This window comes from Amblyomma maculatum, chromosome 1 (genome assembly GCF_055883805.1).
Source record: "Amblyomma maculatum isolate TAMU_Amacu chromosome 1, ASM5588380v1, whole genome shotgun sequence".
Classification (NCBI taxonomy): domain Eukaryota; kingdom Metazoa; phylum Arthropoda; class Arachnida; order Ixodida; family Ixodidae; genus Amblyomma; species Amblyomma maculatum.
This window is the reverse complement of record NC_139344.1, coordinates 2,200,485-2,344,663: the sequence shown is the minus strand read 5'-3', so window position 1 is coordinate 2,344,663 and position 144,179 is coordinate 2,200,485.

Sequence of the window (144,179 nt, the reverse complement as noted above, 5' to 3'; positions counted from 1 at the left end):
TTGATATTGGGCTGCATAAGCTGTTTTTCGGGACAGATGTTAACTAACATTACACAATGTTTCCAGAGCGGAGCTGATGTGTTGTTCCCACCGTTCCCAAACAGTTAGCTGCAGAACCAAATGTGAATCAATTTTCCTGACGGAAATCCCCTGGCAACCGTGCTTATAGTTACTCTAGCGGCTGTTCTTATGCACGCCGCAGAAAAATTTCATTATAATAGATGATAAAAGCTGAAAATGGGCTATGATGGAAGCAATCTCAATAGCGCTGTTTTTCCAGTTTTAAATTGCCCTTCTGATGAAGGTACTAAATATAATCCTCAGATTGGGCCGTCTTCCAAAGATGGCTGGCCAGGAGACAAATCGGAGGCATCCATTCTATCAAACAATCTGATTTGTCGCTCCCTGACGAACGTGCGCAGATGTGTACAGAGTATTTATTGCCGTCGAAATACGAGCACTTTCTACTGGAACCCTTTCCTCGTAATACCGCCTGAAGGCACTTAGAACGCTGCGCAGCTCGGAGAAAAATCGGACTCGTTAGCGCGACGTATCGGCGAAGCCTGTCTAATCGTTCGTAACATGCTTCGTGAATTGGTGTTTCATTGCTGCCGAATGCCTACGGCTTGACGACGTTCCGTTCGCGGAGTTCGATCGTCAGCATGCTTGGCGTCCGGCCTGCGACAGGCTTCGGCAGACGTCTGCGCCCGGTCTAGCTTGCGAAAGGCATTGTTCGCAGTCGGCGCATGACACGGCTTCCCGCCGGCGCCACATCCTGCTCGGTCGCGGCCCGCTAATGCAGCTTCACCCTCCGTCCTCGCTACCATTAAGTAGTGTTTTATGCACCGACGTACTTCGGCGGTTGCAGATACAAGAATGAGCCCCAAAACAACTTCTACAAAGGACCGGTCTCTGCACCAGCGTTCGTAGGTAGTGCGCTTGCACGAAGTACTCTTTGTTCATTTAGAATATTTATGTTCATTTCAGTGAGAATCGCTGAAAACACCTTTCCGTGCAGTAAGCCGGTACAGAGCTGCTTTTACAGCCGCCATCATTCGGCAATGCTGTAGCAGTTGGGGCGGTAGCCTCGTAACATCGTGACAAAATTGAAGCTATACTTACTTTACTAGCCCTTTTATTATTTTTTTAGTTTGATAGCATTATGTGGACTTTGCACATGTTTCACATTTATTTTTTTCGGAGTGAGGCAAAAAAGGTTGATTTGAAAAAGAAAAACTATGGGACAAGGCGGAGGTCACGGGGTGTCAACACGGGGGGAATTTAAGGGCGAAGACCAGAAGGTAACTTCCTGATTTCCTCCCTTGAAAACGCAGGTTTTTGTTGAACAACCACACTAATCCCATTTTTTCTGCAGGGCTAAAATTGCAATTCTAAAAAGTTACGGGCAAATCCACTTCTAAAGGGGCACATCGATTTCGAGTGACACACTTACACAGCATCTGCATGGCGAAACACGCTTTCCAGACAGGATTTTCCTTCTCTACTATAGACCAACACCGATCTGTGACGTAAACACGATGCGGTGGCGCTTCTATCGCCAGCGTGGGCCGACTGGGGGTGAAAAGTAGGCTTAGCGCCCATAGGAATACATGGAAGCGAAATATTCCAAAGTAGTTTTCTAATTTCGTGGGTCATCTGTGATGTTGTTATTCGGTACAGAGCAACCATGAACTCCCTGGAACAGATCGTGGAAGCGTGAAATCTCATTACCTAGGCGAAGTATTTTAAAAACACCGCAAAACGTATGAGGGTGCGAGTTGAGAGGGCGATCCCATAGAAACACATGTAAACACAACTTACCGCAACATTTTGCTCGGTTCAGCAGCGTTGAACCCTTCTAATTTTTTCGTGAACGTCTTGTACGACGCCCCGACGTCATGTTGCATGACACACTACATTCTCTTGCACGTAATGCAAGTCTGACGACTTGTAGTACCGTTCACAGCACAATAAACTGACCGCGCACAGTTGCAAACGACCATGCACCACCGGCGCTGTCGCTAGCAGACTCTCCGAAACTGGAGGCGGCCGCGGTGGGTTTCGCCAGCTGCGCTGTCGTCTGCTGCAATGGGCGAATCTCGATCGGTCCATATTGTAGTATGACGTTTGACAACTGGTTTTTAAATGTAATTCTGTCTAGCACGTATGACTGGAGCGACAGTATTATCAAGCTTATTTACCCTATGCGGCAGCATATCAGACTGTAAGCAAAACTGCGCGATTCGCTACACCCAGCTTGCCTTTTGGCGGTGTCCGGATTCATAACGCATGTTATTTGGGGAGTTTTAAAAGTAGACTGCCTCCGTAATAACGCACCATACTTTATCACACACTTCCTCAAAGCGCTGGTCAACGTTTAACGACCGGCCACCACTTCTTATGCTCTGCGAAATGAGAAAAATGTTCCGGTAAGTTAAGTTTACATGTATTGTAACGGGTCGCCCTCCCAACTCGCACCCCCCCATGTTTCGCGGTATTTTAAAAATAGTTCGCTAGGTAATGAGATTTTATACTTTCGCTATCTGTTCTGCTCATGCTTGCTCTGTGTCGAATAACAACATCATAAATGCCCCGGGAAAAGAGAAAACTGATTTGAAATTTTTCGGTTCTATGTACTCCTATGGGCGCTAACCCTACTTTTCACCTCTAGTCAGCTGCGGCCCCCTTTTGTTTGTAAACACGGTGTTGGTCTAGAGGACCTGCAGACGTATCTCGGTAAATTAAAAGCGACAAATCGTCGCGATCAAAGACCAAGTGGCCTAATACACGCGTTACGTCAGCTTACCGCGACGAAAAACGAAGGCACCAGCTTGAAGTGCACATGGTCTGGCGCCGCAGCCGCTAAACCACCTGATGGGAAGCACGCAAATAGTGACAGATCAGGCTTAGAGCGCCCCTAATGCTCATTTGTTGCTAACCGCTGTAGTTTTGTCGTTGCTCGAAGTCGCCAGTGTGTGCGTTGAACTCTACCGGCCATGAAGGATGCGAACGCAATCTGACGAACGCACAAGTAAACTCAACACGCAGACTCCCTTCTTCCCCAAAATAAAAGCGACCTGTTAATCCATTTGTGTCGTCACCTTACACCACTTCTTTTGACATCACGCGTAAACGCATTTACTTGTTAGACCGTGTTGTCAAAGGTAGCTTATGCCTTCACACGCAGCAAAGAACGCACAGTTACGCTCGAAATTTGACTTGCTCTTTCTTTCTTTCTTTCTTTCTTCCCTTCTTTCTTTCTTTCTTTCTTTCTTTCTTTCTTTCTTTCTTTCTTTCTTTCTTTCTTTCTTTCTTTCTTTCTTTCTTTCTTTCTTTCTTTTATTTATTTATTTATTTATTTATTTATTTATTTATAAAGCAGACATGTGATTACATAAGACACTCAAGGATCCTTAGCCAGAAGCTAGTCGTGGATTCCAAAATGGATACAAGTGTACTCCCGACAAAGAAGAAAACAAAATACATATTTACCAGTGCGGAATAAAACAACTACAATACAAGACAACATTCCTTCCGCTTTTCAAAACCCGCACCCACTTAGGGTAACAGGCCGGTGTTCATATGATTCCAAACGGTTATTCGTCGGATACCTTCAGGCTCCACGACATACGTTAAGCAGCAACTACAGCGAGACAGACACCGATATAACGATCACAAGAAGACTGGTAGTCCGCTCAATCATGTTTACCGCGACTAAATGTCGCTGCTTCTCGCGATGGATGGAAATAACAGTAATAATAATAAAAACAAAACAAACGACAATATGAATAAGACAGTGAATACATTCCAACTGGCGCGGCCGATGGGCGGCCACCTATAGCTTTCTGCATGCTAGGACCCACGTGAGAAAAACGAGCGCCGTGACATGTCCATGCAGGATTTCGGGACACCTTTAATTGCGGGGAACTCTGGCATATTACAGAATATTGTTATGCACATGATTACAGGAATGGTCTAAGTTTTCGATACGTGGAACAAATAAACAAACTAGCTTTTAAAGCTTTTCCTGCGCTCCCAGCGAGTGACTACCACAAAAAACCGGTGGGCTATGGTTTTAAATAATTAGGTCTCCCATGCGTACCACAATTTTTCTTCTGAAGTTTTTCCTGTGTTCATCAAAAATAGGTAACACTGCCACTGAAAATCAATGGGGCGCATTTTTGTAAATTAATAGTCGAATCTATAAGCATGCCCTGGGAATATCAGCGGATATATTGATTGTTATCGTGATATTAAACAATATGTGACGAAATTACGCCCAAGGCGAACAGAAAATTTCGATTTCCATGCAGTAAGCTTCTAAAGGACGCATTCGAAAAAATAACGCAGGATGAAGCCGAATCCATGACGCACTTTATTTGAAAAGTGTATCCTCGACGTCCCGAGACTTGAGCCTATAGCGAAGAGCGAACATGAGGCCTGGTATCACTTCAGTTCACGACCAAGGTTGAGAAGCAAGAAAAATTGAATAAAACCGGGCTCAGAACCGTTTTGTGCTTGGCATCACCTGGGGCACGGCAAAAAATAAATAAATAATAATAATAACAAGCTCAAGAAAATGGGCTTGACTGGGGACTGTTCGCGGTCACATACGCGACAAAAACAAACAAACAAACAAAAACGCTCGATTACATTCATTAGGCAACACATGTGGCACTGGTTTGCCCTGTACTCAAACTACTACAGTAATTACTCCCTTATTACAAATCTACTCAGCCTTAGGGTATTCCCTTGAATATTCGGCCAACAGCATTCCAACTTCGAGTTATTAGAGAGATTTAGCACACCGTGATCCGCGATCCGCTACCATGATCCGCCACCGCCCGTTCCACTGCGCATGCCCAGATCACTTTGATGGCAATAGATGGTGCCACATACTTAATGTCGGCACATTGACCTGCCGCATCGGAACCAATGAGCTTGTGCGCCCCGCCCACACGCGGTAGGGGGTCACGGTGGCGGATCGCGGATCACGCCAAGCTAAATCTCTCTATTGATCAATTCGCTCTCGCCCTACCGCCTGATCTGCTGACTGTCCTGGTTAGCTCAGTTGGTGGAGCGACTGCCTCGGAAATTCGATGGTCCCGGGTTCTAAGCCTGGACAAGGACGAATTTTTCTTTAACTACGAAGTTTCTGAGAAAGCTGTATAGCTTTCCTTTGTAGCCATATGGCTGCGCTTGGGTGACTCCCTTATTACAAATCTACCCCACCTTAGGAGATTCCCCTAAATACTCGACCAGCAACGATAAATTGCAGACACAAAAAGAGGACCGGTACTAATGGTAAAATTCATTCTACTCATCAAAGAAAAATGAAAAGGTAACAAGCATGTTAAAGCGCAAATACGCCAACACATTCAAGCAGTCATCTTTTAACCCTTTCTTAAGCAATTCCTCATTGTTCATAAATTTCAATTGATAGTCGGCAAGGAATGGCTTAAACATCTTTCTATTACGCGATAGCGTATGCAGCTCTTGCAATCGAAAATCCGCCGCCACCGTAGAAATTGATCGGGAAAGATCCTGATTGGTCGACAGGGTCATGACCTCACAACCTCGGGTAGCAATTCTACACTTTACATTGAATTAAAGCTATCGAATTTACGTAAGGTCCAAATGAAACGGATATTGGCGAAGAGGTTCCTCTAATGGGGGTAGTTCAGAAAAGAGAGGCAATTCAATGGTACAGTTTTGTCGCCGTTGGTGTTCCATTCAATGCCCTCTACACGCCAGGCAGCACACAGCGCATAGGCCTCAAAGGACGGTTTGTGCCAAGCGTGTTGAATGGCATTTAACGAGCCCAATGCGGTGCGTATGACTTACTAACGTGTACCTGGAATATGTGGTAATATTATCGTAGCAATAATACAAAATTAAAAATATTTAAAGAGGAAAAATATAAGAACTCGCTTAAAAAAAGGCGGTTTGTGCGTCCTGCCTTTCCTTCGTCCGTGTCTTGTTAGCGCAGCTTTTTATTGCATCGAACAATGAACTAACTAGCCCGAAAAGTTATACTAAAAGGCGCTATCTCGTCTAATTAGGGCAAAGCTTAAACATACTCCTAATTTTTTTTTATTTAGGTGCGTCCGATGCAATATGCAGATACTAGCAATGTCTAGATGTAAATGTGACTTTCCGAATGTACTAAAAGAAAAAAAAAGATCCAGTTTGCCACCTCGTCCGGTCAAACACAGGCTTCATAAAACAGATGAGGTGTTTTTCTCTTCGAAATGCTACTTGTCATGCGCATGTATATTGAAGAATGCATGCTCTTCAAGATCGAATGTCATGAGGATCGAGGACTATCACTCCCGTCTTGGGCTTTTGGATACCATTCGGTCCAAGAAGCCGAGATATATCCTTGAAAAGGCAGCAATCCTCGCACGCTTATATCATGTTCGCCTAGGGCGTCACGAAGCGCTTCAAATCATCGCCGAGCTCTAATGATAGTTTAAGGAACAATAAAGTTTACTAATTGAAACCAAACAAGCATCCTCGCCCCTGGAGGCAGCAGTCAAGTTTCAACAATGTTTCCCGTTTATGTTTATTTTTATTTGAAAACATTAGAGACAAAACTGACCGCGGGTGGCAAGAATACGAAGTATGTAAAGTTAATTTTTTTCTTTTGACCCTAGCGCGAGTTAGGTTTCAAAAGCAGCGCATTGAAAATGTATCTCCCCTGACGCTCTCACGCAGAATGTGCTACGCAGTGCAACAAAAAAAAAAAAAAAAAAGGACGGCTGAGCAGGACGAGGTACACAGAATCAGACTTGTTATAAGCTGGCGACCAATTTCGCTGGAACAATGGTCAGCGTTTCGCGAGCTGTACAACATGAGCGACCTGTGACGTGCACAAATAGAAGGTCGTACGGCAGGCTTTCACATCCTCTTTCCCGGGGACGAAGCGCAGGAAGTTCCTAGTGAAAACCTGACTGCCCTGGAGAAAGCGCTTCATCACAGTACTGCCAACACCTCGATTATCTCGGGGCAACGTCGTGGGGGAAGAGAAAGCAGTACAAATACCGAATTTGGCTCATTTGACGCGTGCATAAAGAGCTCCAGCAATCTTTGCCGGTGTCCTTGCACGAATTTGCATCTAAAAAATATTTTTGCCGAATAGCAAGTGTGTGCAGTCTAGTTATCCAAGCTTTACGTCCCAAGCTTCATGCCTGCATTTCCTGCTCAAACACAAGCTCCAATGCTGAAACTAGCGGCACAAAACAACCATTCATGTATCTTACTTTTAGAAGTTCGTGTTCGTATAAGGGCCGGGAAAATCACGTTTGCATGCTTGCTTTAGCCTAAGGACGTTATGTGCCGAACCTGTAGTTAAGGCGCCAGACAATACTCGATAATTATTATGCACAATACGGGCTTGTGCTCCAACCCCATCTTGTCGCTGTTCTCTTTCACTTTCTTCTCTAGCCGTGTGATGACCCGAAAGATTGCAATTACAGATACTGCATAAATATATCTGTGCTGGCGTCCCGTGTTGTATTATGCTCTCAATTAACTCGCGGACATGCATAAAAAAAAAAAAAAAGCATACCATCACTTAAGCACGTAAACATTGCATGTAAACTACAATTTCCGCTCACAAGGGCTTCATTCTCTAGCTTCCTCTGAATAAATTGCAACACCGTACGCTGCAAAGATATGCAAAATCTACGAATGACGGGACAAAAGTATCGCGGAGGGGAGATACACGCGCAGGTAAAGAGGGGCTGACAGCGTAAGAGAGGCATTGCAAGGAAGTCCAGGACTCTCAATTTACGCACAACGCTGTTATCGTTGGCCCGGAACATGCCTGACAACAGCGAATAAAAGAACGCTTCAAAGGCATCCTGTTTGCACTCAATGCAATAACGAGTGCGAGGTGGACGAGCGCGCGCCCTGTGGCGTTGAACCGGACGCGCCGCGCGATGCAAAAAAGCACTATAAGTGACACTATCTCACTAACGACGGAGTAGGTGTTCTTGTATAATTTTTTACATTTCAGTAATCGTGACAGTTTACAGAAGAAGCGCTTTGAGTGGGGTTCGGCCTGTTTCGCACGAGCATCGGTAATGAGGCCCTTTCGACGCTATTCATTACTTCCGAGACAACTGGTTCGATTCTTCGCCTGAAAAATGCATTCGAATCATAAGTGCTTTAAAGATGACATCATGCAGAAAAATGAAAGAGAGATAATACTTCACAAAGGCAATTTGATAGCTGTTTTGAACGGCCTGGAACTGTTAGGGACAAAAAAGTACTGATTGCCTTCTTTTTGTTTTGTTTCATGTCGACGTAGTACAGAGATTTCAACACTGCAGTTCTCGCGCGCTGGCAGTCACAGCCCAAGAACTGTCATCTTTCTAGGTAATCACTTACAGTCTTAAAGGGCGACTGCAGCAATTTTCCTTTTATGTCTTCGCAGATGCAAGTGACATATGTAGAACAAGTTATCCTCGAAATCTAGATTGTATGTGGCAAAGAATCAAGCGGAGAACAGTTTAGTTTTCTCTCTAAAGAACTTTAAGTATTTGTTTGGTTTTTTACATGTTGTTTAACATCCCAAAGCGACTCAGGCTATGAGAGACGCCGTAGTGGAGGGCTTCGGAGTCTTGGGTTCTCCCACTGGAATCGCACAGCGCACGGGCGCCTTGCTTTGCACCTGCATCGAAAAGCGGCCGCCGCGGCCAGGGCATCAAAGGATTACCTGCGCACACCGTGGTTACGTCAAATAGGCTATTTTTATGGCCGACCCTGAGTATGATGACGTCACACATGGCGTAAAACGGCACAGAGCAGATGGACGACGACACGGAAGCAATCAGGGTTCGTGCGTACGGCTGCAGTCTCGCAGTTCTAGAGTTGTGTTTGCAGAAGTTGTTGTGGTGGCTTTCGCTCTGTACAAGTATGAGTGCGAATCACGCGAAATAGACGACGGTAATGTCTTCACGAACCGACAGGGCACTTCGCGAGAGGTACACTTATATGAGTATCTCAACTGATGCTCGACTCTAAAAGGGCATACCGAGACAGCATATTTCTGAAGGAGCAGTTCGGTTTCGCTAAACTATACAGCAGGAGGATGTTGATCGAATACAGGATGGTTGCGAATATATCTAGAAGGAGCCGCTATGAAGAGGAATCGAGCAGTGGCAAGCTTAGCAGATAGTTGGAAGGTGTGTTATTGAAGTTAATACCATTGACTGCGTAAAGTAGTGAAAGCAGCGAACAGTTACAAAAATACCCCTGGGAAAACAATAAAAAGTTTACCTGGCGCTGAGGCGGGTATCGGTACACCCCCTTATGTCGGGACACTGTACCTGACTCAGTCTGAAGAAAAAAAAAAGATCTTGTTTCAATTATCGTTGTTGCTACTAGTATAGTATTACTGTATATCCAGTATAGGCTCTCGATAAAGTCTTGACAGCGGCCATGCTCGCAACGCGGTTGGTTAACGAAATCTGCCGCTTGCGCCAATGGATCAGCGGGCGAAAAAAAAAAAAAGAAAAAATATTCGGCGAATGATTTCAAAAGCACGTAGCATTAGCGTTTAAGCTGCAGTTACGATTCCTCGCGCTTCCCAACCTTGTCAGATGGGATTGCAAGGTAACGTTGCAGTCTGTCTGAAACACCGGGTATACTTAGTTTCCTTTTACCGTTCCACGTGTCTGGCAGAGGTAATTTGCTAAGCTATGGGTGGCCATTACCATGTTTCCCTTTCCTGCAACCCTTCTTGCTCGCGTCACTTGCCTAATATTTCGTTTCTAAACCGTTGTTAGGCAGTCAGCGTGGTTTAAGAAAAAAAAAAATGAAACCACGGGCAGTGCTCACCCGGCATCGCCCTTATGGAGGCTTTCTCGTCGAAGCACATCATCGGCAAACGGAGAGTCATTTATGCTGTAGTTCTCCACGCATTCGTCAATGCATACTTGGAGACTTGAAGCAAGAACCGTGGAATGGAGCTTGGCATTCGTGCGCGCTATTCTGGCGCCGTTTAGCGTTCGGCTCACTGTGGCGGAGCACACGCGCGGCTCGCTTGCCACGAACAGCCTCATCACTGACGTGATGACGCGATATTTTCGACATTCGTGCAAAGTTTCTCACTTGCTCGAAATTGTTGTTTCAGGATCTCAAAAAAAAAAAAAAAAAAAAAAAAACATTAAGCCGCCTACTCTGAGGAGAAAGCCTTCAGCTAATACATGAGCTATTCACTTAATATGGCCTGAAAATCTCTGCTCTTTCCCGTTGAAGACCGAGTGTCAATTTCTCATTTGTACGGCAAGTGCCTGCAAACCAAGCCTGCAATTTTCCCGGCATTGTATTATACCAACTTCCGACTCATAACTCATGCCTAAATTAATCCTAATGCGTTACGAGACATACAACTAACAGAAAAAAAAAATTGGATAACGTTTGCAGTCGGTTAGAACGGCAGTCACAATCGTATTTGTTAAAAAGGACTTCACATCTCGTTCTGAAGGTAGGAACGAAGAAATGTGCAATATAACATGCCGAACCAGCGAGATGTCGACCATTGCGGATTTTCTCACTTTATTTCGATATCGATCCATATGTCAGCACGTCAGGTAAAAAATGGATGACGCACGAGAAGTGCTTTTCTGTTGTCTAAAGGTTCATGACCTGCCGAAAGACTGACAGTGTTCAATACTTTAGTTACCATTTCTTCATGCACTGTGCAGCGCCTTATATCTGCAGGTCCTCCGACTGGAAGTGCCAAGACACTGCTGGGCACCAAGTGAAACAAAAGACGACATTCATCAGCCTTCGCATCTAGTGTTTGACACGGGTATAACGGAACGGAATGAGGGGATATCTATAGGGGCAAAAAAAGAAAAAGAAAAAAGAAGAAAAAAAGAAAGAAACGAAAACATGCTAAAGGGTCGCAGTGTGTACAAAATATGAACTTACATATGAGGCTGCTGCCCCGCAAAGCGCGGTGACTTATGGACATCAACGGTAATCTCGAGTACTTTCGTTGTTCCGTGACGCCGATATAAAAAAAAAAAAAAGATGACCGTTCATTTTACTTTCTGCAACGCTACGAAGAACCCGCAAGACTGTTGTCATCTGTCCTGCTGGTCTGTTGCTATCGCAGGACTGGCCTGGAGCATGCCTTCGCAGAACAAATTACAGGGCCGAGCAGACAGGAGGTGGCTGTGGGGAAAAACTCGGACCTGTCAGTCCGGAAAGCAAAGGCGAAGGCGAGGGAACAAACCGGTAAATTGTAGCATCTCTCGCCCTCTCAGATAGCGACGTCGTCAAAGCGACCGAAGGAGAGAGGGCGAGGAAACGATGATGCGTGCAGGTATATACATATTCTCTATACCTGCACGCACGCACGCACACGTGCTCGCGCGCGGGCAGCCAGTGCACGCAAGAGCCAGCCGTGGCACGCGACCACGCGCGCACAACAAGAGGCGGACTCTGACCTTGTGCCGTCGTCGCCGTAGGCGAAGTCCCCCAGGATGAGGTCCCTGAAGCGGTAGCGCGGCGGCAGGGGAGCCACGCCACCGGGCGTCGGCGCAGTCATCGTCGGCGGTGGGCACGACCCCGAGCCAAGCAGCGCCGAGCGCGTGGTTGACGACGTCGAGCGGGGCGTCTGCAGGAGAGCGCCGGCGGCAGCGACACCAGCACTGAGACCCAGCGCGGGACACGCGGGGGCCTCGCCTGCACGGCGCCGCGAGCACGACTCGGGAGAGGAGCCGCAGCCGCGCGCCCGGGAACCGGCCGCCGACGAGGGCACCTGCGGGCCGAACCGGCAACGACGATCTCACTGGCGCTGCCGCGCGCTCACGCCTCACCGGCCGCGCCCTTCCCCATTCTCGGGGAGGGGGTCTGCGGCCTCCCAAAGCCCAAACCACGGGTCACGTTTACCAACGCGTCGTTTAAGTTAGTACAGGCGCATAGCCAGCCGAAACTGCCCGTGTGCAACCTCAAGAAGAAAAAAATGCGTTCCAACGTGGCCCACACTCGAATCGGCTCATTACACATTTACAATAACGTTCTAACGTGGTAATTTATTAGTATTCTTATTTAGCTGGGCTCCTTTGAACAGCCTACACCCAGGAATGTCTGTTTCGCCTGAATACAAGGATAGTTGTCCCAATCCCCTTGGATCTCTGGATAGTGAAAGCAGGTATACCTCCTAACCCCTTACTGCAGCTTTTTTTTTTTTTTTTTTTTTTGCATTTTAACGCATGGGCCGTATATCTTACGATTTAATGGGTATGGGTACAGAGGAAGAAGTACGGCTCGATCTCGAAGCAAAAAAAGCCTGTCTTGCAGGAAATGAATTACCGGAAAATAAAATTATTGCCAGTGTTTTCCTGTGCTACTAATGAGCTTTTATTTTTGTTCAATGACTGGTTGGGTCGGCGGCTGCCAATTAAGAACTTCGGGGCAATTACCCTATTTGCGACTCTTCTTCACTTTCCCTACCACCCGCCTAAATGAGGTGCAAGCCAGGCGGGTGCTGTTTCCCTCTTACGTCAGCCACGCCTCCATCCTCGACTGCTGTTTTCGTGGCATGTTCTCTTTTAAATATTACTATTTTTTTTAATTTTAAAGATTCTGCAATATATAGTTTGAATTTTTTTTTTTAATTCCAGATTCTTTTGGAGGATCAAGATAGGCTTGGCATGTGAAGCATGTGATGAAATAAATTAGATGGTTAGTTCCTTATTATTATTACTTTTTTATTCCGGACTGCTGCTGAAGGAAGGAATTATGAAGTCAGTTAAACATGCAAGGCAACTAATAAATTATATTCGGGAAGCATATGCGAACATGAAATGCGTCTGCACAAATAACTTTAAAAGCAGGGCTCAGTAGTTCTTAACCAATTTTTTTATAAAAGATCCGTAATGAACAAAATGCCATTGCGTATATATATATATATATATATATGCATGAATTCAAGGAAACTTAGTTACAATACTTTAAGTGCCGTCCATAGGACATGCTCCTCGAAAGAAAACTGCTGACTATATGCGGAAACAATAACTTCCGACAGCCGATTTGCGCACTTTTTGCTTTCGGTGAGAAAAATGTGCGTTTAAAGCACCCTTTTTCGAACTTCGCTTATTAAGTAGAAATAGAGCAACCTTTGTTGAAACCACTGATTTTTGTTGCTTTCCAAGAGTTGCCCACAGTACACGAGGGCTGTCCTTGACCCGAAATTACTTGCAATGCAACTTCAAACATTAAAAGTTTTGGATTAACTGTTCTACAGAAAAGATCCAGATTTGTTGCCTTAGATCTGTTGTGAAAAAGTGCAAGCATCGAAAACCGCAGCTTTTCACAGTGCTTTTCCTGTACAAATGCAATGTGTTAAAAAAAAAAAAAAAAAAAAAGAATTGTTGGCTAAACACAAGATCTGCAGGAATGTGCGAATGTGTTACAGCGTAAATGGCATGATAACCATTTTGCAACACGTTTACCTGCTGAGACAGTACTTACAGAGGAGCCGGTCGCTCCGTGAGACATTGCAACAAACGTCTAGCTATGCACCCTCATTATGCTGATGTACAAGTAAGCATAGATAGTTTGAGTGTTCGACGTCGGTAGGCCGATCCAGCTTCATTCATAATTTATAGTAGCGTACGCTTCACGCTACGCGGAACTGTCACAACATGATTCCATGAGCGCGTTTATCGTCAGCGTGTGCGTCGACGTGACTTGTTAACAAGCTTAGGCGGTCGAGACCTGCAGCGAAAACCTACTCATATAGAATTAAACGTAATGATAACAAATATTTAAAGTTAACCTACATTCGTATAAGCCGCTTGTAGGAGAGCGATGTAGGAAAAAAAAAAAAAAACTAGTGAAAAGCGTTTTTCCTAGCTTCATCACCGCATAGCAACCAGTCCGGTCAGCAGTAATTTTTCAGCACGCTAAAATAAAGTATGACTGCAAACTTCTTTCTCTTCGATATTTCTACCACTGACATTGCAGGAAGAGCAGCACCTACTCTGGCATGGCGTTAGAGACATTTCAAAACGTTCCGGATGGTAGCAATTGCCCAGTGGCCACTGTCTTTCAGGAAAAGCGGAATACCAGTCACGGAAGGTTTTATCGAGCAAGATGACACTACTACTTTTTGTTCGATGCTTGTTTGCACGGGGTATACAGGGCGCTTCATTAGAAAAGCTGAGTAGGAGATAATGTAGAACATCTCAGTAGCCTACAATTTGACGATCACCGCGCACTATTAAAGAAATAAGGGAAGCAATTCACAAAAAATAAATCATACCGAAAAATTCGGACATTTTGTGAGAAAAAGTTTTCGGGCGCATTTGCTCACATGTTGTATGATGTGAGGTCAACAATCAATATATTTGCATATTGTCATGTAGTGGTGACAAGGAACTTTCAAAACTGTGCCCATTCGGCTTTCTATGGCAGTCTGATTTATTCGTTATGAGCCAGGACAAACTTCACACGCATACGTTTTCTACGCATTGGAAGCTTAGACTATTGTATCGATATGTTCGGAAGGATATCTTAAAGTAATGCGCATTCGCCTCACAATTATTTATAAACGCACCCCTTCGGTTTTCGATGGCAGTCTTAAGTATTCGTTCTGGGCGTAGACCGAACTTCAGAAGCAAAATCTTGCCAAGCATCAGAAGCTTAAAGAATTCCCGCCAACATATGCATTAAAGTATCTTATAATGTCCCATGGTTGCTTTGTCCAAGAATCCTGGACTTGTGAGATACATACGAAGGGCGCCAACAGTCCAAAAGGAACAAATAGAATGGTAAATACTTGAAAAAGTATTGTCTGATTAGCTTAGTACGCAAGCTACAGGATATGCATTGAGGCGCTGAATAAAAAAAAAAAAAAAAAACTAAAAAGATTAGACTTCAATCACTATCACTTATGCTTCAATACATTGCCAATACCAAGTCATGCGGGCTTGTGACGTCATAAAACCCGTCGAATCAGTGCCCGGCAACCTCACTTGTGCCTTCTGTAGGCTAGTTTAGAAGTTACGCAGTGGTTGTTTCATCTGGCGCCAATGTGCCTCACCATGTGTTTACTATGTGCTTCCACTCTTCCGTCAAATCCAGCACCCGTGAAAGAAAAACCTTCGCAGAATTAGGTTCTTGCCAGCCGTTTACGCAAGATGCATATCGACTGCTGGGCAGTCCTAAGTTAGTATTTTTAAAGGAAACGTGCGAAGGAGCAGACATTGCGTTTCAATGCGGACAAGCGTTATCTCTTCGGACTTTGTGTAACCCCACCTCTTAATATTTTCAAGTGATAGCAACAGGAAAAAGGGGGTGCAATTTTCTTGCATTACGTTCGGAATTAAACGTGCTAGATTTATCAGTAAGTTCAAACTAGATATTGTTACAGCTTTTTCTTTCCACCTTTTGTTTTATCCGGCATTCGGAAGGTAAATACCGGTTCGATGATTTTCTAGCTGAAATTCAACATTCTGCGCTGGAAACTATGCTGTACAGAAGTCGAGTATTTTCCGGCGTCCTGGTGTCTGAAGTCCGCGCGACATTAACCGAGAAAACCAAAAACGAGCGGACATAATGAGGAGCCACGCGGCGCAAAGACTTTGCGATAAACATAAAATAAATGCACGAACGTCAAAATAATTGCTGGCCCTTTGTATGTTACTCATTATGTTGCTAGAATGCCATACAAAGGAAGATTTTCGTTACCCACATGACTTCCGCAAAGGATTTTCGTTCGGCACTAAATTCGCTGGCTTTACCAGTGACTTGCAGTGGTCACAAGCTTCTTTAGTAACACGCTTTAATATTCTCTCTGGCACTATCAAGTAGTTTAACCATTTCACCTCTTCTAGGATTATTTCACTTAAAGTAAAACACTAACTCTTAGGTTCATGTGAGTTCTTGTGTACTTCTGGATAGCATGCACAGTCCCTTACTTTTTCTAATCTATACATTTTGTAATATACCGAGAAATGTCTAGTGACACTGACAGGCTACAATTTCATCTAGACTTGTATGCATTAAGTTAGCGACTTCATCATGGTTATGACATTGAACGTCTCTGAAACTGAAATTTAGGAATTTATTTGTCTTTCTCGCATCCAAAACAATTTACTTCATTAAAAACAGCAATGTGCAACTTACGACTACTTCTAAGTACTGTAAAGTGTACCTTCAGTTTGACTGAACATGGCTTCGTGATATTGTAACAGTCTAGAAGAAGACGAAGTGGACAGTTTCGTAGGATATAATGTTCGCGTTTGGGTAGCAGTTGTTTAATAACGCCATCCCCATACGTCACCTTATGTCTTCATTGGCTTGCTGTCACGTAACAGTATTAACACTACCGTAGTGCTTGCTCATCTAAGCTGTGTCTTAAAACCAGATTTAAACACGCAGACATGCAGACTAAAAAGTCCGCCTCCAAAACGCTAATCCCACCATAATTCGAATACATCGTCGCCCTCTTGTACCATTGGCCAAGGCTTCCTCATGGCCAACACGACGTCCTTGCCTAAACATGTTTTTCGGGTTATCAGTTTAGACGATGCCTTACTAGTCTCACAACTCTAAAAGAAAGCTGCTAATTGGCACGGTTATCATCGGTTATCGCAAGCAAGCTTGTTAAGCACTTTTCAGCAAGCTGAACATCTCGTGCTTCGAGACTGCTTCTTCCAGTCCTCTAAAGTCAGCCTTCTTCGACGCGGTCATCCGTTCGAAAATAAACTTGCAACATGCCATTTATCTCTTTGCGACAGTTGTATATTAACTGTCATATTATGAAACAGTTGACAAGACATCGCCACCGAAACGAACAACAAAATCTCAAGAGCACGCGTGTTGCGACGGGATGGTCCAACGATACTGGCTCATGATTTTCATCGTTTTTCGTTCGTGTAGACTCATTTTACCTTTTTTTGTTTTTCGTAAAGCGATGCTTTCTGGGTTTTTATGTAGTGTTAGATGTTGTTGAATGAGTATAATATCACCCATGGTCAAAAATCGCTTAACGAGTTTAACGAGAAAATGCGTGCCCCCTCCCCTCCACAATGTACTTCTCTACAAGAGCCTCCACATCCTATATAGAATGAATACAGAGGGCACAGCTTGTAAATGACGCTCATACAGTTGCGAGTGATGTGCGAAGGTAACAGGTTTGTATGTTTCACTTTAAATCTTTCTGACTGCCGTAATCGAAAAATCTGACAGGAAATGTTATGAAACTTGTATAAATTCATATGTGGTTTGAACATACGAGTTATATGCGGTATAAATGCGTCGCCTATGAACTTCTATCATCTGCATGTGAGTTAATAGCTCGAAAAAGTGCTTTGTATGGACACATATATCTTTCATACGAGTTCACGTGTATTGCAAATGTACCCCGCATGAGCTCATATGAGGTTCATAGGCACAAGTGCCAGAGACAGCCTCGTATACAACATGTCTCCTTCATACCAGCTCATGTGTGCAACAAAAGTACGTCCTAACAACTCACATGGGCAGCACACGATCTCATATTTGCGACTACTGTTTTCTATGAACAGACATGTACAGCATATGAGTTGACAGTGTCACAAAAGGTTCTTATACAAATTCATATATGCCGCATACAAGTTTGCACGAGTCGCAGTTTGCACAGTTTGCACAGTCGCAGTTTGCACAAGTTTGCACAGACTAGTATTAGCATACCTCAAATGAAATGTAATTCACGTGCTAAAACGTGAGTTCAAAGTGAGTTTATGAAACACATAGCGTCTCCTGGGGGCCTTGTATAAAGTCGCACGTGTTTCGTGTAACGCATGATAAAGAAGCGACAAACAAATAATTAAAATAAAATACAGAGCCTCTCTTACAGAACTTTCTACTTCCTTTATCGTTTTTACCCTCTTGTTCTCAATATCGCCAAGTCTAGTTACGTGTTGTAAAGCATTTCCAATTGGCTTATATATAAGTTTATATGGGAGGCAAATACGGCGTCCCCCGGTTTGCCGAGTACGTAACACCGGGTATTTTCGCTGCAGAGTTCTGCTAGTAAAACCAAACACTTGCGCAATGAGAGCTCAATGAAGAAAGGAGCTAGCGCTATGAAAGCTACGATATTTGAAAATGTTCCGATGGTTTTCACAGTGCTCATCAAGATCCCAATATCAGTGGCACATTCCAAAAGAGAGCAAGTTGGCTCTGTACATTCCAGGGACAATCGTAAGGTTACGACCGCAGGTTTCAAGATTGGTAAGGAAGAATCGAAAAGGTGGAAAACCGTGAGGCTAGTCATACTGAAATAACAGGAAAAGTCCTAGTGGCAGTCGGGGCGCAGGGGCGATGGCCATTGTAATTTTCTTACTGAGGATCTACCATTGCATCTTTGTTGACTGGCCTCCAGTATATATGTCGCTCTCTCATGGCTGGCTTCCGCTGTCATCTTAACACGAGGTCCGCGAGGCTCTATTTCAGAGTAAGTTCGTTTTGTTGAAAACAGAAATTACTAGTGCGTGTGCCACAGTGGCTGCCTGGGATGGAACTCGCGACAGACCTTAGACTTTAATATTTCGACCTGAGACCTGCAAGAGGCGTCACTTTTGTTTTTCGTGTTTCAGTGTGTTAGTTTGGAACGTGTGTTTGTGAAATAGGCTAACAAAGAAAAACAGGAAACTATAGTATAGTGGAAAGCGTACTCAGCTGTGAGTTCGTAAATTGATGTATCCAATCGTGGTGAGCGCATGTTTTGTTGCACCAGCCTTGTTTTGTTTTTACTATATTACTTTTGTATACTGCATGGCACCAATTTTATAGTCAAGCTTTCTCTTTATTGGTGTCGAAATTTTATACCCCGTTTCATATTCTCGTACTATGAGACACGCACGACGCATATATGCGCACATATAATATGTGGACACGAAATCCATGCGAGCAAATATATTGTGACAGACGCACAATGTGACACGTATTCCATATACTCCTTTATACTAGACATACGTGAGTGAAATGTTCGATAGCGTACTGCTGCCCCAACACACCTGTCCGTGGTTGTTTTCGTCACCCGCTACTAACAATGACCGGAATATGAAATTGCTGGCATGTTTTAGACAGCTGCTGTCTGAGGCAGCCAATCACTTCGAATCGAAATGTTGCACAGCATAAATAAATCGTTGCACCTTCATTTCACATCTGAGTTGGTTGATCGGGAGTTGACAGGTCACATGACTTGCTTTTCAGCGCTCTCTTTATCGGGCGCTTGCAACACTCTCGAAACTCAAATCTCTCTAAAGGGTAGGAGAAGTATCATTCGCACTTTTCAGCTTGAGCTTGCATAGCTTTACTGACAGTTTAAGTGCCAAAATACACCACTGAAAAACGACCTTATGACCTGGGAACTTTTGACCGAACCTGCGCATGACACGGAGCGAAGTATGCTATTTGATCTTGACGCTTTTTGAAATTGAAGAGCTCCAAAAATTCTATAAAATGTTCAGAAAACAAGAGAAACGGCAGAATAAAGCCACGGCTTTTCATCGGCCTAGGCTAAGCGACTTCAGGATTGCCCAATGCGCGTTATAGACAATCGGTTTTTGTTTCCTAGACACAATTCTTTCTTGCTCTTACAGCGCGCCTGCTTTTATACATTTGTAACGTTGTGGAGGCGTGCGTATAGTGGCTTAGAATGTACACCTCCGGCGCGTGCAGAGGCAGGGGAATGCTCCACCGAGCTGAGCACCGTGCATGAGCGTAAGCAACAGGCACACATATGCGTCTCCGCTAATAAAGAGAAATTTAAACCGTACGCTTCCTACGTACGCTTACTGGCCACACATTGCCCCACGCCTGCGCTGCGAGAGAGCGCCAGGCGTCAGGTAAACCGGTATAGAGCTCAGCTAGTATAGCTCTCCGCTGCGCAGTAATTTTTATGAAAACTCTCCAATAGCCCGTTTGCCAGTTGGGCGGCGTTTACTGCGGTGGCGGTGCAACCAGATCACGTCATCAATGGCAGATCACACGACCATGGACCAATCAGGCTTCTCAAGCTATGGTACTAATTGGTTCTCAGAATCACGAGTCGTCGTGACTGACGTGACATTTCCTATATGCTTTAATCGTCGCTCTGGCTGGCTTCGAGAATTCATGATGTCCTCAAGGATACGCAAATAAGACAGCACTCGCCTCGAACTCCTCAGTTATGCCCTGCTAATTTTTCGAGTCTCTCTGCATGTGTGTATGCATGTGTGTCGTCTTCTCTTTTCCACATCGACTTCTGGCGTCTTTTTCACAAAATGTAAAAAGACAATCCCCAGTGAGACACAGCAGCTGTAGCAAAGCTCGCCGTTCGAGCATAAGTTCCGCGCCGGAACCCCGAAGACTTAATTCCCTAACCACTGATGCAGAAGCAAAGCCACCACATGATAAAGGTCCCACTCTGCGAGGCGATCACGTGACAATGAAGCCTCAATGGTTGCCCGCCCGAGGGGGGACAATCTAGAGGGATCCATGGCTGGCGTTACCTAGCCGCCAAATCAAAAGCGCAGCGCCGACACGACAAGCGCCAGTTTGAAAGCCGCCTTAATAGTTGAATTTTAAATGAAATCATTTAAATAACAACATAGCTTCTTCATTCAGTCACAGCAATTGTCCAAAACAGCTGCGCTATAGTAACACGCGTCATAAACATGATTCTTTTTCTCGTTAATTCCGTGTGATTTTCGCACATTTAAGCGCATGCCCTCAGCGGCGAAATTAACGTGGTAAGCCTTTAATTTAGATTAAAAAGAAAGGTCTATCATGTTGCACCAAAAGGTACGGTAGAATATTGCTCCAAACCGGATATAGTGATTTCCGCTAAACCTTCAGGTTCAAGCTCAGTTCACTGATGGCGAAATAGTAATAATTAGCTTCGTACGGTTACCGTTCAGCGTAAAAATACGGGTTAAGTTGTAGTTTCGGATTCAGTTGATATTCATTACGGCTTGTGGGTGCGATCAAGAGACGGACATCAGTGCAGGGAAGGCGGAAAAGTGGGGCACAGCAGACATGCCTGTGACCTGTTGCTATAGGGTCATTCCATGCGAAACGTCCCAGGCCCCAAAACCGACCATCACCAATAGATACTCTTGAAAAAAAAAAAAGAAAAAAACGGGGCAATTTTCGATCGTCTGAATACTGTTTTGGTAAAGTGATTTGGCGAAGAAAAATTTTTTGTCACTTAAGCGACTTTCGAACTTTTCGCGAATACGCAACAGCTGCTTGCAGTTAAATATTTTTAAATCAGGTACGAAAACAGATAAGAAGAAATTCGATTTTATATTATCATATATATGTTGTTCTTCAATATAACTTCATAACTGCCCCCATATAAACCTATGCTGCCTTTGCTTTATTCAATAAAGAAGCGAAAAATTGTGCTATTTTTTATCATGAACATCGTTCATGTTTCAGTCACAATAAACTTTTACGTCGTTCAACTTTTGCCAGATTTGATGCCAAAAATAATTCAAGCTTCCTTTAAGAAGTATTGTTTGCGAAAATCACTCCCAAAGTTGGCAAAATGCGACATTTTTGTTAAATTGAGAGGTAAAAAAAGCCTAAAGGCCCTCCAGATAAAAAGACGTGACATAGATTATTAAACAAACAAGCTTGTCAGCTTACAATCCACAACTTTCTGCTCGCGTAAATTGTGTTTGACGCGAGTAAAAAATCTTGAAGTTCACAATCAGGGTCACTGCTCGGCACTGCAGAACAGTGCTTCCATTACATAAAACCTACGCGCCACAGCACAAATTTAGAGCGCTTATAAACTCTCGATCCAACATATATGAGTGAATGATGTTTTCTGAGAAAAAAATAGCAGTAAAATCCCCATCTACTTTATTGCCGTGTGTATAGACTGTGATAGTATTTTAATAATATACATTTGTGAGAAGAAAACAAGCCATGAACGATTTGAGGTCTTCATCTAGGCAGGAGAATCATCAGACTCGAGAGACAATCTGCGTGGCGCATGATTCATTGTTTTGGGCAAACAACAGCTGAGCTTGTTGTGGGTCATGCAAGAACCATGATTCTTGCCACTAAGCGACAACAGTAGCTCATCCTTTTAGAAGCGAATTATTTTCACCTCATGCTCCAACAATGCGCAGCGCCAGCATTATTCTGTCACGCACATCCTCCGTCTAAGCTCGCTTGCCAGCTGAAGCAATTTTCGCAAGTCATCACTCAACAGGGAGAAAAGAAAACAGGTAAGGCGCAGTTGGCAGTGCTTTAATTATTTTCAACCTGGAAGGCTTAGAGGCAAAGTCGCCGACACGGGCATATGGAGTATAGGAGACAGGAACGCGTCTCGCTACACTGAAGATGGAAGATGAGAGGCAAGTTGCAGTACCAGGTCTCCTGCATCGCATACTTCTCATATTTGGGAACACAGCGCGGAACAAGACGCAACACAAGAAAACGAAGGTAGACAGGACGGAGCGCTGAATTCACAACTCCGTCCTGTCTACCTTCGTTTTCTTGTGTTGCGTCTTGTTCCGCGCTGTGTTCCCAAATATGGATTTGAACCAACTAGCCCAACAGCAAGTGTTGCATACTTCTCAGCATGAAGAAAAGATAAGGTTGATAGAGAATAATTACGAGTTCTAACCACTGCGCAGTTAAAATAAACGCTGATACTGACTTTCTTCTCTCAACTGAATTTTACAGCGCGGTCTAAAAAATGCATGCTGAATTAAAAAGGTCAAATATTCGTGTATAGATGGAGATCACCAGAGGATCTGTTTGTCTGGACAAAAGTAAAGGGAATTATCATAATCTTGGTGCCAATACAGATATACAAGAAAAAAGAACAGAACTGGCTTCCACATTACCCTGAGGGTAGCAGTGAAAGGAACGTGAGAGATCTGCTACTTCAGGCCAGCAACGTCTTCAACACTTCAGGTTGCCGTCACGTCAAGCTCAAATGTTCAAGAAATTGAACTAAAGATACAGCAGTGAACATACACGTTTTCTTAATCTGAAACGAAAAATTCAAACGTTTCACAGATCAGGGGATAAGAAAACAAAAGGCAGAGAAGACGAATGTAAAGGAATTTTCTGTGTGTAGGTTTACCCTTCTCCTATACGTGTCCGTGGGCAAGTTCAAGCCATCATTTCGTTCTGCTGTGAGTAAGAAAAATAATTGTCCACGTGATTCTCTGGTCTCTGCAAAGCTGACTGTCTCACAATGGGCGTCACGTCAATGCTTTCTTCGCATTCCTGACCACGCCGAGGCCAAAAATGAGTGTCAAACTTTGGAAAGCGCATATTCAAGATGAGTTCTTGTTGACATCAACTGATTGATATAGTTGGCTTGGGAGAGAGCTAAATTAAGCGTGCGTCCCAAGAAAAGGTGAGCGCCGCACAAACGCTATACAGTGAAAGCACAGTTCGGAAGTGGCGACCAGTGACTCTGATTGTGAACTTCAAGAATTTTTTTTCTCACTTCAAACAAAATTTACTCGAGCAAAAAGTTTTAGATTGTAAGGCGACAACTTTGTTCGTTTAATGACATATGTCACGCATTTTTATCTCGAGGGCCTTTAGGATTAATTTACCTCTCAATTTAACAAAAGTGTCGCTTTTTGCCAACTTCGGGACTGATATTCGCAAAACGTACTTCTTAAAGGAAGTTTAAATTATTTTTGGCATCAACTCTGCCAAAAGTTGTACGACGTAAAAATTTATTGTGACTGAAGTATGAACGAAGTTCATGATAAAAAATACTGAAAACGCACAATTTTTCGCTTCTTTATCGAATAAAAGAAACAGAATAGGTTTATATGGGGGCAGTTATGAAGTTACATTAAAGAACAACATATATATAATAATATAAAATAGAATTTGTTATTGTATCTATTTTCGTACCTGATTTAAAAATATTTAACTGCAAGCAGCTGATTCGTATTCGCGAAAAATTCGAAAGTCGCTTACGTGACAAAACATTTTTTCTTTGCCAAATTATTTTACCAAAACAGTATTCACACGATTGACAATTCCCCCAATTTTTTTTCAAGATAATCGGTGATGGTCGGTTTTGGGGTCTAGGACGTTTCGCATGGAATGACCCTATAACCAGAGAAACCTGTTCAGAAAAAAAAAAAATGTTCGAATTACTTCGTGTATCTGGTTCGACGGAAATATACCTCAAGTGAATGACACAGCGATTACACTTGCAAAGCACAGCACATCGTAGAGAACACTGGACGGAGCACTGCTAATATCGCGAGAACGCATATTGACGAATGCCAATGGCAGTCCGCTTGAACATTACAAACAGAGAAAAAATAAAACTGGCTGTTTCATTGACATGTGTCATATATGCTCTAAATTCTAAGCCTATACTGAGTTTCCTTGTTGTTACGTCTAAAGTTGCATGTACATACATGGTGATCTTTTTTTAACTTTTACAGATTTTATGCTTAAGAGGCTACTCGAGCTCCGTTTGTGTGGCTTGCACACATAAATTTTACAGCAATGTCCTGCATCACATGGAATAGCGGCGAATGATTGTACGACTAATTAAATAGACTTACGCACACTAAATATTCGATTTTAAGGGGACATATTATATTGAGAAGTTTAAGGTTGTTAAGGACAAAGGTGAGCTCTGTTTATATCCATTTTGCAGTCAGTAATGGGGCTAGAATATCGAAATCCAGAAATTGGCATTTGAAAGCTTGTGAAGTTGGCTTTTCCGCAGTGCATATGTATAAAATGGCATCATCGTATTTTTTATGCAATAAATACAGAGGCCGTTTGTGTTTTTGAGGATGTAGAGTACTTTTACTTGATTTCGGGGCCAATACCATGGGAAGCGACGCCATTCATTCTATAAGTACGCAATGCGGGAAAGGCCCCTTAAACAGTTTTCAAATGTATATTTTTTGCGTTCGATATTTCGAACTACATTGCAGACTGCGAAAATTTAGAAACTGGGCTCACATTTGATAGACGGCCTGCAGTTTCTCGATATAGTTATCTTCCTCAAAATAGAACAAAAATGCTTAGTAAATTTTAGTTAACCAATCGAATAATCCTTGCGCCCCTGCACGGACATGATGCCCGTCTTGTTTAATTCACTCGCACAGACATAACCAACGTGTCATTCCTAGCGTTTCAAAGAAAAATCAGTAACGGGCAAAAAAAGGCCACCGGTTGAAGCGGGACTCAACGTGCACAAGCGAAGTATTATGGGCACATACACGGACGCGTTCTATTTCAGTGCAACATTGGACAGAATTTCTCGCGCTGTGTCCTTGGGTCCCTTAATAATTCTGCGAGGCACCGAGCGATCGGTGCCCCGAACTATATTTCTTCCTCGCATTATTAATTCGTCGTCTCCTTCCTCCGTGACAAATATCTTCCTTGGCGCATCGTGTTGCCAGTGCACCCTTATTTATGTAAGAGCCTTCAGTATTACATGTACAAAAAGTATACAACAGCTGTATCTTACCTGTACTCACCTATGGGCCTGAAACATAGATGTTAACGAAAAGGGTTCTACTTAAGATGAGGTCAACGCAGATGGCTATGGAATGAAAAATGATAGGTGTAACGTTAAGAGATAGGAAGCGTGCAGAGTGGGTCAGAAAAATAACTCGAGTTAATGATATTCTAATGAAAATCAAGAAAAAGAAATGGGCATGGGCAGGACATGTAGCGCGAAGAGAGGATAACCGATGGTCGCTTAGAGTAATAAACTGGATTCCAAGAGAAGCAAAGCGTAGTAGAGGGCGGCAGAAAGTTACGTGGGCGGAAGAGGTTAAGGAAGTTCGCACGCGTCAAGTGGATGCAGCTAGCACAGGACCGGGTTAATTGGAGGAATGTGGGCGAGACCTTCACTCTGCAGTGGATGTAGTTCGGCTGCTGCTGCTGATGATGATGATGATGATGATGATTACATATGAGTCACAGCACCGATACGCTTGTGATGGCCAACGGAGCTATACGATGAGACCTCGACCAGCCGCCATATACCCACGCAGTCCTCTGCCTCGTCATAACCTTAGAGCAGCGGCTGTACGTGTCACTCCAGTCTTTTCTGTTTTGTTTTCTTCCTGTTCCAACCTTCGAAGCCTAGGCAGATGACACTGTATTTCTATCATGGCTACATACACTACCAAAAAACCTTCAGGGTTAACCCTAAGCACGCTGCACATTAAAAAAGAAAATCCTACCTGCTTTCGTGTATGTACTGGTCCGTATCCTGATATGTCCCCCTATTCGGTCTGTCATGCCAATTGAAAAGAGGCCTGCCGCTTTTCCCGACAGAGCTTTATCTGTAGCCTCCTACACACCAATTGCACAACCATTCGCCGGTATCAAGAGCTTCAATGCCGCGAGTTTCCATGCGTCTCCAGCAAGCTACGCTTTCGCATGTCCCTACTGGCCACGCAAAGTACTCTAGGACATACGGAACAACATCCGAATTGGGCCACCAATGTCCCACACAGGCTGCCTCCTGTAAAAGGTATGCCTGCGTTTCGCACCCTGAAACTGCGTGAACATTAAGCGGTGTATTTGGCACTCGAGAGGCCTTTTTAATGCCTTGTCAAAATCGGCGTAACTAAAGAAAAGCTTCAGGAGCCGAAACAATCAGTAGAGATAATCAATCTTGAGCTGTTAGGCATGCGCACCACATGCCAGAAATGTTAGTCTTGCTGGTGCGAAATATCTGAGAACGGCTTTGAGGACATGTCAAGGCTTTTCGTTAAACGTTGGAGAACATAAGTAGTCAACATTGAAATATCTTTCTCATAAGGCATGTACCTGAGAGAGAGAGAGAGAGAAAAAAAGATTAACAGCTTCTTAAGAAGAGACGTCAAAAGTCTAGGCTCCTTTATGAAGATATTCCTGAACAACGAATTGGCGCACGTACGCACCCCAAAAAGTTATCCTTTTTGGGAACACTGTAATAACACCTATGCGAACTACGCGCAAAAAAAGCATTCCGCTGAATTGGGGTGTGCAGGAACTTATCTGGAGATCATGAGAAACAGGCAAAATTATAGTCCCTCCAGCATGAACCGTGGATATCGCTGCTCAAATAGGTTTCGGCTGTTTTTTTCTGGCAAATGCGGTCACGGCCGAGGACCGTGAACCAGTCGGATGCGGGGATGTACAGGCTGGCTCCGCAAGCATTTGTCGACGTCAGCTGTTCTTCAACTGTTCAACCGAAGTATACTTCGGTCTAGAAGGGGCGCACCCTTGCACTCCAGAACCTGCGTTTCACTATTTCGGCTGCCCATCACCGCCACTATCACCCCCATCATCATCTTGACCTCACCATGACAAACAGCACCATCACCATCCTCATTTTTGACTAACAACACTGCTTCACGATGACATCTGAACCGATATCTAATAGACAATTTTTACGGGGAGAATTTTATTTTTTCTTCTTTCTAAGAGAGAGAGAGCAAAAAATATGGAATAGAAAGGCGGGGAGATTAACCAGGCGATGCCGAGTAGGCTACCCTACGCGTGGGGAGGGTAACAAAGGAAGAAAAAGGAAAGAAAGAGCGCCAAGGAAAAGAGCCTGTCGCATGTCCAGAGATCTATAGTGAAAGTGGTTGAAGAGCGTACACTTAGTCTTGAACTCAATCTCGAGTGCTTGTAAAACCTAAGGAGCGCCTTCACAGATTTCCTTTATGATGAAGGAGTCATCCAAGGACCCGGCATCGTAGCTTCAGCAAGAGCGCGAGAGTCCTTCTAAGCTTTCCTTAAAATGATTATGAAAATATATCTACTGAAGTTGAAAAACGTGCTAGAGCCACCAGTATTTCATCACATGTCATCGTAACGCAAACATCAAAAGTGTTTGCGATCAAAAATGGTGCGCCTTCTGTCATTGACGCGCGGGGAAGGATTAGAGAAAACAGGTTGCGCGTGCACCCCATCGCGCCCCGCTCCGCCCATGTTACTTGGGCTCGCCCAATGAGAGGGCTCCCCCGGACACACCCTGTTGATGTCAACAGGCCAAGAATGTGCGGTGAAGCGTCGTCCTGTCATTTGCGAGTGATCGCGAGAAACAATTTTTCTTAAATCTGTTGCTAAAGTATAGGTTCCAAGCAAATATTTCAAATTTGTCTAGTAATTCGCTCACAATTACGTGCACAAAACCACTCCAACGCTCCGAACTGAATATTTAAAACTTCCACTAACATTGACAAACAAATATCACGAGCTTTTGCGTATACTTGTTACGCCACCTACATCAGAGCTTTAGTATTCAGCAACGGTTCCGCTTGTCCCAAGATACTCAGTTTATTTTATTGCTTCTTCACCCTAACATCTGCTCGCCTAAAAAAAAAAAAGAAAAAAAAAAAAAAAAAAAAAAAGCCACGATACCTCATGGCTGTTCGCAAAACTTTGTGCGTCCACACCGTGGTGAGATAACTTCGAGAGCGCCGGGCAGGGCTTTTAACCAATCAAATTATATTTTTTCCCTTTCTCACTTCTGACTGCCCTTTCTTTGTCTCTGTTTATTATTCCCAGAGGCTACCAGACGTCCCCAAAATAATTCATTCGCTTATGGCAGCGTCTGTTCTACGCGAAATTTCGGAGAACGCTCCCGATTGCGTTGCTGGTCAGCTGTTTCTTTTCCGTAAGCGCGTGCGTGCGTGCGTGCGTGCGTGCGTGCGTGTGTGTGTGTGTGTGTGTGTGTGTGTGTGTGTGTGTGTGTGTGTGTGTGTGTGTGTGTGTGTGTGTGTGTGTGTGTGTGTGTGTGTGTGTGTGTGTGTGTGCGTGTGTGTGTGTGTGTGTGTGTGTGTGTGTGCGTGCGTGCGCGTGTGTGTGTGTATGCGTGTGTGTGTGTGTATGCGTGTGTGCGTGCGCGGTATTCTTTTAGAGTCAGCTCGAATGGGCAGTATGTTTTTAAAATTATACACAATCAGCCTCAAGACGGATTTACGATAAATGTGATTCTCATATGCAGCTGCTCGGTTTTTATTAAACATTTAAAGTAATATTGCAAAATATAGGCACGCAAACTTCTCACATGACTGAAGGGCACCTTAAATAGTTTACGTAAACTCCTTAATGACATAACAGTTTTTTTTTACCCGCCGCGACGCACTGTATCAAGGCTTTTTTTTTTTTTTTTTTTTTCAGAGTACGGGGACTACAAGTTCGTTGTAGGACGACGTTTATTTCCTTCTCTACTATTTTTCCTCTACAAAACAATACTTGTAAAGCCAATTTTGTTACCTGTAAAGAAATAATTGTAGAGGCTATTTTAAACAATAGGAAAGAAATTAGTAACGACGATTTCCTTGTTCCCATGAAATCCGCAGCTTGCAGTGTATTTATTTTCTTTGAGCTCCTTTATCTGGTCGTACACTGTTTATTTAATGCTGAGCAGATATTTCTGTATTAAAAAAAATTCATGAGTGGTTTTTCTCAGTCCGTAGGGACTGTGCAAATACCGTATAAAAAGCGCACACAAATCTGCATTTTTCTTCATGAATCGCGTTGAATCGACTAAATATTGGTTAGCGGCCAACATCAGGCGAATGTTAACAGTATGAATGAATATTTTCTTGCGTACAGTACTAGATGTAGTTAAAAATCCGCCAGGTCAAGAGCAAACTATCCTAAAGGGAGCAGGTCTTTGCTGATTGCTTTTCTTAGGCCTCCTATCCTCGCTCAAAGAGCAATTATGCACGGCATCTATGCATGTTACAACTACTGCTTCTCGAAGTGCTTACATGTGATGATAATACAGTGTTCCCCTCATCTGACCCTTCCCCCTGCAGTGCGGCCAGCAGGCATTGTGGGAACTAAAAAAGGAATGCGACTTTCTCGTCTCGCTCCACATGTTGAGAGAGCGGCCAGACAGTGGGTCGTCGAGTTTGCTTTGTCCTGAGTGCTGGTTCTTGTAAGGCTCCGCTCGGTGCGCTTGCATAGGCAGCGAAATAGCCGCCGCCGTGGCCCGGTGGATCAGGCGTTGTGCCTGCGACTCCCAGGTCGCGAAATTCGATTACCGGCCCCGGAGGCCCCTACGAACACGAAGGCGGAATGCAAAAACACCGCGCACAAGGATTTTGGCGCACTTTGAAGGGCCCCAGGTGGCCCGAGCCAGTCAGGAGACGACCGCGTCTCTTTTGGAAGGACTGCTGTTTTGGCACTTTAGAAATCGGCGACTTATGTGATTGTATTATACAAAGCGCCGTGGAAAATCTTTGTGATCTTGCTGAGTGAATGAAAACAGTGCGACTTCGGCCGATGCTAAATACCTCTACCGGTAACCGCAGTAAACAAGGCAATAAAGCAAAACAGCCTACAAGAGGCCAGAAATAGTCATCTAGAGGCGAAATATATACGCTGGATACGTTTAGAAAGAGACTTAGGTGTACGGTTGCTGAAACTGGGAAACACAGCTGACAGCAAAGCGGAGGACATTAATAAAGCAGCAGCACGCCAGGATTACACAGCAGCAGGATAAAAGGACAAGCGATGCATTTAGCGCTTGTCCCTTTTTCTGATGGTCTATATTCTTGGTGCGCTGCCGGTTAATTAATGACAGACAGAAATGCCTTGTTTAAGCTATCCGAGTACAAGCTGTGGTAGCCATCGAACATAATCAAACAGCGGCTTACTAGTAGAAAGATTCAAAAGAACAAGGCATAAACTTATCAGAGAAAAAAAACTGCTTGCTCACGACATTTGGCTTTTTATATCGAGGGTACGCTGGGCTGTCCTCAGGCATTTTTAAAATCTGGACGTGGTTTTTATTTAGTATTGACCTCACAGGCGCTCAACAGCTCAAAACGCGGTAATTGAATGCATTTTTATGTGGATTTCACTTCGCCTTAAATTCATGCAAGTACAATAAACACCAGTTTCATGCACGAGGAAAGCAAGGCAATGCCATTTCAAGGTGCCTATGACCTAAATATTTCCAAGAAAAACAATGGTTTGCCTGTGCTAAAACCTAATTAAGGAAAAAAAATGGCGCTATTTATTAAAGGTCGCTCAGCTCACATGACTAAAGGACGCATTACAAGAACGGAGAGTTTTTTGCGGGACAGCCTGCAAAATAACATGCCTTATTTCGGCATATGTATGAGCGGATATGCCGCTCTATTATTCCGAATAAAGGGCAAGGGGGGGGGGGGGAGATATAATGGTTACGTTCGACTTCAATTGAATTCTGATATCCTTTGCACTTCAGTATTGCCCCATGCCCTTTTTGTGACTGAAATAAGTAAGTCGGAGGGGCGGATGAAATGAATTGAGTAGAATCGAACGGAAAGAATGGTGTCGTAGCAGACTTACGTTCAATACACGACTCTCGTCCACTGCTCACAAACTGAGAGCACAAGGAGCGGTCAACTGTCCCGCGGAGACTGTGCGCAGAAAAAGCACCCTCATATTTCTTGCTTTACAGTGCACACGGTTACAAAACTATACTCGTAATAAAAGCAACACGGGGTAAATAATTTTTTTTAGAACGCGCAAAAGGACGGACCTCTATCAGTTAAAACTCTGGCGACAGTGAGTGGCAAACCTTTCAACCTACATTCCGCGCAGACACCTGGCCAGTCCGAGTTTCGCTCGCCTGTAGTACTAAATGCAGAAAATTTCACATATAGCTCTGCCATTCGCCCGTTGCACGAGAGTATGTATTCTCGATGTCGTTGATTTAAAATCGTCCGCATTGCGCGCGCCGTCCGTCTAGCGCTTTCACGTCGCCCTTTTCAAATTTCACGGGCAGGCTTGTTCCATGCCTCTCGTTTATTCCTTTACCGGTCGCCTCTAGAACCGAAACAATGGCTCACGTGAAATTGGCACTGTCGACAAACAAGTGCGAGTTTATCGCGAATTAAAACAAACGTGATTGTACCTAAGCTGTCCTCAGAAGGTATCATCCTTAACGCCGCCTGACTGAATTAACCGAGACACACCGCGAGGGCTTGAAAAATCGCTCAGTGGAGCTGTGGTTTAGGTTAAGAATTAACCGAATGTTTTTGCTCTAAACTCTGGAAAAAAAAGATGGTATTAAAGGGAATCGTACACAGGAGGCCCACGTAAAAGCTGAAATCTAAGTTAAAATTATTGCCATAGAATTTGAATGAACGTAAATAAACATAAATTCTTTCTCAATATAGTCCCTGTCCCTATTTCGATCGCAAACGAAGTGGAGTGATTATACTTCACTGGTCTGCATAGTTCAAATCTTAATGTTCATCTCTGAGCACATTAAAATATGTGATCAGGTATTTCTGGTTTAGAGTAAAGATTACGCCTATTTCTTCCAGACTTGGTACGTAATATTTTGCAACATTTCCGCTGTGATATCTTCTAGTTTGCGTTTTAAGATGCCAAGGTTTCGCTTCGCTGCTTCCCGAATATTTTCGTTATATTCAATCGAACTCCGGTGATGACACCCTCGAACGTTTCATTTCAGGCTTAATGATTATATGCGAGAGCACTGATTGTGTATCCTTGACTGACGGGTTATGAGTGTCAACTTACTAGAATTATTTGGATAACAACATGAAACAAAAATCACGCACAAATTTTTAAACACAAAGGAAGAGGACCCAGAAGTGCAGGTTTCTCACAAACAACACGCGAGCGATCAGCGGTGAATAACCATGTCTTTACAAACGGGCGTGCATATTGTGCGGCACCGTTAGTAGGTAACGAATATGCACGAACGCTCGCATAGTCTAATGCGACAAATTTGTGTCAGCAGTTATTGTTTCTGCACATATTTCGCTTCCACAATGATCGCCTTCCCACTGTGCCTCTGAAGTTGATTTTTCCGCCACTCTTTTGTTCTGCTGCTGCGCGGGCTTCAGGTGGGGGGAGAGGAAGACAGAAGGCCCTCTTAACGAGGAGGGGGTGGAGGGGAGGGTAGGTTTAGGCTCGTATGTGGGAGATATATTTTACCTCTTGGTGACCGGCGGCATGTGCACACATGCGCACAAACAAGTACGTGCATACAAAAGACCATGGAGTTTAAAATGAAAGAAATTTACAGTTACCTAGCAATGAAACAAATACGAACGAAGAAGGGCCAAAATTGATCTCCAGACAATGCTCATAAGTTCGAAGAACGTTGCCAATCTTTCTGAACTGTCAGTGAAATATTGTCACACCCACTTATTATTTTGTCCACCTATTACCAAATCCATATATATATATATATACAAGCAGATAAATGAAGGGGAAATGAGGGTACTCGTTATAATACATGAAGGAAAGAAGCCGACAGTAGGAGAGGCCAAGGAAAGCATTGGGGATTGTACTTTGTTTTTTTTTTAATTTTTACTTCATAATCACATAAATTAGTAATGCAATCTGTTTAGGGGAAAGATAAATAAACACCAAGTAGAAAGAAAAACAACGTGCCGATGGTGGGAACCGAACCCACGACCTCCGAATAACGCGTCCGGTGCTCTTCCAACTGAGCTACATCGGCCGCTGTCCCCCCTGCTACTTTCTTACTTATTTATGTTGTCTGTATACGAACCTTGAGAGTGTTCACCAGCGCCACCCTCAACTATAGCGGTGGACGTGGAACGTCCTGTGTTACCGCCAGCGTCACGTAGAACGTGATCACGAGTGAGGGCGAAAGCTGTGCTAGAACCCTCTTACGCTACCTATAGCTTCAAGACTGCCAGCACCGAGACTCTCAAGGTTCGTATACAGACAGGGTGAGGGTGGCGCTGGTGAACACCCTCAAGGTTCGTATAGACCAACACCGTGTTTACAAACAAAGGGGACGCTCGCGGCGCCACAGCCGACTGGGGGTGAAAAATAGGGTTAGCGTCCATAGGAATACATGGAACCGAAATATTCCAGAGCAGTTTTCTCATTTCACGGGTCATCTGTGATGTCGTTATTCGGTACAGAGCAACTATAAACATCCTAGAATAGATCGTCAAAATATGAAATCTCGTCACCGCGGCGAAGTATTTTTAAAATACCGCGAAACGTGTGGGGGTGCAAGTTGGGAGGGTGACCCGTAGAAATGCATGTAAACACAACTTACCGGAACATTTTTCTCATTTCGCAGAGCACCAGAAGTGGTGGCCGGTCGTTAAACGTTGACCAACGCTTTGAAGAAGTGTGTGATAAAGTATGGTGCGTCATTACGGAGGCAGTCTACTTTTAAAACTCCCCGAATAACCTGTGTTATGAATCCAGACACCGCCACAAGGTCTGATATGCTGCCGCATAGGGTAAATAAGCTTTCTAATACTGTCACTCCAGTGATACGTCCTAAACAGAATTGCATTTAAAAACCAGTTGTCAAACGCCATACGACAATATGAACCGAACGAGATTCGCGCATTGCAGCAGACGACAGCGCAGCTGGCGATACCCACTGCGGCCGCCTCCAGCTCCGGAACGTCTGCTAGCTACAGCGGGTGGTGCATGGTCGTCTGCAACTGTGCGCGGTCAGTTTATCGTGCTGTGAGCGGTTCCGCAAGTCGTCAGACTTGCATTACTTGCAATAGAATGTAGTTTGTCATGCAACATGACGTCGGGGCGTCGTGCAAGACGTTCACCAAAAAATGAGAAATGTTCAACGCTGCTGAACCGAGCAAAATGTTGCGGTAAATTGTGTTTACATGTATTTCTATGGGTCGCCTTCTCAATTCGCACCCCCGTGCGTTTCGCGGTGTTTTAAAAATACTTCTCCTCGTTAATGAGATTTCACATTTTCGTCATCTGTTCTCGAATGTTCATGGTTGCTCTGTACTGAATAACGAGATCATAGGTGCTCCGTGAAATTAGAAAGTTGCTTCGAAATTTTTCGGGTCCATGTATTCCTATGGGCGCTAAGCCTACTTTTCACCCCCAGTCGGCCCACGCTGGCGATAGAAGCGCCACCGCATCGTGCTTACGTCACAGATCGGTGTTGGTCTATACAGACAACATAAATAAGTAAGAAAGTAGCAGGGGGGACAGCGGCCGATGTAGCTCAGTTGGAAGCTTATTACCGGACGCGTTATTCGGAGGTCGTGGGTTCGGTTCCCACCATCGGTACGTTGTTTTTTCTTCTACTTTGTGTTTCATTATCTTTCCCCCAAATAGATTACATTACTAATTTCAGTGATTATCCAAGTAAACATAAAAAAAAAAGACATAAAGTACCATCCCCAATGCTTTCCTTGGCCTCGCCGACTGTTGGCTTCTTTCCTTCATGTATTATAACGAGCACCCTCATTTCCCCTTAATTGATCTGCTTGTAGCTTACGGGGGTCTCGATTCTGGCAGTCTTGAAGCCATAGATAGCGTAAGAGGGTTCTAGCACAGCTTTCGCCCTCGCTCTTAATCACGTTCTACGTGACGCTGGCGGTAACAAAGGACGTTCCACGTCCGCCGCTATGGCTGAGGGTGGCGCTGGTGAACACTCTCAAGGTTCGTATACAGACAACATAAATAAGTAAGAAAGTAGCAGGGGGGACAGCGGCCGATGTAGCTCAGTTGGAAGAGCACCGGACGCGTTATTCGGAGGTCGTGGGTTCGGTTCCCACCATCGGCACGTTGGTTTTTCTTCTACTTTGTGTTTCATTATCTTTCCCCCAAATAGATTACATTACTAATTTCAGTGATTATCCAAGTAAACATCCAAAAGTTATCCAGTGATTATCCAAAAAAAAAAAGACATAAAGTACCATCCCCAATGCTTTCCTTGGCCTCGCCGACTGTTGGCTTCTTTCCTTCATATATATATATATATATATATATATATATATATATATATATATATATATATATATATATATATATATATATATATATATATATATATATATATATATATATATATATATATATATATATATATATATATATATATATATATATATATTGGCTTGGTTTGGTTTTATGTGGTATTGGTTTGGTTTTATGTGGTATAACGTCCCAAAGCGACTCATGCTATGAGAGACGTCGTAGTGGAGGGCTCCGGATAATTTCGAACACTTTGGGTTCTTTAAAGCTCACATGACATCACACAGTACACAGGAGCCTTTTGTTTCGCCTCCTTCGAAAAACAGCAGCCGCCGCCGGGACCGAATCCGGGACGCCCGGTCAGTAGTCGAGTGCTTAACCCCTAAGCCACCGCGGCGGGGCGTCGTCAACTTTGATAAGACACGCCCTGTTAAAAACTTCGAGCAAATATATTATAATGACATAATTTGATGGCCAGAGTAATTATATGGCTGCAGAACAGACGCATGGAGTGTCTCAGAGAGTTCGATGGACGGCAACGGAAGCCACGGTGCCCGCAATACACACAATTTTTTTAATACATCCTATAGATAGTTTGGTAGTATTTGCTTAGTATTTTATATGTTTAACGTGTGAATGCAATAGGACTCTAATTCGGAGTAATAATTTCTTCACTACGTTAAAAAGCGAGCAACAACATTCCTAGCAGCCACTGACAGGATAGACTAATCCTGCGTAAGCGTGCTCTAAATATTTTTCCTAAAATGCCAGAACGTTTTTCAGCTCAGCGCTTTAATGACCTATTCGATGTACCTGAGTCCAATGACTTAGTTAACCTTAGCATGCAGTTTTAAATAACTGCAGTTTAACAAACAACCCTAATTCCCTAATGATTAGTTCACCATTGGGTTCATTGCTTTCCTGATTGAGATTTCACGGACTAAGATTGAATGCTCATTTCAATTTTACGAAGGTTTTGATCGGAACATGAGCGGAAAAGAAGTAAAGCAAGAAAGAAAAAAAATCATTCGCGAGCGTCCAGGCTTAGTCAGATAGACGCCATTAGATCTAGCCAGCCAGTTCATCTTTCTAGCCAAAGCAGTTTGTACAGAAAACACACATGTATGTTCTATTAAAGGCAAGTTCGGTTTATAACTGTCACAAACCCGGACCACGGTAGAAGACGCGGAAATGCACAAGATCACTTATCGCGAATATCTGCGCATGCCGCCGCGGTCCAGAAATTAGTTCAAAATATGGTTAAAACAAAATCAGTTAAGCGAGAGTTTCTGAACGTGGTTAAGAATGGGTTCAGAACAGAGTTCTCAACGGACAGAACGTGATTCAGCATGTGGGTTTCAGAGCATGTCTATCGAAAATGGGTCTTGCTTAGCTATAAAAAACGAGCCGCGCGCCTTTAAAGGCATAAGAGCAACTTTCAAGCTTACCGCGGTCTAAAAAAACGTAATCTTTTAGCATCTACATAACTTTTGGTGACTCCACTTGCGTGCGTAAACTGTATAGAGGCCTCTGACGATGGGAAACTTTTGGAGCTTGTTTTCGACGAAGGAGATAAAAAATAAACAGTCCCTACTTTATATTACGGCTTATAACTAGCGAGCTGGTGGATCCGTAAACGTCTGAAGCAATCGATTGGATCTCAGAAGGCGACACGGGGGAGGCTGTCATTGATGTGGCGGCCTGGGAAGACTGCCTCACGGCATTTGTTTGAAGCAGGGAGCATTGCGGAATAGCCCCCCACTTCGCTAGAAGCAAAGCGTGCCGCTTCCCAGTTTTAGGAAATTGCCTACTTTACGACGGTTTTGGCGGTTACTGTAACGCACACACACAGCCAAAACAAGGAACTTTACGGCGCGTGACACAAGAAAGGTGCGTGGTTCGTACGTTCTCGCGGACGCCCTGACCTCCGACGGCAGATGTGCATATTTGTCGCTCATGCAGGGTGTCTGCACTTGCTACGCCTGCTAGTTTGCAAGACGAGATGACCAAGTTTCAAAGTTGCGTGTAGAAATCTAGAACAGAGAGTACAATAAAACTATGGGAGAGGCGTCACACTATAGTGCCCCTTGTCAACGCGTGTATTCATTCATAATTCCTCAGAAAACTGCCTAATATCGCAGACATTGTGCTGCGGTGCGCAGGGTTTGACATCTTTCCAGGAGGAGCTTGGTTCCCGCAAAACTTTCGTGATAGACCAGATACTTACAGTGCAGTGCACACAAAAGATCCGATACAGCCAAGCAGGCTGAAGGGATCGACGAAAGGCCTTTTGGCCTTCCCTAACACTGAACGCTGTTTTTCATGAAAAACAGGACATGCGTGGAACGTTATAGCGAGCTGAATTGCCTCTATAAGAAGTTTATACCCGTGTTTAATCATTTCACATGATGTTATAATTCAAGAATGAGCAGAACACGTGATTTTCCCTGCTCTAGGACGGTTCATGTCAGCTCGGCTTGGGAAATGAGCAATATGTTGTTTACAGTTTATTTAGTACAGAAATAAAAGAGAGAAATATAAGCCCGCAGTCATATATCGCGCTCTTTCCGAGTATACAGAGTGGCTCTCGGAGGGCAAAATGTGAAGACCAATGAGTAATATTCAATGAGCACTCTACCCTCGACAACGAGGTGTAAAATCCATTAAAGACGAGTAAAATCCATTAAAGAGTAAGCCACATCCTTCGAGGCGCGTGCGGGCAGCGCCACTGTGGAAGCCGTCGTTTCGCGCTCGTAGCTTCTACTGCAGTGTTACAGAAAGTTGTCCCTGGGCATCACAATGCTTCGCAAATTTCTAAACCCTTCTACTAATTCATAAGCAGGAAGTCGTGTCTTAAGTCAGACAACCATATGAAAAGTTTAATTTCTGCAGACGCGTGTCGTGCTGAGAGCCAATCAGGGATGAACAGATGCTTGTAAAGCAATACTAAGGCACGCTTATTACGAGAGCTAATCCGATTTTATACGCAAATATACGTTTGCGCAAATACACCGAGCACATAATGAAAGGCCTTTAATTCTCAGATTTCATTTTTATTTTTTCATAGAATCGTTTCGGAAAAATTGACATTTTTCGAGTTCAAATTAAACCACAACTCGGTCTATTCTGCAAGAATTTCTTTATTCTGGTCTCTTCTATTATTATCTTGCCGCAGAAGACAATATCGAACAAGGGCCTCTTTTTTCCGCGGGATAATATAATTAAATGTTCTGTTTTCGGCATGTACGCAACGAGCAAAATGGAAATGACAGGCCGCAGCGCGAACGTTTTAATAGATCAGGCTTGTGTTTTATTTCCCATTCCTTACAATTATTTCGCTATGCACATCCTCACATGCTACGCAACACTTTCGTGCTCGTGCCCGTGGAACATCTGTTTTCTTTTGTTTCTGTAGTGTAAAAGCGTTCACTCAAGGCACAGAGATGCCGGAGAGCAGAAGAGAACAGCAGCGCTTGACACAATGACGTGCATAAGATGTCTAGTTAGTAGTTGTGTTTTGGTTATTCGCTTCGAAACCTCAGCGTTCGAACGTGACCAAAAATTAAGCATAGTCACAAATAAAAACAGTTAAGCGATATTTGAACAGTCGATCGAAAAGCAACCAGTTGACCGAAAACACAGTTTTCGAATAAGAACAAAACGTCGGCTAATTTTTGTGCGCTGCACTACGCTTTTCTTTTTTTTTTTTTTTCAGGAAAACTAGGTTCCCAAGGAGGCTTATTTTCAGGTGCAAATTTAATTGAACTCAACTTTTGAGACTTCCTCTCGAATGCAACAAACGGGTAAAATTTGGTTTCACCGAAGAGTAAAAGTCCTGCATCTAGGAGGACCGAAAGAAAACGTCCCGAGTGTTTTCAAGTAGAACATGAAGGCGAATCCAGTGCTACAAACGCAAAGCGCCATCGATCGCCCCTAGATACCTGGCTGACACATTCTTAGGCGAATGCGCGCGCAGCCATCGAAAGTTGGATTATTTTTCCCTGAAGTCGGGGGGGGGGCTTGCACATGCTACGCTTTTGAATGTATACAGCTGCATCTTTGTCATTTTTTGTCACTTTAATGCACAAGCATTACTAGAATCATCAAGCAAAAATTTGTATGGCATTCTTTTTGGCATTCTTAACGTTCCATAGCACACATTAAAATGACGGCGAGCGGGACGGCAGGAAAAGAAATGTTAAAATAACTTGGTCGGCATTGGGGTCAAAGCACATCTGCCCGTCAGGCGAACACGCAAGGCAAAGGGTGCAAAAAGTTTTTTTTTTTTTTTTTCGTGCCCATACACGCCATTTATTAAACACGGTTATGTACTACAGGGGTACTACTATTTACAAATAACGCAGCTAACTGCGTCACTCACAAGCTTGGCAGAAAACAGTAAATAACCAAAAAGTAGCCAATGATAGACGTCGTTTCAACAGTGGAAACCAGCCCGGTGGAAAGTCATTTACCTGATAACATCCTTTAGCTGCATAATTATACGGCTAAAATGAATTTTGGGTGGAACATCAGGTTCAGCGTTGGAGTACGACACGTGCGCCTTCCACAGGCTGTGAAGTACAAACAGAAAACTTAGATCAAAGAGTTCGTCATCAGTTAAAGTAATCACAAGGTTTCGTGTACAGTAAGGACTTTTTTCACTGTTCTCTGTAACACTTCCATGAACAAAATCGCATCCTTGCAGGTATAATGAAGCGGCTGTGTTTGATGACTTCAGGTACATTGCATTGACCGCAATTAAAAGAAGATACAAATCTGTTTTTTTCTATGCGGCCATGTGTTAAGAGGTAGAACGTCGGTGCGCACTTAAAAAAAAAAACGTTTTGGTGCAAGCGGAAATTGGCACTTTGCGTACCCACCTTAAGGAATCATGACTTTTGAAGCCAAAATATATAAAAAAAAGTGCAATGTCGGCGGAAAGAGTGCGGTTATCAATTCCTTGTACATAGGTTTGTGCTAAATAGGATAGAAGTACTGATAAGGAAACCTGACTGTCACAAAGAGCACCAAAGCATAAACTTCCTGCATACAATCCTAGTAAAGGAGGTGGTCAGTAAAATTTCAAGAGGCCGCTAAGTTAGGAAAGAAGGTCGTGAAATTAGCCTGAATAAACGTTCTCATGATTTGATGGAAATAATATAACTATAATAGGAACAATCCAAAAAGAAAGTAAGAAATGCGCACCTAACTGCCTCACATACAGATGCACTAAACCCAATCTCCGTGCACAAACACGCCTGAAAAGGTTATCACGCTATACCGGTTCGAAGATGGAAGACCAAATAAACGTTGTAAATACAAATATTCGCTGAAAACGCCGGATGTAAGCTCTAGCGCAATAAAGGACGTGGAGTAAATAATATTTTCTTGTTACCAGAAAGATGTTACAGGTCTGGGCTCGACCATAAACAGAAAGCCAATGGGGCACAAAACTCTGAGCATAACGCTCTACGGTCGACACCCGCTCCTTTCAGTAACGTGCATTTGACTTAAATTCAAGGTGGAACGCCAAGATAATCAGGCCGCTCACACGACCATTATATTCCGGCATATATGGACGGGTTAAGCTCCATGAACTAAACCGCAGGCTAGAACTTTATGAGCGATTCACATGAGCTCCAGAGACGCCGCCAAACTGGTGTATGAAATGGATACAGCTTTGTAAAAGCTGCTGGGCTTGTCGGTATAGAAAAGGCGACATCATCTGCATATCCAGGAACGTTGACGTCATTGCTCAAAACAGGGAAACCATGAATATTACTGCTATGCCGAACACTTAAGCAAAGCGGCTCCAAGTAAATGCCAAAAAGCGACGGGGACATCGGGCAACCTTGCATCGCCAAATGACGCGCATTACACGGGGTTTGATAAATGACCACCAACCGTCGCTTTTCGATGTAGACGAAAAGCACGGCGCCCGTGTGCTGTGAAATGTCATAGGATGTTAAAGAGCCCCAGATGGTTGAAATTTGCGGAGCCCTCCACTACGGCGTGCGTCTCTTATAGCCCGAGTACCTTTGGGGCCTTCAACCGCATTAACCAAACCAAACCTACGGCTGCGGCCAATAATTTCGAATCAAAATATGCTTTTTTTTTTTTTTACATTAGGGTACTGAACTATGCCACGAATGACGTGGTCCCTTTTATACTAGCTGTCCCAGCTGAAAGCAGCCAAGGTTTTATAAAAGATAGAGTGCATACTACCCCGCTGAAAGCAGCAAAGGACTGTTAGGGCTGCTAAAGTCACTTGGCTCAACCCGCTGTATGTTTTGGCGCTCTAAAATTATTTGTTTAGAGCTGTTTAACTGCGTAACATTTTTATATAATGGGTCAAGAATGAAGTGACAATTCAGAAGTTTTACACCACCTAGGCAAGCATCTGGCTGAAAAGTTTGTGCCAAGGTACCAATTGCACAGTTTTGTATCGGCTCTCAACAGAGAGCTACTGCGTGACGGCTCCTGGCGCGCATTTCACGCCCGGTGCGTACGCAGTTCAAGCTCTGTCGCGAACAGTGCTCCAGAGAAACGGCTTTTGTTCTCTAAAAACGCGTCTTTTGAGACTGAAGTGGCACCGCTGTCACGTGGAAGCTTTTCGCTTCGCTACTTTTCTTTAGGCCAGTTCAGAAAAGTTTTTACTTAACGCAAATGGTGCCTTTTGTGCAACATTTGGTTAGCTGTTTTTCATATTACTACGTGGCGACAAGCGATGACAACAGGATAACAGAGGACAGAGAGAAGATGCTTGATGGTCGTGAGATGACGTTTAATGAATCTGTGTGCGGGCCTAGCGCGCGCGCTCCTGCCCGCGCCACTGCCCTCTTCTTCCTCTTTCGTCCGTAACAATGTTTTCAACTTCCGCCTTGACACTTATTTTTTACGCCTTTGATTTAAAGTCAGCTACTTAGACATTACGCACTACTAAATTTTAAAGAAAGAGAAAAACGCTGCTGATCACGCCATGCGACTCTCAAGAAAGCTCATATATTTTCCCTCACCAAAAGCTATTGGCCGTGATTTGAACGCTCAGTTTTAGCTTTGACGCCCAGTATATCAAGTGTCGTTACACTTGAATATCAGCTCTGTAAGCGATTGCAAGAGTAGTCGCAGTTAGCAAGTACATCACCCAACCTAATTACTCAATATAGTCTTCTGTTCTTCACGGAAGTCCTAAACCAAAAAGTTGTAAAGTAAGGTTTTAGTAGGAAGCGAACCGCCTGGTTAGGTCTCATTGGCGCATTAAAGGGGCGGGAAACTTACGACCGCCAAACGGATAGCTAGCGAAATCACGAAAGCATAATTTTGTACAGCGCTACGGAATACAACAAAATTCGGACCCTAAACTGCGCCTTAATGGTTGACGTGATAGCGTTGAGTTGTCCCTTCAGCGGCTTGGGACCCTCGCTGCGCATCCTTTCGAAGACACGGACACTGACTTTTTTTAAATTTTATTTTATTTATCGCAAGACACACACAAGGTTTCTTTTCAGCCAATACCAGTGAACGTGTCTCGACCTCGCGTCCCGATGGTGCCGGATTCGATTCCCATCGCACACCAAGTTTCCTTTGAGAGCAATAATTTTATTTATATTCAAACATGCCACAATGATGTTTGAGTCCTCTTGCTACGTTTTATAACCGCAATTTATCTGATGTTTGGATCAAATTCAATTCTGTATGAACGTCATTACCCTATAAACCAATAAGGAACTGTGTAGTGACGTCACTGTTGAAAAGTGTGACCGTTGTGCAGTGTTTGGTTTGGTTTGGTTAATGCGGTTAAGGTCCCGAAGTGACTCAGGCTATGAGAGACGCCGTAGAAATTTCTCCAGAAATTTCGACCCCTTGGGATTCTTTAAGGTGCACTGAAGTCGCACAGCACACGGGCTCCTTGCTTTTCGCCTCCATCGAAAGGCGGCCGCCGCGGCCGGGATTCGATCCCGCATCCTCGGGCGCAGCAGTCGAGCGCCCTAACCACTGCGCCACTACGGCGGGGTCGTGCGGTGTTTCAACTGCGCGCGAGAGGTCATCTGGTATGGATGTTCCGGCACTCTTCAACTACTGGAACTTTCTTAGAGGATAGGAATGGTTGCTCCGAATGTCCGCTATAACGCTATCTCGTTAGAAAAGTACCGTTTCATTATCAGTGCTACAGCGGAAGGACACGAAGTGGAGTACGAGAATACGGGCTTATTTCTAAACACAAAAGCATTTTACAGGACGCGCTCCGTGTACAGCGGCGTAATCCCGTCACATGTGCGCCTTTTCGTCGAGCCAGCTTTATAAGTTCGCAAAAACAGCGCACTGCGGTAGATGACGCGCATACACCGTGCTGATTTAAAAGGACAACCGAATTCTGCGCTAAGTTCAAATGGGCGCCTACTCCATTATTTAGCTTGCCGCATTATTTCCGTTATTATTGAAGGAGGAGATCGACTCCAGCGGCGCCACCAGTGAAAGGCGTGTAATATATTCCAAGCCACGTTTTGTGTGATTGTGCCGTTCTTGATGGTTCAAAGGAGGAGTAAAGGATATTCAAACAGCGCGAAAAAACACGGCAATGGAACAAGCACTACGTTCTTGTGTTGCTGCAAATATGAGTTCTCGTGGCCCGGACTAAAAATAACGGCTATTCACTGCTGCGCAGACATAAATGCGACGACGACACAAATTCGACAAACTGCGAGACTGCTGAACTGTAGTACAAAGAAACCAGGCGCGCAATGAGTTTGCCAGCCAACATGATCGATGGTGCTGTGTGACAAAACAATAGCAACATACTATCGATCTTACTCGCCACCCGACTGAAAAAGAAAACAAACTGCCTTACTTTCTTGGGCGCTCTGGTCCATCGAAAATCGCCTTTTCTGTTTCGGCGCACAGAGGGCTTGCGCACATTGTCCCGGTACTTCGATTTTTTTTTTTCAGTCTATAGTTGCACAGGAAGTCTCGGTTGTCGTTTCGCTGATTAAGCGTGTTACGCTCTTCCGCAAGGGAAAGGAATATCTCGAAAACGAATTAAAAAGAGTGCACCAGGAATTTTCAACCAAGGGTTATCCGAGCTACTTTACAACACAGGTACAAGAACAAGTTTCACATCCAGTGACGACTGATAGGTTAACTTTTCGCGTGCAAGCAGACACGCCATACGTGCTCGGCATCAGTGAAGCGGCTTCTCGTGTGCTTTCAAGATACTTGCGCGTCGCCTACGTGCCGTCGAGCAAGCTGCGCGCCAGTTCATGGCCGTCAAAGCCTGATTACCAGATGAACAGTCTCTAGAAGTTATCGACAAGCTACCATTTGTGAACTATAATCATGTATGCATTAGTGAGACCAGAAGATTCGCGAGACGCAAAAATGATAATGAACGTGATGTAAAAACCGACAAAAATGCCACAGAGGCACTCGCGAGCCGTGCACACGTTACTGGCCCCGGATTAACTGGGACAACGCCTTTATTGGAGCTGGAAGATGGGTGAGTTGCTAAATACTCATGGTGGACAGAACCTCGTGAAGGCGATGACGTGACGAATAACTACAAGTGTGCATGCTAACTGTAAGGCTAAAAGTTACTTCTGAAAATACAGGTATAAATAAAAGATATGAACAGACGAAATAAAGAACGAGTCGGAAATTGTCAAACGAAAAGTACGCCGATCAACAGGAGGCAGAAAAGGAACATAGGCAACACAGCTCACTTATTTCACTGATAACCCAATGAGGAGGTTAAACAATTGGGTTTCTATGCCAGTAAATGCCATCGAAAGATAACTGATGGACATTTCCTCGCGCAATGCGCATATGGAATGATTTTCTCAGTTTACGGACTAATTTCCCTCGATGCCTGAATAGAAGGTCACTTCTGCAAACGAAGGTATGCATTTGTTTCTCTGTGTAATTAATATTTCGGCAAGTTATCAAGAGAGTCTCTGTCTAGCAATCTAATGCGTACTCCTAAACTAGCGTTTGTGCATCGGCCGGTTTGTCTGCTCTACGTTGTAGTACACTATACCAGCCCTCTGTAAAACCACTGGAACGATATATTGCCCTGCAACCCTTTTAGGCCAATGCGACGTATGTGTAGTGTAGACTCATAACTGTTGTAAACCATCGCCGTTTCCTAGTTGCATGCTTGGCCTAGACCCTGCCTGGACACACATCAGAAACTTGACGCAAACCTTTAAGATCGCATGTTTGGGTGTCCACTGCCTCGTATGAATACCTGCGCATGGGCCCTTCCTTGTAATGAGTGATGACAAGATTTCGTGATCGCACCTTTAACACACGTAGTTGCTTTATCGTTCCCACTCACCTTGCAGTGACAGGAGAAGATGTAGAGTTGTTGTTTAGACCTGGGGTGATACGACCAACAGTTCGACCGATAATAATGAACCTAGAAGCCAAGATTCCCCGTCTTTGGAAACTTCTACACTAAGTCACTGCAGTTGAGGTTAAATCCAAAACAAAGCACGGGGTAATCTCCCAAACACATATATAAAGCTCGTCCATTTTTATGGCCCCGCACGAAGTCATAAAGTCGAAAAACCAATGAATACTCGTCCATACCACACACACACACACACACACACACACACACACACACACACACACACACACACACACACACACACACACACACACACACACACACACACACACACACACACACACACACACACACACACACACACACACACACACACACACACGCACGCACGCACGCACGCACGCACGCACACACGCACACACGCACGCACGCACGCGCACGCACACACACACACACACACACACACACGCGCGCACGCGCGCGCACACACACACACACACACACACACACACACACACACACACACACACACACACACACACACACACACACACACACACACACACACACACACACACACACACACACACACACACACACACACACACACACACACACACACACACAAACACACACACAAACACACACACACACACACACACACACACACACACACACACACACACACACACACACACACACACACACACACACACACACACACACACACACACACACACACACACACACACACACACACACACACACACACACACACACACACACACACACACACACACACACACACACACACACACACACACACACACACACACACACACACACACACACACACACACACACACACACACACACACACACACACACACACACACACGTGCACGGCGAGAAAACAGGCGTGATTTTTCGGTCAACGCGAACTCTGACAAGGCTCATGCCGGATTTACTTGAGAACGAGGCTATATATCTATTTTCCTTCTTTATGCCAGTGTTCACTGATAGCGATCACACGCTCCTCTGAAAGTGAATGTAAAGGGCAACTGTTTGCCGAATGTGGTCGCAATAAGCCTTGCTGTATCGAGCAGAGGCCGTTCGGGCGAAGCGAAGGCAGCAACAGCGGGACAATACCAAGCGACGAAAAAAGGGAAGCACGCGGGTGCCCCGCCGGGGTAGTGCAGTGGTAAGACGCCCGACTACTGTCCGGAGTTCCCGGGTTCGAACCCGACCTCGGCGGCTGCGTTTCGATGGAGGCGAAACGAAGTGGCGTCCATGTGCTGTGCGATGTCAGCGCACGTTAAAGATCCCCAGGTGGTCGAAATTACTCCGTAGCCTTCCACTAAGGCCCCCCTTTCTCGCTTTCCACTTTCACTCCCACCTTCATCCCTTCCCTTACGGCGCGGTTCAGGTGTCCACAGAGTAAGTGTGACAGATACTGCGCCTTTCCCTTCCTGTGAACCAATTAAAAGCAAGCGGGTAATACCAGTCTTTCAATACATTTACTGGTCATGAAGCTTCACCGTCACTTTATGGGAGAGCTTTGTGCGCTGCTAGCGGCGACCGCAGTATATATATATATATATATATATATATATATATATATATATATATATATATATATATATATATCCCTTCGTCCGTCGATCCATCCGTACATCCTTCCGTCCAGCCGTCCGTCCATCCAGCCATCAGTACATCCTTCCATCCGGCCGTCCCTCCGTCCTTCCATCCATCCGTCCATCCATGCATCCATCATCCATCCGTACGTCCTTCCGTCCGTCCATCCATCCGTACATCCTTCCGTCCGTCCGTCCGTCCCTCCGTCCATCCATCCATCCATCCATCCATCCAATCATCCGTCCGTCCATCCGTCCATCCATCCATCCATCCATCCATCCATCCATCCATCCATCCATCCATCCATCCATCCATCCATCCGTACACCCTTCCGTCCGTCCATCCATCCATCCATCCATCCATCCATCCATCCATCCATCCATCCATCCATCCATCCATCCATCCATCCATCCATCCGTACATCCTTCCGTCCGTCCGCCCGTCCGTCCGTCCGCCCGTCCGTCCGTCCGTCCGTCCGTCCGTATAGGGTGCCTCTCCGGGGACATCGAGGAGGTGAGAAAGACGGCGGCCGCTGCTGACTGTGCGAGTAGCGCTCGCAGTTTTCGGGTTCTCCGAGTGCTAGCTTTGCCTCTTAAAAGGATCCTTGGGCGTGGCTGAAAGCCGGTAAGGATGCCTCCTACTTGCTACGAACCAATATGTCGCTCCGGGTACAGGGGAAATGAAGGTGTTGATGTTCTGCCCCCCAGTGACAGCGACTGGCGTGAAAAATGGAAGCGCGCAATACCGCGCCAAGAAACGTTTGGGCTCAGTTTTGCCTTCCCGCATGTGCATGGGCGTGAAAAGCACTTTGATGTGAATTGCATTGTACATGCAGATGAATAATTGGTTGATGGCGTGGTTGTGACCTAAGTGCGCGATATCCCAAAACTCTAGCCGGACACAGTGGCGAGGATTTTCGAAGGAATTCCTGCGTATTTATCAAAAGCAAAAAAGTTCAGAGCTCGCTCGCATTGGCAGCCTAAGGGTACCAAGCGTCGCCGAGAACCACCAACTGTTCTGGTGAGCTCAGCCTTAGCACCAACGATGTGCACTAGCCCGACGGCCGCAGATGCAGCGGAAAATAGCGCAGGAAATGAAGGTGGGCATGTTGTGTGCCTTCTTGCTTGCGTGCTGATTGTGTGTCCGGCACACGGGAAATCTGTGAGTGAAATTTGCGTGTGTTTTTTTTTTTTTTTTTTGCTAGCAATCGCTTGAAGTTTGGAACAAGAACTTGCTGAAGTTGCATCGAAACTTTAAAAGTTCAACTCGGAAGCCCGGTGATTTGACATCTGTAAAGTCGAAAGGCTATCTACAAGTGCCTTCAGACCGCTTGCTTGGCCTCTTAAGAATCGTAGAAGGCTATGCGGAAGAGTTCACAGAAGAGAAAATTGCATGCCCTAACCTCTACATGAATATTACTGAATGCATATTGCATGACAATAGAATTCCTTGTGCTAGCCTGGGCGGTCCGTCACAATTTGTGGCGACCACAGTAGAAGTGGTTCATTTTTTTTTCTGAAATGCCGGTTGCATTTCATCACTAGAGAAAAAAAAAAAAGAAATCCGGGAATCTTCGCGTCGATAATGTCCGACAAGTGGAGGAAAAAGGTGAGTTAAACGTGGCTAAACGGCTGTAAGTCAAGTAGCTTTGGCACACCTCTGCAAGATAAAAAGATGCGCATGATTTTTCTGTTTTAAATATTGTTGTAATGAATAAAACTTGACTCCAGCTTTTTTACTTTGGCGTCGGAAAGACGTCTGTCTAAAAATTCGCCTTATTTAAGATGGTGTTGTTCATGCAGAATTGCTTATGTGAAAAGTTTATGCATAGTAAGTACAATAGATTAATGGTTCTCATTAATCTCTGAACGAAACCGGACCTAGACAAAAAGATAAATTTCAATACAAGCTGCAATAAAACCGAAATAAAAGAATAAAGAGAGAATTAAAAGCACAAAATATTGCACGAGCAGCCGTAATTGAGACGTGGCACGATGCTGCTGGCAGTAAAAAAATAAAAGGCCCACAGAAAATTTGTGTGAAATCGGACTCGGTCACAGTTTCCTATTCCTGAATTTGCATCAATGATTGATTCATGCTCATCGTTGTTAGGAAAAAAAGAAATTGAATAGAAGGGTCAATAAAATGTTTCTAAATACACGTCTATATGAGGAGCAGAAAATGTATGGTTGCGAGGTGTAACCATTGTACTTTTCAGTTCAGTCGTTCAGTCGTGTCCGACTCTTCGTGACCCCATGGACCATGTCACGCCACGCTTTCCGGTCTCTCACTATCTTCCTAACATCACATAACTTCATCTGCAGTACCTCGAGGATGCCATCTAACCATCGCGTTCGCTGCCTACCCCTTCTCCGGCGACCCTCCACCTTTCCCAACATCAAATCTTTCTCCAGCGACTCCTCTCTTCTCATCAGATGACCAAAGTAGCTGAGCTTTAACTTTAGAATTTGACCCTCCAATGAGCAGTCAGGGTTTATGATCGACAATATCGACTGATTTGATCTTCTGGCAGTCCAAGGAACTCTCAAGAGTCTTCGCCAACTCCACAATTCAAACGCGTCAATTTTTCGGCGGTTAGCATTTTTCACAGTCCAACTCTCGCATCCATACATCACAACTGGAAAGACCATAGCACGAGTTATACGGATCTTGGTTGGCAGACTAATGTCTCTACTCTTTACTAGGCGGTCAAGGCTAACCATTGCTCTCTTTCCCAGAAGCAGGCGTCTCCTAATTTCATGGCTGCAGTCTCCTTCCGAGGTAACCTTGGAGCCCAAGAATAGAAAATCTGTCACAGCTTCCACTTCTTGTCCATTGATGCTCCAGGACTTGATAGGGCAAGATGCCATTATCTTTGTCTTTTTAATGTTCAGTTTAAGCCCAAACTTCTCACTCTCTTCTTGTACGCGCATCAGAAGTCTCTTGAGTTCCACTTCACTTTCTGCCATTAAAGTGGTATCATCCGCATATCTAAGGTTGTTGATACGTTTTCCAGCAATCTTCACTCCAGCTGAAGACTCGTCCAGACCGGCCTTCCTCATGATGCACTCTGCATATAGGTTAAATAGGCAGGGCGACAGTATGCAGCCTTGCCTCACTCCTTTCTCGATCGGAAACCAATCAGTAAGACTATGCCCAGTTCTGACTGTGGCCTCTTGTCCTTCATACAGGTTCATGAGGAGACAGATGAGGTGAATTGGAACTCCCATCTCTTGGAGAGCTTGCCACAATCTGCTGTGATCTACGCAGTCAAACGCTTTCGCATAATCAATAAAGCAAAAGTAGTTGGGTTTCTGGAACTCTCTTGCTTTTTCCATGATCCAGCGAAGGTTGGCAACTTGGTCTCTAGTTCCTCTGCCCTTGCGAAACCCAGCTTGCACGTCCGGAAGCTCCCGATCCACATACTGCTGCAGCCTACCTTGGAGGATTTTCAACATCACCTTGCCAGCATGCGAAATAAGCGCGATCGTGCGGTAGTTGAAACCCCTTCATGGATCACTGCCTTGTCGTGGCGGAGGGGGTTGCGAAACTCGATGAAGTCGTGAGCTCTGCTGTGTAGGGCCACCCAAGATAGACAGGTCACGGCAGAGAGTTCTGACAAAATGTGATTCACTGGAGAAGGTAATGGCAACCCATTCCAGTATTTCCTGCCAAGAAAACCCTATGGCCAGTCACAACCATTGTACTTACAGGAGGCATTAATGACGGCCCGAGCCTTGAGTACCATGCATCGACTACAAAAATTTGCACTAAACACTTTAGAAAAAAAAAAAAAAAAAACGTTTTATCAGTAGCGTATATCGCATAGCATAAATAGTCGGCTGTGTTTGCTATAATAATGCTAGCTCCAAAGCCAGATTTAGTACTAAGTCCCTCTATTTATTATTTCTCCAAATTTCCTCTAAGCAGTGCGAGGAGTACCACCAGACATATACCGGTCTCCACGCGCGCAGGCATGACCAGGGGTGACGGAGCTCATTGCCGGTGCACGTATTCGCACTGCGCCTCGTAAGTTGAACCAGGAATGACAGCGCCGGCTCCGATCCGTCGAACCAACACGCGATCATCTCTGTTTCAATACCAGCCATCACCTGGCCAGCACATACCAGGCGCCTGCTTGTTTCGTCTGTGTAATCGGAGCAGGTATTTTGCGAGCGAGGCCCGCTGGCTTACTGCATAGTGAATCGGTTGCGCCCGAGTCCGCTGAGTGTTAACGGACTCGCCGGACGCCAGTTAGCGAACAAACAGGTTTAAATTTTGCCTGTGCCTTCTTCTGCCCACATACTTCTCGCAGTAGTATCACTCCAGAGATTCAGTTAAATGATTTTTCATTTCCGTCGTGTTCCATGGAGCGCCAGCGCCAGGATTGCTCCAATGCTACCAGAAGGGCGAGGGCGCCCCTAGTGGCAACTCGGCCTTTTCAAAATTGGCCAAAGGGCGCTGCCATATTGGAGACTGGGCTGTGCTCTTAACACAGGAAGAAGCTGCGTATTCCCCTCCTCCCCCCCCCCCCCCCCCCCCCCCCAGCCCCCACGCCTGCTTCACAGCCCAGTCAAACCGGTTTCTCCCAGGGTCGTGAAAAGGTCTTGAACGTAACTCCGGCGCCGACGGGAACGCCGATCGCGGCGAAGAGCGCATTTGTTGCAAGATACGCTCGCCAACCGCGCGTGGGAAACGACTGCAGTCCGCCTGCTCCGAGGATGCTGCTGCATTCTCAGTAAGTAAAGACAGCCGATTTTAAACATAGGCCGTTGCATTGTTGATTCCGTAGGCATTAACACATAATGTTTCTCCATGAACCCTGTTTGACAGCTTACACTAGTCATTTGATTGCGGCTGATCTTGCGGCAAACGTTTTTTACTCCATCAGGCTGGCTACAGCGCTTTTCGGTTACCGGGGGATGAGCGCTATGAATGAAGCTTACGCAACATCGATCTAAATTTCCTCCCCAAACGTCAGCAGAGAGAATAGAGAGCAAGAATTTTGTTCTGATTTCGGAGGGAAATGAAAAGGCTCATTCTACGTGTTATAAAACCGACACTCAGACCAATTGCTAGGCGATCGCTATATTATTACAAACTTTCTAGAAAAAAAAAATCGTTCATAACTTCTTCGTCGCTCTACGCTATAAATACGTCTGTTGTACTTGCCGTAGTTCGTTCCTATTTGATTTCAAATATATGCCAATTTCAGAAAGAATGGCACGCGGGGCAGACTGCGCGAGAACCAGATTTCACCTGAAGCATGCTGCTAAGCTCGTCGTACGTGATCCAAATTAACAGCTGGCAAACTTTTAGGGTACGCCGGGAGAATGCGAAAAAAAAAGTTTACGAAGTGTTTTCATGCTTATTTCTTCTTTAGGGCATACCAAATGATTATCACCCGTCTCCTCCAAAGTGAAAATGTCTTCAGTGGTGGAAATAAGTGAAGTAAAGTTATTACAGCCTTAGTTCAGCTGGAATCAGTTGTTCGCCAACTTGGGATATTTCTTCATTTCACCGTATACCCAGGTGTAAATTATCAGATTTTTTTTTTTTTTTGGTATGCAATTCTCACTCTATGTCCAGTAATCCCTGCGATGAAAATTTTCTTTACCTGCTTGTAAACACGCCAGACTTGGTTGGTTCGTCATTGAAATTTCGTGTCGTGAATGAGAAGCGCAACAGTTGCACTATGTTCACATATTTTAGTGCACTAGACTAGACTTAACACGGTCAAATCCAACCACGAATCTTGCGTGAAGCCTCTGCGAGCACAGAGGTAAAAAGCTGTCTGAAATGAGTGGATTCGAATCCAGTAATTTCTCTTGGGAAGCGGATATACGAAGGCCGTAGCTGTCACCGCAGCAGATCACCCCGCGTGCAGAGTGCAACATACTCGCGCGCTGTTCGTTGCACGTCGTCGTCTACACCAACTTCCATCTATGTCGAAAAGCTTTCGCTCGTCCCATCGAATCAGTCTAACTACATTAAAATGGTACCATTTTTGTTGTTCTTGCTGTCCTGCACACAGCCTCAGGACGTCGGGAGTACTGTAGCGCCGTCACAAATTCCTAAAATTCTCGGGCTATAAATATGCTAGAAACTACGGCATGACGGCTTTCACGGCCAAGTACGCGGCGCAGCATTATTTCGTTTTCTAAATTGGACCATCCTAGATTTTGCGATTTAAAAGAGAGACAGTTTAGGTTTCATTCATAAAATGTTTTGCCGAAATCACAGGTGACCATGCATAGGGAGTTTGGATACAGCACCGTTGAGACATCTAAATTATGTCGCGTCACAAAACGATAGCAACTAATTCGTACGCGTTATGGCGTTGAACGGACTAGCCACGCAAAAACCCTTTAAAAACACCCATAACTATGAGCCCATTCAATGCAGGTGTTTTTTAATGCGAAGTGTGGCTGCGCGCTGATTCCCGGAGGCGTGCAGTTTGCTGTGTTAATTTCCGGAGGAGCCAAACATGACCTCATTCGCGTTTTATAAGCGTCCTGCTTCAAAACAGCGCGCCTCACATTTAAATTGCCTCTGCAAAATAAAAGAACTGTTAATTAAATATCTAGGTTATACTGAAGACGTAAAACTACGCAGGAGATAGGACGCAGAAAAGATGCAGACAGGACGAGCGTAGAAATGCTCGTCCTGTCTGCATCTTTTCTGTGTCCTGTCTCCTGCGTAGATTTATATCTTCAGATTGCCTTACCAACTAGCCTCTCATCACACACTTCTAGAACATAAGTTATAAATCCCCACCGAAGCAGAAATTTCGCTGCCAGCTTTCTTTAGCTATGAGTTCGGTTTCTGGCTACGCTAACGAGCCTCTAACGCCGGCTGCGCCGGAGCGTTGTTGTTGTTCTCATAAATAAATAAATAAATAAATAAATAAATAAATAAATAAATAAATAAATAAATAAATAAATAAATAAATAAATAAATAAATAAATAAATAAATAAATAAATAAATAAATAAATAAATAAATAAATAAATAAATAAATAAATAGAATTAAATGCCAGGGAATTGAGAAGGAAATGCCGGAGCGTTCCTGCAATATTCTCTCTGCTGCTCGCAGGGTGGCGCTGGCTTGCTGGGCGATCGCTAAGGTATTTAAATACCTGTACCTAAAAAGCGTTGACTCACAATGGAGGAAAAGAACTAGGAAACTAACTAGTAAGTATGCTAGTAACAAGGACGGAGAAATAAAGAGCATTAAGCAGGAGGTGAAAAACACAGAAGGTAAAAATTGGATAAAATTGATGGAAAAGAAACAGAGTGTGGAATTATACCGAAAGTGGAAAATGCAGATCAGGAAGGAAGTTTTCTTTGATAACTCAAGAGGCTGTGCCGTACTTTTTGAAGCTAGATCAGGGTGCCTTAGGACACGCAGCTACAAAAAGAAATTTAACAATGAAGATGACGCATGTGCTGTATGTGGTAACTCCAGTGAAACAATTGACCATATTATACTCGAATGTAATGGTATCCATCCGGAAGTTGGTGCAGGCGCAATCACTGTTCCTGAAGCTCTGGGGTTTAGAGATGCCAGTGGCCGGGTGAATAAACCGGCGGTGGAAACTAGCAAAAAACGACTGGAAGATTGGTGGCTTAAAAACAGAGAAGTGACATAATGTTAGTAATGTTGAAACAAAAATTTAATAAATAGAATGATGGTTTAGTTAAGCAATCTAAATCAATAATTAAGATATAGGGAGAAAAATGAGCATGATAGCTACTGCTACCACCCCGTTTCAAAGGGGACGCTCCTATATTCCATCCATCCATCGATCCCATCGCGGCGGCTCGTAGCGAATGCTCGTTACCTATATCAAACTTTCGGGGGAATTTTATGGCCAGTTAAAGCATTGAAGAACTCTGGTATTATGTGGCTCAGTAGTCAGGGTGCTCAAATGCTGTGCCCAGGGATGAGGGACCGAATCTCGGCCTCGGCGGCCGCTTTTCAATAAAGGCGACAAGCAAGGGGTCCGTGTGCTGTGCGACGTCAGTGCACGTTAAAGAACCCTAGGTGGATGAAATTTCCGGTGCCCTCCACTACGGCCTCCCTCTAAGTCTGAGTCGCTTTTGGGACGTTAAAACCTATGAAGCAAACGAAACAATCCCATCAAAGAAACTGGAACCGACGGAGTCATGGGCGTCACTGCAGGGTAAATATACTGTTTCTGTTTCAGTAAGGATTTAGTACCGTGCTGAAAAAAAAAAAAAAAAAAAAAAAAAAAAAAAAGCACCCCAAGTGCGAAGAGCTGCAATCACGCCGCATTTGGTCTTCGAAAGCTGCCACCAAGCATTCGGGTACCCAAGAAAAGCATTTCGAAGCCATCCCATTACCGGCTCGGACAGCAAATGAACCACGAAATCGTCTGTTTTGTTTCATTGCCGGACAGCTTAACTCCAGCCAGAAAATGACCAGGGCACAAGTCGTTCCTGCTCTGTCAGGATTGAAGAGATAAAACTTTTATTCCAGTTTCGAGGTCCACTTGCTCTTTCTTGTCGATAGTACGTAAGGTGCAGAGAACCAAACAATACAACGGTATTGCACCTGTACAGTGCAATGCAACAAGGAGAGGAACGAGGCAGGCAAGAACACGTGCGTTGACGCAATTACATATGCAAGGATCCTTTGCATTACTGCTGATTTTCAGCAATGGTGGTGACATTAAAACCACTTTTGCAAAAGGGCCACTGGGAGCACACAAAGAAAACGTGAGAACCACGAAGAAACACAGTGCGAAAGAAAACAATGCAACAAAAACAAAACAGTCAAACAAAATGAACAAACACTATTACGGTAGCATTGGGATTAACCGCAGCATAAATTAACAGAATTATTAGTATAACAAAGATGGCGCAGTAAAAACAGTGTGAAAGCGCATCAAAGTATAATAAAAATTCCTCACAAACTTTACATTCAGAAAAGCTGGATCTTAACGCGACTAAACAACTAGCTGTGTAGCATACGTGAATATTACCGTTGCCGTCGCTGCAGTGGTAATGACAGAACGCATTCGTTGGGTATAACTTCGGACTCAGTTTGCAAACGCCGTAATTTCAAAGGCAACCTAACTTGCTCTTTTAGTGAGACAGGCTACTAATTCACCGTTACCTGTGACAACTGTGTGCAACAAAACTATGCAAGATGGCCTTATAGGGACGACCGAATTCGTTGAAATATAATGCCAGTTTCTCTATGGAACCCAATCGTGACTACTTAGGCAAGCCTCAATGCCCCGACTCGTAGCGCACATGCAGCGGACGCCTTAGCCAGGTTGGTTTCAGCTCCGCTGGGATAGAGTTTCGGAAGAAAGGCTTCATGCCGGTCTTTGTCGAACCGGAAAGGCGTTCGCATGTTGTTTGGTATATGGTAGAATACAAAAAGGAGGCTAACGAAGCCTTAACCAAGGAACTACTACTCTATTCAAAGGAAAACGGGTAACATAGGCAGGACAAAGAAACTAGGTTGCTCGTAACCCCGAAAGGATGCGGTAGCCCCATCTGCGAAATGAAAGGAACCAGGCATGCAATTCTGAAGGCACTGGTCTTTCACAGTCCCCCGTTCTGACATCACCACTCCCGGTCATTGGTTGTGACAAAAGTATCAGTTCAGTTCAGTCGTTCAGTCGTGTCCGACTCTTCGTGACCCTATGGACCATGTCACGCCACGCTTTCCAGTCTCTCACTATCTTCCTAACATCACATAACTTCATCTGCATGCAGCGCTTCGAGGATGCCATCTAACCATCGCGTTCGCTGCCTACCCCTTCTCCGGCGACCCTCAACCTTTCCCAACATCACATCTTTCTCCAGCGACTCCTCTCTTCTCATCAGATGACCAAAGTAGCTGAGCTTTAACTTTATAATTTGACCCTCCAATGAGCAGTCAGGGTTTATGGCCGACAATATCGACTGATTTGATCTTCTGGCAGTCCAAGGAACTCTCAAGAGTCTTCGCCAGCACCACAATTCAAACGCGTCAATTCAATTCGGCGGTCAGCCGTTTTCACAGTCCAACTCTCGTATCCATACACCACAACTGGAAAGACCATAGCATGAGTTATACGGATCTTGGTTGGCAGTGTGACTGGCCATAGGGTTTTCTTGACAAAATACTGGAGTGGGTTGCCTTACAAGGGGAAAACCCTTTTACAAAGTTCTAAGCAATATATAGCAGATACAAGCACAAGGAGACAGACAGAAGCCTTCTTCATCGTCTGCGTCTTTATGGGGCAGCCACCGGCCCTCTTGCAACATTCATGCTAAAGAAAAGAATCACGACAGGCAACAGGCTCGCGATAACCATCTCGTGGGCATGACTGCAGGTGTAGAGAATGATGAAACATGTTTCGCAGCCTCTCATGCTACTATGGCCGGTGCATACAAGAAATATTTTATAAATTACATTTTAAACGCGCCCTGTAACTCGCGCGTTAAAAGGCTCAGTCGAAAATCGTTCGAAAGCGCGACCCCAGTGGGTGTTTTAAACGTGAGTGAAGCAGGTTTGATCTTGATTTACAGAGATAGCCCCAGGATACAGGAGACAGTCCAAGACAGCCCCAAATCCCCTTCCGAACATGTTTCTTTCGTCATGCTCTTGGTTTTGATATAGTATGCTGCTTCTGAAGCGCGTGAGTTAGTTGCGCGCACATCTGCGGATAACAGTTGGCGTAAAGGAAGGCGCTTTATGTCTACTGAAGAGGCCAGCAGTCAGTGCCAAAAATTGCATCACCCCCCCCCCCCCCCCCCCCTTCTGCATCATTCGTTTTCAGTGTCGGCGCCACTCATTCAAGTTGCTTTCGAGCACTTCCCCCATTGCGTTCAGCCAATATGATTTTTCCTAGAACGAATTCTTCCCCAAACTAGCCTTTAAGGGAAACCCTACACAAGCCAAGTACATGAAAAAGGTTCGCCAAAACACGATGCATAAAGGAACCAGAATTAAGGAAATAGTTTTGCCGATAAACAACCGCACGAAGTTTAAAATACCATCCACTGCCGCAGACTGTATAGCGTCATTGATTGGGAGATTTCAGAGTAAAGCAAATCAATCCGTCACCTCACCGTTCTATCAGGATATGTGCCTTCTAGCTGGGCCTAAAACGAAGCGCGATACATGAAAGGGGAGTGAGGAGTCAACAAAAAACAGAGAAATAAGCATCGCGGCTATCTAGCGCACCTTCATTTTGATGTCTCGCTCTTTGCACGAACAACAAAACTGGCATAACACGGAACACCGCTGCCGTATACACAGTTCACGAAGCCAAACAAACAAGCCGGCATCGAAGATAAAAAGCAACAGCCCGCTTTCGAGTTTCTTTTTCTTCTTTCGTAATGAACGAACACCGGCCGGAGGGACTTAATGATAGCAGATGCGAACCCACGCTGGCCTGCGCGCCCACACAGGCAAGCGAGCACGCAAACGAATCGCTCGTGGGGCCGCGAACGACAGCGCTTTCAGAATCATCGTGGGAAGAAAGAAAACGTATAGGAGGCGAGTAATACAACATCAGGACTAAATTGGGAACAGTATATATGCTGACGTCGGGGACTTTGACTGATATGCTGCCGCACGCGCGTGCATGCACGCTGACAAGGAACAGCACCACGCTGCGGGGTGGCGCAAACACAGCGAGCAACGGAAGCAAAAAATAAAGAGAGACAGATTGGCCCGTAGGGAGAGCCACCCAAACAGGGACAAGAAAGGGAAGGACCGCGTAGGTGTCCACTGAGTGCCCATTGTGCTTTCTTTGCGTCTCCTTATGCGCCGTCAGGCAGATAGGGAGGAAGGCGCTGGTGCAGTCTGGAAGCTGCGTGGGCTGGAGGCGTAGACCCACGAAATTGACCGTTGGAAAGAGAGGATAGCGGTGCAGCGAGAACGATCGCGCCGTTGACACCTCTGGTGAATAACAAGAGGCGAGATGCAGGCGACGGCGGCGGAAGGCTACGGATGGCACGCGGGAGGAAATGAGCTAATCCGGCGCTAGCGGCGGGGAGGTAGTTGGATGCGCTGGGAGTAGGTGGGGATTTTTCGATCCGGCAGAAGAGACGTCTCCATCCGGACGCACTGGACGCTGGCGCATCCGAGGACTCGCGGGACGGCAGTAAAGGACTGCCATCGTAAGGCAGTTTCATTTTCGGTAATCCACTGCACACTGGCAGTTTACTTTGCGAAAAAAAAGAAAGAGTAAAACCAAAGGGAAGACTGCTGGACAGAAAGTAACGTGTGGTAGTATTCAGCCTGCCATGCGAGGGGGTCGAGGCCAGCAAACGGTTCAAGTAGGGAGAGGGAAAATCAGTTTGCATTAATATGCCTGATGGGGAAACCTTTCATTTAATGTCCCCTCCTCATGAAGTTTGAGATCACAAATAAGTGCAAATGACACCAAAACAAGCCGGTATGCATATACCACACGCGATTTTTCACGACAACGGCACGCCTTCTTTCTACCCCGTGAAAAGGAGTGGCTAAGGCCACCTGCGGTATCTGGGAGGTCTTGCATACTCTCAATGGTAACCTTCGGACGTCGTCAGACCACTTCATTTCACATCTTTTTTTCTCAACGAGCGTATAAATGAGTCTTCACAAGCAACAAAGCTTCAAAAGAGGCGCCGCAAGCAGCTGCTTGTAAGAACGGATCAAGAAAAGGCAATGACACCAGTGCGGACAAATACACTATCTTTTACAAAGATTAGAGTTCAATATGGTTGATATTTTCGAACATAAAGGTCCTCAATTCTCTATTAAATCTACTAATGTGAATGAACAAGCCGGGTTACTATATACACTGTAGCGCCAGACTGCAGGCTAATGTTTTTCGCAGTGCGTCTTCTACTGGCAGTGCCATTTCAGCAAAACTAATGCCACCAGAATCGTAGGAACGCGGCTGCTTTCTTTCACGCAGTGAGGCAGCATCCATGGACGACCGTACATACGAGGAAATATACTTGCCGCGGTGTCATCGAAACAACTGTTTCAAACAAACAAGAAAAAACAACGTTGATGCGCTCTGTCCCATCATGCGCGCATGTACGCAGCAAGGCGCATGATTGTGTTATTCAAATTAAAGCCAACTGACATTATACAACACCCTTGAGACTTCCGATGTCAATGGCCAGGAGATGAAGTATTCCAGATTTGTTTTTCGCGAAGTATGAAATCCGATTTCTTTATACTTAATTGCCTTGTCACTACTGTCATATATACTTGCGCTCTAACACTAACTATATAATGATATATACATAAAACAAACTTGGCTTAGCCGACTGCTGCATAGATTCTGATATATAGAGAACACAGACAGTCGATTTCCGAGTTTGTACCCCTGGTGTAGCACAGCTTACGCTCTGAATGCTTTAAATTTCTGCGAGGAGAAAGAACCTAATCTGTGAAACTTTCAGGAGAAACACGAGAAGTCTTCTTGTGCTGGTATTTTAAACAATGACGTAATCACCGCGGATAAAGGCTTGATAGCCTTCTGGCTATAAGCATTTCGCAGCGTCGAGCAGAGGGACGCATGATGACGTCACATTAAGGACACGAATTTCTAAGGCAGGTAAGCTTGCTCGAAGGAAGAGGAAAACTGGGTGATAAAATGAATTGATGCAGCAAAAATGCAACATGGCTCTTCTCTACATTTGTTCTTTTTTGTTTGTTTGTTTTTTTTTTGTGTGTTCTGAAGCCTTCGGTATCTATATGTGCCACTATACCACACGACCGCTACCGCTCCGCCTAGTTTCACAAGCCTCTACCATTACAACAACCTAACCATTATCACCTGTCACTGCCACTAACAAGTTGCTACAGACAATGTTCATTATAGACGATGGTTCGTTGTACCCATTGTCTAAGAATAATCGATGTTGCGTTATTCAGTTATCGCACCGAGACTCCACGTAGATGCCGGTTAAGGGCAGATATCTTTATGCCCTCTTACTGTTGTATCAATAAAGTCTAACGCCACTGAAAGTAAAGCCCGAGGAGCTTTGCTTGACGATATTATAAGAGACACGAAAAAAGGTGGGCAGAGACACCGACAGTCTGAAGTCTCGCTAAAGATGACGTCACCAGCTAGTTTCTGCGCACGACACAAACCTGAAAGAAGAAGCCGACACGTCATCACGGCCTTAATCGGCGTTTACGTCCCTGCGTTAAGCAAGAGCGGAGACAAATATCGGATGCCTTTTAGATGCGAAAACTTGAATCTTGTCTACTTCTATAATAAAAAAAAAAAAAAAAAAAAAAAAAGCTTTAGCTTCTGATTAACGACGAATACTTGAAACATTCTTGCAACTCTGCACTTCGCGAGAGATTGTTTTCCATCAGCTGCCGCGGCGATTTCGATAGCTCGAAAGCTAATATCATCTTGTTCTCTACGTAGTTCCACCTTTGGCCCTGGAGATACAACTTGCCTAATTTTTGTTCGCCGATTTAACTACTGCAAGTTACAAAAGCAAGGAGTAGCTTCATGTGTGAATGGTAAAGCTTTTTTTTTATTTCGCTAGATAAATAAGAGCAAGAATATATAATTGTCAGGGCAAACGAAAGCAGTGCGCGATTTTGTTAGCCTGCAGATGCGTTAAACAGCACCAGTTGTCTTAGGCCTTGAAAGCATGTCAGATACAAACTGCTATTTTATGCTGCATGGAAAGTCTAGATCTCTTGTGTGATCATTCGCTCTTTCGAGGCGCAAAGTTTTCTACCATCAAGAAATGCCCGCCCGCCTGCACGTGACACCGCATTAAAATATTCGAAACAAAATTCAATGACGTTATTAATCAAGCTCAAAAAAATTATAATTACGCTGCCTCGGCGTAGCAGCACTTCCCCGAGTGAAAGAAAATTTGCTGGCTCGTCGGTGGAAAGTAATACGTTTGGAGCAACTCTGACAGTGCGATGCGTTTTACGATATTTCGTGCCCACGGTGAATGGCTCGATTCCAGACTGTGCAGCCAAAAATAGCAAACTTAGAGTAATAACCTAGATGGAAACACGAGCCTTCCGCCTTAGCAGAAATAGTGTAACTTCCAGCCTGTCAACAAAAACCCTACGCGTTCTCTAGGTGACTATTTAACACTCAGTGCTAACAGCCCTTCATGTCCTCTGCGTATAAGAGGGAGTCAGCTCTAACTCCAATAGAAACAAATTTATTTTATTTAATTACTTCTATTTTCTGTATTACCCCATTAGAGGAAGCTCTTCGCCAATTTCGGTTTCGCTTGAACTCTCCCAAAATTCGTTAACTTTATTTCAACGTGGCGTGTTTGAAATCTCGGCGAAAGAGGTCATGCGGTTGTGACGTGAAGACCTATGGACTTACCAGGATTTTTCCTGACCGCCGTCTACGGCGGCAGCGACTTTTCGACAGAATGAGCTGCATACGCTATTGCGTAATAATGGTAAACAGTAGCACATTCCACCTTCCACGTCAAAGGTAGCATTTTAGAGAGGGGATCCTGTTCGGGATGCTCGACAAAAGCTTCCAGTACGGCTCATCGTAACTCCGAAAAAAATTACACGTCTGCAACAGCCGCAGAACAAAAACAAAGATGTTCGTTCTATCCGGGTCCGTGGTAGCGCTTTCACGTGATGCTACGCTTCGATTTCTAGGTTGTGATGTGGAATTCTCGCCGATTTTTCGAAGACGAGTAGATTACAGCGCCCAGCCGCTTCTGACCGACCGGAATGGATAGCCACAATTCAGAAGTCGTCGCCCTGCGCAGCTCTGAGCGTTTAGACATCCTAGTCGCAGCGTTAGCCGCACCAGATCACTCCCAAATTACGAGGCCCCTTCGGACAGGCCAGCGCGTTGGGAAGCCAGTGCGTGGAGATGAACCACTGACATTCGTCATCGGTCTCTGCAAATATATTTTACGTGGTGACAAGCAAGGAGGACGGCACAGCATGGCGACATGATGAACGATGATTGCAATGGTTGGCCTGCGCGAGGACTCCTCTCGCGCCACAGCCGATCTTCTTCGTACCACTTCCCGGTCCCACCAAGCGATCGTCCCGATCGGTTCGCTTGAAGTTGATGGTGACATGACGGTGAAGATGTTCAAGAAAAGACAGGAGTGAATGACTTGCTTGCTACCACGATGACGATTAACACGATGATGCTTGAGTCATCCACCTCCCCTGGAGGTATTCAACCATCCGCCACCAGAGTCCATGGGACCGATGGCTCAAGGTAGCACCGCGCGGCTGGGCGGAGGTTGCCTGTACATGTCCGGTTCCTTTGGGTCCTTCAGGTCTTTCGGATTCTTCGTCTCGGTTCTGGTTGGTTGGTCTGTCTGTTCTGCTTGTTTTCAGATCCGGGCTGGGGGCTGGGCGGTGGCAGTTGATCGGGTCTGGGCACGAAGGGCTCGGGCGAAGCTGCTCGGCAATGTCCCAGGACCCTCGGTTCATGGTCCCGACTGACAGATGGCGTCGTTGCTTCAAGGCGAGGATGGGGATGACACACCCAGCACCTCCACCAAAATGTTACGTGGTGACAAGCAAAGAGGACGGCACAACATGGCGACATGATTAACGATGATTGTAATGGTTGACCTAGCGCGAGGGCTCCTCTCGCGCCACTGCCGATCTTCTTCGTAACAATATGTTGGCAGGACCCGCTTTGCCAGGCGGCAACGGGACAGCGAACCACCGGCATTCAGTCCTGCAGCCACGTAGAACAAACTGCACGTACTTGGCAGGCGGCGTGCTGAGGCTGTCGTCTTCTTCTTCGCCGAGACGACGCTGGCATGTCACAGGGCACAGTTTGTCAAGGTGGGCGGGTTTAAGGCGATCAACGAAGATCGTGTCCTCTCGGATACGCAATAGAAAGTACTTCGGAGCACGCCGGAGCACCTGGTACGGACCATCGTATGGCGGCCGTAAGGGCGGACGTACAGCGTCGTGGCGAACGAAGACGTGTGTGCACCGCTGCAGGTCGGGGGGAACGTGGATACGACGGGAATACTGGCGCTGACGTGGTGGAATGAGATTCCCCATAGCGCTACGTAGTCGGCAGGCGTAATCTGTGACATCAGGAGGCGTGGGTGGCGAGGGCTCGAAGAACTCGCCAGGGACACGGAGAGTGGTGCCAAACATTCACTCTGCTGCAGAAGTGGAAGAGTTACTACGAAGTGCGGTGCGGAGACCAGGCAGGACGACGGGTAGGCGCTCAATGCATGGTGAAGGGAAAGCGGACGCCATAAGTGAAGCTTTCCACTGCCGGTAGAAACGTTCAATGATACCATTCGAAATAGGGAGGTAAGAGGTCGTCTTAATGAGGTTGACGCCGAGGATCAGAGATAGGTTAGCAAATAATGCTGAGCCAAATGACGACCACGATAGGTCGTAATGGTGGAAGGAACGCCGTAGCGGCTTATCCAGAGTGTGGTGAGCGCTCTTGCGATCGACTCCGCCGTTATGTCCAGAAGGGGCATCGCTTCAGGCCCTCTCGTGAGCCTGTCAATTCAGGTTAACAGGTAGCGGTGGTTCCGCAGGGAGGAAGAGGACCGACAATGTCGACGTACAGATGGCCGAAGCGGGCGTCCGGGGACGGGAAGGATCCAAGAGGAGCCACAGTGTGTCGGTGCCCCTTACTTTGCTAGCAGCTGAGGAACGTGCGCGACCAGCGGCGAACGTCGACGTTGATGCGAGGCCAGGCATAACGACCAGTGACGAGGCGCTGAGTTGCACGGATTCCAGGATGGGCCAAAGAATGGAGGGCATCAAAGACGGTTCGGTGGTGTGGAGGAGGCACGTAGGGGCGAGGGCGACCGGTCGACGTATCACAGACGAGAGGAACGGCGCAGTCTGGGAGCAAGACGTCCTTTAATAACAGAGAGGTGCCGCGCGTGCGAAGCCGTTGCAGCTCGGCATCGGCTCGTTGAGCAGCAGTCATAGCGGTGAAGTCGATGATTGGCCGTCCATTGTCCGTCGCATGGACTTCAGCGCGAGAAAGAGCATCGGCAACTATGTTCGACTTGCCGCTGATGTGACAAATGTCGCTGGTAAACTCGGAAATATAGGCGAGCTGCCTGATTCCCCGCGGAGCGTAGGAGGAACTGCTGAATGTCAGTGCAGACGTCAGAGGTTTGGGGTCAGTCAGGATAAGAAAAGTGCGTCCGTCGAGGAAATGACGGAAGTGCTTCACGACTCTATATATTGCAAGCAGCTCTCGGCCGAAGGTGCTGTAGCGGCGCTCAGGGGGCGCAAGCTTTTTGGAAAAGAAGGCGACTAGCTGCCAAACACCAGCCACAAGCTGTTGCAAGACCGCGCCGAGAGCAGTGTCCAATGCGTCAACCATGACGGATGTGGGCGCGTAACATTTGGGATGGACGAGGAGCGTGGCACCGGCAATGGCAGCTTTGATGTCGCTAAATGCGCGGTCAACGGTATCACTCCTAGTGACAAGAGCTGTCCGCTTGCTGTGGCCCGAGTGAAGGTCGTGAAGAGGCTGGAGTATTGCAGCGCAGCGAGGAATGAAACGCCGGGAATTGCTGGCGAGGCCAATAAATTCGCGTAGCTGCCGGTGGTGGTGGGCCGCGGAAATTGAGTGATAGCGGTGACACGGGCCGGTAACGGGCAGATGCCATGGGTGTTCAAGCGATGACCGAGAAAGTCCAACTCTGCAATGCCAAACTCGCTTTTCGGTCCATTGCCCACAAGACCAAAGCGGCTAAGCCTGGCGAGGAGTTGGCGCAGATGGAGCTTGTGAGTCTCTGCCGTATGGTGAAGACGAGAATCTCGTCACGATAGGTAAAGCAGCACGTCAAACCGCGTAGGACTTGGTCAACAAAACGCTGAAAGGTCATGGGCCGCATTGCGAAGACCGAACTGCATCCTGAGATGTTCAAACATGCCAAAGGTTTAATAATAGCGGTATTCGGGATATCCGAGGGCTCTGCAGGAACGTGGTGATATGCCTTCACGAGATGAACCTTGCTGAAGATTGTGCAGCCATGAAGGGCCTATGTAAAATCCTGGCTATGTTGAATCAGGTAGCGGTCAGGGAATGTGGCTTTGATGAGAGCCCGGTAATCGCCACACGGGAATCAGTCGCCGTTCTTCTTTGGTACCACGTGGAGGGGCGATGCCCCAAGGACTGGAGGAGGGACGGATGAAGCCAAGCTCCAGCATGTGCTCGAATTCCTTTTTGGCGACAGCAAGGCGGTCCGGTGCGAGGCGACAAGCGCGAGCAAACACGGGCCCAGTCATCACAATATGGTGAGTTACGCTGTGCGCAACCGGTGCTTGGAGGGACGGGGGTCGAAAAACGTCCAGAAACTCGGCAAGGACGCTGGACCAAGGGTCGGGAACTGCGCTGTGCGCCTGGAGGAACCGGAGTGGCGGATCGCGGCAAGAGACACCTTGGACGACTAGGCTCGTTTCGGAATCCAGTATGCGGCTTTGCCGCATGCCAACTAGGAGCCTGTAGTGCCATAGAAAGTCGACGCCGATGATTGGCGAGCGCACGTCCGTGATGACAAATACCCAGCGAAAGGTACGGCGGAGTCCGATGTCGAGAGTTACCGACTTCTGGCCATATGTTCGATCCGTTGACTGCGATCAGCGGTATAAAGTCTGAAGGACGGCGTCGCTCAGCCAACATAAGCGGAAGAACACAGATCTCGGCACCGGTGTCGATTAGGTAACGGACTTTCGTTATACGGTCAGTTACATGGAAGAGGCGACTGGATCGTGGGCCGAGAACACCGGTCGCCTTCAATGTTCGGCCGGACCGTTTCCCGCGAAGGAGCAGGGCTGGCGGCATTGGCGTGCGCGAGAGCCATAGCGGCGGTACGTGGTACCATTAAAAGTTCCTGGAGGGCGGAGAACGGTTGCCAAAAGCACTGGGGTTAATATGGCGAGGTAGAGATGAGGAACGCGGCCACCGCTCACTAAGGGCTGCAACTTCAGCTGTAAGCCGCGCTACTTGCCGAGTGAGCTCCTCCTTAGCATCGGTGAGGCGGGCATAGTGATCGTCAGCAGCTGCGCTGGGCGACTGTTAGGCAAAATGATGAATTGTTTCCACGAAGGAAAAACCGGCGTGCATAATCTTATCTGCCAGCGTAGCGAGGGATTCTAGTGTCTGAGATGAAGACACGCTCAAGATCATACGCACCTGTGGTGGTAGATGCTGCAGGCAGAGTTCCTGCAGGAGTGCGCTGTCACGTGGAGCAGCGGAGTTTCCAACCAGGGCGGTCATGCGACGCAACAGCTCGGTAGTCTTGCGATCTCCGAGCTCTTCTGAGGTAAGGAGCTGCTGCAGACAGCGCGGCTTCGTTTCAAAGTCGTTGGATCAGCGTCGCCCGAAGATGATCGTAAGGACGATCGGCAGACGGAGAGCGCAGGACGTCGCGAATAATCGCCGCTGTAGTAGGCGTGAGCGCGCCAGTGACGTAGTCGAACATGGTCACCTGCGAAGTGATGCGGTGCCGGCGCGGAACAAAGCCTCTATGGTGAGGAACCAAAGTTCCGAATCCGATGACCAGAAGTCAGGGAGCTTGAGAGCGGAGACCGCGGACTTATGACATGGTGCCGTGTAAGGCGACGGAGACGGTAGATGAGTGGGGGAATCCGTGGCCATGGTTTACACGATCGAAGGTATGCGGGATCTCGAGCTCCGGACGCTGCTAGGCCTAGCGAATAGGCTGATGCAAGCGCAGGGCAGGAGCAGAGAACGAACGCTAAGTTCGGAGTCACCAAATTTGTGGAGATGAGCCACAGACACTCGTCATCGGGTCTCCACAAATATATTTTGGCAGGACCCGCTGTGTCAAGCGGCAGCGGGACAGAGTAGATTGAAATCCTAAGTGGGATCTCTCCCGCACCACTAATGTATCGCGGGTATCGCGGCAACGGGACAGCGAACCGCCGGCATTCAGTCCTGTAGCCACGTAGAACAAACTGCGCGTGCTTGCAGGCGCGCTGAGGCTGTCGTCTTCTTCTTCGCCGAGACAACGATGGTATGCCACAAGTGCATATGCATTAATGGCGTAATTACACGGCGCGAAACCTTTTCTATAGCATTTATTCAGTGCTACAGGCAAGTCACTTCGAAGCTTTCACCGAACAGGTTCCCCATGTAAATTTTCGTGTTTTCTTAACCGCTTGAATAAACGCTGCATTTCTCAACAGCTAGCTGTGATGAAACGCTCGCGCAGTGGATTAGAGGATAGCGGGTACAAGATGGCGAATCACCATGCCAACCTGGATGAAAATATGTCTGCCTTAATGAGAAGCACGAAATGATGGAACGACAAACTGACTGCGCCTGATGTAAGTCTGCATTTCCGCAAATATGTTTTGACGCCTAGAGTTCCGTAAGCACGCCTTTACACCTTCTGTGGGGCTCCAGCCACGCCGTCATTAGAGATATTTAGCACAAAGCGGTTTTACTGCCAGCTGAATGGACGAGCGGGGACGCTGCTGCGCATGCGCGAAAAGCTCAGGCAACCTGCGAGTTTACGGCGCTCGCCCACTCTATTAGTCATTGCAGTGGAGCGCGGCTGGCGAGCAAAGTTCATCACAGTGTAACATGGAGGCCCCCAGTGCAAAACGAAAATACCAAACTTTTTTGTTTGGTCTGGTGTGGTTTGGTTCATGTGGTTTAGCGTCTGAAAGCGACTCAGGCTATGGGAGACGCCGTAGTAAAGGGCTCCGAAAAATTCGACCACCCGGTATTCTTTAACGTGCACTGAGATCGCACAGCACACGGGCGCCTTGCTTTTCGCCTCCATGTATAAAAGCGGTCGCCGCGGCCGGGATTTAATCCCGCACCCTCGGGCACAGTAGTAGAGCGCCCTAACCACTGGACCACCACGGTGAGGTCGTTTTATTTTTTTCTATCACGATATACCTACTATTCAATTACAAGGATCAGTAATATAAAACAATATAGTAGACATAAAAATAAAGTCCTTGTTCGGTATTTTTAGTATAACAAAAGCAAGCGAGATTCATAATCGTTTCAACGTAACTCCGCTGTTCACCAGTATGTGGTGCAGCACAGTATACTCGGCTCTACTACGCTCAATCGGGCGTTGCTGCGCTAAACCTCTTCGCTCGCGCGATCCACTCCGCTGGCGTTTCAATGCAGGACTCCCAGTGGAGCGGAACGTATACCTGCTTTTATAAATCCCTCTATTGAACCGCATTGAATTCTGTGTAGCAGGCTGCCTTAATAAAGTTTTTCTTTCTTTCTTTAGAATAGCAGTGTGACGCGAGGTACACGAAAATGAGCCAATCGACTGTTTATTGAGGGGAACTTGCACAAAGGCATAGTTTTGCGCTCGTATTGATCTACACGGATGGCCCTGAAATCACAGACAAAAAAGCTGTCTGTGTTCGAAGAACGACCGTTGCATACTGTTTGATCGCAGTGAGCCTGACAACAGCAGACAGCGTAGGAACACGAAGTGAGTAATTTTACACATCCCTTTTGCAGATTCCAAACAAGTGAATAATAAATGGAAATATGGGGAAAGGGTGGAGAGGGGGGTGAGAGAAAGCAAGGCAAAGATAATCCGGGAAATACGTTCTAGTGATGCGCTATCTTTGCCGTCCTCTCTAACCAGCTCGTCGTCTGCTTATCATCCATTACGCCGGCCCAGTACTACCTACATAATCGCATTGACATATGGACACGCTGAGCGAGAGCCTGTCAGCCGCTCGAGCGCATTGAAATGTTAGCCACATAACTTAGTTGTCGAGGGTAACTATTAAAAGGACACAACACTGGCCAAAATATGTCATGAGATTATGGTGGAGATTAAAGACCTTGCATCATATAGTACAGATCGAGCACTACAATATCAAAGAAAATCAGAATTACAATTACATTACAATTTTGCTTTGCCATTGAAAAACACATAAAAACAACTGAGGCGCTATCTAGTAGGGGAGAAACCCTATTACTTTCATTGTAGTACCCCACGTGACTACTTGTTAGCAAAATATCGCTGATTTTCGTAAGTGCACTCTGTTTTTTTTTTTTCTTCTAGGAGCACTTGTCATAATTTATTATATTTCGTGCTCTCCCCACTGCATCCTTAAATATCCCCCCCCCCCCCCCCCCCGCCTTTCTTTCGCACCACGAGAGGCATGCTTTCAGGTTTTGTCACTAGATGACACCACAGTGTTTGGAATAAAATTTTCGTCGACGAGGCGTGCGTTATTGCGCCGGAAAAGACTTGAGTGTGCAACTCTCTAAACAAAAAATGTCTAATTATTGTCTGGCGAGTGAGATTTGTATTTGTATTCGGTACGTCTTTTTGTCGACCACCAGTCGTCATCGCGGTCACTGCTCATGGTTTCCAGCCTCGGAATACATAAAAACGGGCGCATGCACTGTTCGAAAAATTCTCGGTAAAATTTTTCTACAGCGTTTCTGCCAAAAACCGCCACGGGAATCGAACATTTTAAACATCAATTTTTCCATTGTACCGAAAAAAAATAATGAGGCCTAAATTCCAGTGTTGTGTCCCTCTAATTACAACAACATAAAAGCATCTGCAGATACTATGTATACAGTAAGCTCCAGACACTATGTATACAGTAAGCTCCAGGAAAATTAATTTGCCACTGACAGCGCGCCTACAAGATAAAACCACGTGATCGCAGGGCGATTTTGAGTTTTAATAATAAATTCGTGAATATAAGGGTAGTTCACGATTGCCGAGAAAGAAGTGCGCTGTGCGGGCGAACTTTCCAGCAAAAAGGCACGCAAAACAGAGCGCCAAAAAGACTCTTCCGACGTTATCTTTTTCGTATTTTGCCATTCGCACGATAGCATCGTCATCAGCCTAGATCAAAGATGCCGCTTTATAGTACAAGATCAACGGAAAACTAGAGCGTCTGGATCTGAACAGGCGATTTCTCACGCAGGCCGCTACAAGGGGCGAACAATGATCTGGAGTTGTTAGTAGCACGCAGAACAACCGACCACGAAGAGAGTCGCGTCTCCTGCAGAATTGCGTCTATAACGAGGCCGATGCGCTAACGGAAGCTCGTTTCCTCGCCGTTCCCTAACCTGGAGAGTAAGCATGTTCCATTCAAAGACCTTAGAGGCGGGCGTGAACGGCAGCGTCTGGGCCAGAGGCGTCTTTTTTTATTTATTATTTTTAGAAAACCTTGACCTGCGTTTGACTGGAGGGGTGACGTGCGGTTGGAACTCGCACTTCCGTGCAGAAATATCCCTGGGAATATTTACACATGGTAGGCACTGCTAAGCCGGGAGGCGGGAAGCCATGACGAAGTCAAAGCAGAAGAGGGCAAGCACAGTTACTAAACAAACGCCTTTTTCCAGAACGTTAAGAAAATGCGAAAGCAGTTATAGAAATGTTGGACACGTTTCACTTAAGCCATAATTGGTATAACGGATCAATAAGTACGATGAGAGTTACAAAGGGTAAATTTCGAGCATGCTGCGTACGCAGCCGGATGTGTAGTTCTAGTGCAGGATACCGACTTATTTGTATAGCCCGCCAAATTATGATAGCTTCGACGCATCATGTGACTTTGGCGATTTGCACATTCCTAAAATACGTTTATAATTCTGCGAAATAAGTCTGTGATTAGACTAGTGAAGGCTGCAGATCAGAATACATGCAAGAAACGTGAGTGAAACCTGCTTGAGACTCCAATATAGTCTTTTTCGTTTCATATATGCACCCTTGGAAACACATAACTGTATCCTGATATATGCAGAAAGAAAATAAAAACCACCTAGTGGTTACATTTGCACAGACACCCAAGAAGTAAAGAATTGTTGCAGCAGATAGGCACATTCATTGATGGAAATGCAGAGAGTTCAAGTTGAGAGAGTTGTATCTCTCTCTCTTTGTATTTCTCTCTGATGTAAAGACGCAATTATCTCCGTTAAAGGATAACCTAAAATAACCTGGAAGTTCCACGTCTAGGAAGTTGAACTATCTAACTGGGTATGCCGCAGCTTGCTCGGTGGTAACGATGGGAGGGCGCAGGTAACGTAGGCCCACTATTGAGAAATCATACGAAACGGCTAGCTCTCAAAGTGAAAATTGTGGCTGGTTGAAATCAACGCAAAGGTCTCTTCACATGAACGTTTCGGTACCAAGTTTGACGTTTGCAGTCACTTCGCCGCATTCATCATTAACGTCAGTAAAATTGCACTCTAGGCTTCCTTTTGCATCCCATGATCTAACGTTAAAGTGAGTGCTATCACCATGTATCCTCAGATATCAAGCCACCACCTCCATTAATTCACCTCGGATTCAACCTGCTTGCCATTCAACCATTCAACAGCTGTAAAGCAGACAGCTGTTCTCGAGCCAGTGGACAGCATCAATGAAACGTTCCAGGGGTGTATACCCGTAAGTACCTCTGAAAGTGCACAAGATGAGTAGCGTTAACCTTGCTACCCGAACCTTGAGTCCAGCTTGCAAGTGACGAGCGAAGTGTCGATTGTAGCTAAATGGCTGTACGCACTGCGTTCGTCGAGTTCACGGTGGGCGAGTACTCGTAGATTGGTGAAAGCGGTGCCGACAGGGATATAGTGGAGCGGCGTTACTAGGCCGTACACGAAGCTGTGTATCAGGGTGGCTTGTAGCGAGGGGCAAGCGGAGTAGTCTGGATTGTTTAGTCGATCGCCAGGAGAGGGCTTCTTTATCCTTGGTGAAGGACGTGTGCTTGTGCTTGGTATAGAGAGGAGTGCAATGGTGTATGCTCTCTATTATCAAGCCCATCGTCGCAATAAGGTTTTATGCTACCTTCATGTCACTTTAAAGCCAGTCACTGTGACTAAGTAGCTTTGACAGTCGCTTCTATCCGGGGTGCCGCGATCGAATAACGGCCTCTCTGTGTCCACACCTCTGTGGAAGGAAAATCCAAAAACTCAGTGATAAGGTGCAATGTCAGCGCACGATTTCAAGAACTCTACGTGGTCGCAGCCTTCCTAAAGGGAGCCCGGATAGCCCATGTATCACTTATCGGGACGGTAAACACTACACGTCATTAATCATTTTCATAGACTTCCTCCGAGTAATTCTGGCTTCCTTTCCATAAACACAACGCACATTTCAGTTGACTTAACCGCTGGCTTTTTGTTTTCACTCTCTCACTTTCTCTCTTTATCATCAAAAACATGGCAAGGTATACATAAGAGAAAGAAAAAAGAAGTAAAAGCAATATTTATCGTTAATTCTGGATTTCGCTTGTAGATGGCTTCCCCTTTCTTTTTTTATTTTGGCCGAAAATATCCCAGTGTTGTAAAATTCACCGATATGCCACGCAATGACCAGCACCAGTCGCCGATTGTTGTACAGAAACCAAGTGCCTCAGGATAATTGTCAAGTTCAGTTGATGCCATAGAGGCAGGGTACAGATGATTTGGAGTCAACCAATTAGACGCCATAATTTTATTGCCAACCGAAAAAGGTCAAGAGCGGCTTCATTGATTCAATACAGAATGTATCAAATGCACACTCACAAAATGCAGCTTGTAAGGGTTCAGAGTGTCCTCAGAAGGACTATTTGTGACTGTGGGTATTCGTTAGATTATTTTTTTTACTTCAATGGTGCAGCAAAAAAGTGAGATTTGCAGTTCAGCCTGTTATCCTTCACTCATACCAGATGTATGCATTCCGATGTGATGTTTCAAGAGAGTCCAAGGAGATGGAGAGGGAGAGGAAGAGATAGACAAGGAGGTAAACGAGAATTATGCGATGGTTGGCCATGTATAATCTCTAGTGGTGTGTAGCGATAGAATATTCAGTATATTCCAGGCACTGTTCTATTTGCCAGAACATTCTTGCAGGCTAGTTGGTGCATGAATTTGCTTGGAGGCTTAGCGCCAGGGACCACAGAAACTCTGAAACACTGAGGAAGTGCTGTGTCCTGTCTTCAGTGTTTCTGTTGTCCGGTCTTCCTAAGCCTCCAGCAAATTCACTGTTCTATACTTCGTCTCACAAGATGTTTGCAGCACTGCGAAAGGCAGAGGCACCCCGGACCAATCAGGATCATGCGCACTATAACAGGTAATTGGGCTCCTACGCACCTCTCGCACAAGCGCACTAAAATAGACAGTTGTGCTCCCACTGTCGCCCTCGCCAACTCGGGGGCGAGGGGCTTGCAGGGGTGCAATTACCTATTTTAGTGCGCATGATCCTGAATTGGTCAGGGCGCCTCTGCCTTTCGCAGTGGTGCAAACACCTTGTGAGACGAGGTATAGGCAGTGTGATTAGGAAAAGGGTGGAGCAGATGCAAAACAAAGGGGTGATTCGTATTGTACAATCATAGGAATGCTGCTTAATGTTGCGGTATATGTGGCGGAAGATGGATGTCGTCTAATCCAGGGTCCAGAGCATGAAGGCGCGCGTTGCGAAAATGCCCCGAGTTCCATGCAGCAAGGATGAGCTCCCGTGCGAACATGCAAGCCTACATGGTGCGTCCAATTCCGAGATTGGAATGTTTACATAATGAACTTCGTTTCCGGTATATCGGGTAGTTTCATACAGTGGTTTTCTGTGATGTTGCAATGTCCCGGCAGCCATGAAAAAGCACGTCGTCTCGTACCAATAAGGCAATAATAAAGGGCTAAGAATTAAAGTAAATAAGTAAGATAGGAGCAAGGAAGGGTGACCAACTGTAGAACAGTAGTGTGCCTTGATGTGCGTTGTCAGTTGTCGCAGCGCTTCCTGGGAATTAACTAGTGTCAGGTATAGACAACACTCTCCGTGTTGCCAGTGAAATCTCCATAAAGAATTTCCGAGAGGTCGGGCTCCGGCCCTCTTGTGCAAATCAAAGCGCCCTTGTGCTGTGCGATGTCGGTGCATGTTAAGGAAGCTGATGTGGCTGAAATTTTTATAGTCTTCCTCTACGGCCTCCCTCATGCGTAGCCTGAGCCACTTTCGCACGTTGAGCTCTATAAATGAGACCAAATCTTTTGCAGGTGATGCCTAAGATGCCTTTCACAGGCTAATGCGCACTACACAGGCACAAATTTCGTGTTGTGTTCGTTTAAGATGCAAGAACAGACACACTGTAGATAATATAATTTCCAAATTCTTTGGGACATTTTTTTAGGCGAGTTGGTTGATTCTAAGGATCATAGCAGCTCTTTGGCACATGCAGATACAGAAAAGAACGACAGTTTCGTCTAATCTCGTTTCTCGTTCTGGCTGCATGTATCATAGCTATTATGCTTCTTAGTTTCCAAATTCAAAGGGTACACTGGCCTTTTAAGACATTGGTACATACATATTTTACTTATCCTATGATACAGGGACGGAGAAATAGCGGGCATTATCAGTGAGCAACTAATAACGCATGAACACCAGCAGCAGCAGGGGTTTAGTTACAAACAGGCCTAACCATTTGCGCACCCGTAACAAAAGAAAAGAAAAATGAACCCAGGACCTTTCATTCAAACGAAAGAAGAAAACAAACCGTTCTCCTTCGAGCACCTTCGATACACAGTCACGTATTGAGGCCCCAAACCACGTCCCCCAGGAAAAGCGTGTAATGTTTCCCACCGGTGCTCGGATCAAAATTATTTATTTAAACGGTTTCGCGCAAGCGCGAGCACACAGGCCCACTAAATCTGAAGTGCCAGCCTCGCACTAAACACTGCCTTTGCTCCAAAGCCCGAAGAGGCACTAGTCGTTTGTCTAGTGGCCGTAACCCGCTTTCTTCATTATTTTAGCAGCCTCGTTTTGCTATTTGCTTTTATCGCCCGGGCATTTTATGGTGATAGCAATGGCCTAACATTTACTGCTATTCTTCCACGGAAGCCATTTCCTTCCTTCCTTATTGAGCACAATGTGACATCGACCATTTCCGCGCAGGCTTGCCGCTATTTCTTCCTGGCAGAGACATTTCCGTTCTAGCCTCGATCTGCTTGCACTTATGCTGGCCATGACAATACGACCGCGCTAGCCTAATTGTAAGCGCTGACTCCATCGGTGTCAATCGGAGAGAGCCCATTGCTTTCCCTAGCGTGCAGCGAATGGTACTCGTCTTCGTGTTTGTCTCCCTGCATCTAACGAGTCACGCTTCCACAGGCGAGATGCATAGTTTGTGGGGAAGAACTTTCATATTACTTTTCTTCTCTGTATCACTGTTGAAGTGGACGATAATTTGCAGCTAAAGCAAAATCTTTTCCTTCCTTGAAACTTATTCACTTATTGTCTCGTGCTGGCTTCGTGAAAATGCGTTTATTCTCGCAGAATACTTGAAGACATCTCGTCGACGACGCAGTAAATTGGCGCGTTATGTGGAGGGACGCGCAAGACGACGACGTCGTGCAGGCTTGGTGTTTCGGGCGTATTGTTCGCCGCGTTAACGAGCGCTCACGAAGATATGCGCTTCAGGCGTGTTAAGGAGGCGTAATCCGCTCCTTTTGCTCCACATTAGGCTGCCCTTTCACCGCGCTGTCGTTAAGGTCGTTAACGGCGCCCTACGCGATCCACGGCCAGCTCTGCTTCAAAGTCTCGCGTCCTCCGTAGCGCTGTTTGAGAATGGTTGAATGGCGCCTCTCCCCAAAGTATACGGCAGGCTTCTAGGTGAAATATTGCGGTTATTGTCGTCTTATAGGCCCCAACTGACACCTACCTTGAACTTCTGAAACTGAGAAAGTTCTTTCAATATTAAAGGTGTTCTTATGAATAATGGCGCACGGAGTGTTTTTACGCCACTTAAAAGCGCTTTAATTTTAATCTTATAAACCCACGAAAGCATTTGTTCAAACATTCGTCTATACATTGCCATTTACTTTGACAAATGAATTTCATGCCTTCTTCTGCACCGTGATATCTGTTATTCTTGTCTGAAAAGTTGTAAGACCTGTGCGGTCTACAACGCAATGAGCAAAGCTGTATAAGTGTTCGGTATTGCGTGCTGCTTGAAGCGCATGGTGACTATTCCTAAGACGATACTTTTTCTATGGAATGCCCGCAGCTAGACTCATCCTCTAGCATTGTAAATATCCATAGATATCCTGAATTAATCACGCGGACGTCGTACGGACATCCTGAACAAATAATCATCTCTTCGACTTATCTTGATTTCATGTTGTACTTTATATTTAGTTTTGAATGTCCGCCGCGCGGCCGGAACGTTAGCTTTTCAGGCAGCTGACATTTGTGCAAAAACCCAGGTAACTGTGAGCGTTCCCCCCAAAAAAACGCTCTTTTCCGCCCATCGAGCACAGATAGCACAAAAAACACATGACTGAGGTACAATAAACAAAATTGTTTAAGTGAGGAGCCGTGATTAATTACTCAGAGAAACAACGTGTACCAACTGTCGTAGACTTAATTACCATCAAGGAAATGCTCGTGACAGTTAGGAAAAGTTCACTAAGCGTTCATGTGCTAGTTTATTAAAGCACGTAAAAAATGGATTCGAGAAAGCAGAGGAAAAATTGCACTCGGTAGAAAAAGTAGAAAGAGCGAGTTAGGACACTTCTTTTTATATGCCGTTTAATGTCCAAAGATACAATGCAGGGTGGTTCACCTAACGCAAGCTAAAATCATAAAGAAACAATAACGGGCTCTACTGATGCTCTACTAGTGCATAGTGACATGCTCAATTCATTAGTGTTCATCAAAGTATGCTCTGTGTACTTCCTTTTTTCTAGAATAAAATGAAGGCCACAAAGGTGAAAAATTATTGTGCAAATCTGCTTCCGCAGCGCCATATTAGCGCGATCAAACTAAGCCAGGTTCAATGAAAAGCGTTGCGTAAAACTGAAATAAATAAACAGTCCATCGTTCACGTGCAGTGATGCAGGGCTCCGTAATGAGTACGAAAACATTTTTTTTTTTGGGGGGGGAGGGGGGGGGGGGTCACAACACTGCAACCGGATCACAGCGACACCACTGCTGTTTTACGGCATGACACAGATAATTGCTCACAGCCCATCGTGACCGTGCCTATATTGCAGCATATTGAAGGATATCTGAGAATGTACCTTTGCGACACGGCAGCGTGTGCATAATCACAATATTTAAAAGCTGAGGGCTGTATTAATTTTTAAGCTTGCGAGAAAAAGTACCAGACTGAAGTCATAATCAGACAAAACTGCATGAGCATTTCCCGACTTCCTCTCAAGCTTTTACATCAAAACTTTTGCGCCACGTTTAGGATAAAAAGTTCTCTATGATTCATCTTTGTCGATTAGAAAATAAGGAGTGTTTTACAAATGCGCAGGCCTGATCAAAAGAGTCTATACCCTGCTTTATAGTGAAGCCTTCTCAATGCGCAATGTTATTTTTTTTTTTTTAAAGCTGGACGCATTTTGTCGTATACAGCCTCTTTGTTTTCGTATGAAAGCACAAAAGTAATAGTATTGCGCGCCCAGCCTCTAAACGGCAAATAAATAGAATTAGCCCTAAACTATGCAGAGAGAGTGATGACCGTTATTCGAAATCAGATAAAAGCACTGTAATTGCTCGTCGTGCTTGTAATCACCGTTTAAAGGAGCCGAGGTCTAAGCGCCGCTGAACCCGCTGCACGGCGCTTGAGCTGCACGCACGCTATACCCTTAACGCACTGGTCTGAGGACGAGGCTTATAGTCTGACTAGCTTGCACAGCGACGCTTCATTTCATAACACTCCAAGAGGTACTGCGACGTTCGACGCGGACGCGCTGCTAACACTTCACAAGGTATACGAGGAGCAGGAAGGAGGAATAAGCGCGCCCAAGTGGAGCAATGCTACAAAAAAGAATAAATAGAAAAGGAAGTGAGAAACAGGTGTTAACCAAAGCTGGTGCCGCCTTGAGAAAATTATCCCAGAGGCAAAATAACTGTGCGGATGCTAGCACATGACTTGCCCTGTAATATGGAATAGATTCTCCAACGTTAATACTGTGCCACACGTATCGAACTCTAGAAGGTGTTGGCAAGAAAATGGGGCACCTGTGGGCTAGACTGAAGTATGGGCCTTCCTTTCTTTTTTAAGTACAGTTCCACCGTCACGCTGAAAGTATCCTGTGTAGAACTTTCTGAGCTTTTCCCAACGTAATGGCATTCAAACAATATTGGTGCCCTTTTCTTGGCGCTTGTTCCCTCCTGTGCAGGTTAAATATCCACTGTTAAAAAGAGGAATGAACCACTGTTTAGATGTGGTCCGTTCCTTACTTTGCTACAAAAACGGCAGATGATCAAAGTTCAATCGCTAGAACAATAAGCAGCAAACATTTACGCGATACGTGTTGTCGGAAAGAAGTGTACTGTATAGTTATGCCTCGCGGCTTTATACCACCTACTGTTGACTTCAACGGATGAGGCATGCTCGTTCGCTCATACCTGCTGTCATTTCACACGAATTGTCTTCCAGGCAATACTTCGGCTACAAGTCAATTTTTGTGAATTTTTGAGTGGGATTTCAACTATATTTTGATCATTTCCGAGTGGTCTTTTCTGGCTTCCTTACTTCGCCGAAATAATGTTTTTTTTTTTTTTGTTTTTTTTTTTGTTTTTGCATACCTGCATTCAGTATCTTTTGTTATTCCTTGCAGCCGATTACATACGCCTGCGTGTTTGACAATGCGGTAAAGGGAAAGGTGTTTGCACTTGCTTACTCAAGCTCAAACTGCTAAAAAACTGAGCTGAAGCTTCTGCATAATAGCCAAAACAACAAGCTTTTCAATACTCGTAACGGAACTGAAGTGAAAGTTATGAGCAAAACAAGTATTCCGCTGATTTCCACGAGTGTTGACAGACGTGCCTTGTAAACCCTTTAGCTCTCCGTCGCGTCTCCTCCACGCCATTCTCTCTTTCGTGCCCCTAAACCTCGTGTAGCTTGCAAAATGCAAGCCAGGAACTCTCAGCTGCAAATGCGTTAAAACCCAGAGTGAAAGAAAAAACATAAAAAAAGTTGTTATAAGCGATGCGTACGGTACCCGGAATGCGGCAGCCATAATTGATCCACTCGTACGTAAACACTTCGCGTCTGGGGAGCATGCACAGAGTGAGAGATTTTCCTGATTTCCAAGCAGCATGAGCTGGAGTTGCTGTAATCTAATAAGAATGCCGCAAGCAAACACCGAGCACCATTTAGCCCCCCTTCAGCCGCCAGGGCAGGACAAGAAAATTTGAAGACTAGTTTCGTTCACGTCAACGAGAAATAATGATAAAAAGAATAATTGTCACCGTGGTGACGAAGCATGATCATGAGCTGGTTATTTTGGATTCTTGGAAGACGCGTCGATAAGCTTAAACTAAAGAGTCGCGCCGCTGGAAAAAATAAAGCGATGGGCGGGGCAATAGAGCAAGTCGTTGAACGAAGATTTCCAGCGCTATAGTGTTTGCTGTATACACTACGCGCTCGCGTCATCTCAAGTTGGCAGTGACAGTCCTGGCGTCCGCTCACACCACAGAAAACAAAAATAAGCCGCTGCTTGTGCCCAGAGTCGGCAACAAAAATGTTGGAAAATTTAAAGAGCACGTATAGCTTAAGGTAGTCGTCAACGAATCAGTGAAGATCCACTAGCAGATCATCAACCAACTGTATGTCGTATGCGCCCACAAAGGTAAGCTGAAAGTTGCACTAAACAGGGAAAGATAAAAGAGCTCGTTGCGCGTGCCGCCGGTGTGAATCTCCATGCATGCGAGCGGGCATTAATGCTACGTAACCTGGGTGAGTGTACCGGGGGATCTGACAAAAGCAGCAGCGAAGAGGGGAGCAGAAAGGTGTTCTAAACCTGATCGCATCAATAAATTACTTTCCGTGGCCCTCCCTCCTCTTCGATTGAGTTGGTAAAGCATCCGCCTCGCATTCAGAAAATGCTGATTTCGATCCCCACTGCCAGCGCTCACTACCCAGTAGCTTTGGCGGGATCCGTTTCGTTGTTAAACAGCTTAAATCCTCTTCACCCAGTGGCGTTTCCTATACAACTCATAATAGAGCGCACGTCTCGCATTCCAAAGGTGCTAAACTCGCCCGGGCTGGTGTTCTGCTTTTCGGGGGTGAAATGCTTGGGCAAATGGTGTTAGGGAGTTGGTATGGTCAACGCTATTGCCCCCCCCCCCCCCCCCCCTCATTCTTCTCATTCGCACGCACAAGTACACGTGCACAAGTAAGTTCATTTACATGCGTAGCTGCTCACTCACTCATTTTTCGTTAATTTGATATCTCGCTTCATCGTTCTTACCTGCATTGACGCAGTCTATTCGCATCTCATTTATTGTCGCGATTTTTCATTAACTATTCCAAGTGCTGCTGCCTTAATATCAGGTTCAGAAAACAAAAGACACAAAGAACGCATTTGTCATTGCGTTTAAGACGTCAAAGTTGCAAAAAGTTTCCACGTTAAAGGCACACTACCAGATGAGAAACTAGCTCATTTAGGTAGCTCGAAAAATCTAGCGGTGTGCAGGACACAGTCTCAAGAAAGAGCAATCATAATCTCTTGCCCCTCAATTCGGGTAATTATAGTTGGTATGAAAGGTAGGACACGTTGAGTCCACTTGCATTTTTCTGCGCCATGCGCCACTGTTTTGTTATTGGTTAGGAAAATGCTGCAGCAGAATTACGACTGACTGCGCGGCCTTTTATAACAGCCGAGCTCACTTTCTGTGTTGATAGAGATGACAGACAAGGAAGGATTTTCATCTCAAAGCCTTCCTTATTCTCGTATCCACTCTGACGCATTGTTCTCGCCGAAATTAAGCACGGCCTGACGAAAGTACCTCAAGTATGTGTTCTTTGTACGCGAGCCTACGTCTTTACAGAGGTCCTTTGAGATGCTGATGTGTTCAGTATAGTGCACAAAATATATGCGCCAGCGTTTGCGAATGAAGAAGCTGAATATGATAAGTTAGCTCCCATTCGAGGAAATTTGTAATAACCGGCGTTCCCTTTTCTCTCTATGCGCTCTTCGCTTGGCCGTTGTAATTATTTCAGCCAAGCGGCGAGCAGCAATCAAGTTTTCTTTTTTCAGCCTCAGAAACACTTGCATTCACTCTGCTTTTGCTGGATACATACGGGCTTGACAAAAAAAAAAAAAAAAAAAAGACACCTTTACAGAATTTGTTGTCTTAGCATCTTACGGCTCGGAAATAATTATGAACACTCACGCATAGTTGCGTGGCTTGGTGTAAGTTTTGCTCTGAAAGGCGTGTTATTATTATGTTTTTCTGGTAGGCTGGAGTAGATGCCCCAGCATTTTTTCTCAAACTAAAGAGCAATAAGGTAGCGCATGTTTTTTGATGATGTTTTTGCTGCAGCATAGTCCACAGAGAACAACATATAGAAAAAGAAAACGGTAAAGTGGTTCTGTATGGGCAACAGTGTCACGTCAGTTGTGAATTGTCATAGTGCAGTTTTCATTAACGGCAAAGCTTTCAACTTCCATTTCGGTTACGTGTTTGCGGATGCGCTCTAACGTGATTTCGGATGTCGAGCCGCACTAATGAACTCGAACGTTAATATCCCTACAGCGCTACAGAAAACGAGAGGGCAAAAACCCTTACAATGCATGAAACCAAGGGCACATCGGTGAGGTATTAGCTTGATTTGCAAAGCGCACGTACTGCGCTTGTCAGAACTTGAATTTTTTTTCTTTCAAATGTATGCTGTGTGATTCTGGCACCAGCAGATAATTTTCGATATTTCCCTTCGCTATTCCTCCTTGCTAAGTTGTACGACCAATCGGAATGGAAAGGTCGGCAGTTCTGCCGGAACTTTATTGAAAATCGAAATTGCTTTTTAAGTAACAAACGTGCCTCAGCACTGAGGAGAATGATAAAAAAAAAGCCTTCTTCGTTCTTCTCGCGGTTCTGCTTGATATATCTCAGCTGTTTTTGTTTGGTTTACTGTGTTCTTATTGTATCAGATGCAGAGGCGGGCTGGGGCTGGGACCTACTGCCGATTTTTTGGTTCATCACACGTGTAAGGACACAAAGGTCTGGATGTCAAACACCAAAGCTTGATCCCCTTCTGTTTGCCCGGTACTTAATTCCGATCTCCGGAATGCATGTGCAGTCCACAAGCAATAAATGTAGGCAGTGTAGAGCAGCAGGTGAAGAAAGGTTAAACAAAAAATTAGTTGTTTAACTCTGGTTAACCCTACTTTAACGGCGATAGCAACGGCGGAAGCTTATTTAACCTGCTACATTATTCCCCTATCACGCCTTATCAGTCTAAGATGCTACATTATTAGGGTCACTTGAGCTCATCATTTAAGAGTATGACACGAGAGCGTAAGCTACCAGCCCACACATAAATGAGAAGGGTTCAATGCTGTGAACCGAATGTGGATCGAAAGCATTGGCTGCGGGTGACGGAGCGTTCTTCGTCTTCTTCATCTTCGTCTTCTTCGTTGTCGTCTTCTTCTTCGTTGAAGCCGTCTGTTGATATCTCCGCTAGATGGCGCGCCTTTCCGCTTGCACGCTTTCCACTTTTAATGCAGTTAAGTCGGGTCTGATGATTTTCAATGGCTCGACTGATCAGGGTCTTAAAATACAAGGCCATGAAATGCCCAGAGTAGCAGAATATAAATATCTGGGGGTATGGGTAAACGAAGGATTGGCATACATTGGAAAGCATGAGCAATCACTTAAGGCCAAAGGGCGAAGGAATGCCGGGATTATGAAGCATAAGGCATTGCGGGGATAAAACAGGTATGAGGTTTTGAAGGGTATTTGGAAAGCAATTATGGTGCCCGGGCTTACTTTCGGAAATGCTGTTTTGTGCCTAAAATCAGAGATACAGTCGACATTAGAAATAAATCAGAAAGCCGTCGGACGATTAGCACTAGGCGCCCACGGCAAAACCACAAATGAGGCGGTACAGGTAGATATGGGCTGGGCATCTTTCGAAGTACGGGAAACTCAGAGTAAAATATTATATGAAGAACGCCTGAGGAAATTGGACAGTAACAGATGGGCAGCTAAAGTATTTAAATACCTATACCTAAGCAGCGTTGACTCACAATGGAGGAAACGAGCTAGGAAACTAACCAGTAAGTATGCTGGTCACAAGGACAAAGAAATAAAGAGTGTTAAGCGACAGGTGAAAAGCACAAAATGTAAAAATTGGATAAATTCGATGGAAAAGAAACAGACTGTGGAACAATACCGAAAGTGGAAAAGGCAGATCAGGAAGAAAGCTTTCTTTGATAACTCAAGAGGCCGTGCCCTACTTTTTGAAGCTAGATCAGGGTGCCTTAGAACACGCAGCTACAAAAAGAAATTTAACAATGAAGATGACGCATGTGCTGTATGTGGTAACTCCGGTGAAACAATTGACCATACTATACTCGAATGTAATGGTATCCATCCGGAAGCCGATGCAGGCGCAGTCACTGTTCCTGAAGCTCTGGGGTTTAGAGATACCAGTGGCCGGGTGAATAAACCGGCGGTGGAAGCTAGCAAAAAACGACTGGAAGATTGGTGGCTTAAAAGCAGAAAAGTGACATAATGTTAGTTATGTAGAAACCAAAATTCGATAAATAGAATGATAGTATAGTTAACCAATCTAAAAAAAAAATAATTAAGATATAGGGAGAAAGATGAGCATGATAGCAAGTGCTACCACCCTGTTTCAAAGGGGACGCTCCTATATTCCATCCATCCAACCACGTCAGGTTGGCGCATGAAATGCGCGCTTGAAGCCTGGATTGCGCTCGGGATGTGGGTGCCGTGGGTTATTTTTTAGAGCGCCGCTCTTTGGCGCCCGTTCCTACGTTTCGCGTCGCCGTCGCTGTCGTCGTTGTCCCTCGTAACCAGCTCCGCAACTGAGGCAGCGCGCGCTCCTTCCCCTCCGCCTCCCTCCCTCGAGCGACCACGCGTGTTCTCCGATTGCTGCACGCGCTCCTGCCGCCACCTTTAACGCTGCGTGTACCCCGCCCCCTCCCTTCCTACGTAGCGGTGACGATGTTCTCCGGTTGCCGAAGTTCCGGCTCGGTACCAGCGGATCACGGTGCGTGCATCCCAAGCCGAAACGCAGAGCCATGTTGACTTGACTCGCTAGCGGCGTCCGCGGCATCAGTCAGTCGCTGCTATCTCTTCGCCGCGCAACGTTCCTATGGGCGCATGCACTGCCTTCCGCGATCTCCCGATAGCTTAATTGCTCTCTTCATTTCCCCGACCACAAGGTTTCCTTCCTGACAGCCAAGAACTGTTATTGGAGTATTTCTTGAATGAATATGTGTGAAAAATAAAATAAGTTGTCTGTAACTGTACATACATGTGTTGCTCGAAATCTTTGCATCCATCTATCGAAAAGGTGAAACAGCTGATGAGCTGCGCTCAAATTTCGCATTAGGAAGTAACGTAATCGTGGGTAATTTTTCCTTGGAGTCACTGCTCAAAGAAGCTTTCAAAGCCACCCGGGCGAAATCTCGCTTAATGCGGGTTACCATTTTTCCGCTTTAAAAAAAAAAAAAATTAAAAGACCGTTGTACAGAAATATAAATTTAAGTCGGCATGATTTAGAGAGTTGGCAAATAAATAAAAATGCCGTGTAAAAGCTTCAGTAATAGCAGAAAGAATGCATCACATCTTGAAGGGATGTCTCAAACGCATCTCCCCCTCCGGAGCATCACGGAAGGGCTTCAGAGTCAGCAGCGCGGTAGGCGCCACACTTCCCCTGTTCTAGCCACTGTAGTCTTATCTTCGCAATGCAACTCTCAAGGTTGTTCACTTGCACCTTCGACCTTTAGTCGCCGGAAGAGTGCTGCGCTCCTGTCCACGCCGCTGTCCGTTTCTTGGTCCTCGTCCGTAGCACACTACCCGGTACCCCCAAAGAGATCATCCCGATCATGGACACTGAGGCTCGACTGTGGTTCCACTTGACTAGACGGAGGATTTAACAACTGCTTCGCCGGCGCTTGGTTTCTTATTCTCTCCATGGGTGAGGTGCGCGTTGTCGGAGCGCGTGAGCACTTCGGCACAGGCGTCAGGCGTCAGGCTGAGTCTGATCATTCAGCCGATACAGCTCGCCGAGAAGCAGCAGCGAAGAGAAAGCGTCATCGACTCGGGGCAGAGACTGACGAAGAGAGAGAAGTTCGCATAGAAAAGAACCGCCATGTAAGACCATGTATAGCCATGCTCAACCAAGCTAGCACTCGGATAACCCAGTTAAACCGAGATGAACCTTCCCATTTTTTTTATAGTTAAGCTGTGCAAATTAATTATTTAGGTGATATTTCAAAACACTGTATAGGAGCGCCATACGAAAGCAGCAAATATTCCATTGTTTTTACCAAGCTGCGGTGCACAGCTTGTTACAGAAAGTAATGATGCATTGCGAATACATAACATGTTTTTATTTTTATTTCTGAGTGACCAGTAATCGAAAAGCAGTGCGGCATATCTGCCACTGTCGCTTCCATCGATGTTGAAAGTAATACATTGTTCTGGCACCAGTCGTTGCTTCTGAGAGCACGTTGCTTCTGAGAGCACGTCGGAGATAAAAAAAAAAAAAATGACCGACGATTGCAATACTCGGTAATGCGAAATAGGAGTGCAGCCCTCCAGGCATTTTAATTTTGTAAGATTCTAAGATTCATCTATGCTACCTCTGACTGACTCTTAGGTACCGGCCTTTTTCTTGGCTGTTAAAATACCGTCAGTAGGCTTTACTGCTTTTTTTATTCTTTTTCATTCAACCTCTTCCTCCCTCCATTTCTCCCTATATGCTTGCGCCATCGGTGGAAACCACGTTGCTCGGTAAGTGTCGCCGGATGCGCAAAAAAACGGTTTCTGTCCGTCGAAGGACACCTCTGATGCCAGTGGCATCAACCGGTTGACTGGATTGATTGATTGATTGATTGATTGATTGATTGATTGAAACAGTTTTTGCCCCTCAAAGAACTCCTTTGAAGCCAGTGGCATTGAGCAATTTATTGATTGATTTACACCTCTTATTCAGACAATCTCCTGAACACACTAGCTTGACATTGGCAGATGAAATTGGGTACACCTTATCCTAATCGTATCAACCACGGCAACTTGAAATTGTCGACGCCATTTTCTGAAGCACTTCCTCTGAAGGGCAACTACCGCTTTTTTTTTTTCTTGTGTTTATCCAACTATAGAAGTCCTTGCGATGCCGAAGTTCCTCACTCAGAAACATCGACACTGCACAGTCCGTTAAATAGTTTCTTTACACCGGGCTGCTCACGTTGGGTCTGTTCAGCCCCTCATGCATGCAAGAGCCAACAAAACATGCTTAAGGTCAAGTCGTGTGGCTAATATTGCGCTTTCACTCATAAATTACAGCGCAAATGAACTTTGTCTTCCGGCGCTTCGGTGCATTTGTTGTTATACGCACACTTAATATTGTGCGATTGGAAGCGGGTGAAGCACGAGATCAATTCCTGCACGAAATTGAGAATCTTCACCAATCACTCGGGAGTCTAGAAGTTCAATCACCGGGCGCGTCCTACCTAACCTACGTTTAGCATTTTTTGTTTTGCTTTATAATAAATTAGCATATGGGAACCTAAAAGATTTTGCACTGAGCTGGCTGCTGACTCGGCGCACGCGTGCATTGGCTCTTTTGTAGCGTAAAGCTACACTACGCGGGTCAGAGTCGAGTTTCGCGTGAGTGTGCCGCACCCGTTATGCGCATGCGTGAGAGCCGCGTCTAACTGCGAACGCGTCTAACGCTCGGTCACCCTTTCACTACATATTCGGTTCAGCAGCATTGAACCCATCTCCACCGCAAATACTTGGCGGCCGGCGGTACAATAGTTTCCAGTCGGCCACCCCTTGTTCCGTTCAAATGTTTGCAGCAGGTTGTACATCTGTACAAACAGAATAGAGTGGTTCTGCTGCATGATATCTCTTTCGCGGGAGTTTAATCATCTAGTTTATTCCCCTGATAGACAATGGCGTTTTGCATATTTCGGGCATTGCGAGCTGTGGGTTGTCTATAATAATGCTGCATCATTTTCGGACGGTTTGTGTTTTTAACATAGACTTTCGTAACTTTTTGTACGAATTTCTATCTGGAGTCCCGTGAGTCCCGTGCGGTGAGCACAAAACGCCGCTGAGCAACTGCATTCAGTGCTGAAAGTGGCAAGCATTATAACTTTTGGCCTGTTTCCAGTTCCGCCGCTTTTCTATTCCCGTTCAACTGCATGCATTAGTTCGGTTTGCCAAATGAGTTTACACGTGAGATGTCGCGAGGGATATTTCTTCACTTTAGATCAAATAAAATAATTAAAAAAGAACAGGAGACAAGGGAGCTAGCACAAGTGTCCCAGAGGTCATTGGTGTATGAAGCCTAAAAATAAAGAAACATGATATACACTTTGGTGTTTACTGTTCACTCCTACATACTGCTTCTAACAGTGCATCGTTTTGTATGTAAAACACAGCAAAACGTTTCTGTTGCCCCTTTCGTATTGCAGGCGATGGCGAAACTAGTTATGTTTTTAAGCGTTTTGCTTGAGACTTTACAGGTTATGCGGATGGGGGCTTCCCTTTGCGTAACCTCTCCTTTTCTCTGGGCTAGATAGCTCTATCGACAAGAATACTCGCTATCTCGGCTCGTTCGAGCCGCAGGCATATAATTCCACCAAAGCTATCATGCTGCAGAACGCTTTGTATAATATAGTACTTAAGTGCAATTGAGGAAAATCGTCTTCAAAAACATGCTACGGATAATCCTTATTATAACCGAGATGTGAAATAAAAATAGAGCTGGACTGAATGCCACTACAACGCACAATAAAAAAAAAAACAATTACAGGATAGAGTAAAAGCTAAACCGTCAATTGCGTGTTTTCATGAAATAAGAAACAGCGAATTTATTCCATTTTAAGCTATCATCAACCCCGCCAAGAAGCAGAAAACGACTTTATAAGCACTGAGAAAGGTTTGGTTATTACATAAGATTAAATGCAACTAGCACTAAAACAAATTTCTGACGCTCACTTCTTAAAAGAAGGTCTAACCAATACCGTAAAAAAATCAGCTCAGTTTTATATTTATTTTCATACTTTTAATCTGCAATATGTAATACATTATAGTGCCTGATATTTATGCAGCACTGAGGATAAGTTTTAGGAGATTTCAAATGAAAATTCAAGATGATTTTTTTTTAAGTTCCAATAAAATTTCTCCTTTCTTTAAATAAATTATCGAATTTTGGTCAGTTTCAAAGTATTGTGGAGAAACAACATACAGCGCCAGAGTTAAAACCTTTTGACGGAATAAAAACAGAGGCCTGCATAATACAGAGAAAAACCTTCAATGGCAAAACGTTTTTGTATCATGCCCGAATGTAGTTCAAAATATTGACAATTTTAAGTACAAACGCTCAATTTATGTTGACTTTTGTAATTTTAAACAGTTCAATGCAACACCTTTTTAGTTTCTAATATTATGAGGTATTGACTGCTGTTGAAGGATATTTTAATAAAAACCAAACGTGCGTTTTTTTTTTTTTTGTTTTTTTTTTATTCACTGGAATCAAAGTTGTCCCTTTATCGCTGTTTTCAAACTTGGCCGAATTCGATGCGTTGTTGACGAAACACCTAAAGGTCTAGAGCTTCATAATTTGTCCGAAATCAAAAGCATAGCCTGCATAATAACGACAGCAAGCCTTAGTGATAGGAACTCAATGCTTCGTGCCAAAACGTAGGATTGAATATTGACTTTCTGGGAGAGCGTCTCAACAATTGCGGCGAGAATAGATATTTCTAATAACTCCCCTAAAGGTAAGAGCTACATATATTTACTGAATGAAGAATAATTCTCGGCGAAATTTTCTTGCACAAAAAGCAGGCCTTCAAACGTGCAACGTTTTGAGATGGCAAAAATGGCGTTTTCATCTCTAGTGATATACGTACTAGAAAACTACATCGTATTTTGCGAAACAAAGGTTCAATTCGTTGCGCCGAGGCATTTGCCCAGATGTAAAAAAATAATTGAAAAAAAAAATCATGGGACCTCAATTACTGTTCTTATCTGATCACTAATCACACAACACAAAAAAAAAAATAAAATAAAAAACTATAAAAATAGGTGTACTTGGTTGCTAGATGTAGGCACACGTAAAAAAAAGGCTTCATGCTGCTTCTTGTTTCGGTTATATATATATATATATATATATATATATATATATATATATATATATTATCTTTCCCCTAAACAGATTACATTACTAATTTCTGTGGTTATCGAAGTAAACATTAAAAAAGAAAAAAAAATGACATAAACATACCATCCCCAACGCTTTCCTTGGCCTCGCCGACTGTTGGCTTCTTTCCTTCATATATATATATATATATATATATATATATATATATATATATATATATATATATATATATATATATATATATATATATATATATATATATATATATATATATGACAGGGCTCTTGCCGAAACGTCCACTAAAAAAATCTGAGGACGGGTCTTGTGATATCCCTCCAAGATATTTACAGCTTGTTACAGTGTTTGAGACATGGTCGGTAGGAGAAAACTGGAAACGTAATGGTTCCTTTTTTTTATATGTGACTTTCATGCTCTCGGATTTTTTTTTTCTTGCTTCAAGTCATTTTCCAAATAATGCACCATTGTTGTGCGTTTTGCGAGATAAATATGTAAGTATACAGCTGATGTACGAAACTACAGACGTCATTAAATGCGCATTGGCCAGAGAGAACTTTTATCTTCAGAGGCTTTTCACCGGAAGTATTCCTAATGAATATTAAAAAGAATAATGATTCGAACACTCATCCCTTAGAGATTCCGGAACTCTGGCGACCTCACGAGGTGAGCTCCTGTCCACCGGAGCAGAATGTCAATTTTCAAGGAGCGATTTTAGCTTAAACGCGACAGCGTTAAATGGGCTCGTTCTCCCCAAAATCCGGCACCGACATTGTAGGCCCTGTGAGCGAAAAATCACGTGTGGCCCTGGCAGGTGGTAGTTGGCAAATAGCATAACGAGTTCACATGACATGGCCGCCGTTGGCAAGCGCTGCTAACTCTGGCTTCACCTTTAGCATGGGAGGGTGTCGAAATACAGCCTTCCAGGACCCTTGGATCGTGGTTAGACATGCTGCCCTAGGTCACGCGTATATATGTTCGTGCGGCTTGGTTAAACGGGTCTTTTATATGTCGGTTAGCCTTTCATATTATGTGGTATCTTACGAACTGTACGCTTGCTATTGAGTATGTGCGGATAATACGGAGGCAAACATCAAAAGAGTGGTGATTGAGAGAGTAGGGAATGTGCGTTCACGCAAACAAATATTCGCAAGAAGACACGGTAGACCTGACTCATTAACCCTGTCCTGTCAAATCTTTGAAAGTAGAGCGTAAATCCCCCCCCCCCCTCCCCCACCCCTACCAATGTTTAATAGAAGTTTCGAAATTACGTTAGGTGTCACGGAAAACATTTAGGAGCCTAAAAATATATGTCGACATGGCTGTGATTTTCTTAGGCAGCGGCGACGTCGGGGGTTGTTTCCGGTAGTTGAGCCATGGTCTCCAACCCTTTTCGAAGCGCGTGCTGTCGCATATCCTTCATCTTGCGGCTATCAAAGAGAAGGGAATATGCGCTTCAAAATAACATGCTCCGACGATTCTGCCCAAGTGCAGAATGCAACACAATGAAATGTGTTTAAAAGATGTGGGTTGCAAATGATATTTGACCTTTGTGATGGGCATGACAACGATTTGATAAATGTGAGGGGAAGGTATTTCGGGCCCCACTCGAAGTGTATTCCATCTGCAATAGGCGACCTCTTAGCGTCTAAGCTTTGTAAAAACGAAAATGCCTCTTCTTTCATGCGGAAACTTAACCGATCTTTCAGGAAAACGAAGCAAAATATTTATTGAAGGTTTTGTTAATTATAGGTATATCAGCTGTAACGGCGTCATTCACGTAATGGTTGTATAACGTTTTGTTCGTTTGTTTTACTAGCTAATTAATTTCTAAGACTTATTTTTTCCCGAACGAAGTAAATACTGCTGACTAGGATTGACGACTCTATACAGCTTTCACTTGGTTTCACTAGGATAAGAGACGTCATGTTCTTAAAGCTTTGTTGCATTTAGCTGGGAACACGTGGTGTATATTTCATTACGCACGCGCAAGCGTCTTCTCGCTGACCAGGCGTCTCTTATTTGCCTCCCCTCTCCTGCGTGTCATACGATTGCGCAAATTGTCGATCTCGTTCATCGCCAGCATCAGAAACGAGGCGTTAGCCAACATTTCGCCCGCCCTATGATTCTCAACAGCCCGATTATTTCTTTAGTTCTATTGTCTTTTCACATAACATACGTAGCGTCTCTATGGCAGATAATTTCACCACTCTTTACAACGCTTCGGCAGTATAGACTGTCAGCGGCCGGTAAGGAAATAACCATTCGGCGCCTCAGTTAGCCTTCGTCCTATTTTCTTTTATTTATTTTTTGCCATTTCGGCCTATACGGGACTACCTTGGCACAAACAATGGAATGGCATACAGAACTCCCTCTCTGCACGTCACGAGCTCAACTTGATGCTTCCTGTAGCAATGCGACGTCTTCATTTTTTGTTGTATTTGCGCACACAAGTCGCTAAATGTTGAATTTTGGAAGCAAAACTCAATTCGCCCAAGGAGAATATGTGCTCAAATAAAAACGCGCCTGACTGCCACGTCCGTAGTGTTAGAGTTTGCTTGAGCGAAAAAGTGGCTGCAAGCACACAACCGTCCAAATATAACTCCTCCTCATCGGTCCCTGAGGCTTGCACGCCACGGAAGTGTGCAACTTAGTAGCTTCATTCTGCTCTCGGACATATAAGCGATGGTTGTTGAGACCGTTTTCTGGAATGCACGTTCCTTTAACTCCTCACGGGCGAGCGCTAGCAGCGATTCGCCTTGGAGCGTTCTGCCTCAAGGACTCTCTTCCGTGACATCAAGGCATCGGTACTAACGTTCGATTCCATTCAGAAGTGCTAGTCCTTGAAGGACTCTAAAACTCCATATGGCACCAACCTCTTTATGGCGCACACTGGCGATACACTTCGCGGACACTGACGTTTCCGTATTTCCGAGAGGAAAGCAGCTGCATGCTTGACGAGCTTAACCTCAAAAGAGCTTCTCTATATTTTTTTTTGCTTCTTTAGTTTGTGTTTTCCGCATGCACTCTCCAGTTTCGCTGCCTTGATGGAGCCCAAACTCTCGGCGAGCACGTGCGTATCACGGACACGCTCCACCTTATCTGAACCTCTTTCCGCTACATGTAATCATTGAGCTCGGAAATAGAAAGGGCCTTCTCTTTGCTTTCATATGCGACGATGTAGCCCATTAGGAAAAAGAAGAAAAAAAGAATTGAGATATGAGTCAAAGTTGTATCATGGAAAGAGGAGAGCGGAGGAGCTGGGAAGACGTACAGGGCCGGAGAAAAAGAGTGGGCGCACGCCTCTTACCCTGAGCCGCTTTCAAGCGTCTTACCTATACAGATGAGCGCGCGCGGCTTGTGGGGTAGGCTGGCTAGCAAGGCAACATAGCCAGCTGAGTGCACTTCAAAGGCGCCGCCCCATGCTAGCGTGAACAGGTTTCAGCCGATGCGCTCGGGATGTCGGTAACAAATTGGAAGCCAAGATTCCTTTGCCGCGAAGCTCAGAGGTAGCTCTGGGAAAACGAAGTGCAAATTTCTTGAGGGCCGAGAATCTGGGGCGCGTGGTCGGATGGCGGCCTTTGGGCGAGCGTGTAAGAGATGCATAAAGCAAGACGCACAAAGAAAAAGAGACAGAGAGAGGAACTGATTTGAGGAAGAATGGCGACCAAATTATTCGCGCCTCATACAATTATTCAGCGGCGTTTTTGTTTCCTTTTTTTCCCCCCAAATTTTCCACTGAATGGAGCTGTAATGAGGCAAATGTGTTCAATGCATTTCAAGAAACTAGTCATTAACTGCGCAACAGCCACAGCCTGCTTAGTTTGTTTACGTAAAAATATCTGTCTAATTTTCGCACCTGTTTATTTTTCGTATTTAATCGTTCTGCTAGTCTCGATTCAGTCGATTCGAGTTCGGAGGTCCTTATATTCCTCAGTGTGACTACGGAACGTAACAATGGTGTGATATCCCGTGTTAAAGCCTTTCAGCCCATGCAATCTGCCAATTTTTCGTTCGTGTCGCGGTTATTTATGAGCATATTTATGTCTATTTATTGCGGACGGTCATGATATGAATTTTTATAGCATTCGTATTCATTAAATAAAAACGATTCTGATTCCAATGATATTTTGGTGCTTAGCGTGGAGTCTAGTAGGCGTATGACTTAAGCAAGTCATGCCAAAAGCTTAAAGGCAGAGCGCATCCGTGGAGGAGCGCCCCTCAAATGCTATTGAATAGTGCACGCTAAATATAACCAAAGGCAGGAATTAAAATAACATGTGACGTAAATAGGCTCCATACTGCGAAGGAAAGAAGGCAGTGCCCAGCGAGACGCATTTTCAACTCGCACTTATAGCGTATCTGGTACCCAGCCGTGTATGTAGATAAAAGTGTCATTTCTGGCAGCCATCTTCGGACACTGAACTTCTATATTTACATATCGGCGCCTTGAAATGCCACTTAATCAGCGTAAGGAGCTCTGGAGCTTCCTGACGGCTTCTTCCTGACGTCCGCTAACAACTTCTGACGGTAATGGAATTCCACAGGAAGACAGCAATTTAAAAACAAACTCTCCTTCCACCACCGGTATCTGGAGTTCTAAAACCTGTTGCAGGAAATGAAGAAAACCTTATGTCTTTCGTCGAAACTTGTTTCCACTCATTTGATTTATTTCTTTGCACAGGACACATTTCGCGGAGCGAAGCTGGTCACGAAAGTGGAAGGAAGTTATCGTATATGCGGTTACATGCAGAAATCAAACTATATTTCATGAGATTTTAAGTAATAATGCCAATACAGAAATGCAAGAAAGTGCACGCAGAAAATCAGCGCACAAAACTGAAGGCGCGCAGGCAACCCTCACCTGCAACTGCCGGGGCTCGAAACTGCGAGCATGCATGCGTAATGCGGAAATTATTCAACGCAGACATCGGGTCATTATATCCATTTGAGTAACTTGGTGGGCTATCATCACCTTGCCAAGCCAACGTCAAACAAAAGGGAAAATAACATTTACAAATCCATATAATTGTCTTTTAGGTATACCTCATGATCACGCTTAAAGCGTACGGGGAATTTATTCCGCTATCATACGCAGGGTAGTCTTTGAGCATTCCTTGCTGGGTCGTCTCGTTGTTATTCCAAACAAAGGCGCATACCACACAACTCTCAATGCGGTCTCCAGTTATTTATGCGTTGCTGATGAACGCTGCCTGGTGCACCTTCGATCGCGCCTGAACGCATTTTTAGCCTTAGAGTAGCTTAACGACCGGTTAACACCAATATAGTATCGTGAAATTTACGAAATACCAGCAGCACAGCCCATCAACACGCTTATCTTTAGCATTATCATTATCGTCGCTGGTTTAGTTATTTCGACAATATTTGCACGCATGCTTGAGCGAGTCCCGTTTGCTCGCCGACTGGCACGAACTTCACGTCATTTTGCTTAAAGTTCACAAGCAAGAAAGATGGAGGAAGAAAAACTTGAGTGAGACAGGGACAGGGTCACCAAGAAAAACTGGTTCGTTAGCTGGTCCGAGACTAGCAAAGCCAGCTACGTTGTGAGAAGAACGGCTGATTGGGCGGATAGGTGAACCATGACGAACAGTAAAATAAGAGCGCGACAAAAACGTGACAAAGAGGAGAAGGGACAACAAACAAAGGAGAGAAGGATGAGGAAAATGAGGGACTAAACTGCAGCGGGGGGCAAGATAAAATAGCAGTGCTCTAAATTAAGTCAGGGTTTAGGACAATCAGGGTACACGGGAGGGTGCCTCATACGAGAGAGAAAGAAGTCGGACAGAGGGAGAGCTTTTAGGTGTGTGCGTTGAAGAATGCGTAGTTGCGTGGTAGCGAGGAATTGGCCCGGAACAGGAAGTGTACGGAGGGCTTCTCTACAGCGATCATATTGAAGACTGATTTCTATTTTGTAGTGAAGAGTAGCGCCCCGCACGAATACATTTTATGCACACTACCTTACATTTTGGTGAACCTCTGGGTCTCCTGGGATAGCAGCTCGATGACACCTTACAGCAACATATCGATGAAGTCACTAGTTATCTCGACCAGTAAGGACATCTGCAGTCCCTGAAAAATACGAATTGGCGCTCATCGTAAAAATTCGCTATGAACAAGAAAAAAACGTTTATTTGGCCCTCGGGGAAAATGTGTGGTGTCTAAATAGAGCAAATGTACCCACCTACGGGAAGGCACGCGTTTCGTTCTTCATGATGCGATGGTGGCGCCCCAGTTGAAAAGCTCAATCATGTGCCCGCTTTGAATTCAAGTAGAACGGCAGATAGCGAGTGCTCAGCGGGATCACAAACGGAACGCGTCGCTCCTGAGTACATCACTTGATCCAAATCTGCGAATGTAATGTGTTGGCTCCCGCAGGACTACGCTCCCCGGTCAGCGCCCACCGCCGCCGCATGCCTGCGTCCGGTGGACATAAGCAAGTGAGCGCACCGACCTGGTACTTGTGTCCCCGCCCTCTACAATTGCCGCCGCCGGCCTTATTTGCTCTGTTTCGGGCACATTTTGGCAACTGTTGTCAAAACAAGCATATCTATTGGCATAAATCTTCACATTTCTGATGAAGCACAATCAAATCTAGGATCGAAGCTAGTACACGTCTTTAAAGTGGCAGTAGCGTCGTTAGAAAAAGACGCCGACGCTTAGCGCTTCGGGGCTGCTTCTCAAGTGAAGAGAATGTAATTTTCTTCCCTGCGGTGGTTCAGGGCTTCGCTCTTTGTAATGAAGGCAAAGTAGAAAATGCTTGCAGCACTCTTTTCGCGTCGGTTGTAATGCGTGAACATTTACGAGATCCGACAGCGAATAAATAGGCTCCGAAAGATCGGCGTTGCCATGGTTGGCCGAGCGGTTTGGTATCGCGTTACTGCCGTCGGATTGCGTGAACAACGTTCAGAATCACGCGTATATCACACATAAAATTTCTTGTAGGGCTAACGTGAAAGAAAGATTTAAGAGGGATATATAAACTAACTCCTCTGAGAACAGCCAATATATTTATAGTGGCCAGCGGTCAGGCCGTACTTTTTCCAGCTGTTACTCAAACATGCAGCGTACGTTGTAGCTGCCCACCGTGGTTTTATAGTTGCGCTCTTTTGGCTGTGTGTTCTATTTCGTCGTATGCTGCATTCACTTCTTTTGCGACCGGCAGCTGCTGCGAGTAATCAGACCCATGGGCGCTGCCGGATGGATGGAAGTGGATGGATAAAATATAGGAGCGTCTTCTTTGAAACGGGGTGGTAGCAGCAGCAATTTTGTGCAGGTGGCGCCATCTAGCGGGTAAGTTGAGAACAACCGCCATGCTGGTATGTGCGGTCTCATCCGCGGAGCAGGAGAGAAGTAGCGCACATCGGAATTTCGGAGCCTTCGCATGCAGTTTTTTGTTTTCTTAAAGTATCTGACTAGACGAAAAAAGCTCTTCAGCAGCAATCAAGCCATTCAATCAAAAATGGCCAAAATATATGCCCCTGATCAGGTTGGCCGGTTATATAGTGTGCAAATTTATGTGGCACAGAGAGCCGCTATGGTGGCGCACAACTGGCCGCTATCGAGGCGGTGAAGCTATAGCAAGGCAGGGCAGCTTTCAATCTAATTTTTATCCAATATGATTGTCACAGGCTACAGTGACAATTTGAGCAATGAGAACAAGCGAATGTAGCTGTTTCATGTTACTTCTAGGAGAAATATTAATCGAGCTACATTTGTCATTTCAACCGATTATTCATATACTGTTTACTGCTTGATCAGCTACTGCGTGGAGTTCTCACGCCCCTACTGAGGTTCTATTCTTAAGGATCCATTATCCATTTCGGATCCATTTACTCTGCCCTAGGTTACTTTTGTTCGGTGACAAAGCCAGGGCGTTCAAGTGTCCACGTATTTCAGCATTGCCTGCATGACTCAGTCACCGGTTTGCTGGTGTGCGCGGAGAGTGGCGATGACTGTAGTCGACGGTGGGAGCTGCTATCCTGAAATGTCTGTGACTGGCCGTTAGCTGAGTTCGTCTGATGCTGCCGTCATGCTTGGTCCGGCATTATGAAAGAAAAAGTTTTACAGTTTATACTTATGAAATAGTAACCTTATATTACCTACCATAATGACCTAAGCGAAAGTAGCTTTTATGAAGAATTATTATACAGCCTATTTGTTTCGCAAGATTTGATTATTTTAATGAATGGCTGCTGTCCCGATAATCACATTCACATTTATTATCGGCAGCAAAAGCTTACGAGAAGAGCGTTTTCAGAAAAAAAAAAAAATATTGTAGCGCTGTTTCACTAAATAAGTAGACAACCGATTGCCTTTAAGTAGGACATGTTTTTCATACTCTCATAAATCTCTGGTGACTGCGCCGAAATAGCTTTTATTCGCCAGACTCGTAAATGTTTGCCACAAAGAATATCATCCGCTTGCTGCCCAACGACTGCCGTTGTTTCACGAGTATTCAGTGTTTCTTTTCCCTTCTCTACAAACACAGAGTTCGGAACTCGCCCGAAAAGCTGCTGGGGAAATATTTTCAGCTAGCGCTTGAAATTCAGATGCCGCTCGGCTTCGCCCCATTGTCAGAACTGCAACTGGAGCAGCGTACAGCGAGACGTCCGCATACCACCACGGCTAACCTTTCATCTTCTGTTAATCTTCTGTTTTCGGATGTCATTATCTTGTTAATTTGAACAATAAAGTAAATGACAAGGTTTAGCTAGCCGCGGCACTTGTTAGCAGCTGTGCTGCGGCCAGCGGAAATGAAACGATCAGGGAGGGGACGGAAAGAAAAGGGCGAAAAGAAGGCTGGACCGGGGTAGGGTATGGAAAAAAATACGTACTAAACATATAAAGGCTATGAAGATAGCACATCGCTCGCATCAGCTGACCAGCTTAGACACCTTTCAGCTTAGACACCTACTCAAGACGATTTGTGTACAAAAGATCAAGCAGCGTGTGTGTTTTTTCTGTAGAATGCGCTGGCGCCTCCGCTGCTATCACCGCGTCCCCACATACCAGGGAGGAGGAGTAGCGCTGCGCGCTCCATTTCGAGGCTATTTTCCTGCTCGCCGCGAAAACGGTCTATAAAGCACCGTTGCGACGGCTGCACTATAGTGAACTAGAATATATTAGTTCATTATAGGTTGCCCACTGCACTTGGTTCAGCGGATTATTCGACGATTTCGCGGCATCGCGCCGCGCAAGTTTTTTGACCGCTAGAATTCGCAGTGAAAGTTTGCCCCTTGGAGGCCGGCAAGCAGACGAAGCCCATGCCGCATATTGCTGCTCTGACCACTACGCAGCTACAAGAGGAAGCGAGTATGCAGCCGTTCGTGACAGGAAGTAGAAGCGGAAGCAAGAAAAAAATCATGTTGGTTTCCGGCTGAATCGTTCGATTTCAGGAGAGCAAATATCGCTACTTCATGGAGCGATCTAGAGTAGACACGTGATCCCAATCTGCCAATGGAACAGTCAGTTTGCGCTCCCATTGTGCCATTGGAATACTCATTAAAACTTTTTGTTGGGCGAGTTCGTAGTTCATCTTGATGTATGGGTTTTGTAGCGGAATTAAACGCGAGGACAAGAGAGACTACGCACACACACAATCTCTTATGTGTGTGTTCCGCCTCTCCGGTTCTTGTCTCTATTTGCATTACAAATAAAACCACTACAGCATCGGAACATGATTGCTCCAAACAGGGCAGAACAATTTGATCCTGATCTGTCATTGAATTCAACTTAAGTACAATCTGAAGAGGAGATGGCAGTGCAGAGTGCCCGTCCGGTGTTCCTACACACAGTCGCCACTAATTAATTACTTCTTTCCGCAACGCTTACAGCATGATACCAGCAGCACTGGCTGCCGACGCTCTGTAAAATGAACTTCGGGCCATATGTATTCAAGAGACGCACCGCAGACAAGATTCACTTGCCACCAGCTCTACAGGCAACACAGGAGAAAGCGCACTCTTTGATCAAATTTTTTATCAACTAGCACATTATTCATAGCTTATGTCTTTCACCAAAAAGCACTTGAAGAAATCACTGCATTGCAGTGAATTCTCAGACGTTCGCTACCATTCGCATTTAGGTATCTTCTTACCGCTTACTGCTGTGGGTAGATCAGTTCTTCATTTTTGTAGAAAGTGCAGTAATATTTTGTAAAGCCTAATTTTTCTTCATTGTTATGGGTCTTAAGTGCAAGGTAAACAGGGGCACATGGACGTAAGCTAAAGAAGTCATGAATGCAAATCCAATGGTACGTGCTCTTAAGCGTGTGCACGTCGCGTGCACGCACTTAAGCTGAGAGTAGTTTTACTGTTTCTTGGGCGTGTACCAAAGTGCATGGCTTACGACGTAGAGAATCTACAGGAGTCGCAAATTTATTAAGTTAATCGATTTAGTACTAAAAAGTAAAAGAGAAGCGACACGTGTGCTTCATTCTCTGGATCGAATATTAATAGTATGCTGGCTACCGAGGAAATTAAGAAATAATTTCTCGTTCACGAATTCGAATGCTGAAAACTTCTGCCTATGAGTGTATACATGCTATGAAATGCGGCATCGCCACGGGTGCATCTACATCGAAATGCCTATAACCACAGCGGTTATAGGTCAGCCCATTCCGAAGAAAACAAAAATTGTAATGAATGCGACTCATGCAGCGATATAGAAGAGAGCGCTCTTCGCAGGATGAAAGACCACCCGACATAAATATAATGCTTCGCTCTAACCAAGCCCAACGAGCTTTCCTGCGTGGCTTTGGGCTAATGTGTCGGGATCCAATAGTTCTGCATTCGATTTCCATTTCCCTGTCCGCGTTATATTTGCAGTATTCAATTCGTGTTTGACTTGGTAGCGGAGCAGGACTATTCGTGTTCGATTCTGTTTAAAAAAATACTATTTTCACACCTCCAAAATAAATAAATATTTCAGCTGAATATCTTTGAACAAGCTTTACGCGTCGTCTGTGGGACAGGAAAGCCAGCAGCGCCGTGGACCAATTTGACCACCTGCAAACAGCCTGGAGAAAGGTGGACTTCAAATTCACGGACAGCTTCTTGGAAACTCTGCCTCCGCGGTGACAAGCAGCGATCGACGGAACCCTGTTGTTGTGAAGACTGACAGGGTTAGGTCATTGTGAAAAAGTATTCTTGACACTTGTGCCTCAATATGAAACAAGACTTTATTTTTTTGCCTACCCCTTCATGCAGAGCCGAAGCAAGTTGCTCATCGTGAGAAGAAATTGTGCCGTAATATGACCATAAATGTTCCTGTTATTGTTCAAATAGTCTTACATTGCCTGGACATTAAGTTTCTGTGCATCAAAAAAAAAAGAAAAGCTAAATTCTAATAAGATAATTATCAAACATTTTATTTCTTACTATAAGCGCATTATTTCAGTTGCCTCAGTTTGTAGGGTGATCCACTTCCAGCTATAACACGGCCCTACTTTCAAAGCAGCATTGCGTCGGATGCAGCGACTTATCGAAGCAAAGCGACATATGCACAGTGGGACGTGGAGGTGATGCTTCGCATGGCCTGCCGCCTAGCTTTATGGAATGGCCGGGTCGGACGCAATGATGTCTTGAAAGCAGTGGCCGCGTTATAGCTAGAAGCAGATACCCTGTACATTACATGCCGCTGACACAACTGTTTCTACATCTATTCACGAAATGTCTTCAACATCCCGTAATCATGTCCCATGCAGTTTAACAATGCATGTTTAATGTAAATAAACGGTGAAGAGTAAGCTTGCGAATTGCGAATGGTCGGCCGACAGAATAGTGAACCGACGTTTTAAATCAATATAATGTATAAGTTAAGCGAATGTGCAAAATGCGCAATTTGAAAAGAAAAGTTGGACGTAGGAGTGTTTTAGGCACTAACAGGGAACTATGAAAAAGTGTCTATGCATCCAAGCACGCGCCTCAGCGAGATGCTTTAATTTACTATGTGATGGTTTCACACACCGTTTATTTTTTCTTAGGGGGTGGAGAGTGGGCGTGCCGAATAAGATATGAAGCCTTGTGAAATCGTTAAGCTGCGCGACAGTTTGTTACCCTAGTATGCTGCTACCATCCACTCTTAGTATGCCCAAGTCTTGGGTTGCGGGAAAGAGCGACGAGTAGTGCATGTCTATACTCGACAACACTTTCTTACACTGAGCGATTGAACAAATAAAGGTGTCTTCAAGCGACATACCTCGAAACTGTCGAAAGCAACGTGTGGGAATACAAGCCTCCCCATGCTATGGCCGCAGAGAAATACCCTGCTAAGGAAATTTATTTTCATAGGAGAGAGACATTACTTCAATGACAAATGTGCTGTCTGGTTCGATGAACTGCTTCATAAAATGGAATTCACACAGAGGAGGATGTGCGGTAGCTTTCTTTATTTCTCTCTCTCTCTCTTCGTAACCTGAGAACAGTAAGCCCGCATTTCCTAAACTTACACTTGGGGATACCACGGCACAAACGGAAGGAAAATTTAAATTTGTCCCTGCCCAAGAGCTGACAGATACAGAGTCAGGTCAACAGCAGCGCCACTGCTGTTGTCCTGAGGTGGAAACGTGAAGCGTTTCGAGTCTAAAGGTGCTCTATTTGAGCCTTGAGGTCAGCGCACGTACTCATTTAGCCAACGCAATTCAGTCTACCGAGACGCTCCTCCTCGGTGCCTTGCGTGCTTGGCAAGAAGCCGGGACTGATTCAGTCGCGGGCTTTTCGGCGGCAGCAATGACTGAGAATACCTATGCCTCCAGAGGCACTGGCCTAACCTGAAGCGAAGCAGCAAGTGGTAAATGTATTGAAAGGCCTACTGCCCAATACATACATCGTTCAGACACTGGCTGCATCACAACGATCCAGTTATACGCAAGGTAATTCTTGCGCTAACGCAACCCCAGTTTTCGGCTCTGCACAAAACTAGGCTAAACATGCAACCAACTCCGGCATTCCAGCGGTGGTAGAAGAGCTCTTTAAGAAATCCACCTTGATGGCGGCGCACGCCAGGTAATTTCACGAAATTCAGTAATGCATGGCGCCCTGCACGAACTGTTCGGGGATCCATGCAGCGATCCGGCTGTTGATCGCTCTGGGCTGGTGCTGAAGCAGAAATTTCCGCTCAAACGGCACAATCATTTTCCTCCTGCAATCTATGAGCTTACTCTGCGTAAGAGCTACATACAGGCCTTCATTCATCTACTCAAGGGGCGTCGATCATATATGTCCTGCAATAGGGTACGCGGCTGTGCGCTTCTAGAACACCCGGTCCATGTTTGGAGTTAACTGACCAGCAGTCTTTTCCTTAGCTCCGCACAGTGCAGCACAACATATTTCTAGTGTTGATTGCTGCTACCGGTGTTTTCAGCCTCAATGTTTCATATGGATGACATAATGTGCCGTTTTTCCTAGCGCATGATCATCAAGGCAGAGTACTAAGCATACTTCAGCTCGCGCCCTACATGTCTCATGGCCTTGCATGCTCACACTTTTTTTTCCCTATAACCCACTCTCGATCTCTCTCACCGCTAGTTTTCGCCAACCATACTTTACACAACCAAAGTAGTGCCACACATACTTCTCTAAGTGCACCCCACGCCACACGCCACTCGTTCCGCTTATGCCGTGCCCTTAATGCACCGCGGAACGACGCGTGCCATGGATGTTTGTTACATACAGCCGGAAGTTGACGCCCATTGTCGTGCTCGAATCACTGCACTACCTGCTCCGTGAATCGATACGGAAGAAAGCATTCGATTCTCGTTTGACTCATGGCGGCGCTACAAACACCAGCGGCTCCTGGTACGACTGAAAAAAGTGCAACAGAAAATATTGCCCATTCCATCCATAGACATGGCCCTATAGAGTTTAGGAAAAGTGGCGTTGGCGGATCTTCTTTCTCAACCCCCCCCCCCCCCTTTTTTTTTTCGATCAGCCTATGCTAGGGCGTACGGGCGCGTTGAACTGTGCTTTGGATGCGCTGAACTTGTTCGCTGCATTTGTGATGTACTTTTATTTCCAATTTTCCCGTTTATTTATTTGCCATCGTGGTACAAATGATGGCGGCAGCGCGTGGTAAAAACTTCATTTAACGCGCCTTCCGCTGTAGCGCTTTGCTTCGTTAAGTTCAATGCACCTGGTTGTTCTAGAATTAGACCGGACAAGCCTTACGAAGGTTTCCTTCAGCTCATGCATATATCCGTTCTCGCTTTCAGCATTTTATTTGGAAAACACTAATGGTACATTCCAATTGCCGAACAGCGGCGGTCCACAAGCTCTGCGACAGAGCGCCCAAATCCGGCGCACATCATGCGTCCCGCCTCTGCATTTGGTGCACTCGTGCTCCGGCTGGAGCAAGCAGGTGGTGCTCGCGAACTGACTGAGGATAGGGAGCCTCGATGTAACGCGCCGCCGTACGGCGGCGCTGGTATTGAGGCACCCTAGACTGAGGAAGTACCCATCATTCCTTGCGTTTGCCTGGGTTTCATGTGCGCGCGTAATCTGTTTTGAAACCTGTAACGCGTCTGCGCTGGTCCCATTGCTTCTTGAGATGGTGTTGACATGAACAGTTTACGCGATTCTTTCATTCACATTCACACAGCTGAAACCGTGCACACACGGTAAAAGTTCTTCGGTACTTTTTTCGAATAGATCTCCAGTCCAAGTTCACTGTCTTCAACGCTGCAGAGTATATTTTCGAGTTTACGAAATAGAAGCGCATAAAGACGCCTGTTGCGCATAGTTTTTCAGTCGCTCTCCGAGCTGATGCATTTAGAGAGATTATTAATGTAATGGTAACAAAAAATTCCTTTATTTTCCACCTTGAAACAGGGTGGGACCCGAAAGAAAAGCTACAAAATGCAGTTTGAAATGTGTCCGTGCCCAGTAAAAAGAAAAAGAAAAAAACGAAATGCTTGAAAAGAAGGCATGCAGGGCAGCGCGGGAAAAACAAAACAAAAAAGCACTAACACTACACAATATTTCAGGCAATGAAATTATTAGTATTCAGGAGACACATATAGGTAGTACATGGAAAACACAGAAGCATGATAAACATCAGAAACCTGAAACTTTGCATTCATTCAAATTTTTCAACAAAATAATGCCTAACAGCTTTAGAAGATAAGCAGAACAGGTTATTTTCATCAAGTGCTATATTTATTACATACATTCTACTGCTGCTTACCGACACTCTGTCCACAAGAGCGCGGGCTAGTTCTCGACGGAAATTTGCATCCATAGAGGCGGTAAGTACTCATCGTCTGCTGCATGTCTGCTACATACCGCAGAAGGCGGAGCCGACGCGGCGGAGACGACAAGCTGCCGGAAATGGAGGGCGCCGCTGAAGGAATTCGTAACGCAATCTTCCGGCCGATTCCGTCGAATTCGGCGGAGCAGTCATGACTGCTCCACGGAGCGACCTTTGCTCGGGTATGACTCCCCATCTGCGTTTGGAAGGCGCGATCTGTGTTCTGGGCGTTTGGAATACACTTGCTCCGAAAAGAGCAGAAAACGTTGCTCTGGAAGTGCTCCAGCTCTGCAAATGGAATTCACCGTAAAAGTGAAGTGCCTCCTTGCTCTGCACACTGTAACAACTCCGATATATCCCGGTGACGGAAACGAATTATTAGGCTTTCAAGGAGAAAACTTGATTAATCACACCGAAATTATATTCCTGGAGGATACAGAAAGGAACAAAACTTCTGGAAAGTTACGGGCGACACCTGCTTTCTGGTTTCCTCTAACCTGAAAAATGCCCCAGTTTCCGTCAGAGTGGTGTCATTTCGACTAACTCGCGCAACCTTGTCAATAAAAATTGAATAGAATTCGAGCGATGTGTTCCTTTAAGTCACAGTCAATGACACTGTCTTCTGGCACATCTTGTGCGTGAAACTATGTCACACGTTGCATCTGCAAGCTACATTATCAATGTCGTTCATGTGGACCGCTTTAGGTGTGCGACTCCTCCTCATTAAAAAAAAGAAGAAAAAAAAGAAGTTGGGTTGTGAAATGCTCTTCATAATTCCGCTTGTCTACCGTGAGGATGATAGTGAGTGACACGCGAGTGACAGATACTGCGATTGGTGCACAATTAGAATACCAAAGACTAAAATAGTTAAGTCACTGAATTAGGGTGACGTCAAGGATGTGACGTCACCCATCTACCGTCCGCTATGTGGACCAAGGGGGAACGAGTGCGCTCCAACGCCGCCGGGCTGCGCTTCTTTCCTTCCGTGAGTGACAGATGCTCCGCCTTTCCTTTCCTGTAAACGAATTATAGAACGCCAGTGAACTTAGACGCACTCGACATAGAAGCCAAGGAGAGTTTAGCTGCTGGCGAACGGCGCAGAAGATTGGAGAAATTAACTACTTCTGATCCCGAGGTAGTCACTGCTTTTCGCTACGTATATCCAGGCATAGCAGAGATAAGTCATCTTTCATTTTTTTTTGTTGGTTCATACCAATATGCTATGCGGAGTGCAGCAGAATTAACCACAAAGAAACGGTACTCGACAAAAATGCCGCCAAAATTACCTAGCCTGCCGGTTACGTTCGCGGGTTTGTGCAACGGACCGTTTGCGCGTACTAGAATCCATATACCCTCACAAAAACGGCAAAGGTTGTTATCGTGCCGTTAAATTTCCTATTCCAGCAATCTTCAAGTTACGTTCTCTCAGAGCATTGAATCCAACTAGCTGCCCTCATCGCAAACCAAACTGTCGAAACACTATACGCTCCTTATCTCGCAGGGAAGAAAGCAAATTGTTAACCTGTAGTCTAACCTAAACTGAGGTTACCCTGTAGCCCGCCTGAGTGGACACCTCTTATGCTCAGAAATGTGGAAAAAAAATTTACTGGCGCGTCCTTCTGGCGGGAACTACACGTGACCAGAAGGGCTAACAGCCGCTCGAAATGGGTTCAACTTCAACAAGCCCTGCATTGGGCGAGCTATCGATAGCAACCTGGACGGTCTCTAGAGCATTGATATAATTAATCTACACATTCTGTTCGTATGCTGGCCAGCTCTCCCTTTAAACCACTTTCCTACCTGGCGTTCATGCTGCATCTAAGCTGCATGCAGGCGCATGGTTCCCAACCGCTATTGCAGAAAGCTAGGAGTGAACAGAGATTTCATCAAAGAGCTATTCGTTCTCCGGCGCTCCTTCGGGCCTTAGCTCCAGCCGGAAAGGAGAGGGGGAGGGTGGGGGCTTTTTGAAATGCTAGAAATGCAACTTTTTCGACGAAACTCGCCCAAGCAAAGGGAGAGCAAATTTATCGCGGCTTCTTTCTAGCCGAAGGCCAATCTTCTTATAAGGAGATTTGAGTATTCAGCCGTAATACAGCAAACTCCATTGCGAATGAATTTTTTTAGAACTGTACAGTAGGCAGCGCGAAGCCGCTGCGCATGCAGGCGAGTAGAGGTAAAGAAGACAGCTGTGAGTATGGAATGCATTTAAAATACTCTCTCATTATCGCCCCGCGCAATACTTCTGTAGTCTGCGCTAGTGACATGAAGTTTTCGTTTAACCTGAGGGCGCTCAAGCTCGAGTGGACAGACAGTTTAATTTGTTTATTTTGTGCTTTTTCGTTTTCATCCTTATTCTATTGAACATCGCAGCAGTGCGCTTCACACTAATGTCGCTTCCGCTTGCTGAGAGTTGTGACGGCAGCGTTCCCAGCGCTTTGACACGGAATACATCGCTGCGTCTCAAAGTGTCACCGCCGCTATCCCTCTAAACATCTTTATCCCCGCTTGGACCCTCTGGCGGCAAAGCTGACCAAGCTGTTGTCTCCAGCTAGGCAATATAATACGAACTGCCAGCGCTGTGACGCAACGTTCGCCCGCGAGAGCGAAGGTTCCGCGAGCTCAGCATAGTGCAAGTTCCGTTCCCATATTGCGTGCAGAGTGAGGAGGCCCGCGTGATTGCGCCACGTGGAGGACGCATTAGGCGCGTATGCGATTCGCCTTAATTACCGGGCGAGCCATCGAACGTGATCCCGGCTACAGGTTCTGCGCAGGAACATATCGGTGGATGCGGCACTTCGGCGCACCCACGGGAACGCAACAAGGGAAAGCGAGAACAATAGCCACCATGTGGGGAGTAAAGTTCCCTAGCATATTTATGCGCCCGGAAGAGACAAGGGTCATGTTCTTGGACGACGGAGGTTTATTTGCATGCATAGTGTACACATACACTGGGGCACATGGAAAACTACCTGTCAGACGTTGCACCTCTGTTGTACTTTGCACTTTGGACGTTGCACTTTGGAGATGGAGGCTCGTAAATAGCCTTGAAATATTGCAAGTAGGAAAAGTAGGAGGAAATGAACTGTCTAGTAGACAAACGCGCGCCTTCACGCCTGTTTTGAAAGATTCACTTCAGCGCGTAGTATAAAGTTGCAATGGGCACAAATTTCAGCCACTCGAATGGGACGCAGAATTGTTTTCCTGTCGAAGACAACACCACTTGTATCCCTTGTCTAAACGCTGGATAACGGGTTGAGGCTCCTTCTCAAATCTTTGTGCATCCCTTTTTTACCCCGAGTTCTGCCATGGGTGCTCGTATGTTCTTACGTCGTTTATAGCGCGTTCGATGAACTTTTAGCTGTATGACTGCCGCAATGTATGCTGTGGAGGTGGCACCGTCCGTGTCATCGCAGGTCCGTGTCATCGTCCGTGTCATGCATTCTTCTACACCACTTTTGTTGGATACACCACCATTCGATTGAAAACGACGGCAAACTGTCATTCTCTGTGCAGTCTTCGTAGGTTTCAATCTACTAGCGGGAAAATTTTTATAATTTTCGCAGCGAGAAATTCGCCTTTTCACTGCAGGAAAAGAATCCAGAGAACAAATTTGTATACTCAGAAAAATGATGGAGTTCTCCCGAGTGCCCCATTGATAAAGTACGCATGTATGCCCTATACACAAGGCTACGGGTCATATTTTCATTCTTTTTTTTTTTAGTATGCTTTTGGCGAGGCGCAACTCGTACTTAAAGATGGCATTATCAGAACAGTTATCCGACCATATTCGACTGAAACAACTTCATGGTATCAGCCCGACGCTATACGCGGCGTTCGGTTGCAAACTCAAGTTTGAGCAACTATACTTGGGCTCGACTCTTCAGTACCCTCGCAAAAGAAAAAACTGACTTTCATCGATTGCATCCGAATTTCTTGTCATTTCCGCGATCCAATGCAGATGACAAGCAGGCTGGATTGACGTCCTTCTTAGCCACCCTGTCAGCGTCGTAGCTTCTTTGGTCGTGCTCATCCGCTTTGGGCTCATGCAGACGTCTGAATTTAATACATGTTGGAAGATTATGATGATTTCGTCGCTACCCGACAAGCATGCCGCGCAAGAAAATTTTGGCACACATCAAACACATTTGCTCTTTCAAGGTTTCTTTTATTTTAACGAGCGTAGCATTCGGTAAGTTTCCGAACCCCGTTTCTATGCAGGCGGGCCTTCACCTGCGTATGACGTAAACGATTCTAAGTGACAGTCAGCTCCACAACCAGCTGACGGTCACAACGAGGACAAAACCAGAACCGTAGTACTTACAAAAAAAAAAAAACTGGTTCAGCCCTGTAATGATCAGCATTTATAAGTGCTTGTGTGCGAATACTACTCTTTCCAAACAGAATCGAACTCGGATATAGTACTTCCTAGTGAGTCGAAAACAATTACTGTAGTTAAACACCGAACCGAATGCGAGTCAAATACTGAGACAACCCAATCGAAAACGAATCGAATGTTTCTATTAATATTCACTACTTTTCGGAAAGTTCGTAAAAAAAGGGGGCAATCGCGTGAAAACTGAAGCGCATATCGGCGACGCTCTGGTGCGGGGATATAACTTGTGAAATTAACTATACAGCTTTTAAAGGGCAGCAACACTAATCTCCGCTAAGTAGTCTTAACACGAAGTCCGCACATTAACTTTATGCCGGTCAAGTTATACCTACAGGAAAAATACGTTTGACTTTCATGATGAAGGAGCCACATATCTAGAGATGAGACGGATGGCAGCTGCAATGTTAACCATGGTATACGAGATCAGGCACCAAGATTAGGTTTTGTGACCTTGCCTGGGCCCTACCGAGTCGTCCAGTCTTAGAAGTGACGCATGAACATTATGGACATAGCCGCACGAAAAGACCATGTCGTGGCGCTGTGCTAGACTGATACTGATCGTGCAAGAGTGGTGCGCGGCGCCGGAGTGTGCGCTGTGCTTGGACCAATTCAAGAAAAACAAGTTGGGACTTATTCGAACCTTCAGCCAGTTATTAAAAATAATTGGATTCGAATTGGAACAGATTCGGTTCATTGAGAATGATTTTGAGCATAAAGATTTTTGTTCTTTCGAATAATCGAATATGCATGTATTTGATTAGCTACTCCAAATTTCAATAATTTGCACATTGCTAGAAATAAATTAACGTGCCATCATCAGCCGTTGCAGTCCCTAGCAAGACGCCTGGGCCAGTACGTTTCATTAAAAGAAATTTGCGCACAACTAACTCATTTTTGGAAGCCTAATAGGATGTATTTGATCAATACGCAACGAGCTACTGAGAGCAAAGCTCCCTGAAGAAGATCACGACATCGTGTTCTGGTGCCTGTAAGGACAGAGTGGCATTCTCGGAAGCGACCTGATGATGCAGCTTGATAGGCTCACGCCCGAGTCATCATTGTACAGATACGACTGTCAAGAATCGACGTACATCTCAGAGCATGCGAGAGGTTGCCTGAACCATATTACTTTGGCGTCATGGTTGACGTCCGGAGCTCGATCCCTTATACTTCACCTGGCTGACCTCTCCAGCTGCGATCATACGCTGCTGCGTCGCCCGCGGCTGGGAGTGCCGTCATCTGAAACGACGTCCTGGTCAGACGTGTTCAGCGGACTCAATGCCCTTGTGCTGCAAGTTTGTACGATATTGTACATGGGTGACTCCACGAGAGATCAAACTGCCTGATTATTTGGTATTTTATCTTCATTTTGGTTTTGTATATATTGTTTCACGTAGTACTCAATATGTCAACAGTGCAATTATTTTTTTTTCTAATGCGAATATTAAGTGACAAAAAAATACGAGAGATTGCACGCCGCAGGCAGACTTTTGGCACACATCACTGTATGCGGATTTTGCAATGACGTAAACAAGTGAAGTCAATCAAGCCATTGTTAATATATCTTGTGCAGTAAAACTGCAGGTGTCAAAGAGCCCGTTAGGCGTCTTTCCGCCATTCTCAGGAAGTTATTGCTTCCAAGGAAACAATTCAAAAAGTACTCTTATGAGAAATCAAATCTTGTTTAAGAATTGCTTTCTCCGCGACTAGAAGCCAAACATTCCTCAAATTATCCGAACTTATAAGAACTTGTGCAATAATCAAGCTCACTATATTTAATTCTTATATATCAGGGGGAAGCATAAGAAATGTTATGCCAAATATTGCAATTTTGGCTGTATAAGTTCTTTTGAAAAATAAATTATTAAAAAAAAACGCCGGGTGGCGCAGTGGTTAGGGCGCTTGACTACTGTCAACCCAAGGATGTGGGATCGAATGCCGGCCAGGGCGGCCGCTTTTCGATAGAGACAAAAAGCAAGCTAGGTGCTTGTGTACTGTGGCAGGTCGCCAGGTCAGGGGACGCTTGTACCCATCTTTACCGGTGGGTGTCCGGCGGTGGATTTCGAACTAACCACCTACCGCATCCGAGACGGGATACATTGAGCACTACGTGTACAATACATCCAAAAAGTGAATAAATTTAAAATATCAAATATTCTTTTGCAGTTTTATATCTCGTGGAATCACCCACATATATGTCTATGTGCATAAATATCAGTATGTACAAGTATAGCGCCTCGTCGTCTCTGATGTCAACGGCACCTTTCCGCGACGCAACAAGAACTTAATGAAGTCGCATCAAACAATAGGCTACAGTCGGTTTCTTGGGAGTCATGTAGGACCTGTTTGGATTCACGGGACTGCTGTATACCCTGATCTTGAGCCCATTGTAAATAAAATTTAAAAAAACGCGGATAATTTCAGAATCAGAATGGAGCGGTATATACTTGCGAATGACTATGTCAACTAGACTTCTGCTGTCCTCTCTGGCAAACATCTGGCTTTCTCGAACATACCTGAGCGATAACTCTGTCGTAGACAGCATATTTTATGCATGCCAGGTGTGCTAGCTAAAGTGTCCAGAGTTTTGGAAAAATAACGCTTTGTCGTACACCGCAGTGAAACCAATAGAGGGCCGTGGAAAGTAATGTGGCCTAATCTACACCACTCTAACGCGACATCGTTGAGGGCCCCGTTCTGCACAAAATCTGGCGTCGTCGCAGTGAGTGAAAAATCACGAGCACTAACTTTGGCCAGTTGTATTTGGCAGGTGACATGCCCGAGCACTTACTATAATCGTCTGGTTGTGTGACGTCACAAGACCACGTCACACGGCCGAATTGGCAGGACCTGCCCCTCAGGCTTCCCTTTGAGATGGGAGGGTGAGATGGGACACAAATCAGGGTCCCTCGGATCCGTCCAATAAGCACACTACCTCTAAGTCACACGGGCCCATTCGGATACGGCTTGCTTAAAGCGGGGCATTTTATATCTTTGTCGGGTGGCCTTTCACAGAATGTAGTAGGACTGCATGCTAATGAGTGTGTGCGAGATGATTAGGGTAAAAAATGTGATTATAATCGAGTAGCAATAGCAAAGTTAATATATGCGAACTATAGAATACTCAAGCGCATCAACAGACAGGAGCCATTAGCTCTGTCCAGCCATACCCTTTAAAGAGGAGCTTAAGCATGGCCCCATATTTTTCGTTCCTTTTATCACATAATAAGGGTTAATTAGACAACTTTTTATCTATTAGCTTGTATGAAGCGTATTCAGAAGTTTGCGATCTTCTTGAGGAACAACTCTCTACAGAGTTTGCCCCCCAATGTGCCGTTCACGCAGCTTTCTTTACCACTCTGACAAAAAAGCTATCACTTCACATCCCGCTGTCGCATATCTTTCACCCATTGCGCATGCAAACCCCCGTCGGAAACAGCGGTGCAGCAAAGAACAAAGGGACTTCGTTCTCACCCTTCCGATGCTAAGTAGCACCATTGTTAAGCGGAATCTCTCTTTTATTTATTGTGCAGTGTCTATTCGTGCCGGTAATAATAATCTACTTTACTTAAGCGGCAGCCTAATGAGAACTTTTCAGTAATCTGTTTTACCAGATAATTTACAACTTCCCTGTCAACACTCAGTTCCCGAAGCCAGTAATTGCAGTGAATGCTAATTCATCTTGAAAAAGTAATGATCTACGCAGAAAAAAGTACCCCAGACTAGGCTGCAGGACTCACAACAGCTCTCAATTGGTATCACTGGGTAGGACACTTCGTCTCTTTAAGACACTTCGTTAGCTGTAGATGGAGCACACGGCATATACATATACGCGTGTAGTTTGGTTTGGTTTGGGGGGTTTCACGTCCCAAAGGACTGAGGCTATGAAGGATGCCGTAGTGGAGGACTCCGGAAATTTCGACCACCTGGGGTTCTTTAACGTGCACTGACATCGCATAGCACACGGACACCTTGGTGTTCGCCTCCATCGAAAAGCGGCCGCCGAGGCCGGGATTCGATCCCGCATCCTTGGACACAGAGGTCGAACGCCCTAACCACTGCGCCACCCCGGCGGGGTTCAGATACGCGTGTGTAAAGTGTTCACATTATAAGTTACTGTAACTGCAGCCTTCCTTTATCTCCGTCATCCTTTTTTTTTTTGTTTGTTTTTACTGTCATCTTTTATAAAGTTGCTGCTTTGCATACTTGTGTTTGTTAGAAGGGACACTACGACAGACAGGCCAGAGGCCGGTCATATCCGGGTCAATGGTTCTAACCACAAGCTGCCCTACTAGTCGAGCAGGCATTCAATTTCAACAAGAGTGTATGGTTTATTTATTCAAAGCGCAATCATCGCGGATGACTGTTTACGACCGTAAAACTCTACCGCAGTATCCGCAACTTGATAGAATATTTTACTGCAGATTATATGGAAGGGGCGTGGCGTGGAAACCTCGATCCTCGGCGCTTTGAAAAAAAAAAAAAATCAACAAAGTGCAGGGGAGCTAAATTCAAAACATATTTGCTGTTGAACGCGTGGGGCTGGAGTGTAAACAAAATTTCCCCCTTCCTCGGTTCAGTTTTTGCGGAAATGACCATCTATATACGACACTATTCGGCGCCTCCGTGACCTTTCACGCATCACAGTCCTTGGGAAAGACAACATTGGCAAAACACTTTACCCAGCTAGCCTATAGCTCAATCAGCGGCAACGTGCCGCTCTGAGGACCGCATAGCTACTTTCTTTTTTTCAAGATGGGGAGCTAGCAAGCAAGTATCATGGGCATTCAATAACTACCGGTTCGCTGTAAACAAATTTAATTCAACCTTCCGCGGGCTATACCGCTTTTTAACGCATTGACACTCCGAGCAGCTTCACAAAAATACGAAGAGTTGACAGTTGGCCGTCTAATTTAAGTCACAAATTAGGAATTAGGGGGTGTCATGCTAGCACAAAAGCTTAATTACACTGCTCCTAAAGTTTCGACGACTGAACTGCGCGAACGCTAATTGCCCCGCGATCTGCAAGCCCCCTTCTCGAAGGTCAGAAGTGAGAGGTTTTCCTCCCTGTTTTCTTTTCTCGGTCTTTAATTTGCACGAACTCTTCCCGCACGCAAACTTTGAACTCCGCTTTCTTGCATTCTCTCTGTCCGATTGGCAGGCTGCACGATTGAGCGATTAGTCTTCACAACATATCTCATTTTATTGCACTCGGCATGGCCGTGCTGAGCCAGCTGCCGAATTTAATCTGAGCTCATGCTACTTTCAACAAGCAACAAGGGTGAGACTTTATGCGGTAGCTCTAAATATGTACGATAAACCATTTTAGCTTTAATGATCGCAGAATAAACAGCAGGTCAGCCCAACCCATGTAAATGCTTGTCAGGCTGTACATGGCAGTAAAGGGCAGGCATACAACGCATCATCATATTCAAGTAACAGAAATAATTTATAAAGATAAAATTATAATAGCCAGTGCAGTAACTTATCTCGTCAATGTTACAAGGATTCGTACGCAGGTACAACCTCAATGCACACTTCGTCCGTGCAGAGAACAAAGGCTCAGGCATGAATTAAGAACAATGGAAACAATGATTTCCCCGAAAACGGCCATGACAGGTATACCTTTTCGGAACAGAATCATGTTGGTTTTTGACGATATGCGCGAAGTGGTGCATGCGGAACTAAATAGTCGGCCGACCAAAATAAAAAAACACATGCGGGTCACGAGGCAACTCACTAAACGAAGCAGCGAAGAATGGTTTCCTGAATTTAAGAGTGCTGTTTACGCCAGGTAATGTAACATGGCGTGCTTTCTTCTCTTTATGGTACAAGGACGCGACAGGAAGATCTGCGTTCGTCTATTTACTCGTCAATCACCTCAAGATAATTTTTTCTTCGCGGCTACTGTCGGCGGAAAAAAAAAGCAAATTGTCGCTGCATTCAGGCTTACGAATGCAAAAACGCAAGTGTACAGAATAAAACATCTCATGTGGGGTCAAGGCAGGCAATGTCATCCCTAATATTGACAACATAATCAAAGTAGCCGAGGAGTTCTATACTTATCTATATAGTAGCCAAAGTAGTCAAGAGAATTATGAGATTGGCAGTAGTGAAGAGTAATCAGACATTCCGCGAGTAACGAACGACGAGGTTAAGAAAGCTTTAGGAGCTTCAAAGAGGGGAAAGCAGCTCGACAGTAACAGATAACTACATATTTGTTGACGAACGGGAGGGGGGGGAATCGTGCTAGCAAAAACTCAGCCTGTATACGCAATTCGTGGTGACATCGACGGTACCAGAACAATGGAAGAACGCTCATATTATCTTAATTCATAAGAAAGAGGTCTTCATAAGACTTAAAAATTACAGACCAATCAGCTTACTATCAGTTACCGAATGAACTTTAATGAATTACAAAAAATTTGCTGCGAAATTGTGGTCACTGAAAGCGTAATACTTTCCCGTTCTCATACGTAAGTAGTCTAAGTGTCGCTGCCACACTCACTCTAGTCTTTTCATTCCTGTCTAAAATGCTATTATCATCAAGCGTCGTATTGAAGCATAGTTTTCGCGTTTGTATTTGCATATGTTTCTGTCACTACATATTTCTATTCCATGGTTGGGTGTTTCGCAGTTCGGCAACACATTCTGTTTAAATTCATTTCTTCCACCAAATGGATATCCTCAGATGAAGCACGACATTATTTTTGTGTTTTTATACACGCCAGATGTGTGCCGGTTTCACTCTTTTCTGTACATTTTAAGTGTTCTGTCCGTTACTTCACCGTAGAAGCTTTTGTGGTCAGGTTGTAATACCAACGGCATTTTGTCCGCCTCGACACGCTGTTTTCTGCCACGCTAATGTTCCATCAACTAGCCCGATCCAAGCCATTTACCAAGTATATAACAAGACAAAGTCGCAACGAAAAACACCACTGAATCTCGGACAGCTGCGCTCGTCCTGAGGTGTTGGTGATTTTGTTGCACGTTTGAGGGCTCATTGGAAGCTGCCGAGCTTGGCGGGCGTGTGTTTTGCTAGATACGCTGTTATTTATCCAACAGATCTCACTTTACGCAGACTGATGATGGCCCAACATCTTCTCATTTCACTTCCTGTGGAGTCCCACAAGGCGGAGTACTAAGCCCAACGCTTTTCAATCTTACTCATGTCGGGCTTGTAGACTTGATACCACAGTCGGCGCAACTTTTAATATATCCAGACGACATCTGTATCTGGGCATCAGGAGTTACGTGCCCAGAGGTTAGAGCGAGGCTTCAAAAGGCGGCAAGTATAGTTGCGGCCTACCTCCACCTGCAAGGTCTGCAGATATCAACTGAAAAGTGTTCGCTAGTTGCATTTACACGCAAGAACATGTCACCTTACACCGTACGCATTGATGGTAAAGCAATACCCTACGAAAGCAGCCATCGCATTCTGGGAGTGATCATCGACCGAAATCTTTTGTGGACTCCCCATATTTCATTCTTGAAAAAGAGGCTGACAGGAATTGCTCACGTATTTGCCTTTATTGGGGGAAAGTCATGGGGAGCGTCCGTGCGGTCGATTCTCCAACTATACCGTGCATTATGTACGGGATTTCTTCGGTACAGCTTACCTGCACTTGGAAATATGAGAAAAACCAACTTAGGAATTCTACAGAGCGTTCAAGCTCAAGCTCTGCGAACCTGCCTGGGATTGCCGAAATGTGCCTCTACGGCTGCTACCATTTTAATTGCACAGGAGCATCCCATATCTACCTACCTAACAGTCGACCCCCTGAGGGCACATTTCCGACACATCTCTCGGGTTCCCTGTCATCATTTGGCCAGTCTTCCTATTACCAGGCCGTGTACATCGTTTACACAGACCGTTGATGCGCATCGCGATATTTTGTCGTCCCAGTTATACACCAGCATCTAGACCATCCTCTCCACTATGGAGCCCGCATAAACCACACGTGCTTCTTTCAATACCCGGCATCAGGAAGAAGGTCGAGCTATCGCCGACAGAACTAAAACAAATCACTCCTGAATACTTTCATGAGCACCATGCAAATCGTTTCCACGTTTACACCGATGGTTCAGTGAATGCCGTGAGTTCTTCAGGCTCCATGGTCATACCCTCAATTAATACAGAAATAAAAGTTGGGACAATTCACCAGACTTCAACAGCTGCAGAGCTAACCGCTCTTCGTGTCGCAATTAGGCATATCAGTCAGCAGAGCCCTCAGCGGTGGTCTATTTTCACAGATTCAAAAGCAGCCTTACAACCCTTAAGTGGCTCATCGCCGTGGAGCCCATGAACAACTTGTTGCGGAAATACGACAAAATCATCACTGTGCAATTTATGGGGAACATGACATCATCTTCCAATGGCTTCCAGGACACAGCGGCATAGCGGGCAATCTTCGGGCGGACGAGGTCGCACGAACAGCCCACCAAGACGGCGATTGCGTGTTGATTCTCTTTTCCAGGGCAGACGCAGCGGGCAGGCTTCGCGCACTTGCGTGGGAACACACGCTCTCCTTGTGGAATTTTGTCCGGTTTGCGAACTGCTGCTTAAAATCTCTGGGCCCTGACTTAAAGCTCCGGCTTCCACCTGGCCTACCCCGACGCGAAGAAACCTTGCTGCGCCGCCTGTGGGTTGGTGTAGCTTTCACAAACTCGTATTCTTTTATGATAGGCATGGCAAACAACCCTTCATGTACAAACTGTGGGTGCGACGAGTCTATAGGCCACATTCTTTGCGAGTGCCCTATATACAGTAAGGAAAGACAGTGTCTAGGCCGTGCGCTGGAGCATCTAGTTGGACGCCCATTGACTGAAATTAAGATTTTAGGTCCCTGGCCACGGCGATCTTCTGCGGTGAAGGCCTCCCAGGCACTGCTGCTCTTTATGAAAAGCACAGGCCTAATCGAAAGACTATGAGTTTGCTGTTATGTTCCGTGATATGACTGTAACATGATGTGATGTGACATGTCTGTAATGTGACTGTACTCACCCATCCCTCTTTCACAACTTTTATATCCACTCACCCCTTTCCCCCAGTGCAGGGTAGCAAACCAGTTTCTTTTACGGGTTAACCTTCCTGCCTTTCCTCCTCATCTTCCTGCTCCTTGAGGGCTCATATTTCTCGCGCGTCATTTTTGTGGCGCACATTATTTCATAGAATCCCATCTCTACGTTACGACACATCTCCAGTGGTCACAATAACCTTGGGCGAGGCCACCCGACAAAGAATATGACATGTTTGACATGTTATCGTCCCTTTAAACATAAGTCTTTACTGAAGCCAAGCACTCGCATAATGTGATGGTCTACTGGACTGTGCTGTCAATAGAATCTAAACCTCATGGATTTGTTTGACACGCCTCTGAAAAGCAGGCTGTGTATAGTTCATGACATCTCTCATTGTCTGAAGACCGCTCAACTGTAGTACCACAGCCGCATGCGCAACAGCGGCGACCTGCAGTGATCAGTCGCTCATCTGAATTTATGAAAATACATTTACGTATAAACCGTTGGAATCCAAAATGATCTCGCTGTATTTTTTCGTTCCAATTGGCGTTTGATTGGAGTGCATTGGGCAAAAATGGTGACCACATTTTAAAGAATGTATCTGCTGTCGGTGGTGTTGAAACATAATTATCTGGAACGCCCAGCCTTTAAGTACCATGAAATGTTTTCTAGCAGCCCCCCCTCGAGGTCGTTCACACTCACTTGGCTTAAAATCTCACGAAGCGCAATATGCCCTTTCGCTATAACAAGCAAAAGAGGAAAATAAAAAATAAATGGGGGGGGGGGAACAGCGCTGAAATTTGAAGTGATCTCTACAGAATCCAGCTCCATGTATGTTTATTCGTTCTTTTTGCTTAGAGGGGAAATGGGGTGGAGAGGCCAGGCAGATCACTACTTATTGGAATAGGGACAGACGAATCACCCGCCCGAACGGAATATTGCTTGCGAGGGAGAAAAAGTAGGCAAATTTGGCTGTGACTTTCTTCCTTCGCAACAGCGACAACTGCTGGAAAGCTTCGGCAGCAGTGAGAATAACCTGAAGGCGTTGAATGATCAAAATAGAAAAAAATATATATATCTCGATGCCTTCGCAGCCGACCAATTGGGAGCGGCGGCTCAGTCTATGCGGTGCCGCTCACTCTTCGCAGCGGCTTCGGTCCTCTAAGATTTCAATTTCGGGCGGAGAGATTCCAGTCGCTTCTGTCCCTTCGTGGCCCGCAGGGTCGCATTTTTATTTCGTGCGTTGGCATTCCGCTCGGTGCTTGGTGTATAAGTTTCCGAGAGAGAGTCGTTCTAAAATCTCTTAGGCTGCGTCATTGTTACCTTTCCAGCTTCTAGGGTTCGTATAGTGCTGTCCCGCGTGACAATAAACTGCCCGCGATGTAGAGGCCGCTATTGCCACTAAATATCGAAATCGCACACCGCTCACTTTCCCAGCGTTCTCCTAATGAATTTCTATTAAAACACGAGTTCTAATAAAGGTAAGCGCGCAAACTGATACCGATCCAACTCACTGTCATGTCAAATCCGGCAAAACATGGTAAAATGGAGAATTCCTGTCCTTTGCTTGATCGCACACTCGAAAGAAGAACGAGCAGTCCACTCAGACTCGTCGCGAGGATCCCAGATGTGCAGAGCACGCGAATAGGAACGCTTTTGAAGCACCATCGCTAAAAAACGGTGCGGGACAATGGTGTACAGGTACGCGCGAGGCGCCACCGATTGATTCTGTAGCCCCGTTATGAGCCGACGGCTTCAAACAACGCTTGCGGCCGAACAAGTAGGCCTCGCGTACTATAATGCGTGGCATAGTCAAACGAGGCGATCGCTGGCGAGCATAAAACGTATGCGTCCAGTCCGCTTTTCAGGCGTCCTGAAGAGTTTTGCTGTCAACCGTACTTTGGTATGATGTGGTCCCGCGCCATATTTGGGCAGCGCTAAATGTATTATCTGACTGAAAAGCCGTTTATATGATGTAGTCTATGATATACGTCTCTCCACAATGATTAATTATGGCGCTCAGCGCTGGGAGGTGGCCCGCTGAGTGGAGCGGAGGCTACGTGCAGACTCTGTGCGATCTCTCTTGCTGCTGTCAGTGCTGTTGCTTTGCTCTATCGGTACATGTCTGTTACGCGCTGCAACGTAAATTTTATTCAACTTTGGCGGGCACTGGTTGGAATGTGAGCGGGCCCACGCTTTATACAAATCGACGTCCATCATTACTGAGCGAGGCTATTTGACCGCCTCCCCTCGCCCCCTTTCATGCGAAACAATGAGGGGGAGGAGGGGAGAATGCGTCACATGTGGCGTCATGCGTCAACGAAACGTGCGTGCCGAGAGAGCGACGGCCACGACCAAAGCCCTCTCCACCTGCAGGGCGAGATTAATCGAAGGCTGCGTCAGCTTTTCTAAATTAGCGGCTCTTCAGCAGTTTTCATAATTAGGACGCTTGAAAAGGCGTCCAATTTTCCTGCCGAAATGACTTAGCGCAGGTGTTTCCACACGGCTGCACGTCGTGGTGTTCAACGCCTGCTAATGCAACCGCCCCAACGGACAGTACATCGTAGCTTAGCTGTGATCACGATCATTCACCCCAAGCAGCCGCTGCTCTTAAAGTGCATATTTTATAAGCGCAATGAACTTTAACGTTCATAAGACTGTGAGAGCCGAAGAACAAAGCCGCAATCAGTGCTTGGAAGTAAATCCTGCATCAACATGTAATGCAATCAAACAAGACTAATTACCTTCTCAATACTGTATAGGAAAGGCTTATTGCTCGCAGTTTAGCTGACTGACATTGTTGACGACGTTCTAGGTGATTCTTAGGGTCTAAAAACAAGTTGGCAGTAGCTTTTTCTCCTTTTTTTTTTTTTTTGCATTAGACACCAAGGGATAAACGGCTCGCAGTTTTTACGTCTATACAACTCGCGAAATTTCGGTCTCAAAGCTCGTAAACCGGTGTTCAAATGTGCCCTTTCTGCGCCCCTGTTTTTCAAATAGTATATGAAAAATGTCGTAAACAAAGAGGTCTCATGATCACACAGGCGAGAGTTTAACATTTTGCACAGCGCGAAAAATGAAGACCAGGAAAGAAACACACACAGACAAACAAAGCGCGGAACTGAATTTTTTTTATTAAGAACGCGTGCTTAAAAAGGGTTCAAATGTTGCCTCATGCAGTCGCACAAGGCATGAAAAACACGGAAACCCGTACAAGCGAAACCGCACGTCCGTACAAACTCATTGCGCTCGTAGATTACCATGAAGATAGTCCACTTCTATCTGGTGCAATGCCACCGAAGGTTTTGCGACACGCGAGGTGCTCGATGTGGCTGCCATATACGCCTCCACTATCTCCCGGCACGCTTGATCCTTGTGTCGAAAGACGACATCGGTACGCCCCAAATCCGGTGCAGATACAGTATGATTTTCTTTGCTGCAGTCGCGACAGTGAAGCGCCAGGTTTGAAGAGGCAGCCGAGATCTCTAATGACCTCTCGTGTTCCCTCAGGCGGACATTGAGGCACCTTCCAGTCTGTCCATAATAAACTTTCCCACACTAGAAGGGTACTTTGTAAATGACCCCCGTGTTGCACGACACGTATATGTTCGCGTGTCTGACAGTGCACCCTCCCGTAGTTGCCCTCGACTTATCCAGTTTATTTCTGACTGTGGCACAAATCTTGCCGACCTTGTTCTCGGCAGTAAAGTCCCCCTCTATGCCGAACCTGCCAGCAACTTTTTTCAGGCAATGTGAGAGGCCATGTATATAAGGAATAAGTGCCATCCTTTTACTTATTCCATCGGCACCTTTTCGGGTTTTCCGGCCAACTCCTTTCAATCTTACCAAGAGCCTCTCCGACAGACGGTCCAGACTCTGTTCGAGAAACCCAGCCTCTTTTAGCCTTTCAACCAGTGCGTTGAAGCTGTCTTCTGTCAAGTGTGGGCACGATGTATTCAGTGACGACCCAAGGCATGACATGGCTATGCCATTCTTAACAAGCCTCTAGTGGTGGGAATTGTCGTTCAAAAGGGGCTTCTGTGAACGGAACGCGGTGCATATTTCCAACACACGTGCTCATCTTTAGAGAAAATTAATGTCCAAAAACTGGATGTGCCGATTATCGAGCAACTCACAAGTAAACTTCAGGCCCTTTCCCTTTTCCTTGAAAACTTTCAAAAAAATAACCGAAGTTCTCATGTCACTTCCTGCTTGACCATGTAGTCGTCTACGTACCGGAACGCCCTTAGTGCTAAAAGCTTAATGTCGTCTTCAAGCGTCTTGTCCACCATCCTAAGGAATATGTCGCTGAGGATTGGGGCCACCCTTAAACGTATACAATCTCCTGATCGTTGCACGTAGAACCGGCCGCCCCATTTCACAAAGTTCGAAGCCAGGTAGAAAGAAAGCTGTTCAAGAAAACTACCAAAATATACACCGCTGGTATTCATGAAGACGACCTCGTCGTTGTCCTCGGTTATGCACTGTCTCACTGCTCTCATCAGGCTGTCGTGAAGTAACGAGTAGAAAAGGTCTTCTACATCAATACTCAGCGCAGAGCAGGTTCCCGGGTTCTGTTGCGTAAGGAACTCAACAATGCTGCTGGAGCCCAGGATCAGGAAGGGATCCACAATTTGTAGGGACTGCAGTTGCTGATGCAAAAAACCAGGCATCTCATACTGCCACGTTAACCTTTCGGATACAATAGCACGAAACGGAATATTCGGCTTATATGACATGGCCATAAAGAATAAGTCCAGTAGGCACCTCTCTGTCGCCTTGACTCTTGAGCATAATCCCTTCAAATTGCATTCACTCAGTAGAGGGAGTGCTTGCCTTTTCACCGCGGCTTTGTTCACCTTTACTTCTGTGAAGTTCTTCGCCCCGGCTTCAGAAGCTTTCAGGTTGAAAATTCCCTCTGGAACCACAACGAAGAAGCCTTCTTTATCGGAGACCAAAGGTACCAGTCAACTGGTAGAAAGATAGTCAACCAGAGGCCTGAATGCGGCGTGGCCTCGCCTGTAGTGCTTATGGCCAATCGCAACTTTCGAACACTCGAGCGTACACCGGGATTTGTCAGCCTCTGGAGCCAGACGAGATATGTGGTGAGCCATTCCTAACCGGTCTAGAGGTGTAGTCAGCGCTTGGTTTGTCTGTGTGTGTTTCTTTCCTGGTCTTCGTTTTTCGCGCTGTGCAAAATGGTTAACTCCAACCAACTCGCTCCGACCAACTCAGTTTTGTTGAGAGTTTAACCTTCGGTCCGCCCTTTCGATGCTTCAAAACTGAAATTACTTAGTCGATTGGCGCATATTCGAAAAGCAACACAAACCAGCGCACAAGTGGCAATAATGCGACAAGTGAAATACCAAAGTTTTCATATGATTTACAGAGCGGCAGTGAGTGTGTGATTGTGCAATCTAACTCATTGTACCAAAATAAGTTTTCACATATGCGGCAAAGTTCTTTGTTTGTTTGTTTTTTTCACCCATAGCCTGCATGTGAAACTCTGTGGCCTTCCGAATAAAATCCCGCTATGGATAGTCAGCGCATAGTCCCTGCTCCCTTTCTTGCCATTTCCTACTCGCTTATTTTCTCTGTCCTATTTCACATGCAATACAGTCAGATTTGTAGAGGGCAAAGTATAAAATCTTGCACGCCGAATCGCGTGCTTGAAAGATGGTGGCATGCTGCTCTGCTCCTTCCACCTTCCTCTCCCTCTTAATGATTCCGCAACGCTAACAGTGCCGATTGTTGAGATGCACAACTCCGAAGGATGTAAGAGAGCGACTGATAACCCGGGAACAGCCGCCTTAACAAAAAGAAAAACACCGACCAAACAAAGGTAAGCTTTGTTTCTATTGGAAATATAAAAAAAAGAAACCATAGTCTATTTCGCCGTCTAGAGTAGATGCAAGCACAAAATGCATTGGGGAAATGGCGCACCGCGCTCAAGGACGTTTCGGTGCTGCTTCGGCACGTGTCTGCTCTGAGAGCCAGCCCGTTTGAGGCTTCCGCCGAGAAGTGAGATAGTTTCGCGCCTTTTCAGCTCTGCGAGAGTTCCTTTAGGTTCGCCTTTATGTTCACGGCACGCAGGTGCCCACCGAGAAGTGAACATAGTCTTGGACCTCCCGAGTTTTGCACCGCGAAACTAATGCGGAGGGACGGAAGACACTTACTTGCAGACGCATGTCCTGCTCCCCAGCGGCGCCGGGAGGCTGACCCACGAAAGTTCGGTGAGGTTCGTCTGCGTGCTCCATTCCAGTCCGCCGCCGTGTTCTATCTACGACGGCGCGCCGACAACGGACGCTCAAAGCATTTCGCACTTGAAATGGTTGTTTTGTTATTATGTTACCAAATATTTGTTTTTCAGACTTAATAATTTCATTTATACCGAATTTGTAAAGAATAACGCGCAAGCGACCCGCTCCCAAATGTTCAACTTTGGAGGCTGTGGTATGGTTTTGGTGATGGTAGTGTTTTGTTAAGATTTGGCTCTTAGATGCGCGCGGTCTGTCACTTCGTCCTGTTTCGTTCTGTTCGCTTGAATTGGGACAGTATGGTCTCCAATTCATTTTGTTCTGTGCGCTTTCTTTCTTTAGCCTCGAAGGATTCTTGGCGAAAGCAATTTTTCTTGTACAACCCTTTGTTGGAACAGCCTTAGACAAGCATGTGCATTTTCAGTATAAACCGAATAATAAGAAGCCTTCTGTCAACAACAAACCGCTATGTCGGTGCTTAGAGCGAAGCGTTGTGTAGTAAGTTGCATGCATTAGTTTTTAACAATCACTGCAGGTGCACTGTTAATGTGTTTAGCACAACACGTAATCAAATTTTGTACCTTAAGAAAGGCAAATGAAGCGAGCATACAACCGTCCAGGTGTATAACTCATGTTTCCATGTGCGCGTGTACTTGAATAGGTTAAGCGCGGAACCAAATGTTCCTCGTTTCGTCCACGCTCATCTTGCGCGCACATAGGCGCCCTGTACCGAGCAACCAGTAATGCGGGCAACATTGCACAGAGTTCAATATATTTACTCAGGCGTTGTTTTCCTTTCTCTTGCGAAACGCCCTTTTCTCGCAGGAAAGTGTACTGAGACAATTTCACGGGCTCGGACACAGCGTTGATTGCTTCAGCGCTCGAGCAATCTCTCAAGGCGTGTGTGGGGCGTCTTCCTATATAACGAGGGCGAGTACGTACCCCCCTTTGTTCTAAAATCAATTAAATCTGCTCGCATCGAATATGCAGCCACCGTGTTTTTGTCCTTGGAGCGAAGAGGAGTTCGTTTAGACAAGCGAGTTCCGTTCGCCTAAAGAGGGGACAAATGCGGGCCTCCCCCGGACCGATATATGATGAGCGATCGGTAGTGCCAGGCTGCGCAGCGTGTGTATCTGGCACGCACATCGTAAAGTGGGGGTTGTGCAGGAAGGATTGCACAACGCAGAGGATAACAGCGAGCAGGGACCATATATCACGCTGCGCCACCAAGCATAAACGAGCAAATGCTAGTTCCACGGCAGAGAGAAAGCCATAAGTGGCCCGAAACGAGAAAGACTCCCTAATTTTACGAGAGCGTGTCTCGGCGACAGAAGCGTTCTCACGTAACTGCCGTATAAAGGTCAGCAGAGACCGAGAATCACGGAAAAAATTACGCCAGGAGGAAATAATAAAAAGGGTTGTCCTTTGTGAGTGGAGAAATGCCCGCATACAGAGCCCGACAGTGGCACTGCCATGGCTCTGCTCTTGTTATGCATTTGTGCTCTTGTTGAAAGGGGGGTTATGCGATGCAGATTACTACAAACGAGATGAATGAAAATGAGCATCCGTGTGGCTCAGTGGATTTGAGATACTGCTGTCCAGCTGACGACTACGGAAACTAATACGGGCCACGGCGGCCACATTTCGAAATTCAAAAGACGCCCAATTGTGCCGCGCGATGTCTGGGTTCGTTAAAGAACCCGAGCTAGTCGAAATTAGTTCGGAGCCCTGCATGGACTACGCGTCTCGCCTATCCCTCGTGCAATCTTCGTGGTGCTAAATCCGACACACCGTGACAAGGAAAGCTGTTGCCATTATACAAGCATCCAAGATACGTCGGTTCTGAGCAATAGCAGTTCACGGAAGTCGTTGTTCTCGAAAGTTGACGATTCCGACGCCCTATACGTGCGTAGTGCGCATTTTAAGCGAGTCTGACGCATATTAGTGCATTTGACGGTCGAGTTGGCAATGATACACTCATAACCTCGAAGGAAAAGCTGATCAGCATAAGCAAATTCTGACGTTCTTTTTTTTTTTTTTTTTTTTTTTTCACGGTTGCAACTGATGAAGCTCGCAACCTCCCGGTCAGTAGCAGGTAAGCGACCTGGTACAAAACAAGAACAAGGCAGACCGACTCTTTTTACTAGGCCAGAAACTGCTAGAAACTCGTACGACGACACTTGGAGCGACGAACTGACCGCTTGGACCCCCGGAGTGCAGGCAAGCAGCTCTCTTAAGTAAAAAAGCAGGACAGCACCAAATTTAGAGAATTATTCTGGAATAGCTGCTGATGTGCAGGGCTATTGTGGAGCAGGTTTTTAGTACATGAATCTGAACTGCTGGAAATTAAATTTAAAAAAAAGCTGCGTAAAAAACAATCGTTAGATGATGAATATTATAGTATTTCAAAGGATGAGAACAGAAAACGTTAGTTTGACTCCGTAGAAAAGTATCTACGTTGCCTAACGGTCTGCTACTCTCCTCCATTTCTCTGAGTTCCAATAGGTCGTGTGCCTCGAATGCTATAGCTTCAAATTATATGCGCTCTCAAGTACGAAACTTCGTCAATGTCGTCGCTATGGCCCTTTTGTGACCAAAAAGTATAATTTAATTGTCCAATCCTTGCAAACATTAATCGTTGTCTGTCTCATTCTTCATCTATCAATGCCTCCTTACGATAAACCTTGAGCGCGAGCTGCATTTTACCGCTGATCCCTCTCCGCCGCTTCATATGTTACTGCTGCTGGTTTCAATAACAGACCCTCCATATCTTCAGGCTTCAAGGCATAAAGATTTTTAAGGCGAAAACCTTTCTATAGGCGCATGGAACGAAATCCCGTGCGCGAGAGTTGTGCGCGAGATCTGTCATATTCCGCAAGATTCCGCGAGATTAGTTCTTGTCTAGCGTTTCTTCCATCTGCAATGCCACACTTGAACGCGCGCCAAGGAACGTTACGTGACAGGAGCGATGGTGTACCGTCCAGACACACTTGCCCGAGAAAGTGTGACAGATACTGCGCCTTTCCTTTCCTATAAAGCAATTATAATTATATGTAGCACTGCAACGAAAGCCGATAAGAGGCAAACGATGAGAGGCAAATGATAGCAGAGGAAGGGTAGGCTTTCGCCATTCTCCTCTTAAAAGACATCTAAGAGGCCCTCTGACTTTTTTTTTTCCTCTGAGAGATCACTACACAGCGTATTTGCAATTGAGGAACTTGGCCTAACGCGGGAGTTTTGTCTACCATCTTTTAACCGTCAGGCAGAGCACGAAAGGTTCACTCTGGCACTTGTCGGGACTCGCCATTTCGTTGATGGTGTATACCACTCTCGGTGTGGTTCGCAAGTGAAGGGTGATGCTTCTATCTTTATTGTGCTTCTACTGCTAATTACTCTGTGCGTGATAGGTCACGGCCCGCGAATCAGCTCGCCGTAGCTTTTTCATTAGCCCAGGGTTCCCGTCAGTAGCTACTTTGTGAGCCAAACTGGCAATTTTACGACCCTGAGTGGCGATGAAAATATTCGGTCTACTTTCTGGCTGCTTTGAACGTTTCCTTTGGCGCATTTAGACTATTACAAAGGGAGCCAGAATAGCAAGCAATCCGTTAACAATTAATCCGTTATTTCCAAGCTTTGCTCGCGCGGTAATTGCCCGTCGCCCCCACCAGGGATGGTGCACATCGACAAAATATTTCGCTCGACTAAGAAGACTACATACGCGCGCGACACCACTTATTGGAGACGCGCTTGTAGGCTCCGTACATACTCTTGGCTGACGCGGTGCACATTGTGGAAACACCGTACATCTAAAGTACTTCCTCCTTGAGGGTCGCGCCTGCTATGCCCCGTGAGAGCGCGACAAGTGGCTGTGAAGAGTGGCGATAACTAGCCGCACTAAAATTTTATCAGGCTAAAGAAAAGGTATGCAAAGCACTTCATTCGGACCTTGATGATGAGAAGGAGTAATATCATGGTGCAGCCGTTGTTTGCCACGTCGCGGGTACGCGCGGAGATCTCCCCACTGCCCTTTGTTCATTTGTGTTTATTGAGAGCAATGTGTACAAAGGTAACATGACTGCCGGACAACTGCGCTCTTGATTTATCATGTTTGAGTTCGTGGCACGCAGCGTCATCATACAAGTACACCTACAGTGAATGCCTTTTTCCCCACCCGGTGCAACGTTCACTAACATTTTGTAATTGCCACTTCCTTTCAGTCTGTTCCCTGACCGTGCCTTGTCTTTACATGAACGTGACGAAACAGAGATGCACGGCAAGATGAAGCTGGATTTCCTTGCGGCAATTTCATGACTCAATTTCAGTATAAGGATCCAAGAAAACAAAATTTTAAAGTTTAACGTTTAACTTTCCTATACAGAGTTATTGGGTAGATTGCGGTAAAATTACTTTGGCAAAAAGCACTGTCAATGTAAGCGCATTGAAGATGTGAGTTATTTCGTTTACAGCCTGCGCCTGAATTGAATACCAAGCAAAATGGCCAGATTTTTGTGCCTTCAACACAATAACGTTAAAGGCCCCGTTCCCCGAAAAATCCGGCGTCGGCGTTGTGACCGAAAAATATCAACCATGGCGCTGGAAGGCGGTAGCTGGAAGCTGACATGGCCGAGCACAAACTGGACGAAGGGTTGCCTGGTGTTACGTTTGACAGGGGCTGCCGACTCGGGCCTCACCTTTCATATGGGAAGGTGATGCCAGAATCAGCCTCTCAGGGCCCCTGCACTCACGTTACCTCTAGGTCCCGAAGACGTGTTCATACGACTTCGTTAAAGCCGGGCTTTATGTGTAGGCTAGTAGCCTACGCTACAGTGTGATTCTCTTAAAAGCGGAGCTTACGTGTTCCCCATATATTTTATTTCTTTTTTTTTCACTGTTTTTTGCGTCGATTAAAAAATCTATTATTTATTGCACAATAATATAAACTGATTTTACTACATCGCCTCTGTTCTGTTTGTCAGCAAATTTGGCGCTAAGATCAAACAGCGTGGCTACATTTTGCTACATTTAGCTTTAGGTCTTGCCCATTTTATAGCTACCCAATGGCAACCCCGCATTAACCTATCCCTTGCTTCGCAAAGGCGAAATATATTAAGTACTATAAAGACAGAGAATTCGCCATAGCTGAAGGCCTGTATAAGTACGAACGTAAGCTGAGAGAGGCTTTTGTTCAAGCTGCTCCTTCAAGATGGAGAGAGTCTATTTAAATAAGAAGAGCTTGTAGTTCAGCCCAACTGGCTCGAGTTTGGACTGCTGGTACTCGCGCCACTCCAGCAGCCCACGCCCGACGATTTCTACAGCAGTACTACATCACCGTCAAGCAACAGGTTTGTCAGCGCCATATGGAGGCAAGGAGCGCCGAAATCTCCAAAAGTAGGCGCGTGCGCACGAAGGTCCGTTCTTCGCAAGTATTGAAGATTTATCCAAGATGTCGACTGCAAAAATTACTCTATGATCAGGCTGGCTGCAATGAAAAGGTTCCTCCACTGCAAAACTGATTCGCGTTGCCTCTTTGAAGGAGAACGCCTATAGTGTTAGCTAGACTATTTTCGGTGTAGGCCAAAGAACGTATATGGGAGCGCGGAGATCACCTAGCCGCGTCTGCAGATGCCCGCCATGCAAATTGAGTAGCACACGGTCTTCGCCCAAGGGCATTTTTAGCGATGTGAAAATCGTCAGCGATGAGCGTTTCCGCACGTCTGGGAACATAAAATACGAACTCTTCTCGCGTGCAATGCCGCAGATTTGCAGGTAAGCAAGGGTTTGCGAAATCATTGCACGACGGTGAAAAAAAAAAAAAAAAAAAAAACTAAAATGGCTCGCGGTAGTCCCGCTCTCGATCGGCGACTGCTTGGGCATCAATTCGGCAAGCCGAACACCAGTACCGTTTACGCGTGGCCAGTAGAGCAAGCAACGCCCCTGCATGTACACATTCGTGAGCAGACGTGAGTAGAGCCCCGGAGCGGAGTGCTGTAGCGGAGCAAACCAGGGCACACTGTGCAGTGTTATAAGGGAAACGTGCTCATTCCAAATTTTTATTTCTATTCAGCGTCGCTTCGTCCCAAGCAGTGAGCACGAAACTCAGCCGCTGGTGTAAATGTTCCCACCGTTTGCCTGTAAAGGACCGCTTGAGCGCAGCGTCAAAAGCCTTCTCACATTGCGGCGTGAACTGCATACCATCGAGTATGAGCGGCGCGAGTTGTAGACGCGGGTTTACGCTCCTGCTTTCACTAGCTGGTAATCCAATACCGAGCCATGAAACGGATGAAGTGGAGTTTACCAGTAGGGTTTAGCGCGTAAACGTACCGCTTGTAGGCGAGTTAAATCATCCTGGTATTTTTTTTTATTTTTTTTTTCCCCGCCGGCCCTCCTGCGCTCTCAAACGCACTCGGCTCTCGCCGAGCCCGTCGATTTGACGCTTTTTTTTTTTTTTTTTGCTTGGCCACCGCTTACGTTTTCTTCTTATTCACGCCCAGTTAGCACCTTCAGTGTGCACTGGTGTCTATGTGTCATGTATCCATGCGTGTATATTGGCATTTTGCGCCATCAGTTTCAAACTAGCCACACTGCCCATCTGCCGACAGCACAACCCTAAACTTTCTCCGTGGTAGTGGATTATATTTCGCTCCTAGACAGCTATGAAATAAATCCTTCTGGGCACGGCAGCAGCGAATACACAACCGTGTTTGCGTTGCCGCCAGTGATGCATTCGTAGTGCATTTGACAGTAGAGTGCAAGCAAGCGGCTTGCGTGAGACCAATTCAAACAGTTGGTATTTCAAACTTTCGCTGCAATTGTCCTGCTAACGGGAGAAGTACAGCAGACGATAGTTGCTGTGTGGGCACAATTGGGCACAGGTACTTATTTTCGTTGGTGATGCCACTCAGCGCCGTGATGAGGCGCTGACAAGCCGATGGGTCAGTTACTATAGTAACTCTAGGTGGGGGCGACGCTGGCGGGATGCTTTTAAAGAAATGGGCGGGTGTATACGAGGTAGAATGTGTGGGGTGCTATAGCACAGATCCCTTCCGCACATTAATTCGTCTTTTAATTAATCTCAACAAGCCTTTAAATCGTCATTTAATCGCCGTTTAGTTCATTCTTGATACCACAATAAAATACGAAACAATACGCGCAAAAGACGCAAGCAGGCCTTTCTCCAATCAGTCCGTTCCCTTCATATATGCGTGAATTTTCTGGTAGCGTCATGGCCAGTCGTGACGTCATGGCCCGATGTTACGTGATTATGACGTCAGTACCGGTTTTTAGACATAGCCTGATGTGACGTCATCATGACGTCACGGCCCATGATGTAACCACGTGAAGGCATGATAGTCACAGTCATCTCTGTCATTGCCATTGATAAGTACGTTAGTCATGACTAATGACTAATTTGTACTGGTTATTTACTAGTTAGTCATTAGTCATCACTATTACAAGTAATAGTTAAGGTGTGACATAGTCGTGGCCGAGCGGACAGTCATGACCGCGAGTATGAGCCATTAAAGGATTAAAGGCTTTCGCCTTAAAATGTAAGGGAAAGGAAAAAAATGCACAGGTGATCCCACGATTGTGTTTTCTTTGAAAGAAGAGTATACTTATAACGCAGTAAAACGCGAGAATAATCATGTTTCGCGAGAGAAGTGTACTTCATAATGTATACATCAAAATGCCATGTTGAGTACACTATCCTTGAACCCAGGAGCTCGTATACAGCTAATATTCACATACGACATGGAGAATGTGCGCCTCATTCGGGATCTTATCTCCTTTTTGGACCGTAGTTTTTAATATCTATGAGGATGTGGATCGAAGAAGGATATAAAGACCAGAAAATTTTTAAAGAATCATTTAGCTGCGCTTTGACATTTATGCGTTAGCACATTTAGCTTTTACTTTATTTTTTATCCGTCCCAGTATCCTCTGAGGACGACCATCGCTTCGACTCCGGTAATTACTACTTCTGAATTTCAGAGCATTTTGCGGCGGAAAAAAAGAAAACTAAGCATTGCCGGAATTATTAAGATATTTCCTCTGAGGAAAGACAAACCCAGATGAGGACGATCTACAGCAACTGCGATTGCATTCGGTAATGACGACAGGAGTGCGGCTGCTCGTAGATTTTCCTCGTTAAGAACAACTCTCCGCGTTCTTTGCGCTACAAATGACTGTTGCGCGAACCCCCTCAGAAGAGGACACTGAATGTTCGGGGCAGTTCATTTCTAATGCCCCCTTTTGCACGTAATGCATCACACACCTTGCAATGTAGGCGTCATTAGCTAGGTAATTTTCCGGTTCCATCAAGGACAGTGGTACGCAATCTCCTTTCTTATTACTCGGCTGCCCTTCAAACATGACAGGCTTTGTACTGCGGCAAATTCTTTTGTTCCGTTTAGTTTACTTTTTTCTTCGTGCTACCTCTCTGCACCACGAGGAAACATTCAGGAGTGCTGAGGGACGGCAGAGAGAAGTCGATGTCTCCGTGGGTTCAGTGCAACGTGTCTCTGTGAGACATTCCTCTTTGCACGGCAGTAGGCAATGGCAAAGGTGACTTTGATCGGCCGCTCGGCGAATCGAGACAAAAGTTACACCGTATCTGTGGAAGTGTCTCCGCGTATAGATCTCGCGAGCAGATGGAACCCGGCCCGAACCCCGGAAAATGCGTGGCGCTTTGATGACCGGTCCCTCGCGCACGCGGAGTTGGGTGGGATGGGATTGATTCCCACGAGAAGGAGCGAGGCACGGCACACTTCAGGTGCATGGCCAAGCCCAATCAATAGGAGGGCGATAATGTAGTCACGTGGGCTTTCTTTTTTTTTTTTTTTTTACTTTCTACTTTCTCTCTTCAGTCCCGTTTGTGTCCATATAGGCGTGGCGTTTATTACACCCCCTTCCTTCGCATTCCGCGCACCTCTTCCTCCCAGCGTTGTGTTCTGTCTCCCAGCGTACATTTACGTCCTTTCCCCTCCCGTCTCGAGATTTTCCCCATTATTTTACTTCTCCCAGCATACTTCCTGCTCCTGCGCTTGACAGCGCAGCCGTGTCTCGTAGCCATCGACTTTCAGCTCGGGTGTGGCTCCCAACTCGCATAGCTGGCAGGACACGAACCTCTCTCGGCGGTCACCTCCCGCAGGGGCCACTCCGCGCCGGTCCTCCCCTGCCTTCGACAGAGAGCCGCTCGAATCGCACGCACTCTCACGACGACGATCGCATAGCGCAGGCTGGCATGCGCACAAGGCGGAAAGCGGAAGACGATTCGTCGCTAATGACGGTCACCAGAGCCCGGGCAGGCGTGTGGAGCGCTTGCACCTGCTTTCCCTGCCCAGCGCGTGACCGAGACGGTCGGTGCAGCCATCCCTCACCAGAGCAAGGAGTCAAGTGCAGGAAGCGTTGCACGGATGGTAGGCTGAGACCCCATGTGTTCTTGACTCTGCTAAGGGGTCTGTAACGTTTAACGACAAAATAACTGCTTAGTTAATTAGCTGGAACAGCCTGACACAGGAGCCGGCCGCTATAGTTACTGAGTAGCATGTGTTCATTGGTGGCATATCCAGAATTATGTTTTTGACAGCTAGTCGGTGAAAACGTCACATGCGCGAAGAATAAGAAAAAAATAATACAAGAATACAGTTCAGGGACTAATGTGTACGCTAGAAAGCTTTCTCACAAGAAAAAAGGGAAACGAGGCACTGTATTAAAAAAAAAAAGACAATTGGAACTAATATAACTCTGAATCGTGTTCTGTCAACGCCCGTCAGGAAATCTAGTAAGCGAACGAACTTACAGCTAAGAGGCAAAAAAATAGGAAATCACAATGTAGTAATCTAGCGTTGAAGTGCCGGCTAGTTGGTAATATATTTGGAAATAACAGCGCGAAGGACAATGGACGAAGATCAGAAGGACACAAACACAGCGCTGTGTTTGTGTCATAAAACTAGTCATAAAATGGATCTGAAGCTATCTGTACCCACAGTAGATCTGAAACACAATAAGTCGCCTTACTGAAGCTCCGTTAGTGCTTTCAGACAAATGTGAAAACGTTTGACTTAGGAGGCCATGCGTAAAGTCATATCTCCCCCCCCCCCTTCCCTGTTTTTAAATTTATAACTAAAAAAAGGATGATGGACAAAAAAGCGCTGTCGTCGGCTTGCGCATATTGGTGCCAAGGGTGAGAAATGGCGATGCTCCAGGAACCGAGCCACTGCGGTGCATTCCGCGATTCGGACGCCTTTTTCGAACAGCTGAGTTATGACCGGCTACCATCAGATCAGCAAGTGTGTTTAAATTTCTAACATCTTCTGTCAGCGCGGAAAGCAACGTAGAGAGAGAGAGAGAGAGAGAGAGTGTGTGTGTGTGTGTGTGTGTGTGTGTGTGTGTGTGTGTGTGTGTGTGTGTGTGTGTGTGTGTGTGTGTGTGTGTGTGTGTGTGTGTGTGTGTGTGTGTGTGTGTGTGTGTGTGTGTGTGTGTGTGTGTGTGTGTGTGTGTGTGTGTGTGTGTGTGTGTGTGTGTGTGTGTGTGTGTGTGTGTGTGTGTGTGCGTGCGTGCGTGCGTGCGTGCGTGCGTGCGTGCGTGCGTGCGTGCGTGCGTGCGTGCGTGCGTGCGTGCGTGCGTGCGCGCGCGTGTTCCACACACACATGCACACAGTCTTCCTTTTCTGACATCTTTTCTGCTCCTTACAAGATGTTTTGCAAGTGCCCTCGGTTTGTTCATATATACAGCCATCCTGGGTTTTAATAATATAGCACGAGGGTCGACCAAACTGTTGATCAGCTCTTATAACGGCGATAGACGTGCAACACGGTGACAGCGCACGCGCACTAAGATAGAGCGTCTTCAGCTACGCTGTTCCGATCACGAGGACACGTCCCTGCCACAAATTTCGTTCACACATGCATACAAAAAAAAAAAAAAAAAAAAAAACGGTGGGCAGTAGAGCACATGTGCTTTACTTGGTGCCTCTTTTATCGAGTTCCCGCCTTACTGAGGGCTGCTCCAATCAGAAGGTTCGAATTCCGAGCAGCACTTCCCATGTGATGCTATATTTTCTGCCTTGTTTTTTCCTAATTCCCCTTCGCCAGCGCGACTTCCAGTAATAGGGGGGAAAAAAAGAAGAAAAAAGTGTCAAATCTTGTTCATGCGCGTGTGCTCTACTGCGCATCGAGTTTTCGCGAACAGATATTGGTGCAGGGCGGGCGTCCTTGCGATCGGAACCGCGTAGCAGACGACGATACCATCGTACACGTGCTCTAGCTCTAGACGTGTTGCATGCTTATCGCCGTTATAAAACGCTGAGCAGCAGCTTGTTCGACGCTCTCTTAAAGATCAGTTACAGGCTGTACGTGGCAGAGATGTGTAAAAATGAAAGTCTTTTCTCAATGAAACATTTTGCAAGCAAGAGCTAGTTTGTTGGTCTTAATTCCTTTCATCCCTAGTCTGTTTTCACACTGCATCGTCCCAACGAACGTCAAATATAATTTCTTCTGAGTACATGTTAAAAGCGAAGACGAAATTTGGCTCGATAGTGTCAGTGAGCATAACACCGCTCTGGGTGGTTTCGTTTTGCGGAATATGTTGCAGTGGAAATAACGCCGAGGCTTCGCCGCTAGGATGCCTCGCTATTTTTTGACCCTGCTGCTTCTGTCACAGGCACATATTATGAAGTAGGTGCAAAAATTTGTCACAAACACTCGCTCCACGTTTGAGTGAAAAAAGAAATATAAGGTTAGCTAGCTATACACTCTTAATCTGGTTCTACATAGGCTCCAGTTATAAGCAGAACGTTTTTTTTTTTTAAATATCAATGTATAACCGTATGTGGAACTAGATTAAGAGAACGTGAATACATGAAAACTAAAATGCGAGCGCTGTCGAGTTTGTTCGTTTGTTGAGGTACCCGTTTGAATTCGCTTTGATAAATATATTTAACCTGCACTTAATCGGGGCTTGTGCGCAAGTCTTCACAGCACGTCGGCGAAAATTGCGAGTCAAAGAAAGCGTAGCGTTCAAAAAGGAAATTATAGAGGGGTCGGTAAACACACAGATTTAACTGCTGCGATTTGAGCAAATTTTCAGTGACTGCAAAAATCTTGCCCCAGAGTAAAACTTAAAATTAGATACAATCCCGATGTCGACTCTTTTGTCTAGTTAGGCTAATTGCACCCCGCGCGCGAACATATTCGTTGCTGCTCGGAAATTATATAAAGGCCACAAGGTTCAGTGAGGAACCTTGGCTAAAAGCAAGTCTAAACACTGGAGCCAGACATAGCAGCGGTGCTAGCAGCTGTCACACAATGACCAAAAACAACCACATGCTACCTGTGGCAGCCCACTGGCGGCATGCAACTGTGTTTTTCTTATTTTTTTCTAATGAACTATCGCCATGATTACATTTCATTTCAAACTGTTCAACACACACACACACACACACACAAAAAAAAAAAATACTGTATGTTCCTTTCTGTCGGTGGCAGCTTGCTCCCTTCGTACGAGAAAAGAGACAAGACAAAAAAGTGGTCACGTCTCTACGTGGACCCTTTATTGCTTATACGGTGCTATAAAGGAATTCACTCAGTATAGTAACCGTAAAAGCGAAGAAAAATCACGCCCGTGTTAGCAAAGAAATGGTATTTCTTACGGATAAGTGAACTGTTTATGAACCTTCGAGGGCAAATTTTGAAGACAGCGCTTACCAATGGCTTTTTTTAGAGGTCTCATATTGCTTCGCTCTTTTCATGTTCAAAATTGAATATATAGGAAATTATTAAGAACAAAGCACTTCGAATGTGAAGAGTGTCCTTAAATAATAATGTTTAGTGAATAATAAGGACTTCAGAAAACACAAAAAAAAAACTGGTCTGCAGCTTAATAGAGGAAATATGTTGTAACGGGTCATTACCCTGTAAAACAAAATGATAGCATTAGGAAGACGGAGTGGAGCTCTGCACAAATTATTTATTGTGAATGGCATCTTCACAACTGACAAATGGTTTGAAGCGAGCACTTAATGCTCTACGTGCATTCGAGGCCATATCGAGGCAAGCCATTAGAAATGAACATTCGCAAGACAAGAAAAGCGCCGTTAATGGTTTTTCAAAGACCGAATAATTTTTCTTTACGCAAACGAAATTAGCACTCCAGACGATAATTTCAGGCATTTCGTTTGTATCTCATGAATGACGGAACCCAAAACACAATATTTCTTTGTTTGATTCGAGCCGTGCCCGCTGTAATTGAGGCTGATGAGTAGGTTAATGTTGCTAGCAAGGATGCTTAGAATTTATTGATCATTCTCAAGATAATTTTGATTAGTTATTGTACAGTGCTGGCGTTAAAGTGCAATGGCACCATAATGGATGTAGCCCTCTTTGTTTGTTTTTTTTTGCTCTCTTCAGTATTTGTGGGATACCTCAGACTTCGCTGTCCGCTTGTCTGAAAATGTTTTCCAGCCTTCTTGGCGTGTATGCGCCATCTTTCATGCTGAAATACTCGACTTTGTGCATGTTTATGCTTTTTTTTCGTTCTAAAGATTCAATAGCACGCTGAGCGAAAGCCTTTCATTTCACTCGGTTTGGTTTGTCGGGCTTAACGTCCCAAAGCGACTCAGGCTACGAGAGACGCCGTAGTGGAGAACTCCGGAAAGTTCGACCTGGGGTTCTTTAACGTGCACTGAGACCGCACAACACACGGGCGCCTTGCTTTTCGCCTCCATCCTTTCATTTCACTCGTTGTCTCACATGCTGCATTGCTAGTCATCTCAGAAAACTATATAACTCCGTGGCTCACAGTGGCCACTACTGTAAATAATCCGATGTCATATTGATTTCTTAAAGGAAGAAAAGACGCGCTTCTTTCCGCATCACTATGATGTGAAATATACATCTGTGGTTTACCCCCAAAGGGCTGATCTGTACATACTGCCAAGCTACAAAAAATTGCAGACAGATGGACAGTTTCTAAACTTTTGACTGTATGGTAAATGTGAGTAAGTAAGCATTCTATCATTGGTCTTTCCGAATCGATCTACTCATTTCAGGCTCTCCTCCAGACTAGCCTACTTTATTCTTCTGGTGCGGTAATAATCTCACCCACTCCTTACTCCTTACTAGCATTCTATGCCGGTTAACTGAATCCAGACAGAACTTACTCGGTCTCGATGACAACCTCGTCTACTAGAGGCTAAATGCCCTTGCATGGCTTAAAACCAGGTTCAATGATTTCCAGGCTCTATTTATACGGTGAAAGCAAACATTGCCTGTTATATGTTGTTGCAGAGCTCTCAGCTATCTCTGGAAAGTACCATATTAATTCGAATATCAGCCGACAAGTATTTTAAGAATACGAGATACGAAATTCTAAGTCAGCTCAGATTCGAGGATTTATGTATAATTAATAGCACACGACGACAACGCACTGAAACTGAAAAAATGACACCCAGGCAATGCCCTCCCCCCCCCCCCACACACACACACACACACACACACCCTACCAAAAACAAAGGGAGTAGTCAGAAGGCAACAACTCTGTAATCATTACTACTTCTAATCATAGTCGGAGAAAGCTTTTGAGAGAGAGGCTCTCACGGCACGCAGGAATTCCACGTGTCGTGGAGATTCGTCCTGTCACATGGGCGCAGCGCCATAGGCGTAACTGGGATTTTGTTACAGCTGGCACTAATTACTCCCCTTGGCGTGCGTAACGCTAAAAGCCTGGCCCCCACGATTCCCCCTCGTCCTCGATTACTGCCGCGGAAACGTGACCACCACATTCAAAGCTCCGCTCGCCAAAGCTGGTACCGACGTGGCGATCATACCTGCAGAGCCTCTCCACATCAACAACAAGTATTTTAGGGATCGGCTGCGAAATTTTTATGCAGATTGGTTTGCTAACACACGCGACCTAATCACAACAGGCTTCATCAAGCCGGGAGTAGTAGCGAGCTGGATTGCTCCCGCCTGGGTTGACATTTGGAAGCCTTGGTCATAGACTCGTTCTCAGAGTAATGCATTCTGAATGACTTCATATAACTGAAGGCTGTGCATGGCATGAAGAGGACAGTGGCAGACCATCGAAAGCGATTATGAGTGGGCAAAGGCAGGCACGTGAGAAATAAATGTCGATTACTCTTTCTAGCTATTTGCAGTTTTCTATTTTCTTCTCAATCGGCTTACTTTCAAGGAAAGCTTTTTTTTTTTTTTTTCCAGGACATTGGACTTGCCCATTGAGAATCGGGGCAGCCCTAATTTCGAGGAAATGCTGTAAAGAGCTGTTCATGGAATCGTAAAAGGATATTATGTACTAAATATTATATTCGATGGTCCTACCGTATGCTGGCGCCGTTTTGTCCGACAGTTTCAGCAAAACTCTGTGAGAAAAAGTGGCAAAGAAATAAGATTTCTGAGAAATGTTTGGACGACGCACATTCCTATATATGGTCCATAAGCAGTATAGAGTGAGGGCTGAGGATGGTACTTCTTCGGCAACACTCGTGTCAATATCGGTCATTTGGCGTTTCCACGCATGAGAAGCTAGAGAGAAAGTTTTAGGGAAGATGGTCGCTGAGCCTCCGAGTTCCCTCGAGCGACATATTTTACATAGAAAGACCGTGTTGAACAAGGTTGTTCTTTTTTTTTTTTACAAAAAATACACATGGTACTCAAAAGCGACTGGATGCCCCCTCGCCCAACAACTCCTGCAACAATGACTCGTAACTATTTCCCGTGGTACAGACGAATAAATACACGCGCTGTGTTGATCAAGGTGAACGTGTGTAGCCAAATTTCTTCGACGGGCTCAAAACTGGCTGCTTTACCGGCTGCTAATAAGCTTATTAAATAAACCAAGCGATTTCAAAACGATTGTAAATATTTTGCGACTGGACAAAAGTCACTCCACGGATTTAAACCTGCCAGATTGAAGAACTGTCACGTGCTTGTGCGCTTCCCGCTTCACGCGCCAATTTACGCAAACAAGCCTCGATTAAAGGAACTTCTAAAACGTCTGATGCATAAACAGGTCGCCAGTTACATGGAATGTTCCACGAAGAGCAGCGAACAATCTTTGCCTCCGGTGAGAGCTGTGTTCGCAGTATATAGTGCCCTTGTTAATGTTTTCAGTAATGCGCTTGCTAAAACCTTCTATAGACTTATCGAATACAAGTGAACAGTCACAATTTTTGACTTTTCTTTTCCATAAATAGCCGGACCTGGCCACGGTGGCATAGTATATGTGTATGTGCGTGTGTGTGGGCCTATTCTTGCGTGCATGCGCGCACACGTCGCATTTGAGATCTGAGTGACGGGGCATACTCCATGCTGAAGCTAAAGCAGTATATTCTTAGGAGAGGAATTAAGTGGCAGCCGTCGTTATTCTTTCTAGCCGATCTCAGCTGCCATCTAACATTGCTGCTTGGCTGTACTTGCTCAGCATTGAAGAGCGAACCTACCGGAGAGTGTCGCCGGCGTTCGTACGATTACAGTAAAAAGCACCTAGAATGCAGGTCTCTTCAGAATCTTCAGAGTAACCTTCCCGCATTTTTGCGTGATTTTGGTGAAGGATGTTTCGTCCAATGCACGGACAGTCTCCATCTCAAAGACATTTGACTTCCGCATTTTCGCCGCCTTTTATTTTTTCGAACTGCAGTTAGAAAAGGCGATGACGATAAGAAAAAAAGAGCTAAGGTTTGGTATGGGAGGCTGGTAAATTAGTCGTAAAAAACAGTCTTTTTTTTTTTTCTAACAGCAGCACAGATCTCATTTCGAGAATCGAATATCACTTGCACGAGTGTGGCTATAACGAAGCCTGCAGAGTTGGTGTCGTAGTGGTGGCTGTAGTCTGAAACTTGCATTTCTTTATAAGTATACCAAGTCACTATTGCCAGGTTTCTCATTCTCGTCTTGAGCGACATGCGGACACTCAATATTCGAAATAGACGAAGAAAACATGAAGCAGGCCATGTGTCACAGCAAGGTTAATTGCATGAAGCATTATTTAAACGCTCAAAACCTTAGTACAGTTGCAAACCTAAGTAGCCTGACCGATTCGACGAGGTCATTCGTTAACAGCAAATGAGAAGTGGCTTATGGTGAGGTTTCGGCCGCATAATTAGGCACGCAAAGCTGTTCTCCCTCTCAGTATTCCCACCAATCTCACCAGGAAATAGAAAATTTTCCATCAAGGCAAAACTTTTCCAGGAAAAAGTGCGACATCTTGTGCGGCACACCTTTGCCTGACTTGCCGCTCCGCAGGCGAGGTCTGCAAGCATCCCCGATTTAGTTTCCGTATAGATTTCTAAGAGTTGACATTTTGTAGCAGGAAGCATACGTGAAGCAGCGCAGCAGCAAAGAGTTAAACAAAAATTCAGTGCTGTGTCCGATTAGGCGGGATCGAATCCCGGCCGCGGCGGCAGCTTTTCAATGGAGGCGAAAAGCAAGGCGCCTGTGTGCTGTGCGATGGCAATGTACATTAAAGGCCCAGATGATCGAAATTTTCGGGACCCTCCACTACAGCGGCTTTCATAGCCTGAGTCACCTTTGCACGTTAAACCGTATAAACGAAACCAAATTATCCGTTCGAAAACACGCCATGTTGCGTACAGTGATGATTTGGCGATCTGTTAGTTTTTAGCCGAAGCAACGTACAGTTAAAAAAATTCAACTACAACCTCCGGTGCATTACGACACGCACGAACCTACCGTTAAGTTTTCTTTTTCTTCTCTTGGGCCAAAAAGGAACGTTTTTGCGAGCAGTAATGCTGAAGCCTCCAATATTTGCAATAAACACTGGAAATAGTGCATACCAGATCAATGCTTTCATCACAAAGCCAGGAAGCAGCCATGCATAGCACTTAATTTTTGTAATCTTCTTTCCTTCCTTGTTTCCTTTCCTTTTCTTTCCTTCCCTTTTCTTTCGTACCAATTCCATCTCTTCCCTTCTCTGTCCTTTTTTCTATTTTTCCGTTCCATGCTATTTTCTCTACTTTTCATGTCCCTTTTCTCTTTTTTTCTCTCCTTGACCTTTTTTCAATTTCCTTTCCTTCCTTTTCTTTGATGCCCTTTTCATCCCTTTCTCTCTCAATTCCTTTTTTTTTATTCCTTTCTCCGTTTCGCTTCTATTTTGCCTTCCCTTTTCCTTCCTCTTCTATTCCTTTTTCTTTTCCTTCCCTTACCGTTCATGTCCTTTCTATCACTTCCCTTCTCCATTTCTTTTTTCTGTTTCCTTGCCCTTTCCTTACCTTCTTCTTTTCTTTTTTTTCCCTTTCCTTAACCTTGTGCTATTCTTTCTCTCTGTCCTTTCCTGCCCCTTCTTCCCTTTTCTTTGCTTTTCCCCCTTCCTTTCTTTACCTTTAATTTTCTTGTTGTTCACTTCCTTTCCTTCCTTCTTCTCTGCATCCACTCAATACAATCTCTCGTATAGGAATGCCACAGCCACCCTGTGGCTCCGTGGCAGT